The sequence below is a fragment of the Pseudophryne corroboree genome, unplaced genomic scaffold (genome assembly GCF_028390025.1).
Source record: "Pseudophryne corroboree isolate aPseCor3 unplaced genomic scaffold, aPseCor3.hap2 scaffold_640, whole genome shotgun sequence".
Lineage (NCBI taxonomy): Eukaryota > Metazoa > Chordata > Amphibia > Anura > Myobatrachidae > Pseudophryne > Pseudophryne corroboree.
In genome coordinates, this window is record NW_026970229.1 from 158,555 (window position 1) to 302,733 (window position 144,179).

General features: G+C 45.1%; 15 non-coding genes and 4 pseudogenes across 15 annotated transcripts; all 19 read left to right on the forward strand.

Annotated features, from left to right (window-relative positions):
- Window positions 1-39,968: 39,968 nt before the first annotated feature.
- On the forward strand, window positions 39,969-40,131 carry LOC135036313 (U1 spliceosomal RNA). The gene has a single exon (XR_010231105.1). It is a non-coding gene; the product is annotated as a U1 spliceosomal RNA (small nuclear RNA).
- A 152-nt stretch (window positions 40,132-40,283) lies between these two features.
- LOC135036321 (U1 spliceosomal RNA) lies at window positions 40,284-40,425 on the forward strand (annotated as a pseudogene).
- A 692-nt stretch (window positions 40,426-41,117) lies between these two features.
- Window positions 41,118-41,281, forward strand: LOC135036306 (U1 spliceosomal RNA). Its single transcript, XR_010231098.1, has one exon. It is a non-coding gene; the product is annotated as a U1 spliceosomal RNA (small nuclear RNA).
- Window positions 41,282-41,433: 152 nt separating this feature from the next.
- LOC135036315 (U1 spliceosomal RNA) lies at window positions 41,434-41,569 on the forward strand (annotated as a pseudogene).
- A 698-nt stretch (window positions 41,570-42,267) lies between these two features.
- On the forward strand, window positions 42,268-42,431 carry LOC135036323 (U1 spliceosomal RNA). Its single transcript, XR_010231111.1, has one exon. It is a non-coding gene; the product is annotated as a U1 spliceosomal RNA (small nuclear RNA).
- Window positions 42,432-42,583: 152 nt separating this feature from the next.
- LOC135036320 (U1 spliceosomal RNA) lies at window positions 42,584-42,737 on the forward strand (annotated as a pseudogene).
- A 655-nt stretch (window positions 42,738-43,392) lies between these two features.
- On the forward strand, window positions 43,393-43,556 carry LOC135036308 (U1 spliceosomal RNA). The gene has a single exon (XR_010231100.1). It is a non-coding gene; the product is annotated as a U1 spliceosomal RNA (small nuclear RNA).
- A 152-nt stretch (window positions 43,557-43,708) lies between these two features.
- Window positions 43,709-43,871, forward strand: LOC135036314 (U1 spliceosomal RNA). Its single transcript, XR_010231106.1, has one exon. It is a non-coding gene; the product is annotated as a U1 spliceosomal RNA (small nuclear RNA).
- Window positions 43,872-44,542: 671 nt separating this feature from the next.
- Window positions 44,543-44,706, forward strand: LOC135036309 (U1 spliceosomal RNA). The gene has a single exon (XR_010231101.1). It is a non-coding gene; the product is annotated as a U1 spliceosomal RNA (small nuclear RNA).
- A 12,587-nt stretch (window positions 44,707-57,293) lies between these two features.
- On the forward strand, window positions 57,294-57,450 carry LOC135036316 (U1 spliceosomal RNA). The gene has a single exon (XR_010231107.1). It is a non-coding gene; the product is annotated as a U1 spliceosomal RNA (small nuclear RNA).
- A 671-nt stretch (window positions 57,451-58,121) lies between these two features.
- Window positions 58,122-58,285, forward strand: LOC135036311 (U1 spliceosomal RNA). Its single transcript, XR_010231103.1, has one exon. It is a non-coding gene; the product is annotated as a U1 spliceosomal RNA (small nuclear RNA).
- Window positions 58,286-58,437: 152 nt separating this feature from the next.
- LOC135036322 (U1 spliceosomal RNA) lies at window positions 58,438-58,579 on the forward strand (annotated as a pseudogene).
- Window positions 58,580-59,271: 692 nt separating this feature from the next.
- Window positions 59,272-59,435, forward strand: LOC135036307 (U1 spliceosomal RNA). The gene has a single exon (XR_010231099.1). It is a non-coding gene; the product is annotated as a U1 spliceosomal RNA (small nuclear RNA).
- A 152-nt stretch (window positions 59,436-59,587) lies between these two features.
- LOC135036318 (U1 spliceosomal RNA) lies at window positions 59,588-59,750 on the forward strand. Its single transcript, XR_010231109.1, has one exon. It is a non-coding gene; the product is annotated as a U1 spliceosomal RNA (small nuclear RNA).
- A 671-nt stretch (window positions 59,751-60,421) lies between these two features.
- Window positions 60,422-60,585, forward strand: LOC135036310 (U1 spliceosomal RNA). The gene has a single exon (XR_010231102.1). It is a non-coding gene; the product is annotated as a U1 spliceosomal RNA (small nuclear RNA).
- A 12,589-nt stretch (window positions 60,586-73,174) lies between these two features.
- Window positions 73,175-73,331, forward strand: LOC135036317 (U1 spliceosomal RNA). Its single transcript, XR_010231108.1, has one exon. It is a non-coding gene; the product is annotated as a U1 spliceosomal RNA (small nuclear RNA).
- Window positions 73,332-74,002: 671 nt separating this feature from the next.
- On the forward strand, window positions 74,003-74,166 carry LOC135036312 (U1 spliceosomal RNA). The gene has a single exon (XR_010231104.1). It is a non-coding gene; the product is annotated as a U1 spliceosomal RNA (small nuclear RNA).
- Window positions 74,167-74,318: 152 nt separating this feature from the next.
- Window positions 74,319-74,481, forward strand: LOC135036319 (U1 spliceosomal RNA). Its single transcript, XR_010231110.1, has one exon. It is a non-coding gene; the product is annotated as a U1 spliceosomal RNA (small nuclear RNA).
- Window positions 74,482-75,124: 643 nt separating this feature from the next.
- Window positions 75,125-75,288, forward strand: LOC135036324 (U1 spliceosomal RNA). The gene has a single exon (XR_010231112.1). It is a non-coding gene; the product is annotated as a U1 spliceosomal RNA (small nuclear RNA).
- The last annotated feature ends 68,891 nt before the right edge of the window (window positions 75,289-144,179 follow it).

Genomic DNA, 144,179 nt, shown 5'->3' on the forward strand with positions numbered 1-144,179 from the left:
ACAAGACAGCTTTTCCTTGCCAATATCTCTCTTTTGCAAAGAGCTACGCATTGGAAAATTCAGGGCTATGTCGTGTAGATGATGGCCTAACAGGAGGCTTTAAAATTTTCTTTCTAGTGACCTTCGTTTGGGAGAAAAATGCAAAGGTACAAGACAGCTTTTCCTTGCCAATATCTCTCTTTTGCAAAGAGCTGCGCATTGGAAAATTCAGGGCTATGTCGTGTAGATGATGGCCTAACAGGAGGCTTTAAAATTTTCTTTCTAGTGTCCTTCGTTTGGGAGAAAAATGCAAAGGTACAAGACAGCTTTTCCTTGCCAATATCTCTCTTTTGCAAAGAGCTGCGCATTGGAAAATTCAGGGCTATGTCGTGTAGATGATGGCCTAACAGGAGGCTTTAAAATTTTCTTTCTAGTGTCCTTCGTTTGGGAGAAAAATGCAAAGGTACAAGACAGCTTTTCCTTGCCAATATCTCTCTTTTGCAAAGAGCTACGCATTGGAAAATTCAGGGCTATGTCGTGTAGATGATGGCTTAACAGGAGGCTTTAAAATTTTCTTTCTAGTGACCTTCGTTTGGGAGAAAAATGCAAAGGTACAAGACAGCTTTTCCTTGCCAATATCTCTCTTTTGCAAAGAGCTACGCATTGGAAAATTCAGGGCTCTGTCGTGTAGATGATGGCCTAACAGGAGGCTTTAAAATTTTCTTTCTAGTGTCCTTCGTTTGGGAGAAAAATGCAAAGGTACAAGACAGCTTTTCCTTGCCAATATCTCTCTTTTGCAAAGAGCTACGCATTGGAAAATTCAGGGCTATGTCGTGTAGATGATGGCCTAACAGGAGGCTTTAAAATTATCTTTCTAGTGTCCTTCGGTTGGGAGAAAAATGCAATGGTATAAGACAGCTTTTCCTTGCCAATATCTCTCTTTTGCAAAGAGCTGCACATTGGAAAATTCAGGGATATGTCGTGGAGATGATGGCCTAACAGGAGGCTTTAAAATTATCTTTCTAGTGTCCTTCGTTTGGGAGAAAAATGCAAAGGTACAAGACAGCTTTTCCTTGCCAATATCTCTCTTTTGCAAAGAGCTGCGCATTGGAAAATTCAGGGCTATGTCGTGTAGATGAAGCACTAACAGGAGGCTTTAAAATTTTAATTCTAGTGTCCTTCGTTTGGGAGAAAAATGCAAAGGTACAAGACAGCTTTTCCTTGCCAATATCTCTCTTTTTGCAAAGAGCTGCGCATTGGAAAATTCAGGGCTATACCGTGTAGATGAAGCACTAACAGGAGGCTTTAAAATTTTCATTCTAGTGTCCTTTGTTTGGGAGAAAAATGCAAAGGTACAAGACAGCTTTTCCTTGCCAATATCTCTCTTTTTGCAAAGAGCTACGCATTGGAAAATTCAGGGCTATGTCGTGTAGATGATGGCCTAACAGGAGGGTTTAAAATTTTCTTTCTAGTGACCTTCGTTTGGGAGAAAAATGCAAAGGTACAAGACAGCTTTTCCTTGCCAATATCTCTCTTTTGCAAAGAGCTGCGCATTGGAAAATTCAGGGCTATGTCGTGTAGATGATGGCCTAACAGGAGGCTTTAAAATTTTCTTTCTAGTGTCCTTCGTTTGGGAGAAAAATGCAAAGGTACAAGACAGCTTTTCCTTGCCAATATCTCTCTTTTGCAAAGAGCTGCACATTGGAAAATTCAGGGCTATGTCGTGTAGATGATGGCCTAACAGGAGGCTTTAAAATTTTCTTTCTAGTGTCCTTCGTTTGGGAGAAAATGCAAAGGTACAAGACAGCTTTTCCTTGCCAATATCTCTCTTTTGCAAAGAGCTACGCATTGGAAAATTCAGGGCTATGTCGTGTAGATGATGGCCTAACAGGAGGCTTTAAAATTTTCTTTCTAGTGACCTTCGTTTGGGAGAAAAATGCAAAGGTACAAGACAGCTTTTCCTTGCCAATATCTCTCTTTTGCAAAGAGCTGCGCATTGGAAAATTCAGGGCTATGTCGTGTAGATGATGGCCTAACAGGAGGCTTTAAAATTTTCTTTCTAGTGTCCTTCGTTTGGGAGAAAAATGCAAAGGTACAAGACAGCTTTTCCTTGCCAATATCTCTCTTTTGCAAAGAGCTGCGCATTGGAAAATTCAGGGCTATGTCGTGTAGATGATGGCCTAACAGGAGGCTTTAAAATTTTCATTCTAGTGTCCTTCGTTTGGGAGAAAAATGCAAAGGAACAAGACAGCTTTTCCTTGCCAATATCTCTCTTTTGCAAAGAGCTGCGCTTTGGAAAATTCAGGGCTATGCCGTGTAGATGATGGCCTAACAGGAGGCTTTAAAATTTTCATTCTAGTGTCCTTCGTTTGGGAGAAAAATGCAAAGGTACAAGACAACTTTTCCTTGCCAATATCTCTCTTTTGCAAAGAGCTACGCATTGGAAAATTCAGGGCTATACCGTGTACATGAAGCACTAACAGGAGCCTTTAAAATTTTCATTCTAGTGTCCTTCGTTTGGAAGAAAAATGCAAAGGTACAAGACAGCTTTTCCTTGCCAATATCTCTCTTTTGCAAAGAGCTAAGCATTGGAAAAGTCAGGGCTATGTCGTGTAGATGATGCACTAACAGGAGGCTTTAAAATTTTCTTTCTAGTGTCCTTCGTTTGGGAGAAAAATGCAAAGGTACAAGACAGCTTTTCCTTGCCAATATCTCTCTTTTGCAAAGAGCTACGCATTGGAAAATTCAGGGCTATGTCGTGTAGATGATGGCCTAACAGGAGGCTTTAAAATTTTCTTTCTAGTGTCCTTCGTTTGGGAGAAAAATGCAAAGGTACAAGACAGCTTTTCCTTGCCAATATCTCTCTTTTGCAAAGAGCTACGCATTGGAAAATTCAGGGCTATGTCGTGTAGATGATGGCCTAACAGGAGGCTTTAAAATTTTCTTTCTAGTGTCCTTCGTTTGGGAGAAAAATGCAATGGTACAAGACAGCTTTTCCTTGCCAATATCTCTCTTTTGCAAAGAGCTGCGCATTGGAAAATTCAGGGCTATGTCGTGTAGATGATGGCCTAACAGGAGGCTTTAAAATTTTCTTTCTAGTGTCCTTCGCTTGGGAGAAAAATGCAAAGGTACAAGACAGCTTTTCCTTGCCAATATCTCTCTTTTGCAAAGAGCTGCGCATTGGAAAATTCAGGGCTATGTCGTGTAGATGATGGCCTAACAGGAGGCTTTAAAATTTTCTTTCTAGTGTCCTTCGTTTGGGAGAAAAATGCAAAGGTACAAGACAGCTTTTCCTTGCCAATATCTCTCTTTTGCAAAGAGCTACGCATTGGAAAATTCAGGGCTATGTCGTGTAGATGATGGCCTAACAGGAGGCTTTAAAATTTTCTTTCTAGTGTCCTTCGTTTGGGAGAAAAATGCAATGGTACAAGACAGCTTTTCCTTGCCAATATCTCTCTTTTGCAAAGAGCTGCGCATTGGAAAATTCAGGGCTATGTCGTGTAGATGATGGCCTAACAGGAGGCTTTAAAATTTTCTTTCTAGTGTCCTTCGCTTGGGAGAAAAATGCAAAGGTACAAGACAGCTTTTCCTTGCCAATATCTCTCTTTTGCAAAGAGCTGCGCATTGGAAAATTCAGGGCTATGTCGTGTAGATGATGGCCTAACAGGAGGCTTTAAAATTTTCTTTCTAGTGTCCTTCGTTTGGGAGAAAAATGCAAAGGTACAAGACAGCTTTTCCTTGCCAATATCTCTCTTTTGCAAAGAGCTACGCATTGGAAAATTCAGGGCTATGTCGTGTAGATGATGGCTTAACAGGAGGCTTTAAAATTTTCTTTCTAGTGACCTTCGTTTGGGAGAAAAATGCAAAGGTACAAGACAGCTTTTCCTTGCCAATATCTCTCTTTTGCAAAGAGCTGCGCATTGGAAAATTCAGGGCTATGTCGTGTAGATGATGGCCTAACAGGAGGCTTTAAAATTTTCTTTCTAGTGTCCTTCGTTTGGGAGAAAAATGCAATGGTACAAGACAGCTTTTCCTTGCCAATATCTCTCTTTTGCAAAGAGCTGCGCATTGGAAAATTCAGGGCTATGTCGTGTAGATGATGGCCTAACAGGAGGCTTTAAAATTTTCTTTCTAGTGACCTTCGTTTGGGAGAAAAATGCAATGGTACAAGACAGCTTTTCCTTGCCAATATCTCTCTTTTGCAAAGAGCTGCGCATTGGAAAATTCAGGGCTATGTCGTGTAGATGATGGCCTAACATGAGGCTTTAAAATTTTCTTTCTAGTGTCCTTCGTTTGGGAGAAAAATGCAAAGGTACAAGACAGCTTTTCCTTGCCAATATCTCTCTTTTGCAAAGAGCTACGCATTGGAAAATTCAGGGCTATGTCGTGTAGATGATGGCCTAACAGGAGGCTTTAAAATTTTCTTTCTAGTGTCCTTCGTTTGGGAGAAAAATGCAAAGGTACAAGACAGCTTTTCCTTGCCAATATCTCTCTTTTGCAAAGAGCTGCGCATTGGAAAATTCAGGGCTATGTCGTGTAGATGATGGCCTAACAGGAGGCTTTAAAATTTTCTTTCTAGTGTCCTTCGTTTGGGAGAAAAATGCAAATGTACAAGACAGCTTTTCCTTGCCAATATCTCTCTTTTGCAAAGAGCTACGCATTGGAAAATTCAGGGCTATGTCGTGTAGATGATGGCTTAACAGGAGGCTTTAAAATTTTCTTTCTAGTGACCTTCGTTTGGGAGAAAAATGCAAAGGTACAAGACAGCTTTTCCTTGCCAATATCTCTCTTTTGCAAAGAGCTACGCATTGGAAAATTCAGGGCTCTGTCGTGTAGATGATGGCCTAACAGGAGGCTTTAAAATTTTCTTTCTAGTGTCCTTCGTTTGGGAGAAAAATGCAAAGGTACAAGACAGCTTTTCCTTGCCAATATCTCTCTTTTGCAAAGAGCTACGCATTGGAAAATTCAGGGCTATGTCGTGTAGATGATGGCCTAACAGGAGGCTTTAAAATTATCTTTCTAGTGTCCTTCGGTTGGGAGAAAAATGCAATGGTATAAGACAGCTTTTCCTTGCCAATATCTCTCTTTTGCAAAGAGCTGCACATTGGAAAATTCAGGGATATGTCGTGGAGATGATGGCCTAACAGGAGGCTTTAAAATTATCTTTCTAGTGTCCTTCGTTTGGGAGAAAAATGCAAAGGTACAAGACAGCTTTTCCTTGCCAATATCTCTCTTTTGCAAAGAGCTGCGCATTGGAAAATTCAGGGCTATACCGTGTAGATGAAGCACTAACAGGAGGCTTTAAAATTTTCATTCTAGTGTCCTTCGTTTGGGAGAAAAATGCAAAGGTACAAGACAGCTTTTCCTTGCCAATATCTCTCTTTTGCAAAGAGCTACGCATTGGAAAATTCAGGGCTATGTCGTGTAGATGATGGCCTAACAGGAGGCTTTAAAATTTTCTTTCTAGTGTCCTTCGTTTGGGAGAAAAATGCAAAGGTACAAGACAGCTTTTCCTTGCCAATATCTCTCTTTTGCAAAGAGCTACGCATTGGAAAATTCAGGGCTATGTCGTGTAGATGATGGCCTAACAGGAGGCTTTAAAATTTTCTTTCTAGTGTCCTTCGTTTGGGAGAAAAATGCAATGGTACAAGACAGCTTTTCCTTGCCAATATCTCTCTTTTGCAAAGAGCTGCGCATTGGAAAATTCAGGGCTATGTCGTGTAGATGATGGCCTAACAGGAGGCTTTAAAATTTTCTTTCTAGTGTCCTTCGCTTGGGAGAAAAATGCAAAGGTACAAGACAGCTTTTCCTTGCCAATATCTCTCTTTTGCAAAGAGCTGCGCATTGGAAAATTCAGGGCTATGTCGTGTAGATGATGGCCTAACAGGAGGCTTTAAAATTTTCTTTCTAGTGTCCTTCGTTTGGGAGAAAAATGCAAAGGTACAAGACAGCTTTTCCTTGCCAATATCTCTCTTTTGCAAAGAGCTACGCATTGGAAAATTCAGGGCTATGTCGTGTAGATGATGGCCTAACAGGAGGCTTTAAAATTTTCTTTCTAGTGTCCTTCGTTTGGGAGAAAAATGCAATGGTACAAGACAGCTTTTCCTTGCCAATATCTCTCTTTTGCAAAGAGCTGCGCATTGGAAAATTCAGGGCTATGTCGTGTAGATGATGGCCTAACAGGAGGCTTTAAAATTTTCTTTCTAGTGTCCTTCGCTTGGGAGAAAAATGCAAAGGTACAAGACAGCTTTTCCTTGCCAATATCTCTCTTTTGCAAAGAGCTGCGCATTGGAAAATTCAGGGCTATGTCGTGTAGATGATGGCCTAACAGGAGGCTTTAAAATTTTCTTTCTAGTGTCCTTCGTTTGGGAGAAAAATGCAAAGGTACAAGACAGCTTTTCCTTGCCAATATCTCTCTTTTGCAAAGAGCTACGCATTGGAAAATTCAGGGCTATGTCGTGTAGATGATGGCTTAACAGGAGGCTTTAAAATTTTCTTTCTAGTGACCTTCGTTTGGGAGAAAAATGCAAAGGTACAAGACAGCTTTTCCTTGCCAATATCTCTCTTTTGCAAAGAGCTGCGCATTGGAAAATTCAGGGCTATGTCGTGTAGATGATGGCCTAACAGGAGGCTTTAAAATTTTCTTTCTAGTGTCCTTCGTTTGGGAGAAAAATGCAATGGTACAAGACAGCTTTTCCTTGCCAATATCTCTCTTTTGCAAAGAGCTGCGCATTGGAAAATTCAGGGCTATGTCGTGTAGATGATGGCCTAACAGGAGGCTTTAAAATTTTCTTTCTAGTGACCTTCGTTTGGGAGAAAAATGCAATGGTACAAGACAGCTTTTCCTTGCCAATATCTCTCTTTTGCAAAGAGCTGCGCATTGGAAAATTCAGGGCTATGTCGTGTAGATGATGGCCTAACATGAGGCTTTAAAATTTTCTTTCTAGTGTCCTTCGTTTGGGAGAAAAATGCAAAGGTACAAGACAGCTTTTCCTTGCCAATATCTCTCTTTTGCAAAGAGCTACGCATTGGAAAATTCAGGGCTATGTCGTGTAGATGATGGCCTAACAGGAGGCTTTAAAATTTTCTTTCTAGTGTCCTTCGTTTGGGAGAAAAATGCAAAGGTACAAGACAGCTTTTCCTTGCCAATATCTCTCTTTTGCAAAGAGCTGCGCATTGGAAAATTCAGGGCTATGTCGTGTAGATGATGGCCTAACAGGAGGCTTTAAAATTTTCTTTCTAGTGTCCTTCGTTTGGGAGAAAAATGCAAAGGTACAAGACAGCTTTTCCTTGCCAATATCTCTCTTTTGCAAAGAGCTACGCATTGGAAAATTCAGGGCTATGTCGTGTAGATGATGGCTTAACAGGAGGCTTTAAAATTTTCTTTCTAGTGACCTTCGTTTGGGAGAAAAATGCAAAGGTACAAGACAGCTTTTCCTTGCCAATATCTCTCTTTTGCAAAGAGCTACGCATTGGAAAATTCAGGGCTCTGTCGTGTAGATGATGGCCTAACAGGAGGCTTTAAAATTTTCTTTCTAGTGTCCTTCGTTTGGGAGAAAAATGCAAAGGTACAAGACAGCTTTTCCTTGCCAATATCTCTCTTTTGCAAAGAGCTACGCATTGGAAAATTCAGGGCTATGTCGTGTAGATGATGGCCTAACAGGAGGCTTTAAAATTATCTTTCTAGTGTCCTTCGGTTGGGAGAAAAATGCAATGGTATAAGACAGCTTTTCCTTGCCAATATCTCTCTTTTGCAAAGAGCTGCACATTGGAAAATTCAGGGATATGTCGTGGAGATGATGGCCTAACAGGAGGCTTTAAAATTATCTTTCTAGTGTCCTTCGTTTGGGAGAAAAATGCAAAGGTACAAGACAGCTTTTCCTTGCCAATATCTCTCTTTTGCAAAGAGCTGCGCATTGGAAAATTCAGGGCTATACCGTGTAGATGAAGCACTAACAGGAGGCTTTAAAATTTTCATTCTAGTGTCCTTCGTTTGGGAGAAAAATGCAAAGGTACAAGACAGCTTTTCCTTGCCAATATCTCTCTTTTTGCAAAGAGCTGCGCATTGGAAAATTCAGGGCTATACCGTGTAGATGAAGCACTAACAGGAGGCTTTAAAATTTTCATTCTAGTGTCCTTTGTTTGGGAGAAAAATGCAAAGGTACAAGACAGCATTTCCTTGCCAATATCTCTCTTTTTGCAAAGAGCTACGCATTGGAAAATTCAGGGCTATGTCGTGTAGATGATGGCCTAACAGGAGGGTTTAAAATTTTCTTTCTAGTGACCTTCGTTTGGGAGAAAAATGCAAAGGTACAAGACAGCTTTTCCTTGCCAATATCTCTCTTTTGCAAAGAGCTGCACATTGGAAAATTCAGGGCTATGTCGTGTAGATGATGGCCTAACAGGAGGCTTTAAAATTTTCTTTCTAGTGTCCTTCGTTTGGGAGAAAATGCAAAGGTACAAGACAGCTTTTCCTTGCCAATTTCTCTCTTTTGCAAAGAGCTACGCATTGGAAAATTCAGGGCTATGTCGTGTAGATGATGGCCTAACAGGAGGCTTTAAAATTTTCTTTCTAGTGACCTTCGTTTGGGAGAAAAATGCAAAGGTACAAGACAGCTTTTCCTTGCCAATATCTCTCTTTTGCAAAGAGCTGCGCATTGGAAAATTCAGGGCTATGTCGTGTACATGATGGCCTAACAGGAGGCTTTAAAATTTTCTTTCTAGTGTCCTTCGTTTGGGAGAAAAATGCAAAGGTACAAGACAGCTTTTCCTTGCCAATATCTCTCTTTTGCAAAGAGCTGCGCATTGGAAAATTCAGGGCTATGTCGTGTAGATGATGGCCTAACAGGAGGCTTTAAAATTTTCTTTCTAGTGTCCTTCGTTTGGGAGAAAAATGCAAAGGTACAAGACAGCTTTTCCTTGCCAATATCTCTCTTTTGCAAAGAGCTACGCATTGGAAAATTCAGGGCTATGTCGTGTAGATGATGGCTTAACAGGAGGCTTTAAAATTTTCTTTCTAGTGACCTTCGTTTGGGAGAAAAATGCAAAGGTACAAGACAGCTTTTCCTTGCCAATATCTCTCTTTTGCAAAGAGCTACGCATTGGAAAATTCAGGGCTCTGTCGTGTAGATGATGGCCTAACAGGAGGCTTTAAAATTTTCTTTCTAGTGTCCTTCGTTTGGGAGAAAAATGCAAAGGTACAAGACAGCTTTTCCTTGCCAATATCTCTCTTTTGCAAAGAGCTACGCATTGGAAAATTCAGGGCTATGTCGTGTAGATGATGGCCTAACAGGAGGCTTTAAAATTATCTTTCTAGTGTCCTTCGGTTGGGAGAAAAATGCAATGGTATAAGACAGCTTTTCCTTGCCAATATCTCTCTTTTGCAAAGAGCTGCACATTGGAAAATTCAGGGATATGTCGTGGAGATGATGGCCTAACAGGAGGCTTTAAAATTATCTTTCTAGTGTCCTTCGTTTGGGAGAAAAATGCAAAGGTACAAGACAGCTTTTCCTTGCCAATATCTCTCTTTTGCAAAGAGCTGCGCATTGGAAAATTCAGGGCTATACCGTGTAGATGAAGCACTAACAGGAGGCTTTAAAATTTTAATTCTAGTGTCCTTCGTTTGGGAGAAAAATGCAAAGGTACAAGACAGCTTTTCCTTGCCAATATCTCTCTTTTTGCAAAGAGCTGCGCATTGGAAAATTCAGGGCTATACCGTGTAGATGAAGCACTAACAGGAGGCTTTAAAATTTTCATTCTAGTGTCCTTTGTTTGGGAGAAAAATGCAAAGGTACAAGACAGCTTTTCCTTGCCAATATCTCTCTTTTTGCAAAGAGCTACGCATTGGAAAATTCAGGGCTATGTCGTGTAGATGATGGCCTAACAGGAGGGTTTAAAATTTTCTTTCTAGTGACCTTCGTTTGGGAGAAAAATGCAAAGGTACAAGACAGCTTTTCCTTGCCAATATCTCTCTTTTGCAAAGAGCTGCGCATTGGAAAATTCAGGGCTATGTCGTGTAGATGATGGCCTAACAGGAGGCTTTAAAATTTTCTTTCTAGTGTCCTTCGTTTGGGAGAAAAATGCAAAGGTACAAGACAGCTTTTCCTTGCCAATATCTCTCTTTTGCAAAGAGCTGCACATTGGAAAATTCAGGGCTATGTCGTGTAGATGATGGCCTAACAGGAGGCTTTAAAATTTTCTTTCTAGTGTCCTTCGTTTGGGAGAAAATGCAAAGGTACAAGACAGCTTTTCCTTGCCAATATCTCTCTTTTGCAAAGAGCTACGCATTGGAAAATTCAGGGCTATGTCGTGTAGATGATGGCCTAACAGGAGGCTTTAAAATTTTCTTTCTAGTGACCTTCGTTTGGGAGAAAAATGCAAAGGTACAAGACAGCTTTTCCTTGCCAATATCTCTCTTTTGCAAAGAGCTGCGCATTGGAAAATTCAGGGCTATGTCGTGTAGATGATGGCCTAACAGGAGGCTTTAAAATTTTCTTTCTAGTGTCCTTCGTTTGGGAGAAAAATGCAAAGGTACAAGACAGCTTTTCCTTGCCAATATCTCTCTTTTGCAAAGAGCTGCGCATTGGAAAATTCAGGGCTATGTCGTGTAGATGATGGCCTAACAGGAGGCTTTAAAATTTTCATTCTAGTGTCCTTCGTTTGGGAGAAAAATGCAAAGGAACAAGACAGCTTTTCCTTGCCAATATCTCTCTTTTGCAAAGAGCTGCGCTTTGGAAAATTCAGGGCTATGCCGTGTAGATGATGGCCTAACAGGAGGCTTTAAAATTTTCATTCTAGTGTCCTTCGTTTGGGAGAAAAATGCAAAGGTACAAGACAACTTTTCCTTGCCAATATCTCTCTTTTGCAAAGAGCTACGCATTGGAAAATTCAGGGCTATACCGTGTACATGAAGCACTAACAGGAGCCTTTAAAATTTTCATTCTAGTGTCCTTCGTTTGGAAGAAAAATGCAAAGGTACAAGACAGCTTTTCCTTGCCAATATCTCTCTTTTGCAAAGAGCTAAGCATTGGAAAAGTCAGGGCTATGTCGTGTAGATGATGCACTAACAGGAGGCTTTAAAATTTTCTTTCTAGTGTCCTTCGTTTGGGAGAAAAATGCAAAGGTACAAGACAGCTTTTCCTTGCCAATATCTCTCTTTTGCAAAGAGCTACGCATTGGAAAATTCAGGGCTATGTCGTGTAGATGATGGCCTAACAGGAGGCTTTAAAATTTTCTTTCTAGTGTCCTTCGTTTGGGAGAAAAATGCAAAGGTACAAGACAGCTTTTCCTTGCCAATATCTCTCTTTTGCAAAGAGCTACGCATTGGAAAATTCAGGGCTATGTCGTGTAGATGATGGCCTAACAGGAGGCTTTAAAATTTTCTTTCTAGTGTCCTTCGTTTGGGAGAAAAATGCAATGGTACAAGACAGCTTTTCCTTGCCAATATCTCTCTTTTGCAAAGAGCTGCGCATTGGAAAATTCAGGGCTATGTCGTGTAGATGATGGCCTAACAGGAGGCTTTAAAATTTTCTTTCTAGTGTCCTTCGCTTGGGAGAAAAATGCAAAGGTACAAGACAGCTTTTCCTTGCCAATATCTCTCTTTTGCAAAGAGCTGCGCATTGGAAAATTCAGGGCTATGTCGTGTAGATGATGGCCTAACAGGAGGCTTTAAAATTTTCTTTCTAGTGTCCTTCGTTTGGGAGAAAAATGCAAAGGTACAAGACAGCTTTTCCTTGCCAATATCTCTCTTTTGCAAAGAGCTACGCATTGGAAAATTCAGGGCTATGTCGTGTAGATGATGGCCTAACAGGAGGCTTTAAAATTTTCTTTCTAGTGTCCTTCGTTTGGGAGAAAAATGCAATGGTACAAGACAGCTTTTCCTTGCCAATATCTCTCTTTTGCAAAGAGCTGCGCATTGGAAAATTCAGGGCTATGTCGTGTAGATGATGGCCTAACAGGAGGCTTTAAAATTTTCTTTCTAGTGTCCTTCGCTTGGGAGAAAAATGCAAAGGTACAAGACAGCTTTTCCTTGCCAATATCTCTCTTTTGCAAAGAGCTGCGCATTGGAAAATTCAGGGCTATGTCGTGTAGATGATGGCCTAACAGGAGGCTTTAAAATTTTCTTTCTAGTGTCCTTCGTTTGGGAGAAAAATGCAAAGGTACAAGACAGCTTTTCCTTGCCAATATCTCTCTTTTGCAAAGAGCTACGCATTGGAAAATTCAGGGCTATGTCGTGTAGATGATGGCTTAACAGGAGGCTTTAAAATTTTCTTTCTAGTGACCTTCGTTTGGGAGAAAAATGCAAAGGTACAAGACAGCTTTTCCTTGCCAATATCTCTCTTTTGCAAAGAGCTGCGCATTGGAAAATTCAGGGCTATGTCGTGTAGATGATGGCCTAACAGGAGGCTTTAAAATTTTCTTTCTAGTGTCCTTCGTTTGGGAGAAAAATGCAATGGTACAAGACAGCTTTTCCTTGCCAATATCTCTCTTTTGCAAAGAGCTGCGCATTGGAAAATTCAGGGCTATGTCGTGTAGATGATGGCCTAACAGGAGGCTTTAAAATTTTCTTTCTAGTGACCTTCGTTTGGGAGAAAAATGCAATGGTACAAGACAGCTTTTCCTTGCCAATATCTCTCTTTTGCAAAGAGCTGCGCATTGGAAAATTCAGGGCTATGTCGTGTAGATGATGGCCTAACATGAGGCTTTAAAATTTTCTTTCTAGTGTCCTTCGTTTGGGAGAAAAATGCAAAGGTACAAGACAGCTTTTCCTTGCCAATATCTCTCTTTTGCAAAGAGCTGCGCATTGGAAAATTCAGGGCTATGTCGTGTAGATGATGGCCTAACAGGAGGCTTTAAAAATTTCTTTCTAGTGTCCTTCGTTTGGGAGAAAAATGCAAAGGTACAAGACAGCTTTTCCTTGCCAATATCTCTCTTTTGCAAAGAGCTGCGCATTGGAAAATTCAGGGCTATGTCGTGTAGATGATGGCCTAACAGGAGGCTTTCAAATTTTCTTTCTAGTGTCCTTCGTTTGGGAGAAAAATGCAAAGGTACAAGACAGCTTTTCCTTGCCAATATCTCTCTTTTGCAAAGAGCTGCGCATTGGAAAATTCAGGGCTATGTCGTGTAGATGATAGCCTAACAGGCGGCTTTAAAATTTTCTTTCTAGTGTCCTTCGTTTGGGAGAAAAATGCAAAGGTACAAGACAGCTTTTCCTTGCCAATATCTCTCTTTTGCAAAGAGCTACGCATTGGAAAATTCAGGGCTATGTCGTGTAGATGATGGCTTAACAGGAGGCTTTAAAATTTTCTTTCTAGTGACCTTCGTTTGGGAGAAAAATGCAAAGGTACAAGACAGCTTTTCCTTGCCAATATCTCTCTTTTGCAAAGAGCTGCGCATTGGAAAATTCAGGGCTATGTCGTGTAGATGATGGCCTAACAGGAGGCTTTAAAATTTTCTTTCTAGTGTCCTTCGTTTGGGAGAAAAATGCAATGGTACAAGACAGCTTTTCCTTGCCAATATCTCTCTTTTGCAAAGAGCTGCGCATTGGAAAATTCAGGGCTATGTCGTGTAGATGATGGCCTAACAGGAGGCTTTAAAAATTTTTTTCTAGTGTCCTTCGTTTGGGAGAAAAATGCAATGGTACAAGACAGCTTTTCCTTGCCAATATCTCTCTTTTGCAAAGAGCTGCGCATTGGAAAATTCAGGGCTATGTCGTGTAGATGATGGCCTAACAGGAGGCTTTAAAATTTTCTTTCTAGTGTCCTTCGTTTGGGAGAAAAATGCAAAGGTACAAGACAGCTTTTCCTTGCCAATATCTCTCTTTTGCAAAGAGCTGCGCATTGGAAAATTCAGGGCTATGTCGTGTAGATGATGGCCTAACAGGAGGCTTTAAAATTTTCTTTCTAGTGTCCTTCGTTTGGGAGAAAAATGCAAAGGTACAAGACAGCTTTTCCTTGCCAATATCTCTCTTTTGCAAAGAGCTGCGCATTGGAAAATTCAGGGCTATGTCGTGTAGATGATGGCCTAACAGGAGGCTTTAAAATTTTCTTTCTAGTGTCCTTCGTTTGGGAGAAAAATGCAAAGGTACAAGACAGCTTTTCCTTGCCAATATCTCTCTTTTGCAAAGAGCTGCGCATTGGAAAATTCAGGGCTATGTCGTGTAGATGATGGCCTAACAGGAGGCTTTAAAATTTTCTTTCTAGTGTCCTTCGTTTGGTAGAAAAATGCAAAGGTACAAGACAGCTTTTCCTTGCCAATATCTCTCTTTTGCAAAGAGCTACGCATTGGAAAATTCAGGGCTATGTCGTGTAGATGATGGCTTAACAGGAGGCTTTAAAATTTTCTTTCTAGTGACCTTCGTTTGGGAGAAAAATGCAAAGGTACAAGACAGCTTTTCCTTGCCAATATCTCTCTTTTGCAAAGAGCTGCGCATTGGAAAATTCAGGGCTATGTCGTGTAGATGATGGCCTAACAGGAGGCTTTAACATTTTCTTTCTAGTGTCCTTCGTTTGGGAGAAAAATGCAAAGGTACAAGACAGGTTTTCCTTGCCAATATCTCTCTTTTGCAAAGAGCTGCACATTGGAAAATTCAGGGCTATGTCGTGTAGATGATGGACTAACAGGAGGCTTTAAAATTTTCTTTCTAGTGTCCTTCGTTTGGGAGAAAAATGCAAAGGTACAAGACAGCTTTTCCTTGCCAATATCTCTCTTTTGCAAAGAGCTGCGCATTGGAAAATTCAGGGCTATGTCGTGTAGATGATGGCCTAACAGGAGGCTTTAAAATTTTCTTTCTAGTGTCCTTCGTTTGGGAGAAAAATGCAAAGGTACAAGACAGCTTTTCCTTGCCAATATCTCTCTTTTGCAAAGAGCTACGCATTGGAAAATTCAGGGCTATGTCGTGTAGATGATGCACTAACAGCAGGCTTTAAAATTTTCATTCTAGTGTCCTTCGTTTGGGAGAAAAATGCAAAGGTACAAGACAGCTTTTCCTTGCCAATATCTCTCTTTTGCAAAGAGCTACGCATTGGAAAACTGACTCGCTGTTTATCCTCTACGCACCAAACAAGATGGGTGCTCCTGCTTCAAAGCAGACTATTGCTCGCTGGATATGTAGCACAATTCAGCTTGCACATTCTGCGGCGGGACTGCCGCATTGTAGATCAGTAAAAGCCCATTCCACGAGGAAGGTGGGCTCTTCTTGGGCGGCTGCCCGAGGGGTCTCTGCTTTACAACTTTGCCGAGATGCTACTTGGTCGGGGTCAAACACATTTGCAAGATTTTACAAGTTTGACACCCTGGCTGAGGAGGACCTGGAGTTCGCTCATTCGGTGCTGCAGAGTCATCCGCACTCTCCCTCCCGTTTGGGAGCTTTGATATAATCCCCATGGTCCTTACGGAGTCCCAGCATCCACTTAGGACGTCAGAGAAAATAAGATTTTACTCACCGGTAAATCTATTTCTCGTAGTCCGTAGTGGATGCTGGGCGCCCATCCCATGTACTTGTACATAGTTATTGTTAACAAAAGGGTTATTGTTGAGAGCCATCTGTGCAGAGGCTCCGTTGTTGTCATACTGTTAACTGGGTATAATATCACGAGTTGTACGGTGTGATTGGTGTGGCTGGTATGAGTCTTACCCGGGATTCAAAATCCTTCCTTAGTGTCAGCTCTTCCGGGCACAGTATCCTAACTGAGGTCTGGAGGAGGGTCATAGGGGGAGGAGCCAGTGCACACCAGGTAGTCCTAAAGCTCTCTTTAGTTGTGCCAAGTCTCCTGCGGAGCCGCTATTCCCCATGGTCCTTACGGAGTCCCAGCATCCACTACGGACTACGAGAAATAGATTTACCGGTGAGTAAAATCTTATTATATATATATATATATATATATATATATGACTTGGGGTTTGTTTTATTAGATAGAGCATGTCCCTGTGAAGTGCCTTTTGGGGTTGTGGTTTTTCAGAAAGTTACAGGTTTTTTTTAATTAAGAGAAATATGCCCCATTATAGAGATCGGGCATTTCAATTTGTTGCGCCTGCGCAGTGGCCGCCAGCAGGGGGTGTACTAGAGTGCCTTCTCTTGAGAGCCGCAATATGGCCGCCTTCTCCCCGGTTATTCTGTAAATAGGAAAATAACCTCACAGGTTCACATAGGGCAGAGTTGCCACTACTAGTGCAGGGCTGTAACTTACAGTACTAAGGAAAAGCCATATACTAAAGCGGCACGGTGACCTCACCCCTCTCAGAGACACCAGGGCGCAGCACACTGGTACACACACCTGTTAGCTCAGGGCAGCACTATAGGACCCTCCTGTAATGCTGTGCTGGCGGCGTGTAGTGATCAAGGCACTGGGAGACTGGCTGGCTGGTCTCCGTCTCTGCTGCCTATAGAACTTCCACCTCTGTTATTTATCAGGGCTGCTGTCCTGTTGTTATGATTCCAATACTCTGGTCTGGGGATATCTTATAGCAAGGACCTGAGTACTGGAACGTAATGCTTGGAAAGGGAGTGGGAACGGGAATAGCCCCTGGCGCCCTATCTCCGTTGTCTCGCCCGTGCTGTCAGAAATCTCTTGCGAGACTATGGTTGCTTGGGCCCATGGCAGCCGCGTTTGAAGGGCGGATTACGTCTGCCCAACTCCGATGCCCCCTCAGGTCTTAATGGGAGACAAAGAGAAATCCGAGACAGGGTGATAACAAGGGGCCCTCTACTAAACAACAAAGCCAGGGGCTCAAAACTAACTTTAAACTAGAGTATGTGCGGAAAACCGCCAGGGAAAAGGACAACCAAAATACCCACTTGTCCACTCTTCTACCCATCACCGGCGAGTTCCGGAGAGGAGTGTGGGAGAGTAAACCTCCGCAAATGCACCAACACAGAATACAAAATAAAGCGGCCTAGGCCGCAGCACGCGGCAGAGCCGCCACTCACGAAAACCACACGAGATCCTCTAGCGACTGTTGCGGGTAAATGAGGACTGGAAGACTCCTTTGGAAGAGATGACAACACTAAGATTCAGGAACTCTGAGGACAGGAATGACCGGACACAGCAGAACTGGAACAGACGTCAGCAAACCAAAGCAGCATGCAGGAAGCTATTACCGGCGTCTGTGTGAAGCACTGAGAAGGTATTTAGCAGGGAGTCCTTCAATCAGAAGTTCAGAGCCTGATTAGCACAATGCCGTGCAGCTGCCTTGCTGCACGACCAGAAGACAAGTGTGTGTGTGTAGTTCACTTGATTGACCCTGCAAGGGGAGCGCAGTCCGTCCGTGGCGTCCCCGTTGCTAGGGTCCAGGCGGCTCAGCGCGCCCGGCGTCCTAGCGTTGCTAGGGAGCCGGCGGCTAGCACGCTCGGCGTCCCTAGTTGCTAGGCGCCGGGCCGCGAGGACATCGCGGACCACGGCGCCTAACACCTGTGTGTTCTCTTCCTCTCCTACCTCACACTGGAACTGGCCGCCCAGAGAACGAGAGGGCAGCGGCTGACATCAGAGAGGGTGCAGCAATCTGTGTGGGCAGAGCCCCTCACAGCAAGGTGTCCTTATGCTGTGCCCCGTGTAATCACTGTGATCCATACAGACTCTCACCCTGGTATGCTCTCTATTATTTATTTTTTTACACTGCGGCATGCTCGAGGGAAGGGAGCAGGCACCACCCCACCGCCACTACTCCTCCGCCAGCATCACTGCCGAGCCGGTCAGTGTTTCGGCGGCAATGAGCAGTAGGCAGCCACCAGCAACAACAGTCAGGAAGCTGTTACTCCCGGCAGCAGTAGCGTCAAGCTGCAATTCAGCCAGCGGCACGATGATCCGGGAGACAGTGGCAGCACAGGGAAGCAGTACCCCCTCCAATCGCAGCACCAACTAGGAGACTGAGGCAGCAACCTGCCCCCAGCAGCAGCACCACCCTGATGATAGGTAAGATGCATTTTGGTGTCACAAGAAGGTGGCCGGAGTAGTGGCTGGCTGTGGTCACACCCCGGGGAAAAGTGATAGTGATTTCAGTGTTCCCTTGCGCGGGGATTGGATGTGTAGATGTATGGAGGCTATGTATGTATAGATGTGAGCGGCAGTGTGCGGATGTATGAGAGCGGCAGTGTGCGGATGTATGAGAGCGGCAATGTACGGCTGTATAACTGCGTCGGTGTGCGGCTGTATGAGTGCGATGGTGTGCGGCTGTATGCGTGCGGCGGTGTGCTGCTGTAAGAGTGCGGCAGTGTGCGGCTGTAAGAGTACGGCTGTAAGAGTACGGCTGTAAGAGTGCGGCTGTAAGAGTGCGGGGTTGTACGGATGTATGAGAGCGGGGTTGTACGGATGTATGAGAGCGGGGTTGTACGGATGTATGAGAGAGGGGTTGTACGGATGTATAAGAGCGGCAGTGTATGGATGTATGTGAGAGCAACAGTGTACAGTTGTGTGAGAGCGGCAGTGTGCGGATGTATATGAGTGGCGGTGTACGGATGTATGAGAGCGGCAGTGTATGGATGGCAGCGTCATAGGGAGGGATGTCGGAATGCTGTTATAGGGTTCCTAATACAAAATGCCACGTTGGGCTTGATGGGCAGGTAGTGCGGCAAGCACACCCAAATTGGCATCTGACGTCGCCTGCAGTCCACACTGTTGTGAGGAGTCAGAGTTAATTTTGACTGTGTAGTGTACTCACAGAGGACCTACCGCCTGTCCCCTCCTCGCATCTGAGCAGCAGGTCAGGCTCTTATTTTCTTTTTAATCAGGAGAGGCCGAGTGAACTGTGAGCAGGGGGGCAGAGCTACATGGGACCCAGAGGGGCTGCTGTGCTGTCAGAGAGGGAGAGGAAGAGAGAGATGAAGCTACTGCAGATCCCCAGCTGATTGTGAGGTGCCGGGTTGAAGGGTGATGTGATCACCCTTCTCCCTCGCTGCCGCTGGGGACCGCATCTAGGCTTCCTCCATCGAGGGCATGCGGCGCAGCAGTGGGCAGCGTGTAATGAGTTTGTCTGACTCATTATACTGCTGCCTGTTGTGGACACCTCCGTCCGTACGGACTGGTGTACATGCCCAGCACAGAGGTGACAGTGTTGGTGGAAGTGCTGCCCAGTTCTGACCCTGCAGGCTTCCCTCAACTGACTGCGGCCGCTGCTACTGCTGCGGCCCGAAACCCCTGCCGGTCCCCTCCATAGACTTCTGCCTGTCCAGCGCTGAGGTACTAGGGGTATCCCAGCTGCGGGAAGGGTATGTCTCTGGCTTTCTCTCCGGCAGGGGAAGGTGACAGCGGCGGAGGAAGTGTTGCCCACCTCAGACACTGCAGGCCTCCCCGATCCAGCTGCGGCCACAGCTGATGCTGCCAGAACCCCCTGCTGGTCTCCTTTGTTGACTGCCGCATGGCCAGTGCTGAAGTACTGGGGGTAGGCCAGCTACGGGAAGAGTGTCTCTGCCTCGGGCTCTCTCTCTCTGTCAGGGGAAGGAAGGGCTGATTCTCTGGCACAACAGGGAGGGCTAGGCTGCAGGAACACAGCACTGGAAGAAACAGGAGGCCGAACTCATGACCAAAAAGTGAGCAGTGCAGTGATCAGCCCCCTAGTCTTTCCCTCTCTCTGGGTGCAGAGCTGTATTCTACAGAGAGAGCTGGGATGGGAAGAAGGGGAACGGCACCTGACACACACATACACGCGCGGCACCTGACACACACATACACGCGCAACACCTGACACACACACATACACGTGCGGCACCTGACACACACACACGTAGCATCAGACACAATAAAATAAACATGCAGCACCTGACCCACACATACACGCGCAACACCTGACACACACACATACACGTGCGGCACCTGACACACACACACGTAGCATCAGACACAATAAAATAAACATGCAGCACCTGACCCACACATACACGCGCAACACCTGACACACACACATATACACGTGCGGCACCTGACACACACATGTACCATCAGACACAATAAAATAAACATGCAGCACCTGACACATGCATATACACGCAGCACCTGACACATGCATATACACGCAGCACCTGACACATGCATATACACGCAGCACCTGACACATGCATATACACGCAGCACCTGACACATGCATATACACGCAGCACCTGACACATGCATATACACGCAGCACCTGACACATGCATATACACGCAGCACCTGACACATACATATACACGCACACCATCAGACACACACATACACACGCAGTGCCTTACTCACACACACATAGACACGTGCAGCACCTGAGGCACACACATGTACACGCGCAGCACCTGACGCACACACATGTACACGCGCAGCACCTGACGCACACTCATGTACACACGCAGCACCTGACGCACACTCATGTACACGCGCAGCACCTAATGCACACTCATGTACACGTGCAGCACCTGACGCACACTCATGTACACGCGCATCACCTGACACAGACATACGTATTCATGCACAGCACCAGACATACACTTGTACACACGCGGAGCACCTGATACTCACACACATATACACCCGCAACACCTGACACACACACACACACACGTGCGGCAGCTGACGCATACACACGCACCATCAGACACACTCATATATACACGCAGCACCTGACACACACATACACACAGGAGCTGACACACACATACACAGGCAGCACCTGACACACACACACATATACACGCGCAGCACCTGACACCACGCACTCACACGTACAAGCAATGCATTTCACGCCTACCTCCAGCCTCAGTTACAGGCTGCTGCCGCCTACCCCCCTCCCTGCATCAGCTGCAAAGGCAGCAAAATATTTTGACCAAAGTCTAAAGGCCCGTACACATTAAACGATGTCGCTCTGTGAGCTACATCGTCTAATGTTTCCCCTCCCGGGCCGGCCGGCGGCCGACTGTACACACTGAGCGATATGACCGCTCATATCGCTCAGTGACGTCACGCCCCCGCCAGCCCTGCATGAAGGTCGTGGACGACAGTCCACATCCTTCCTGCATGCCCTACCGACAGCGAAGATTGTTGCCGACCCGCGGGGCCGCGCATCGTTTGTCGCTGGCTGCATACACACTTAACGATAAAATGAGCGACGTCGCTCATTAAATCGTTAAGTGTGTACGGACCTTAAACAATTTGGTTTGGTTAATAAAATAATTTTGCACAGAACAGTGATGTTATACGAACATTTTCATTAAACATTTAAAAAATCAAATGTTTATTCTTACAGTGAAATTTTACATTTCTGAATAAAAATTTTTTTTTTTTAAAAAGCGATGAAATTCCATAGACAAAAAACCTTACGGTTTCACATGTCCCATTAAGGCTTCTTAGACATGATCGAAATTTCAGAAACCTGTTGTAACTCTTCCACTCAAACTCCAAAAAGCAATGAAATTCCGATCATTAAGGCTGACGCCTTAATGGACGTGTTCCTTGCGTAATACAGATATGGTATGCCTTCACAGCCTGTGGGTAAGTGCAGATTCAGCACTCTCACAGAGTGAGATTGCTGTCACTCACACAATGGTGGAGCTGCTAATTCACAGATTTGTGTGCTCATTGGAATACACACATGCAGTCTATGCAACTGAAGGTCTGAGCGGAAGACAAAGCTGCTCAGATGAGGTAAGAGTGTTGTTGATTGGAGGGAGGAGAGCGGTGTGGATGGGGGAACAGAAGTGTGTGGATAGAGGGAACACTAAGCAGCACTAATGGGGGGGACAGAGAAACACAGGGGGTAATTCAGACCGCAGCAGCAGCAGCGATTGCAGTCTGAATTAGTTTGTGAGGTGCGCACGTGCAATGGCCGCACTGCGCGTGCGTACCACAGGAGCCCAGTGAGATGCTATCACCCTGCCTGATTGATAGGCAGAGGTGGTTGCGGGGAAGGAGGGGGGCGTGCAAACAGCGTTAGAATGCCATTGGCAGGGCATGGTCTGCACAACGGAGGCGTTTCCGGACCACTGGGGGGTGGGCTGTGGCGGTTATCCCCCTGCCAAGAGCGCAGGATCCACTAAATTTACCTTCAGGATGTCAGCTACATGAATAGGGTAAGAGTGGTGTGGATAGGGGGTAGATTAAGCAGCAAGTATGGGAAGGGAGACAGAGCGGTGCAGATGGGGGAAATGGTGCAGATGGGTTGAAAACACTGGCATGGATGGGTAGAAAACTGGTGCAGATGGGAGAGAAGACAGTGTGCCATGTACTGGAGGAGGCAGAGTGACGTTGAAGAAGGAAACACTGAGCAGCACAGAGAGAAGGAAACGGTGGTACAGACAATGCACAGGTGGGGAAAGACAGATGGTACAGATAAGTTAGTACAGACTAGCACAGATGGGAGAACACAGCAGTAGGGATTGGGGAAGACCGGGCAGCATGGGGGTGTATAGGGGACGTAAGTGTAGATGCATAGACCGTAGATGGGGTATTATAGTTTAGCAATTAACCAAGATGTTTGAGGGAGCTAAATGTGTATACTAAGTGAGATGGATGTATGGAGTTAGAAGGATGTTGTAACAAGGTGGCTTTGTTGTGTTGACTGAATGGGATGGTTGTGGGCACTGTGTGGGATGGGAGCACCACAAAACTGCTCAGACCTTCAGTTGCATAGACTGCATGTGTGTATTCCAATGAGCACACAAATCTGTGAATTAGCAGCTCCACCATTGTGTGAGTGACAGCAATCTCACTCTGTGAGAGTGCTGAATCTGCACTTACCCACAGGCTGTGATGGCATACCATATCTGTATTGCGCAAGGAACACGTCCATTAAGGCGTCAGCCTTAATGATCGGAATTTCATTGCTTTTTGGAGTTTGAGTGGAAGAGTTACAACAGGTTTCTGAAATTTCGATCATGTCTAAGAAGCCTTAATGGGACATGTGAAACCGTAAGGTTTTTTGTCTATGGAATATATATATGTATCACAAACATATATGATTCATACATATATCACACACACATACATGATACATACATGAGAAAGACCTGGGATGGTGATGAGGCCAGGGCCCCCTGCTGATGTTGCGTTGAGGAAGGCAGTGTTCCAGGGCGGATGCCAGTCGGGGAGAGCGCCGCGCAGCCCGGGAAAAATACTGCTGAGGAGCTACATCTGGAAGAGCCCCTGGGAGGGAGAGTGCCACATGCCCCATCCTGCGCGGCAGACTCTGCAAGCCTGCACATGGGAAGGGAGGTCTCTGGCCACACATACTCACCCTTCTGCTGAAGCCCAGCTGCTGTCCCCATCAGCGATCTCCAGCGGGGAGCGTGGCCAGGATGAACCTCAACCTGAGAGAACTATCTTCATGATCAAGAGATCTCATATGCAAGATAAGTATGTTTTGGGATAGGGCTGGGGAGGGCGGCTGCTCGGGCACAGCCCCGTCAAGTTAAGGAGATTTAACTGAGGAAGCACAAGGGAACTCTCGTCTGGGGACAACAACTGCAGGGAGACCACATCTTTTCAGATGAACATGGGAGGGCGGAAGGCTGCCTAATACTGAAGCACCCTCAGACATTAAACCATATGCAACAACTATTGCAAGCATTCCTGGGGGAAGGTCTGCAGCAGACGGATTTGCATACGGTGATGTCATCCAAGCAGTGGGCCAAAGTTGGCTGGAACCCTCATCTGTATATGAAAAGAGAAAAGGGGCATGCAGGGCATGGCGGCCTTTTGCGGCGATTGGATAACCCCAAGTTTGCATTAAACACCCCCACCCTCCTTCGGTGTGGGGCTCATGTTAGCCATGCCCAAGCCCCTGAAGCATTCAAGCTGATTTCTTGCAGCAGCTGGGCACTGTAACAGCTTCAGAGCTGCTCTACAAGACAAGTAAAAGGGTGTGGGCCCTGCAGCACCACCTGTAGTTTGCATACACACATATATAGGACAGCATCTCTTATATGCCCCAGGGTCAATAAAATAGTATCCTTGTCTAGGCTATCCATCCCCTCAGATAAGGTATTTGTCCATGCCGCTACAGCACTACACACCCAGGCCGACGCAATTGCCGGTCTGAGTAAGGTACCTGAATGTGTATAAATGGACTTCAGGGTAATCTCCTGTTTGCGGTCAGCACACTCTTTGAGGGTAGCCGTATCCTGGGACGGGAGGGCTACCTTCTTGGATAAGCGTGTTAATGCTTTGTCCACCCCTAGGGGAGGATTCCCATCGTAACCTATCCGTTGATGGGAAAGGATACGCCATAAGAATCCTTTTGGAAATCTGCAGTCTTTTATCTGGAGATTCCCAAGCTTTTTCACATAACTCGTTCAGCTCGTGTGAGGGGGGAAAGGTTACCTCAGGCTTCTTACCCTTGTACATATGTACCCTCTTGTCAGCGACAGGGGTTCCTCTGTGATGTGCAAAACATCTTTTATTGCCAATAATCATATAATCGAATGGATTTTGCCAATTTTGGCTGTAACTTTGCATCATCGTAATCGACACTGGAGTCAGAATCCGTGTCGGTATCTGTGTCAACAATCTGGGATAGTGGGCGCTTATGAGACCCTGACAGTCCCTGCAACATAGGATCAGGCATGGGTTTAAACCCTGACTGTCCCAAAGCTTCTGCCTTGTCTAATCTTTTGTGCAATGAGTTTACACTAGCATTTAAAACATTCCACATATCCATCCAATCAGCTGTCGGCGGAGACACCACATTCATTTGCTCCCGCTCCTCTCTAATATAGCCTTCTTCCTCAGACATGTCGACACACGTGTGTGTCACTACACACACAGGGAATGCTTTTTCTGAAGACAGTTGCCCCACAAGGCCCTTTGGAGAGACAGAGAGAGAGTATGCCAGCACACCCCCCAGCGCTATATAACCCAGGAATAAAACAGTAACTTAATGTTTGCCCAGTAGTGCTGCTGTATGTAATTTGCGAATTATGTGCCCCCCCCCCTCTTTTCAACCCTCTTGTCTAACGTGGTATAAGCAGGGTAGAGTCCGGGGAGCTTCCTCTCAGCGGTGCTGTGGAGAAAAAATGGCGCTGGTGAGTGCTGAGGGAGAAGCCCCGCCCCCTCGGAGGCGGGCTTCTGTCCCGCTTAAACTGTAAAATTGGTGGGGGCTTATACATATATAAAGTGCCCAGGTGTATATATGTTATATTTTTGCGAAAGAGGTTTATATTGCTGCCCAGGGCGCCCCCCCTGCGCCCTGCACCCTTACAGTGACCGGAGTATGTGAGGTGTATGGGAGCAAAGGCGCACAGCTGCAGTGCTGTGCGTTACCTCAGTGAAGATCATGAAGTCTTCTGCCGCCTCTGAAGTCTTCTTTTCTTCTCATACTCACCCGGCTTCTATCTTCCGGCTCTGCGAGGGGGACGGCGGCGTGGCTCTGGGACGGACGGCGAGGGTGAGATCCTGCGTACCAATCCCACTGGAGCTAATGGTGTCCAGTAGCCTAAGAAGCAGGACCTTGCAACTCAGAGAGTAGGGCTGCTTCTCTCCCCTCAGTCCCTCGATGAGGGAGTCTGTTGCCAGCAGTGCTCCCTGAAAATTAAAAACCTAACAAAATACTTTCTGTCAGAAAGCTCAGGCGAGCTCCTGAAAAGCACCCAGTCTCCACTGGGTACAGTATCAAACTGAGGTCTGGAGGAGGGGCATAGAGGGAGGAGCCAGTGCACACCCAGAACTAAAGTCTTTCTTAAAGTGCCCATGTCTCCTGGGAAGCCCGTCTATCCCCATGGTCCTTACGGAGTCCCCAGCATCCTCTAGGACGTTAGAGAAAATAGGATTTTAATACCTACCGGTAAATCCTTTTCTCTTAGTCTGTAGAGGATGCTGGGCACCCGTCCCAGTGCGCACTGTGTCTGCAGTTATTAAATGGCCCTTAACTCCAGAACATTTATGTGGAGATGAAAACATCCAAGGAAGACTTGACCATCTTCCTTGGATGTTTTCCCCCTGTGTGACTGCTCTCCAGCCTCGGAGGGTTGCATCCGTGGTCCCTAGGATCCCGTCCTGGATCCCGAACCATCGCCCCTCTAGGTGGTGAGAACTGTGCAGCCACCAATGGAGTGAGATTCTGGTCTTGGAAGACAGGATTATCCTCCGGTGCATGTGTAGGTGGGATCCGGACCACTTGTCCAACAGGTCCCACTGGAACACTCTGGCATGGAACCTGCCAAACTGAATGGCCTCGTTGGCCGCAACCATCTTCCCCAGCAACTGAATGCATTGATGGATTAACACTCTTGCTGGTTTCAGAATTTGTTTGACCAGACTCTGGATCTCCAGAGCCTTTCCACTAGAAGAAAACCTCTTCTGTGTCCAGTATCACTCCCAAAAACAACAACCGCGTCATTGGGACCAACTGCGATTTTGGCAAGTTTAGGAGCCAACCATGTTGTTGAAGAACTGTCAGGGAGAGTAGATGTTTTGCACCAACTGGTCCCTGGATCTCGCCTTTATCAGGAGATCATCCAAGTACGGGATAATTGTGACTCCTTGCTTGCGAAGGAGGACCATCATTTCCGCCATCACCCTGGTGAAAATCCTCGGAGCCGTGGACAGACCAAACGGCAACGTCTGAAATTGGTAATGACAATCCTGAATTGCAAACCTCAGGTAGCTTGATGCAGTGGCTAAATGGGAACATATAAGTAGGCATCCTTTATGTCTACCAAAACCATGAAATCTCCTTTATTCCCCGGACTGGAGATCACTACCCTGAGAGATTCCATCTTGAAATTGAATTTCTTTAGGTAGAAATTAAGGGATTTCAGATTTAAGATTGGTCTGACTGAGCCGTCCGGCTTCGGGACCACGAAGAGGCTTGAATAAAAACCTTCTCCCTGCTGACTAAGGCTGATTTGAACAATCGGTGAGGGGGAACGTCTTGAAACCCCAGTTTGTACCCTTGGGACACTATTTGTAAAACCCACGAGTCCAGGTCCGAATGAATCTAGAACTGACAGAAGAGTTTTAGACGTGCCCCCCACTGGTGCGGGCTCCTGCAAGAGAGCCCCAGCGTCATGCAGTGGATTTGGCAGAAGCAGAGGACGATCTCTGCTCCTGCGATCTTGAAGAGGCTACAGACCTCTTCCCTCTTTTCCTTCCTCTACCTGCAAAGAAAGGGGAATCTTAACTTCTTGCATATCTATTGGGCCGAAATGACTGCGTCAGATAATGATGCGTCTTCATCCGTTGAGAGGGAACATAGGGCAAGAAGGATGACTTACTTGCGGGAGCTGCCGAGATCAAATTAACTAGGCCGTCGCCAAACAAGGCTTCACCTTCATAGGGAAGAGACTCCCTTTCTTCTTGGAGTCAGCATCAGCATTCCCTTGGTGAATCCACAATGCCCTCCTATCCGAGACTGCCATGAAATTGGCCCGTGAGCACTTGTGCCCGGTGTAGGATTTTTAAATATGTGTAGTTTACTGTATGCAAGGGTTTAAAACCTTTTAGGAACTGAGCTCTAAGGTGTATTACATGTAGTTTAAAAAAAACAAAAAAGGTTTATTTTATTGCAGTAGTTTCCAAACTGGGGTTCTTGCACTGGTAGCATAGTTTGGTGGTCCAGGACCAATTAAAATTATTTATACTTTATTAAATTGGCAAAACCATTCCCTCACAACATAACTGAACCTGAGGATGACATGCTATAAACACAATTTACTTAATTTTATATTTTTTTCTGAATTTCTCAATAAAAAAAACTTTGGCCTAGGGGTGCCGTGAAACAAATTTTGATACTCTAGGGCAGGGGTGTCAAACCCATGGGCCGCATGCCGCCCCCAATGCATCCTTTTGTGGCCCACAGGCCGGGGTCCGGCAGGGGTCCGACAGGGGTCCTTTTGTGGCCCGATCACCTTGCTTAGAGCGAGGGCAGGAGAGTGCAGCCAGAGTCTTTGCTTTCTATGTGCGGCACCATCTTCCCGAAGAGATCACCGGGAAGATAGTGCCCCTTCCACTGGCTACAGCACAGGTATACTGGGGTGGGGTAGCAAACTGGGGGCCCCAATGGGCCCCTCCAGCAGTCCCTCTACCAAAACACGTCTTTTGGTGGTTTTGCGGTGTTGTTATAACTACATGGTGACGATACTGTAGCACAGAGATTTTCAACCATTTACAACTCACGTCACACAGAACAAGATTTAAATATTGACAAGGCACACTGAAATATAATGGTGATGCATGGTGCAGTATCGTGTCCTAGGATGTCATGTCGCAGCTTCTCCATAGGTAACGCCTGAACAGGCCCGGTGACAGGGGGGACCAAGGGGACACTTGTTCAGGGCTCCAAGTATTAAGAACTGAAATAATGGGGCCACAGTGCCAATATTGCTTTTTAAAGTGTATCCACCAACTGCTCAATTTAAGCAGGAAAACAATTAACAGGCCAACTAAACCCTCCCCCCTCCTTTTACCCCATCACTTTGTCCAGTCCCTGTGGTCCATACTGTATTGCCATTATTATGCATGTTGCTGTGCTGGCCCTTTTCTGAATATCCCTGCCACCGCCACCGAAGAGCTGGATAGCCCAGTATGAAAACCACCTGCCGGCCTCACTGACGGTCCGAGTCAAAGGCTCCATTTTTTTTTTAAAGATCCCTCTGCCAAGTTAAGGGGGGGTTGAGGGGGCCCCAGAGATATCAGTGTACTGGGCCCCGAGATTTCTGTTTCTGGCCCTGACCCTCAGGGGCGTATCTACCCCTTGGCCAGGATGGCACTTGCCAGGGGCACCATCCAGCTGTGCCAACCGTGGCTAAGGGATAGAGTTCTGCAGTCTCGAAAGGGCGCTATGGCAATCAGCGTGGGACTGACCAATTAGACGGTGAGGGAAGGATACTGAAATTGTCCCAACCCTGTTACAGTTTGAAACGCCCCTCAACTGCTGTCCACTGCTTCACTCCTAGCTCTGCCCCTTTGAAATTATTAATCCCTACCCCCCGGTAGGCGGAGTTCTCCAGGCCCATACTCAGGAGTCACCACTGCTGTACATTATGTGCCGGTTGTAGAGGCAGAGCGGGGAACATCAGAGAACGCCACAAATTACACAGTGGGCAAGGAGATGGCTGGAGACAGCTGCACAGCCATGCCTTGCAAGTTCGAGAGAGCTGTTGAATTTCAGCACTTCAAGTCAGAGCCTGCCCCCTGCTGCCCAAGCAGTCCGTGACAGTTAGTGTCGAGGAGGGGGGGATTTGTGCATGTGTGCTTTCAGTGTGTGTGTGGGGGGGGGGGGGTGGGGGGGTGGAGGATGTGTGTGACTGTGAGGGAGCTGTCAGTGTCAGTGGGGAGAGGAGCAGGAGGGAGTTGTCAGTGTGTGGAAGTGATGAGAGTTGTCAGTACTGGGGAAATGTGTGTGTGTGTGTGTGTGTGTGTGTGTGTGTGTGTGTGTGCTAGATTTAGGAGTGTGTGTTTGTGAGAGGTTTCAGTTGGGGAATTAGAGTTCATACAGTAATTAAATGTTTTCATATTGAGAACTACATCTCCCAGCATATACAGTGTGCTGGGGATGCTAACAAGCTTTATTTAAAAGTTTAAAAAACATTGCTTTTATGACTGCAATGGTTAAAAAGGGAGAGCTATAAATCAATTTATCAGTGAATGATCGCAGTTTGAGCTGTTACATTTTACTGAACCACCTATCCCTCCACACTCACTACCTGTCCTCAGGATACATTTACCATCCCGGCAGACGGTATACCGGCGGTCATTTGACCGATGTTGGAATCCTGACACCACTTGGGAGACTGGTGCCGGCACACAGACAGCCAACATCCCGAAGGCGAGTATTGGAGGGAGGGTTAGGACCGGGGGAGGGGGTGTTAGGGAAGGCACTAGGAGGGGGGGGGGGGTTAGTCCTAGCTGCCACCCCCTGAGGGTTAGCCCTATCCGCCACCCCCCCAGAGGGTTAGGATTAGGATTAGGTATCATGTGACTGCTGGAATCCCGAGCGCCGGATGCCATACCCAACCCCCTTTACTTTTTCAGGCATTTCTATCTCTCCTCTCTCTATGGTGTTCCGATTGCCCACTTTCCCTTGTGCTTTTCTCTCTCTCTCCTTTGTTTAGAGCATCAGTTTCTGTAGTCCACTTTATCCTTATTTTTTCCAGTGTTTCACTATCTCTCTGATGTAATGAGGATGTATGGTCTAGAGGGATCAGTAATGCATTGTACTGTATAGAGGCGTCAGGGATGTAGCGTAGGGTATAGAGGCGTCAGGGTTGTAGCGTAGGTTATAGAGGCATCAGGAATGTAGCGTAGGGAATAGAGGCATCAGGGATGTAGCGTAGGGTATAGAGGCGTCAGGGATGTAGCATAGGGAATAGAGGCATCAGGGATGTAGCGTAGGGAATAGAGGCGTCAGGGATTTAGCTTAGGGAATATAGGCATCAGGGATGTACTAGCAGGTATATAGAGGTCAGTGTACTGTATAGAGGGGTCAGTAATGCAGTGATGGTTATAGAAAGGTCAGTGATGTAGTGTAGGGTATAGAGGGGTCAGTTATGTAGTGTGGGGTAAAGAGGGGTCAGTAAAGATACTAAGCTGAAGTACTTAGAACACTTCTTGAATTAAGACACAACCTGCAAGAAAAAGTATGCAATATGGGTGAAAAGGCAAATGTCAGAGGTCTGATACAAGTGACCAGCTCCACACCTTGCACCACATAGCGTTATGTTAAACTGGGATATGTTCTTTTTTGGTGTGTGTGTGTGTGTGTGTGTGTGTGTGTGTGTATGTGTGTGTGTGGGGGGGGGGGTGCCAAAGGAAATTTTTGCCATTGGCTCCTTTGGTCTAGAACCAGCCCTGATCACAAAATATTTTTGTCTGAGCAGACTGGACACTGATCAGCGTTGGCTCATTCTCAGCCCCCCGCCCAGCCTCTGCTGCCAACAGACTGCTATTAGCTAGTTAACCTTCTGCCTTCCCTATCTATGACACAGACTGCTGCTAATGCTACCAGGATGTTCCCAGTGGCTTCACACCAACAGTGAATCCCAGCCGATGATGTAGGGCAGCGTGTGGGGGAGGGGGTCAGTTGCTGTGGCTCCAACATGGTAACCGCCAATGGACTGCAATGCTTTATCGAAAGGGGGGGCGCCAGTCCCTTACTTTGCCAGGGGCGCTTGGACCCCTAGCTACACCTCTGTTGACCCTAACCGATACCCCTAAACTAACCATAATTCCTGCAGTAAAAATCCATGTTTCTATGTATATAGGGGGTCATTCCGAGTTGATCGCTTGCTGCCGTTGTTCGCTGCGTAGCAATCAGTTGAAAAAAAATGGCTAATCTGTGCATGCGCATGCTCCGTAATGTGCATGCGCATCGTACGGGTACAAAGTCCATTGTGGTTTTGCACTAGTTCTAGCGATTATTCCAATCACAGAACAGGCCACAAGGAGATTGACAGAAAGAGGGCGTTTCTGGGTGTCAACTGACCGTTTTCAGGGAGTGCTTGGAAAAATGCAGGCGTGGCAGAAGAAATGCAGACGTGGCTGGGCATTCGCTGGATGGGTGTGTGACATCAAAAGCCGTCCCTCGGTTGTTAGAATCAACGCACACGAAGTGTAACTACAGTGCTGGTCTTATTTTGAAACGATTTTGCAGGCGCTCTGCTGCTCAAGTGTTCGCACTTCTCCAAAGTGAATATACACTCTCCAGTGGGCAGCGACAATGCGTTTGCATGGCTGCTAAAAACTGCTAGCGAGCAATCAACTCAGAATGACCCCCATAGTGTATTGCAAGAAAATATCTGTAAATCCAATGGTACCGTAAGTGCGGTATATACTCGCACTTCTTTGCGGGGTGAGAACATCTCCCCTAAGTGAAGTCAGCCCTATGAATAGAGTTTGTGTGATCCCTGTGCAGCAGTCACAGAAAGGGTTCATCTCTGCAGTTTGTCACTCAAATTACATTGCTGCATTTTTTCTAGAAGTGGATCTGAGAGCTGTTACCCGCAGACCAGCTACAATAATTATCCTGGGTACTCACTAGACCAGTGGTTCTCAAACTGCACCCTGGGGTGCCTCAGGACACTTGCAGGGGTGCCTTGGATTGGTGGTCCAGGACCAATTCAAAATATTTATAGTTAGTGTTATAGGCAAAACCAGTGCTGTTGGCTGGCAATCATAACATATGTGCACAAGCAGAAGCAAATCCTGTCCCCTACCAAAGGGCCAGTGCTAGGGTGTTTGGCGCCTCTCTGCAAACTATTAATTTGGGCCCTCTCTCCAATACTTAATAAAGGGACAGTGCGCTCCTTAAAAAAAGAAGGTGTGGTATCACAAGGAAGGGGCATGGCCACACAATAGCACCCCAAATCAAAATACGCCACACAGTAGCACTATCTTATTGTCATTACACCGCATGTAATAATAATAATAATAATAATAATAATAATACCCACAGTCGCAGTGCCCTTTATACACATAACCACCATATCAGTGCAGCTTACACACATAATGCCAACAGTAGCAGTGCCCCTTCTACACATGCCCACGGTGGCAATCCTTTACATGGCAAATATCAACCTGGTTTTGCCATGTAAAGGATTGCCACTTTAAAAAACAAACAATAAAAAAAAAAAAAAACAGGAAAAAACACAAAATCTCTCACTTTCTGATTCTCACACCCTATTACATTCCTCCCTATATATTTAAATGTTTCTATTACTGTATGTTCCCTCTTCCCTTCTCCAAACTATACACATCAACATTTTTTTGTATTTCCAGGTAAGTTTTGTGATGTAGGCCATGCACAATTTTAGTTGCCCTAATGTATTTACAGCCTTCTGGAGATATGGCTTCTGGAACTGAACACAGGATTCTAAATGTGGCTGTACCAAGGACCTATACAGTGGCATTACAGGTTGAGTATCCCTTATCCAAAATGCTTGGGACCAGAGGAATTTTGGATATCGGATTTTTCTGTATTTTGGAATAATTGCATACCATAACGAGATATTATGGTGATGGGACCTAAATCTAAGCACAGAATGCATTTATGTTTCATATACACCTTATACACACAGCCTGAAGGTCATTTTAGCCAATATTTTTTATAACTTTGTGCATTAAACAAAGTGTGTGTACATTCACAGAATTCATTCATGTGTCATATACACCTTATACACACAGTCTGAAGTTCATTTAATACAATATTTTTAATAACTTTGAGTATTAAACAAAGTTTGTGTACACTGAGCCATCAAAAAACAAAGGTTTCACTATCTCAGTCTCACTCAAAAAAGTCCGTATTTCGGAATATTCCGTATTTCGGAATATTTGGATATAGGATACTCAACCTGTATTACTTTTTTCTGCTACTGGTTCTTTAACCTATGCAAACAAGCATCTGACTTGCCTTTCCTATTGCTTTGTTACATTGCTCACCTGAAATAGTAATACTTAGATAGCTTTCCTCTTGCCATTATAATGCCCTTAATATTATAGTTAGCCTTTGCATTTTTGAGACGTGTATGATTTTGCATTTTTTGGCATTAAATGTTGCCATGTTCTTGACCATTCCTCTAGTCCAGGGGCAGAACTGCCAGAGACAACGGAGTCAGTTGCCGCCGGGCTCCAGCCCTGAAGGGGCTCCAGCCCTAAAGGGGCTTCCTCCATTGCCCCCCGGCTGTTACGTGCCCTTCCTACTAAATAGACAAAGGCGCTACCAGCAGGGTCTCGCAGTTTGTACATTCCATGCCGTAACACCCTTCTTTCCACCTTTTTCAAGACCCAGCCCAGCAGCCTCGCCGCTGCCACCACCGCTAGCTGCAGCACTGCCAGCGGTGGGGTGCCCCTGCTTCTTCTCACACCACAGATAGCTGGGCAGCACTGCAACTGCCTGCCTGATTGCTCCGCCCCCTTCCGGCTCCCAAGCACCTCTGCTGCCCAGTGATCCAGGAGCCTGCTGCTAGGAAGAAGTGGCCGAGCTTCAGCAAGCGAGTCTGGACACTGGCGGAGGAAGCCATGATAACCAGATAATGGGGAGTGGAGAGCCAGTTCCAAGGTAATACTTTATACAGCTGGTTGAGATCCTGGTCGGTGGATATGGATTCCAAGAAAACCCTGGAGGTGCTTCCTTTCAAGGGAGACACTCTCTTTGGAGAAGACCTCAATAAGATTGTAGCTGATCTGGCTACTGCTAAAACAGCTTGCCTACCTCGTATGACTCCTACCACGCAGAAGGCTAAAAGTACTTTCCCTTGGCCCTTTCATCCCTCAGGTAAAGCGTACCCAAGGTCAGGCATACCCAAAGCAAGCTCATGCTTCCAGACCTGCCAAGCCCAGACTGAAGCAAGCCTGGGCTGCCCATCAGCCTGCTTCCAAAACGGACAAGCCTGCCGCATGACGGTGCAGGCCTCCCTCTGGGGGATCCCAGGGTGGGGGGCCCGACTTCTAGGTTTGGCATAGAAAGGTATAATTCTAAGCTAGAGAATTCTGTTTGGAGCTCACCTTGTACTTTGTGAAGAAATAATCAGCATTGTGGCTGAGCAGATACATGTAGTGTGTGGCTGCAAACTGCATGGATCTGCTGCGTTGTAATGTTGATACTTTTTTTTTGCAAAGTACCAATAGCTTCATATAATGTTCACAATTTTTATGCAGGATCAAATAGCTCAATAGGTAGGGTGTTTGATTAGAATTCAACAGGTTATAGGTTTGAATCCTGGGTATGGTAGTTTGAGATGTGTTATTTAGTAAAGTATGTTGTTCTGACTGCTGGGATATCATACTAAATAAATGGAGTTGATCAATTTTTTTTTTATTTTTTTTTTAAACTAGGGACAATTTCCAGATACTTTTCTTTATAACTGAGATTGCCCCCTGGAACTTCACATCAGTTGACAACTATGCATGAGTGGGCAGTGCTTGCTCTGGATCTGCCCACCCATTTATGTGCCGTCATAAAAGAAAGCACAACTGACAGTTATCCTGGGCGTACACTACACAATTATCTGTCAGGCTATCTATCCAGTCTGGATGGATGGAATGAAAATCTGGTAATGTATAGTAGCAAATGTCAATTAACCATTTGCTCCCAAACACTAGAAAAGTGGTCAAAAATGGTCATTACACAAATTGGTTAAACCCAAAATTTAACCAATTTGTTTAGGGGACCATGTTTGTCCATTTTCTAGTGTTTGAGAGTAAATCGTTGATGGTCATTTGCTCACATAGATAACCGGATTTCTATTCCAACCAGCCAGTGTTGGAGATATGGTCTGCCAGATTACATAATGCATACCAGAGCCATAACTAGACTTTTTGGTGCCCTGTGACAGAGAATTATATGCCCCCCCCCTCCCCTCCCCATTTTTGCAATATGGACAAAAGGCGCATGCCTTGTGGGGAAGGGGCATAACAAGATTGGTCTCAGAGAAAGCACATGAGATATGAAGATATATCTAGTATACTTGACACTCAATGGTTTGTGGTATTGCCGGGGTGCCCTCCTTAAATGCATATACAGTCACACATGGCGTGTTTGTGCAAATGGCATATCAGCAGTCAGCACTAACTGGTGACATGCCATTTGTACAAGTAAGCCATGTGTGACTAATATATAAACATACTTTATTAAATAACACCTCAAACTATCATACCCAGGATTCAAATCTATAACCTGTTGAATTCTAATCAAACACCCTACCCATTGAGCTACTTGATCCTGCATCTATTCTAACCTCCAAAAACAGATTCGGTTGCATTTTCCAGCGTGTTTTGTTTGCGCCTTTGCAAATGTCTTACATCGACAAACTTATTTAGTACTATTTTGCAAATAGGGTTACATTGTCGCAACATTGTGTTCCCTAATTGCTTGATTTTTTAAATGCAACAATTGATAAAGACACCTGATAATTGCTCTGTGGAGTGTTATTTTGTGTCTACTTCTTATCTACATTTAATTCCCTACCTCTAATCAAGGCATTTTTAAATGCTGGGGGCTGCCAGGACGTGAGGCCTACCTAGACTTTAGATCGGAATTTGAATGTACTTGTGAACTAACTTAATTTCCTACTTCTAAATTCATTCCTAAATTCACTACTTACATTAATCCTGTAGTTGGGCATTTTGAGCCTTCAATTGTGGGTATTGTTTTGTGTCCAGACCAGCAGCTGGTGGTGTGCATTTGCTGGAAAGGCATCGAAGACCTCCGATATGCTGCATCTCCTGATGTGTGTCTCCCTCAAGTGGCTGTCAGCAAATGCATGCTAGACACCCCATTCCAAGCTGATTGTGACATCACGGAACATGCATCATAGAACAGGCATGCTAGAATATGGGTCTTCAACCTGCGACCCTCCAGCTGCTGTGGAACTACATATACCAGCATGCCCTGCCTCAGTTTTAGCATACCTTAATAGCAAAACTGTGGCAGGGCATGCTGGGATGTGTAGTTTCACAGCAGCTGGAGGGCCACAGGATGAAGACCCATGTGCTAGAGCCAAGCCGCAGGTACATTGAATGCTAGCAAGCTGAATGTTTAAATCCTTTTTGTTCCGCAGCATTCCAATGCGGAAGATTCCATGGAACCAGAGATTATTCCATTGAGAAGGACATGCTGCCTGGATGACTGCACTGTGCAAATTAAATCACGGAGCCAGTTGGCTTGTGGGTGGCTCTGGTGACTGGGTGGTTGGGTGGGCGGTGTGTCAGAGGTGGAGCACATGCAAATGAATGTGTATCATCCTGCTAGTGAGAGTGAAAACTCATGCAGGAGTGTGCCTGCTTGTCAGTGGGTTATGCACCTTGCCAGGCGTCAAATCTACATGGAGCAGCTGGAGGGGACAAGAGCAGGTTTGCAAAATATAGATAGAAGAGCATATATGCTGGCGCATTCTCCATGATTGTGTCAGCTTATGTTTTGGTGCACTGCACTTTCCTCCACTAAGTTTTAGCCATTTTGGTTAAACGCAAGTGTAGTTGCTTCTCGCCCTTTTGGCTGTGATCTTGTATCGTGGTTGAAGAGTCTGCTGGAGGGATTGTTTTCTTCATTGACGAGAGACTGAAGATATTACAGGATGGAAGGCTTGGGAACACTATCTGTTTTTCAGTTGTGGAAGAGTTGAAAGACAGCTTTTCCTTGCCAATATCTCTCTTTTGCAAAGAGCTACGCATTGGAAAATTCAGGGCTATACTGTGTAGATGAAGCACTAACAGGAGGCTTTAAAATTTTCATTCTAGTTTCCTTCGTTTGGGAGAAAAATGCAAAGGTACAAGACAGCTTTTCCTTGCCAATATCTCTCTTTTGCAAAGAGCTGCACATTGGAAAATTCAGGGCTATGCCGTGTAGATGATGGCCTAACAGGAGGCTTTAAAATTTTCTTTCTAGTGTCCTTCGTTTGGGAGAAAAATGCAAAGGTACAAGACAGCTTTTCCTTGCCAATATCTCTCTTTTGCAAAGAGCTACGCATTGGAAAATTCAGGGCTATGCCGTGTAGATGATGGCCTAACAGGAGGCTTTAAAATTTTCTTTCTAGTGTCCTTCGTTTGGGAGAAAAATGCAAAGGTACAAGACAGCTTTTCCTTGCCAATATCTCTCTTTTGCAAAGAGCTACGCATTGGAAAATTCAGGGCTATACCGTGTAGATGAAGCACTAACAGGAGGCTTTAAAATTTTCATTCTAGTGTCCTTCGTTTGGGAGAAAAATGCAAAGGTAGCTTGTGCCATCGCCACTCTGCTCCTTGTGCCACCTTGGCGGTTTACATGAGCCACTGCGGTGACGTTGTCTGACTGGATCAGAACCGGTTGGTCGCAAAGTAAGGTCTCCGCTTGACGTAGGGCATTGTATATGGCCCCTAGTTTCAGGATGTTGATGTGAAGACAAGTCTCTTGACTTGACCAAAGACCTTGGAAATTTCTTCCCTGTGTGACTGCTCCCCAACCTTGGAGGCTTGCATCTGTGGTCACCAGGATCCAGTCCTGAATGCCGAATCTGCGTCACTCGAGAAGGTGAGCACTCTGCAGCCACCACAGGAGTGATACCCTGACCCTGGGGGACAGGGTGATCAACCAATGCATCTGTAAATGTGACCCAGACCACTTGTCCAGTAGGTCCCATTGGAAAGTCCTCGCATGGAACCTGCCGAATGGAATGGCTTTGTATGATGCCACCATCTTTCCCAGGACTCGAGTGCAGTGATGCACTGACACAAGTTTTGGTTTCAATAGGTTCCTGACAAGAGTCATGAGTTCCTGGGCCTTTTCTATCGGGAGATAAACCCTCTTCTGGTCTGTGTCCAGAATCATGCCCAAGAAAGACAGACGAGTCGTAGGAACCAACTGCGACTTTGGGATATTGAAAATCCAGCCGTGTTGCTGTAACACTTTCAGTGAAAGTGATACGCTGTTCAGCAACGGCTCTCTTGATCTCGCTTTTATGAGATCGCTCAAGTACGGGATAATTGTGACACATTGCTTGCGCAGGAGAACCATCATTTCCACCATTACCTTGGTGAAAATTCTCTGGGCCGTGGAGAGACCAAACAGCAACGTCTGAAATTGGCAATGACAGTCCTGTACCGCAAATCTGAGGTACGACTGATGAGATGGATAAATTTGGACATGAAGGTTTGCATCCTGTACACAAATGCGGACAACAGGTGTCAAGCCGTGTGTTGCCTTTGTCAAGCTGTAATAAGTAGGGGTAAGGACGTTAACCACCTCAGAACATCCTCCCTTATACGTCACCTGCAGCGCATTAATCATAAGTCAGTGACAAGTTCAAAAACTTTGGATGACAGCGGAAGCAGTCCACTGACCACTAAATCCCTTCCTCTTGTAACCAAGCTCCTGCAAACCACACCACCAACTCCCTCAGTGTCAATTTCCTCCTTAGACAGGAGAGCCAATAGTCCTGCAGGCCATGTCACTGGCAAGTCTGACGAGTCCTCTCCTGCCTGGGATTCCTCCGATGCATCCTTGAGTGTAACGCCTACTGCTGCTGGCGCTGCTGTTGTTGCTGCTGGGAGTCGATCGTCATCCCAGAGGGGAAGTCGGAAGACCACTTGTACTACTTCCAGTAGGCAATTGACTGTCCAGCAGTCCTTTGCGAGGAAGATGAAATATCACAGCAGTCATCCTGCTGCAAAGCGGATAACTCAGGTCTTGTCAGCCTGGGTGGTGAGAAACGTGGTTCCGGTATCCATCGTTAATTCAGAGGCAACTAGAGACTTGATTGAGGTACTGTGTCCCCGGTACCAAATGCCATCTAGGTTCCATTTCTCTAGGCAGGCGATACCGAAAATGTACACGCTTCTCCCAGGGCAAGGCTCACCCATTGCACTCTGGGTGTGCTGCTCCTGCGATTTCCCCAAATGTGGGACACTTGACTGCATAATTTGTGTTTCCTCTGGTCGGCTCTCGTATAATTCAGATCTCTTTGTCTCAGGTCTCTCTCCAGCCTAGTTTGCTGTCTGTTTCCACTTCTCTTTTCTTCAGCCGCTCCCTTCTATGCCCTTGCGCACTATCCTGACTTCTCCCGTCTGCTTACTTTGTGCCTTCCAACGCACAATGCGAACTACAGGTAGTGCTGCAGGGCCCACACCCTTTTAGTTGCCTTACAGAGCAGCTCTGGAGCTGTTACAGTGCCCAGCTGCTGCAAGAAATCAGCTGGAATGCTTCAGGTGCTGGGGCATAGCCAACATGAGCCCCACACCGAAGGAGGGTGGAGGTGTTTAATGCGAATTAGGGGTCATCCAAGGGCCGCAAAAGGCCGCCATGCCCTGCACATCCCTTTTTTCTTTTCATATGCAGACGAGGGTTGAAGCCAACTTTGACCCACTGCTTGGATGGCATCACCATATGCAAATCCATCTGCTGCAGGCCTTCCCCCAGGAATGCTAGCACTAGTTGTTGCATTTGGTTTGTTGTTTGGGGGTGCTTCAGTATTAGGCAGCCTTCTGCCCTCCCATGTTCATCTGAAAATATGTGTTCTCCCTGCAGTTGTTGTCCCCAGATGAGAGTTCCCTTGTGCTGCCTCAGTTGAATCGCCTTTACTTGACAGAGATGTGCCTGAGCAGCGGCCCTCCCCAGCCCTATCCCAAATCATACTTATTTTGCATAGGAGATATCATGGTCATGAAGATTGTTCTCCCAGGGTGAGGTTCATTCATTGCATTCTGGGTATGATGACCCCTGTGATTTCCCCAAATGTGGGAAACTCGACTGCATTATTTGTGGTAGTGGGGGACTGTGTTGTGCTTTCCTCTGGTCAGCTCTGGTAAAAGTCAGATTTCTTTGTCTCAGATCTTCCTCTAGCCTTGTTCTTCTTTCGAGAGTTCCCTTGTGCTGCCTCAGTTGGATCTCCTTCACTTGACAGGGGGGTGCCCGAGCAGCGACCCTCCCCAGCTCTAGGCCAACTCCTACTTACCTGCCAGGTGAGATACTATGATCATGTAGGTGCTTCTCCCAGGGCAAGCCTCACCCATTGCACTCTGGGTGTGCTGCCCCTTTGATTTCCCCAAATGTGGGAAACTTGACTGCATAATTTGTGTTTCCCCTGGTCGGCTCTCATATAATTCAGATCTCTTTGTCTCAGGTCTCTCTTCAGCCTAGTTTGCTGTCTGTTTCCACTTCTCTTTTCTTGAGCCGCTCCCTTCTATGCCCTTGCGCACTATCCTGACTTCTCCCATCTGCTTACTTTGTGCCTTCCAACGCACAATGCAAACTACAGGTAGTGCTGCAGGGCCCACACCCTTTTACTTGCCTTACAGAGCAGCTCTGGAGCTGTTACAGTGCCCAGCTGCTGCAAGAAATCAGCTTGAATGCTTCAGGGGCTGGGGCATAGCCAACATGAGCCCCACACCGAAGGAGGGTGGAGGTGTTTAATGCGAACTAGGGGTCATCCAAGCGCCGCAAAAGGCCGCCATGCCCTGCACGCCCCTTTTCTCTTTTCATATGCAGATGAGGGTTGAAGCCAACTTTGACCCACTGCTTGGATGACATCACCATATGCAAATCCATCTGCTGCAGGCCTTCCCCCAGGAATGCTTGTACTAGTAGTTGCATTTGGTTTGTTGTTTGGGGGTGCTTCAGTATTAGGCAGCCTTCTGCCCTCCCATGTTCATCTGAAAATATGTGTTCTCCCTGCAGTTGTTGTCCCCAGATGAGAGTTCCCTTGTGCTGCCTCAGTTGAATCTCCTTTACTTGACAGAGATGTGCCTGAGCAGCGGCCCTCCCCAGCCCTATCCCAAATCATACTTATTTTGCATAGGAGATACCATGGTCATGAAGATTGTTCTCCCAGGGTGAGGTTCATTCATTGCATTCTGGGTATGCTGACCCCTGTGATTTCCCCAAATGTGGGAAACTCTACTGCATTATTTGTGGTAGAGGGGGACTGTGTTTGTGCTTTCCTCTGGTCAGCTCTGGTAAAAGTCAGATTTCTTTGTCTCAGATCTTCCTCTAGCCTTGTTCCTCTTTCGAGAGTTCCCTTGTGCTGCCTCAGTTGGATCTCCTTCACTTGACAGGGGGGTGCCCGAGCAGCGACCCTCCCCAGCTCTAGCCCAACTCCTACTTACCTGCCAGGTGAGATACTATGATCATGAAGGTGCTTCTCCCAGGGCAAGGCTCACCCATTGCACTCTGGGTGTGCTGCTCCTGCAATTTCCCCAAATGTGGGACACTTGACTGCATAATTTGTGTTTCCCCTTGTCGGCTCTCGTATAATTCAGATCTCTTTGTCTCAGGTCTCTCTCCAGCCTAGTTTGCTGTCTGTTTCCACTTCTCTTTTCTTGAGCCGCTCCCTTCTATGCCCTTGCGCACTATCCTGACTTCTCCCATCTGCTTACTTTGTGCCTTCCAATGCACAATGCAAACTACAGGTAGTGCTGCAGGGCCCACACCCTTTTACTTGCCTTACAGAGCAGCTCTGGAGCTGTTACAGTGCCCAGCTGCTGCAAGAAATCAGCTTGAATGCTTCAGGGGCTGGGGCATAGCCAACATGAGCCCCACACCGAAGGAGGGTGGAGGTGTTTAATGCGAACTAGGGGTCATCCAAGCGCCGCAAAAGGCCGCCATGCCCTGCACGCCCCTTTTCTCTTTTCATATGCAGACGAGGGTTGAAGCCAACTTTGACCCACTGCTTGGATGGCATTACCATATGCAAATCAATCTGCTGCAGGCCTTCCCCCAGGAATGCTTGCACTAGTTGTTGCATTTGGTTTGTTGTTTGGGGGTGCTTCAGTATTAGGCAGCCTTCTGCCCTCCCATGTTCATCTGAAAATATGTGTTCTCCCTGCAGTTGTTGTCCCCAGATGAGAGTTCCCTTGTGCTGCCTCAGTTGAATCTCCTTTACTTGACAGAGATGTGCCTGAGCAGCGGCCCTCCCCAGCCCTATCCCAAATCATACTTATTTTGCATAGGAGATACCATGGTCATGAAGATTGTTCTCCCAGGGTGAGGTTCATTCATTGCATTCTGGGTATGCTGACCCCTGTGATTTCCCCAAATGTGGGAAACTCGACTGCATTATTTGTGGTAGTGGGGGACTGTGTTTGTGCTTTCCTCTGGTCAGCTCTGGTAAAAGTCAGATTTCTTTGTCTCAGATCTTCCTCTAGCCTTGTTCTTCTTTCGAGAGTTCCCTTGTGCTGCCTCAGTTGGATCTCCTTCACTTGACAGGGGGGTGCACGAGCAGCGACCCTCCCCAGCTCTAGCCCAACTCCTATTTACCTGCCAGGTGAGATACTATGATCAGGAAGGTGCTTCTCCCAGGGCAAGGCTCACCCATTGCACTCTGGGTGTGCTGCTCCTGCGATTTCCCCAAATGTGGGACACTTGACTGCATAATTTGTGTTTCCTCTGGTCGGCTCTCATATAATTTAGATCTCTTTGTCTCAGGTCTTTCTCCAGCCTAGTTTGCTGTCTGTTTCCACTTCTCTTTTCTTGAGCCGCTCCCTTCTATGCCCTTGCGCACTATCCTGACCTCTCCTGTCTGCTTACTTTGTGCCTTCCAACGCACAATGCATACTACAGGTAGTGCTGCAGGGCCCACACCCTTTTACATGCTTTACAGAACAACTCTGGAGCTGTTACAGTGCCCAGCTGCTGCAAGAAATCATCTTGAATGCTTCAGGGGCTGGGGCATAGCCAACATGAGCCCCACACCGAAGGAGGGTTCATCCAAGCGCCACAAAAGGACGCCATGCCCTGCACATCCCTTTTTTCTTTTCATATGCAGACGAGGGTTGAAGCCAACTTTGACCCACTGCTTGGATGACATCACCATATGCAAATCCATCTGCTGCAGGCCTTCCCCCAGGAATGCTTGCACTAGTTGTTGCATTTGGTTTGTTGTTTGGGGGTGCTTCAGTATTAGGCAGCCTTCTGCCCTCCCATGTTCATCTGAAAATATGTGTTCTCCCTGCAGTTGTTGTCCCCAGATGAGAGTTCCCTTGTGCTGCCTCAGTTGAATCTCCTTTACTTGACAGAGATGTGCCTGAGCAGCGGCCCTCCCCAGCCCTATCCCAAATCATACTTATTTTGCATAGGAGATACCATGGTCATGAAGATTGTTCTCCCAGGGTGAGGTTCATTCATTGCATTCTGGGTATGCTGACCCCTGTGATTTCCCCAAATGTGGGAAACTCGACTGCATTATTTGTGGTAGTGGGGGACTGTGTTTGTGCTTTCTTCTGGTCAACTCTGGTAAAAGTCAGATTTCTTTGTCTCAGATCTTCCTCTAGCCTTGTTCTTCTTTCGAGAGTTCCCTTGTGCTGCCTCAGTTGGATCTCCTTCACTTGACAGGGGGGTGCCCGAGCAGCGACCCTCCCCAGCTCTAGCCCAACTCCTACTTACCTGCCAGGTGAGATACTATGATCAGGAAGGTGCTTCTCCCAGGGCAAAGCTCACCCATTGCACTCTGGGTGTGCTGCTCCTGCGATTTCCCCAAATGTGGGACACTTGACTGCATAATTTGTGTTTCCTCTGGTCGGCTCTCGTATAATTCAGATCTCTTTGTCTCAGGTCTCTCTCCAGCCTAGTTTGCTGTCTGTTTCCACTTCTCTTTTCTTGAGCCGCTCCCTTCTATGCCCTTGCGCACTATCCTGACTTCTCCCGTCTGCTTACTTTGTGCCTTCCAACGCACAATGCGAACTACAGGTAGTGCTGCAGGGCCCACACCCTTTTACTTGCCTTACAGAGCAGCTCTGGAGCTGTTACAGTGCCCAGCTGCTGCAAGAAATCAGCTTGAATGCTTCAGGTGCTGGGGCATAGCCAACATGAGCCCCACACCTAAGGAGGGTGGAGGTGTTTAATGCGAATTAGGGGTCATGCAAGCGCCGCAAAAGGCCGCCATGCCCTGCACATCCCTTTTTTCTTTTCATATGCAGACGAGGGTTGAAGCCAACTTTGACCCACTGCTTGGATGACATCACCATATGCAAATCCATCTGCTGCAGGCCTTCCCCCAGGAATGCTTGCACTAGTTATTGCATTTGGTTTGTTGTTTGGGGGTGCTTCAGTATTAGGCAGCCTTCTGCCCTCCCATGTTCATCTGAAAATATGTGTTCTCCCTGCAGTTGTTGTCCCCAGATGAGAGTTCCCTTGTGCTGCCTCAGTTGAATCTCCTTTACTTGACAGAGATGTGCCTGAGCAGCGGCCCTCCCCAGCCCTATCCCAAATCATACTTATTTTGCATAGGAGATACCATGGTCATGAAGATTGTTCTCCCAGGGTGAGGTTCATTCATTGCATTCTGGGTATGCTGACCCCTGTGATTTCCCCAAATGTGGGAAACTCAACTGCATTATTTGTGGTAGTGGGGAACTGTGTTTGTGCTTTCTTCTGGTCAACTCTGGTAAAAATCAGATTTCTTTGTCTCAGATCTTCCTCTAGCCTTGTTCCTCTTTCGAGAGTTCCCTTGTGCTGCCTCAGTTGGATCTCCTTCACTTGACAGGGGGGTACCCGAGCAGCGACCTGATAAAGCTAAATATTTATCGTATATAAAACACTTTAAGAGGTCTAAGAACACTATACGCTATCTACGTAAGAAGTACCGTAAGGGTACGCAAGTTGTGTAGCGATCGCTCAACCGTAGTCGAGACGCTCAAGCGTCACGTTCGCTTACGGCCCAGTGATCACAGGCAGGCACGCTATTGGCTGCCGACTAACGTAATGATTCGCTATAGCGTAGCGTACGCTCGGGACCACGAGGAGATCACCAGCGGTGCAGACGCTTACAACGTTTAAACCTTTATCTCTATACCTTTAACGATGAGATACACAGTATACCTTAGTGTAGAGACAGAGTGTAAGTGCAACCTGGTGTAACCTGATTAACTACAAAGCTGCTTGAGCGTCACCGGCGCTCAGAGAATACTTAACACTATAAAGAATACACAGATACCTGGGCTTAGGGTCCGAAACCTATTATATGTATTATGACTATTATACTTGCAAAAAGAATCACAGTACAAAGCATACACTACAATATAACATAAACCAACTAACCAGATAAACTACACAGGAAATACAATACAATACAATTAAAGGAAAATACGAGAGAAAGAGAAGAGAGAGAGAGATAGACAGAGAGAGAGATGGCTCACAGTAAGACAATATGATTACGGAGAAAACTTACGCACAAGGGGAACGATCGCATGCGCCTCGATATCCAGCTCCCGATTATCAGCAATGAGAACCATTGAAGAGAGAGAGAACTGGATACGGTCGGCCTGCCTATTTATGCCCCACACACAATACAATTCAATGGTCCCTACAATCTCATTGTTCATTGGACACAGGAATTCGGCTTCGCATTATAACAAAAGGTCATAGGTTGATTCATACAGGTGGGCTGTGACTATTTCCAACTGCTCAGGTGGGAGGGAAACTGGGTATCCCGCCGCATGGGTAATAAAGTGCAAATAAAGTAAATGTTCATAAACTTCTTATGTCCATAACTATTCGCACGAGCGATTGATCTGCTTCAAACCAACACCGGAATATTTCTAATTAAATATTCTTCCGATGGATACTAAACACCACTGTATTACTCCTGTCTGACCCTTCGTATCAAACAAAGAGGGATTCCTCTGTTCATAAACATTCTATATTAACCAAACTTTCAGAATCTATCAAAGGGACCATGATCTACAAAATACATTATTAGTGAAAATATGTTACGATTGAGTCGCACGCTACAACCACATAAACTCTACCGTAAATACGCATACCATGCGCCTGCGGGTGCCCGCGACTGTGAGTATGCGCACGTACGGGAGAGCGTACGCATGCGCAGCACGGACCTGGGTGAGGTGCAAATATGGTAGTGTGCATAGAGATATTTTTCTGACTTTGACAGTCCACCCTTTGGCAGTCAATAATAACTGCCACTTCCTGAAAACATTTCAAAAGGAGAAAAATATATGTTAGGGGTTAATTCATTTCCATGGTTGGGTAAGGGAGGAGAGAGGAGTAGGTGTGAAGAGGGTATGACCTAGTGAGATAGCAGAAGCATGTGTGTATGAATCCGTGTTTGGGGGGTCATGTATCATCGTGCCGTACGTGTTGTAAATCAAGCTTCGAGGTATTGCGAAGTATACATTTGAATTCCTTCTTATCCCGTGGTACGGGTCTGTGGATGGGCTGTCAAACTTTACCGAGCTCTTTTCGGATTTTGAACAAAATGGGGAGCACATTTTAGTTGATGATACATGAATGGGGGAATATGTGATTGCTGATATCTGTGCCTGTATTCCCTATACTATGTGTGTCATTACCTGAGGGTTGTAGAAATGAAGAAAAGACATAATTACGGTAAATGCGGTGGTATTCTATGTCAGGTTAATGTATATCTGTCGGTTGAAGTTTTGTTCGGTATCAGTTGAAAGTCGTCTTCTTTGCGCTGTGTTGCCCATTAGGGGTGAGCAAAAAGCTTAGTCAATGCCATTAGATTTACAAAAAATGTTGGGCTAGCGTAAGTTTAAGAATTCTAGGGAAACTGGGGATCCCTGGCAAAGTTCATCAAATGTCCATATCTCAAGTGGTCAAAACTTCTTCTTTGGTCTATCCGTTGTCTGTATAGCGTCTCGTCAACTTCCTCGTCCAAGTGGGTCTTTTTATCTTGGAGAAAAACCAGAAAAACAGGTGAAAGAAACGGACCGTAGAAATCGCATTTTCATCACATCATTGTTTCTATCATTGGGTCATAAATCAAATCCAGGTTAATTACAGTTTCCTCACTCCTCAAACTCATTACCTTAGTACGACGATTGCACCTCATTAAAGCCTGACCGCATCTAAATATCAAGCCAATGGTTATGATAACACCTAAGATACATAGGAGAAACTTCCCAACATCCATTATGACTCCTTGAGCCCAGTCTCCCAAACCGGAGAACCAATTTCGCGGGTTCAACCATGACACCCAACCAGTCAGCTCATTACCTACAGCAGCAAGAGTGAGATTGTGTTTTCGGCGAAATTCCCACTTCAATTGGAGAATATCGTCCATCTTTTGGTCTATGACCTCGACCGGATCCTCGGTGCTATTCGTGATATACGTGCAACACTTCACGCCGTACTGTGTTGCCAATGTAACACAATATCCGCCTGTCACTGCTGTGAGGTAATTAAGAACCATTCTATGCTGCACCAGTTCTGTTTTATAAGCTTGAAGTTCCCTTCCCGTATATCTAAATGTGTCATCATACATTTCAGTGATATTGTCTAACAAATTTGCGAGCGCCAATATGTATTTATAATTTAGCACTCCTCTAGCGGTGCGGGTGAAATCTAACGCGATTAAGAATTGAATCCCGGTGGATTCACTTATCAGATCAGAGGCCGGATGCTCTGTCTTCTCTATCAGGTGTCTTTTAACAACGTGCTCGTAGTGGGTGTGAGTATAAGGAGCTTGGGCACCACGATGTATGTCCTTCATTTTGTCATGTGTTACAGTCATTACTTCAGGCAATACTTTTCCAATATAACACAATCCTTCAGAGTTTGGGGCAAGCCACTTGTACGCCTTTCTCCCGCATATGAAATATGCATCATCGGGGAGAACATATGGGACGGAGAAGGACATAACCATATTACACACCTTCCAGGTGAAATCTCCTAACCCTAATTCTTCCATCTGCTTAATACACGTATCAGGTTGTACGATATGTGCACAGTATCCTGGTGATACTTCTCCAACTCTCGTAATCCTATTTCCTAAGGTGTACCTATACCGGAAAGATTTTCCTCTACTGGCTATGTGGCGTACAAGCTCTGTATCTGTAGGCATTCTATCTGCTCTATGCGAAAAGGTCATGGTGTGGTTACTCCATGACACTTCCCAATTTCCCGGCTTTCTGGGATTGGAGATGTTGAAACATAATAGGGACCTATCCACATGGTATTGGTGGAGCTTCAAACTAGGAGGGCTGGAGATATTAAACCTCCTGTCCACCGGTCTCCCACCATTTAACTCAAGTACCTCCCCTATCGTTAAAGGAAATGGTACTAGCCCTGATTTGCTATGACCTTGAGGTACTTGAGAGCATACCCAACAATCTGTTTTGTTTAACACATTACCCACTAAGGAGTGATAGTCACTCAATGGATGCCGGTCCATATGGATATTAAAACTGGATTGGCATTTCTTAATGCACCCATCTTCAATGACATTGTTACAGAGCCTACAGATACAGTTTTCTTCAGCTAACAATCCGTCACAATTTCTTCTATGGTCAATGCTATCGGATCGTTTTCTGATACTCGCCTTTGCTTGTTGGTTAGGTTGATCCTGGAAAACTACGCCTCCATCTTTATCATCAGAACCCATTCCAGAACCTCTATCGACCTCCATGGTACTCTCGCCGGAACAGACTGCTCTGGTCAACATCATGGTCAACAGGAAAATCCGGATCACAGTCTCTTGGGGCAAGTCCATCTTATAGGAGGAAATGGAGAAGAATGAGAAGGAGGAAAAAGAAATTTGAGGGAGAGGGGATGGGAAGTGGAGGAAAATAATAAAAGGGAGTGGGGAGTCGACAACAGCTCTCGGTCTTCAAGGCTCAGGTGCCGCCTCAGTCCTCCTGGAACAGACACTCCAGTGATACAACCTCTACCGTCTGTTTCTTATCACGGGACTTCTCTGGATCAGCAACCTTCTTGCAGTGGGATGAATGGACCCAAGTCTCTCTCTCAGCAACCTTCAATGCCGTAGTGCTAGTCAATAAGACCTGGTATGGTCCTTCCCATCTGTCAATAAGGCAACCTGAGCGTAGAAAATTCCGTATCATTACATAATCCCCAGGTTCAATGTCATGACAATTACTATCTGGTAAATCAGGAATCACTAACTTCAGATTATCATTTTGATTCCTCAACTGTTTACTCATGTTAATCAAGTACTTTACAGTTACTTCATTGTTACATTTCAAATCATCCTGAGGGTTAATCATGGCATGCGGTTGTCGACCAAACAAGATTTCAAAGGGAGACAGATTAAGAGGGGACCTGGGAGTGGTTCTGATACTGTACAATACAATGGGTAAAGCTTCTGGCCATGTCAATCCTGTCTCTGCCATCACTTTACTCAATTTATTTTTAATAGTGCTGTTCACTCTTTCGACCTTCGCACTCGCCTGTGGACGGTACGGAGTGTGCAGCTTGCTATCAATTCCCATCAACTTACACATTCCTTGAAAGACATCACCTGTAAAATGGGTACCCCTATCACTTTCGATTATTCTAGGGATACCATATCTACATACAAATTCCTGCACAATTTTCTTAGCAGTAAACATAGCGGTATTTGTTGTCGCTGGAAATGCTTCGACCCAATTTGAGAAAACATCTATACAAACAAGTACATATTTCAAATTCCGACAAGGGGGTAATTGTATAAAGTCAATTTGTATTACCTGGAAAGGGCCGCCGGCAGGTGGGATATGGGATGGTTCTGTAGGTATTGCCTTTCCAATATTCTTTCTCAAACAGGTAAGGCATGACATTGCTCTTTTACTCGCATGAGAGGAGAATCCTGGGGCGCACCAGTATGCTCTTACCAATTTGCACATTCCTTCCTTGCCTAGATGAGTCAGCCCGTGAGCTGCTTCAGCCAGACATGGAAGATATGCTCTGGGGGCCACTGGTTTACCATGTCCATCCGTCCAGAGTCCTGAGGACTCCTGGCCACATCCCTTTGCCTTCCAGACTGCCCTTTCCTGTGTGGAACACAAATTTTGCATTTCACACAACTTCTGTGTGTTAATGGTATTAAATACCATTAATTGTGTGGTGTCTGTCTGTATGGGGGTAGCAGCTGCTAACTTAGCAGCTTCGTCTGCTCGGCTGTTACCAAGTGATACCGGGTCTTGGCTATATGTGTGTGCTTTACATTTGATAACAGCCACTCTGTCGGGTTCCTGTATCGCTGTTAGAAGCCTTTTTATGTGAGCTGCATGCGCTACCGGTGTACCAGCGGCCGTCATGAAATTTCTGAGGCGCCATAGGGCTCCGAAATCATGGACTACCCCGAATGCGTATCTAGAATCGGTGTAGATATTGGCTGACTTACCCTTAGCCAATTCACATGCTCTGGTTAGGGCGACCAGTTCAGCAACCTGGGCTGAGTGAGGTGGGCCTAGCGGTTCCGCTTCTATGGTGTCTTGGTCATCTACGACTGCGTATCCAGTACACAAGTCTCCCGAGTCTGACTGTCTATGACAACTACCGTCCGTGTAGAACGTGAGTTCTGCATCTTCCAGTGGGTTGTCACTGATGTCAGGCCTTGCGGTAAAATTTTGGGTCAAATATTCCATACAATCATGTGTATCTTCCTTTGTATTAAATCCTCCTTCCCCATCACTCTCACCTTCCACCCTTTGTGCCTGACCAGGCACACCTGGGAGATACGTTGCAGGATTTAATGCACTGCATCTCCTTATGGTGATGTTTACGGGGGCCATTAGTGCCAATTCCCATCTTGTAAATCTCGCTGATGAGACGTGTCTGGTTTGGGCAGAATTCAATAAGGCTGATACTGCATGTGGCGTATGGATTGTGAGGTTGTGGCCTAGCACGACGTCTTCGCTTTTTGTCACTAGCAATGCTATTGCAGCAACGCTTCGCAAGCATGTGGGGAGGGATCGCGCTACCGTGTCTAGCTGAGCGCTGTAGTATGCAACTGGCCTACTGGCATCACCGTGTTTTTGGGTTAGTACACCTGCCGCGCAACCAGCACTTTCTGTTCCGTATAGTTCAAAGGGTTTCCCATAGTCTGGCATACCTAGTGCTGGTGCCTGCGTTAGGCACTGTTTGAGTCTCTCAAATGCTGTTTCGGACTCGTCTGTATGCGAAATCCTATCAGGTTTGTTTGAGGAGACCATTTCCTGCAAAGGTAACGCCAAAATGGAAAACCCTGGGATCCAATTACGGCAATACCCACACATTCCTAAAAACGTTCTGATCTGTTGCTGGGTTTGTGGCAGAGTCATGTCTCTAATTGCTTGGATTCTATCAGCGGTCAGGTGTCTCAGTCCTTGTGTTAGACAGTGTCCCAAATATTTTACCTTAGTTTGGCATAATTGTAACTTGTCTTTGGACACCTTGTGTCCGGTGTCTGAAAGATGAAACAGGAGCTGTTTCGTATCCTTCAGAGATGCTTCCAGTGAATCTGAACACAGTAATAAATCGTCCACATACTGTATCAATACTGATCCACTGTCTGGTTGCAAAGACTGTAAACAATCATGCAAAGCCTGAGAAAATATACTTGGACTATCTATGAAACCTTGGGGTAATCGAGTCCACGTGTATTGGACTCCTCTGTATGTGAATGCAAACAAATATTGGCTGTCAGGGTGCAGAGGTACCGAAAAGAAAGCGGAGCAGAGGTCAATAACAGTGAAAAATTTGGCAGTGGGAGGGATTTGCATTAGGATGACAGCTGGATTTGGCACTACGGGGAACTGACTCTCAACTATTTTGTTAATCCCCCTTAGATCCTGCACTAGTCTGTAACCCCTCCCCCCACTCTTTTTCACAGGGAAGATGGGACTATTAGCAGTGCTGGACGTTCTTACCAGAATGCCCTGTTGTAGCAAGCGCTCTATTACTGGGTAAACTCCTAACTCCACCTCTGGCTTCAGAGGGTACTGTGGGATTTTTGGAGCTATCCTACCATCTTTTACTTGTACAACTACTGGAGCTACGTTTGCCATTAATCCAGTGTCTTGTCCGTCTTTTGTCCAAAGTGACTCTGGTATCTGAGATGTCATCTCTTCTATTTGGGATGGATTCCTATTTGTCATAATGGTATGTGACATTAATTTTGATGGGGAGTCTAACATGTCTCGCACTTCCTGAGCGTGTTTCTCAGGTATGTCCAAGAATACACCTTCAGGAGTACAATAAATGACGCACCCCATTTTACACAGTAAGTCTCTTCCCAGGAGATTGGTTGGTGCCGATGCAGCCAGCAAAAAGGAATGCTTGGTATGCAAAGGCCCTATTGTAATCTCGGCTGGTTTGCTAACAGGGTAGTGCTGGACTACTCCTGTTACTCCCATGGCTGGAATTGTCCTACCAGTGGTTCTCATGCCCACTGTCGAATTTATCACTGACCTGTGTCTACAAGAAAGTTTAAAGTTTTACCAGCTACATTAATTGCGATCTCGGGTTCACTTCCAAGATTGGCAATTAATTTTACTGGCTGCAGATTACAGGTATGGCCACACCCCTATTGGGTATGGTGACCTCCCTGAATCCCGCTGGCAGCAACTACTTGTGAGGGAGATAGTTGGGAACTACCAGAGGCATGCCAGTCTCTGTTTGGGGGATATCTTTTTGTTTCCCCTGTATGTGGCTCATAACTCCGTTTCTGCGGACCTTGCTCCCAATGTCGTGTGTCGTGTCGTTGTCTAGGGGTTTGGTATGAGTTTCGTGGATTCTTTACTCTACAATCTCGTGCCATGTGTCCCTGTTTGTGACAAGAATAACAAGTAACCATACTTGACTTACCCACAGGATTTGGTGATACAAACAAAGGCTGCCTTGTGGTCAGAGCCTGTATACTTACTGACATTAATTTGTCACCTTGTTGTTCCCTGTGTCTGGTGATGTTTCTGTCGTGATCAATAGCAGCCTCTCTCAAAGTAGCCACAGACAGACCTCGCCAACATGGTTGCGTGGTCTGTACCCTAGTCTTCAATGACTCTTTTAAACCATCCATCAGTACCGATACTGCTACTTCCCGATGGTTTGTGTCTGTTTTAATGTCCTCTATGCCTGTGTATTTGGCATTTCTAATAATGCTCTGTGAAAATACTCTGCAGCTGTCTCTGACTCCTTCTGTTTAATGGAGAATATCTTATTCCATTTAGCTACTGCTGGGAAATACTCTTTTAACTGCAAGTTCATTCTTTTCACATTATCTTGGTTGTACACATCTGTAAGAGGTACATCATGACCTAGTCCGCAATCAGCTAAAAATTGAGTTGCGTCGACATTTGAGGGTAAACATGCTCTCAGCAATATCTGCCAGTCTTTATTGTTGGGCTCTACAGTGTTACCTAAGTCTCTGATGTATTTTTGACTGGCAACTAAGTCTTTTCTAGGGTCAGGAAATTCAGACACTATGGTCCTTAATTCCATTCGGGAAAATGGAGTGTACATGGCAATGTTCCTAATGGGAGTGGCTCCTGATGCGTCTGTTTTCCCATTTGGCACTGCTATTACTCTAACAGGTGTAATTCTAACAACCTCATTCTGTGTAGATTCTACAGGCTGTGGTGAAATAGTTTCAGCATAATGCATGGTGCCGTACTTACCAGTTGATACGACCTCACCTATCCCTCCGCTAGGGGCCTTTACTAATCTCGTGGGTGGAGCTGTGCCTACTGTGGTCTCTGCTATGGTGGCTGCTAGAGAGAGCGCTGAAATCGTTGCCGATTCGTCCTCTTGATCACACTCCTGAGGAAAGTTCAAAACAGGGTACAACTTGCACGGGTTAATACTTGCATGGGTTAATGGGTTAACATTATCATTAACATTTACACAGTTACTAAGTGATTTTGTGTTACACCTTAGTGCGTCTTTCTCCGCAATCAACTTCTCTCCTGATATGTATGGTGGCGGCGGGGCCGTGGCAATCAGTTTTCTGTTAGAGCCAGATCCCGCCGCCTGAGCCAAACCTCTCTGTATCTCACCTTCCTGTTGCCACAACTGTAAATAATCATAATGCTGGATTCGTCTCTTTGTTGATTTTATGAGACATATCCTCCTCCTTAAATTTTGTAACACTTCTGAGCTGAAGCTCCCTACTCTTGGGAATTTCTCCCCGTCATGTACAGTCATTCTCTCCCATTCATCACATAAAGTTTCTGTGTGACTTCCATATTTCTCACACATTATATACCTGGCCGACCCAATTGGCCGGACCACTGAATCAACCCGAACCGAGGTTGATCGCCCCCTACCTGAACAAGTGGCCCCCATAGTTCGAAAGTGTTGCTTTATTTAGCCAACCCTTTACGCAAAACCAAATGCCAACAATAGGCTGACGGTGGCGGTTTACCGAGTACCCCACTCACTCGCCCACGCCGACCAATACGACCTGATCACACCGATATGGTGCTGGCGTACTCGACCTAGGGCCCCTGCGACCTGAACCTCTATTTACTGGAACCTGCGAGGGTTATCCGAAGAACACTTACTCTTTCCAGTAACTATTGGTTGCTGGATAGTTCCTGAGTGAGCAGCGAACTTCCCTTAAAATAAAAAAATTACACAAATCACGTTAGAGTGTACAGATAGCGTTTGTGACCCCTTTACTCTAATGGTATTAGGTCAGATTACTAACTACTGCACACACTTACGTGCGGTCCAGTCGTTCAGTACACAAACAACTAAGCTTATGTACGGAAAGACCAATGGAATCGAAACTTACGACTGCGAATTCCTTCAGCCAGAGCTTATATGGCCTATATGGGTGTTGCACCAACCCTTTTCGGTGTTGTGCCTGTGAACTGTATAGCAGACTTCCTTGTCAGCTGTACCTGGACCTCCTGGTCTGTTATGACCTCCTGGTCTTGTTACAGTATGACCTCCTGGTCTGCTATACTCTAATGCTCAAAATTGTATATTTAACCAGAGATGCCTCCCTAGCCACCGTGCACGTCACTTACACGCATGTACCTCACGAGTACTCGACTTTTCTTGTGGTTCAACCTTTAAAAATTGTAAAAACACTCACTCATCACATGTACACTTTTGTTTCTATTTCTATTTCTGCGCAGAAATTTTTCTTCAGATCAGGTGTGTTACCAATTAGGAGCAGGATCTGTTAACTAAATTTCGGACACCCAAAAATAGACTTGCGTTATTTCTCGCCTCGCGTTATTTATCGCTTTGCGTTAAAAATCAACTTATCGTGACTTGAGCTACGTGGGCGTAACCGGACGCTCCGTTGCGTAACGTACGCTGCGTGCGTCGGCCTTTGGATTGCGTACGCAAGTCTTTGTTAGAGACACGTATACGCAAAGCAAAGATCCACCGTAACACAATTTATACTTTTATCAATGTAGATGATCCTTGATCATCTACCACACAAACACACTTACTTCGCCTTATCTCCCAGGCGAAACTGTGTGTTTGTCTATCTTTTAACTATATTACCTTTACTCTTAAACTATGAAATAACGGCAACTCTCTTTTTAGCACTTCTATCAACTATAAAAACTGGCAGACAGGAGAGTGATATACGAAAATGAAAAAGAAAAAGAAATGCAGATATATATATGTGTGCGTGCGTGTGTACGCAAGACAGAAAAATAAACAGTTTTAAAAGACACTAGCGTTTTGTTCTTACCTCCGGTTCCCGGATTCCTTCAGCACTCTTTACCTAAGTGAAGCAGACGCTTATCCTGTCAGCACTACGAGGGATACAACCTCCCGCCCTTTGCTGAGGGATAATGTCTGCTGATCTACCTAGTGCAGATATGTGAAGGACGGGCGAGCCGCCAATTGATAAAGCTGAATATTTATCGTATATAAAACACTTTAAGAGGTCTAAGAACACTATACGCTATCTACGTAAGAAGTACCGTAAGGGTACGCAAGTTGTGTAGCGATCGCTCAACCGTAGTCGAGACGCTCAAGCGTCACGTTCGCTTACGGCCCAGTGATCACAGGCAGGCACGCTATTGGCTGCCGACTAACGTAATGATTCGCTATAGCGTAGCGTACGCTCGGGACCACGAGGAGATCACCAGCGGTGCAGACGCTTACAACGTTTAAACCTTTATCTCTATACCTTTAACGATGAGATACACAGTATACCTTAGTGTAGAGACAGAGTGTAAGTGCAACCTGGTGTAACCTGATTAACTACAAAGCTGCTTGAGCGTCACCGGCGCTCAGAGAATACTTAACACTATAAAGAATACACAGATACCTGGGCTTAGGGTCCGAAACCTATTATATGTATTATGACTATTATACTTGCAAAAAGAATCACAGTACAAAGCATACACTACAATATAACATAAACCAACTAACCAGATAAACTACACAGGAAATACAATACAATACAATTAAAGGAAAATACGAGAGAAAGAGTAGAGAGAGAGAGATAGAGAGAGAGAGAGATGGCTCACAGTAAGACAATATGATTACGGAGAAAACTTACGCACTAGGGGAACGATCGCATGCGCCTCGATATCCAGCTCCCGATTATCAGCAATGAGAACCGTTGAAGAGAGAGAGAACTGGATACGGTCGGCCTGCCTATTTATGCCCCACACACAATACAATTCAATGGTCCCTACAATCTCATTGTTCATTGGACACAGGAATTCGGCTTCGCATTATAACAAAAGGTCATAGGTTGATTCATACAGGTGGGCTGTGACTATTTCCAACTGCTCAGGTGGGAGGGAAACTGGGTTTCCCGCCGCATGGGTAATAAAGTGCAAATAAAGTAAATGTTCATAAACTTCTTATGTCCATAACTATTCGCACGAGCGATTGATCTGCTTCAAACCAACACCGGAATATTTCTAATTAAATATTCTTCCGATGGATACTAAACACCACTGTATTACTCCTGTCTGACCCTTCGTATCAAACAAAGAGGGATTCCTCTGTTCATAAACATTCTATATTAACCAAACTTTCAGAATCTATCAAAGGGACCATGATCTACAAAATACATTATTAGTGAAAATATGTTACGATTGAGTCGCACGCTACAACCACATAAACTCTACCGTAAATACGCATACCATGCGCCTGCGGGTGCCCGCGACTGTGAGTATGCGCACGTACGGGAGAGCGTACGCATGCGCAGCACGGACCTGGGTGAGGTGCAAATATGGTAGTGTGCATAGAGATATTTTTCTGACTTTGACAGACCCTTCGCAGCTCTAGCCCAACTCCTACTTACCTGCCAGGTGAGATACTATGATCATGTAGGTGCTTCTCCCAGGGCAAGGCTCACCCATTGCACTCTGGGTGTGCTGCCCCTGTGATTTCCCCAAATGTGGGAAACTTGACTGCATAATTTGTGTTTCCCCTGGTCAGCTCTCGTCAGATCTCTTTGTCTCAGGTCTCTCTCCAGCCTAGTTTGCTGTCTGTTTCAACTTCTCTTTTCTTGAGCCGCTCCCTTCTATGCCCTTGCGCACTATCTTGACTTCTCCCATCTGCTTACTTTGTGCCTTCCAACGCACAATGCGAACTACAGGTAGTGCTGCAGGGCCCACACCCTTTTACTTGCCTTACAGAGCAGCTCTGGAGCTATTACAGTGCCCAGCTGCTGCAAGTAATCAGCTTGAATGCTTCAGGGGCTGGGGCATAGCCAACATGAGCCCCACACCGAAGTAGGGTGGAGGTGTTTAATGCGAACTAGGGGTCATCCAAGCGCCGCAAAAGGCCGCCATGCCCTGCACGCCCCTTTTCTCTTTTCATATGCAGACGAGGGTTGAAGCCAACTTTGACCCACTGCTTGGATGACATCACCATATGCAAATCCATCTGCTGCAGGCCTTCCCCCAGGAATGCTTGTACTAGTTGTTGCATTTGGTTTGTTGTTTGGGGGTGCTTCAGTATTAGGCAGCCTTCTGCCCTCCCATGTTCATCTGAAAATATGTGTTCTCCCTGCAGTTGTTGTCCCCAGATGAGAGTTCCCTTGTGCTGCCTCAGTTGAATCTCCTTTACTTGACAGAGATGTGCCTGAGCAGCGGCCCTCCCCAGCCCTATCCCAAATCATACTTATTTTGCATAGGAGATATCATGGTCATGAAGATTGTTCTCCCAGGGTGAGGTTCATTCATTGCATTCTGGGTATGATGACCCCTGTGATTTCCCCAAATGTGGGAAACTCGACTGCATTATTTGTGGTAGTGGGGGACTGTGTTTGTGCTTTCCTCTGGTCAGCTCTGGTAAAAGTCAGATTTCTTTGTCTCAGATCTTCCTCTAGCCTTGTTCTTCTTTCGAGAGTTCCCTTGTGCTGCCTCAGTTGGATCTCCTTCACTTGACAGGGGGGTGCCCGAGCAGCGACCCTCCCCAGCTCTAGCCCAACTCCTACTTACCTGCCAGGTGAGATACGATGATCATGTAGGTGCTTCTCCCAGGGCAAGCCTCACCCATTGCACTCTGGGTGTGCTGCCCCTTTGATTTCCCCAAATGTGGGAAACTTGACTGCATAATTTGTGTTTCCCCTGGTCGGCTCTCATATAATTCAGATCTCTTTGTCTCAGGTCTCTCTTCAGCCTAGTTTGCTGTCTGTTTCCACTTCTCTTTTCTTGAGCCGCTCCCTTCTATGCCCTTGCGCACTATCCTGACTTCTCCCATCTGCTTACTTTGTGCCTTCCAACGCACAATGCGAACTACAGGTAGTGCTACAGGGCCCACACCCTTTTACTTGCCTTACAGAGCAGCTCTGGAGCTGTTACAGTGCCCAGCTGCTGCAAGAAATCAGCTTGAATGCTTCAGGGGCTGGGGCATAGCCAACATGAGCCCCACACCGAAGGAGGGTGGAGGTGTTTAATGCGAACTAGGGGTCATCCAAGCGCCGCAAAAGGCCGCCATGCCCTGCACGCCCCTTTTCTCTTTTCATATGCAGACGAGGGTTGAAGCCAACTTTGACCCACTGCTTGGATGGCATTACCATATGCAAATCAATCTGCTGCAGGCCTTCCCCCAGGAATGCTTGCACTAGTTGTTGCATTTGGTTTGTTGTTTGGGGGTGCTTCAGTATTAGGCAGCCTTCTGCCCTCCCATGTTCATCTGAAAATATGTGTTCTCCCTGCAGTTGTTGTCCCCAGATGAGAGTTCCCTTGTGCTGCCTCAGTTGAATCTCCTTTACTTGACAGAGATGTGCCTGAGCAGCGGCCCTCCCCAGCCCTATCCCAAATCATACTAATTTTGCATAGGAGATACCATGGTCATGAAGATTGTTCTCCCAGGGTGAGGTTCATTCATTGCATTCTGGGTATGCTGACCCCTGTGATTTCCCCAAATGTGGGAAACTCGACTGCATTATTTGTGGTAGTGGGGGACTGTGTTTGTGCTTTCCTCTGGTCAGCTCTGGTAAAAGTCAGATTTCTTTGTCTCAGATCTTCCTCTAGCCTTGTTCTTCTTTCGAGAGTTCCCTTGTGCTGCCTCAGTTGGATCTCCTTCACTTGACAGGGGGGTGCACGAGCAGCGACCCTCCCCAGCTCTAGCCCAACTCCTATTTACCTGCCAGGTGAGATACTATGATCAGGAAGGTGCTTCTCCCAGGGCAAGGCTCACCCATTGCACTCTGGGTGTGCTGCTCCTGCGATTTCCCCAAATGTGGGACACTTGACTGCATAATTTGTGTTTCCTCTGGTCGGCTCTCATATAATTCAGATCTCTTTGTCTCAGGTCTTTCTCCAGCCTAGTTTGCTGTCTGTTTCCACTTCTCTTTTCTTGAGCCGCTCCCTTCTATGCCCTTGCGCACTATCCTGACCTCTCCCGTCTGCTTACTTTGTGCCTTCCAACGCACAATGCGAACTACAGGTAGTGCTGCAGGGCCCACACCCTTTTACTTGCCTTACAGAGCAGCTCTGGAGCTGTTACAGTGCCCAGCTGCTGCAAGAAATCAGCTTGAATGCTTCAGGTGCTGGGGCATAGCCAACATGAGCCCCACACCTAAGGAGGGTGGAGGTGTTTAATGCGAATTAGGGGTCATGCAAGCGCCGCAAAAGGCCGCCATGCCCTGCACATCCCTTTTTTCTTTTCATATGCAGACGAGGGTTGAAGCCAACTTTGACCCACTGCTTGGATGACATCACCATATGCAAATCCATCTGCTGCAGGCCTTCCCCCAGGAATGCTTGCACTAGTTATTGCATTTGGTTTGTTGTTTGGGGGTGCTTCAGTATTAGGCAGCCTTCTGCCCTCCCATGTTCATCTGAAAATATGTGTTCTCCCCGCAGTTGTTGTCCCCAGATGAGAGTTCCCTTGTGCTGCCTCAGTTGAATCTCCTTTACTTGACAGAGATGTGCCTGAGCAGCGGCCCTCCCCAGCCCTATCCCAAATCATACTTATTTTGCATAGGAGATACCATGGTCATGAAGATTGTTCTCCCAGGGTGAGGTTCATTCATTGCATTCTGGGTATGCTGACCCCTGTGATTTCCCCAAATGTGGGAAACTCAACTGCATTATTTGTGGTAGTGGGGAACTGTGTTTGTGCTTTCTTCTGGTCAACTCTGGTAAAAATCAGATTTCTTTGTCTCAGATCTTCCTCTAGCCTTGTTCCTCTTTCGAGAGTTCCCTTGTGCTGCCTCAGTTGGATCTCCTTCACTTGACAGGGGGGTACCCGAGCAGCGACCTGATAAAGCTAAATATTTATCGTATATAAAACACTTTAAGAGGTCTAAGAACACTATACGCTATCTACGTAAGAAGTACCGTAAGGGTACGCAAGTTGTGTAGCGATCGCTCAACCGTAGTCGAGACGCTCAAGCGTCACGTTCGCTTACGGCCCAGTGATCACAGGCAGGCACGCTATTGGCTGCCGACTAACGTAATGATTCGCTATAGCGTAGCGTACGCTCGGGACCACGAGGAGATCACCAGCGGTGCAGACGCTTACAACGTTTAAACCTTTATCTCTATACCTTTAACGATGAGATACACAGTATACCTTAGTGTAGAGACAGAGTGTAAGTGCAACCTGGTGTAACCTGATTAACTACAAAGCTGCTTGAGCGTCACCGGCGCTCAGAGAATACTTAACACTATAAAGAATACACAGATACCTGGGCTTAGGGTCCGAAACCTATTATATGTATTATGACTATTATACTTGCAAAAAGAATCACAGTACAAAGCATACACTACAATATAACATAAACCAACTAACCAGATAAACTACACAGGAAATACAATACAATACAATTAAAGGAAAATACGAGAGAAAGAGAAGAGAGAGAGAGATAGAGAGAGAGAGAGAGATGGCTCACAGTAAGACAATATGATTACGGAGAAAACTTACGCACAAGGGGAACGATCGCATGCGCCTCGATATCCAGCTCCCGATTATCAGCAATGAGAACCGTTGAAGAGAGAGAGAACTGGATACGGTCGGCCTGCCTATTTATGCCCCACACACAATACAATTCAATGGTCCCTACAATCTCATTGTTCATTGGACACAGGAATTCGGCTTCGCATTATAACAAAAGGTCATAGGTTGATTCATACAGGTGGGCTGTGACTATTTCCAACTGCTCAGGTGGGAGGGAAACTGGGTATCCCGCCGCATGGGTAATAAAGTGCAAATAAAGTAAATGTTCATAAACTTCTTATGTCCATAACTATTCGCACGAGCGATTGATCTGCTTCAAACCAACACCGGAATATTTCTAATTAAATATTCTTCCGATGGATACTAAACACCACTGTATTACTCCTGTCTGACCCTTCGTATCAAACAAAGAGGGATTCCTCTGTTCATAAACATTCTATATTAACCAAACTTTCAGAATCTATCAAAGGGACCATGATCTACAAAATACATTATTAGTGAAAATATGTTACGATTGAGTCGCACGCTACAACCACATAAACTCTACCGTAAATACGCATACCATGCGCCTGCGGGTGCCCGCGACTGTGAGTATGCGCACGTACGGGAGAGCGTACGCATGCGCAGCACGGACCTGGGTGAGGTGCAAATATGGTAGTGTGCATAGAGATATTTTTCTGACTTTGACAGTCCACCCTTTGGCAGTCAATAATAACTGCCACTTCCTGAAAACATTTCAAAAGGAGAAAAATATATGTTAGGGGTTAATTCATTTCCATGGTTGGGTAAGGGAGGAGAGAGGAGTAGGTGTGAAGAGGGTATGACCTAGTGAGATAGCAGAAGCATGTGTGTATGAATCCGTGTTTGGGGGGTCATGTATCATCGTGCCGTACGTGTTGTAAATCAAGCTTCGAGGTATTGCGAAGTATACATTTGAATTCCTTCTTATCCCGTGGTACGGGTCTGTGGATGGGCTGTCAAACTTTACCGAGCTCTTTTCGGATTTTGAACAAAATGGGGAGCACATTTTAGTTGATGATACATGAATGGGGGAATATGTGATTGCTGATATCTGTGCCTGTATTCCCTATACTATGTGTGTCATTACCTGAGGGTTGTAGAAATGAAGAAAAGACATAATTACGGTAAATGCGGTGGTATTCTATGTCAGGTTAATGTATATCTGTCGGTTGAAGTTTTGTTCGGTATCAGTTGAAAGTCGTCTTCTTTGCGCTGTGTTGCCCATTAGGGGTGAGCAAAAAGCTTAGTCAATGCCATTAGATTTACAAAAAATGTTGGGCTAGCGTAAGTTTAAGAATTCTAGGGAAACTGGGGATCCCTGGCAAAGTTCATCAAATGTCCATATCTCAAGTGGTCAAAACTTCTTCTTTGGTCTATCCGTTGTCTGTATAGCGTCTCGTCAACTTCCTCGTCCAAGTGGGTCTTTTTATCTTGGAGAAAAACCAGAAAAACAGGTGAAAGAAACGGACCGTAGAAATCGCATTTTCATCACATCATTGTTTCTATCATTGGGTCATAAATCAAATCCAGGTTAATTACAGTTTCCTCACTCCTCAAACTCATTACCTTAGTACGACGATTGCACCTCATTAAAGCCTGACCGCATCTAAATATCAAGCCAATGGTTATGATAACACCTAAGATACATAGGAGAAACTTCCCAACATCCATTATGACTCCTTGAGCCCAGTCTCCCAAACCGGAGAACCAATTTCGCGGGTTCAACCATGACACCCAACCAGTCAGCTCATTACCTACAGCAGCAAGAGTGAGATTGTGTTTTCGGCGAAATTCCCACTTCAATTGGAGAATATCGTCCATCTTTTGGTCTATGACCTCGACCGGATCCTCGGTGCTATTCGTGATATACGTGCAACACTTCACGCCGTACTGTGTTGCCAATGTAACACAATATCCGCCTGTCACTGCTGTGAGGTAATTAAGAACCATTCTATGCTGCACCAGTTCTGTTTTATAAGCTTGAAGTTCCCTTCCCGTATATCTAAATGTGTCATCATACATTTCAGTGATATTGTCTAACAAATTTGCGAGCGCCAATATGTATTTATAATTTAGCACTCCTCTAGCGGTGCGGGTGAAATCTAACGCGATTAAGAATTGAATCCCGGTGGATTCACTTATCAGATCAGAGGCCGGATGCTCTGTCTTCTCTATCAGGTGTCTTTTAACAACGTGCTCGTAGTGGGTGTGAGTATAAGGAGCTTGGGCACCACGATGTATGTCCTTCATTTTGTCATGTGTTACAGTCATTACTTCAGGCAATACTTTTCCAATATAACACAATCCTTCAGAGTTTGGGGCAAGCCACTTGTACGCCTTTCTCCCGCATATGAAATATGCATCATCGGGGAGAACATATGGGACGGAGAAGGACATAACCATATTACACACCTTCCAGGTGAAATCTCCTAACCCTAATTCTTCCATCTGCTTAATACACGTATCAGGTTGTACGATATGTGCACAGTATCCTGGTGATACTTCTCCAACTCTCGTAATCCTATTTCCTAAGGTGTACCTATACCGGAAAGATTTTCCTCTACTGGCTATGTGGCGTACAAGCTCTGTATCTGTAGGCATTCTATCTGCTCTATGCGAAAAGGTCATGGTGTGGTTACTCCATGACACTTCCCAATTTCCCGGCTTTCTGGGATTGGAGATGTTGAAACATAATAGGGACCTATCCACATGGTATTGGTGGAGCTTCAAACTAGGAGGGCTGGAGATATTAAACCTCCTGTCCACCGGTCTCCCACCATTTAACTCAAGTACCTCCCCTATCGTTAAAGGAAATGGTACTAGCCCTGATTTGCTATGACCTTGAGGTACTTGAGAGCATACCCAACAATCTGTTTTGTTTAACACATTACCCACTAAGGAGTGATAGTCACTCAATGGATGCCGGTCCATATGGATATTAAAACTGGATTGGCATTTCTTAATGCACCCATCTTCAATGACATTGTTACAGAGCCTACAGATACAGTTTTCTTCAGCTAACAATCCGTCACAATTTCTTCTATGGTCAATGCTATCGGATCGTTTTCTGATACTCGCCTTTGCTTGTTGGTTAGGTTGATCCTGGAAAACTACGCCTCCATCTTTATCATCAGAACCCATTCCAGAACCTCTATCGACCTCCATGGTACTCTCGCCGGAACAGACTGCTCTGGTCAACATCATGGTCAACAGGAAAATCCGGAACACAGTCTCTTGGGGCAAGTCCATCTTATAGGAGGAAATGGAGAAGAATGAGAAGGAGGAAAAAGAAATTTGAGGGAGAGGGGATGGGAAGTGGAGGAAAATAATAAAAGGGAGTGGGGAGTCGACAACAGCTCTCGGTCTTCAAGGCTCAGGTGCCGCCTCAGTCCTCCTGGAACAGACACTCCAGTGATACAACCTCTACCGTCTGTTTCTTATCACGGGACTTCTCTGGATCAGCAACCTTCTTGCAGTGGGATGAATGGACCCAAGTCTCTCTCTCAGCAACCTTCAATGCCGTAGTGCTAGTCAATAAGACCTGGTATGGTCCTTCCCATCTGTCAATAAGGCAACCTGAGCGTAGAAAATTCCGTATCATTACATAATCCCCAGGTTCAATGTCATGACAATTACTATCTGGTAAATCAGGAATCACTAACTTCAGATTATCATTTTGATTCCTCAACTGTTTACTCATGTTAATCAAGTACTTTACAGTTACTTCATTGTTACATTTCAAATCATCCTGAGGGTTAATCATGGCATGCGGTTGTCGACCAAACAAGATTTCAAAGGGAGACAGATTAAGAGGGGACCTGGGAGTGGTTCTGATACTGTACAATACAATGGGTAAAGCTTCTGGCCATGTCAATCCTGTCTCTGCCATCACTTTACTCAATTTATTTTTAATAGTGCTGTTCACTCTTTCGACCTTCGCACTCGCCTGTGGACGGTACGGAGTGTGCAGCTTGCTATCAATTCCCATCAACTTACACATTCCTTGAAAGACATCACCTGTAAAATGGGTACCCCTATCACTTTCGATTATTCTAGGGATACCATATCTACATACAAATTCCTGCACAATTTTCTTAGCAGTAAACATAGCGGTATTTGTTGTCGCTGGAAATGCTTCGACCCAATTTGAGAAAACATCTATACAAACAAGTACATATTTCAAATTCCGACAAGGGGGTAATTGTATAAAGTCAATTTGTATTACCTGGAAAGGGCCGCCGGCAGGTGGGATATGGGATGGTTCTGTAGGTATTGCCTTTCCAATATTCTTTCTCAAACAGGTAAGGCATGACATTGCTCTTTTACTCGCATGAGAGGAGAATCCTGGGGCGCACCAGTATGCTCTTACCAATTTGCACATTCCTTCCTTGCCTAGATGAGTCAGCCCGTGAGCTGCTTCAGCCAGACATGGAAGATATGCTCTGGGGGCCACTGGTTTACCATGTCCATCCGTCCAGAGTCCTGAGGACTCCTGGCCACATCCCTTTGCCTTCCAGACTGCCCTTTCCTGTGTGGAACACAAATTTTGCATTTCACACAACTTCTGTGTGTTAATGGTATTAAATACCATTAATTGTGTGGTGTCTGTCTGTATGGGGGTAGCAGCTGCTAACTTAGCAGCTTCGTCTGCTCGGCTGTTACCAAGTGATACCGGGTCTTGGCTATATGTGTGTGCTTTACATTTGATAACAGCCACTCTGTCGGGTTCCTGTATCGCTGTTAGAAGCCTTTTTATGTGAGCTGCATGCGCTACCGGTGTACCAGCGGCCGTCATGAAATTTCTGAGGCGCCATAGGGCTCCGAAATCATGGACTACCCCGAATGCGTATCTAGAATCGGTGTAGATATTGGCTGACTTACCCTTAGCCAATTCACATGCTCTGGTTAGGGCGACCAGTTCAGCAACCTGGGCTGAGTGAGGTGGGCCTAGCGGTTCCGCTTCTATGGTGTCTTGGTCATCTACGACTGCGTATCCAGTACACAAGTCTCCCGAGTCTGACTGTCTATGACAACTACCGTCCGTGTAGAACGTGAGTTCTGCATCTTCCAGTGGGTTGTCACTGATGTCAGGCCTTGCGGTAAAATTTTGGGTCAAATATTCCATACAATCATGTGTATCTTCCTTTGTATTAAATCCTCCTTCCCCATCACTCTCACCTTCCACCCTTTGTGCCTGACCAGGCACACCTGGGAGATACGTTGCAGGATTTAATGCACTGCATCTCCTTATGGTGATGTTTACGGGGGCCATTAGTGCCAATTCCCATCTTGTAAATCTCGCTGATGAGACGTGTCTGGTTTGGGCAGAATTCAATAAGGCTGATACTGCATGTGGCGTATGGATTGTGAGGTTGTGGCCTAGCACGACGTCTTCGCTTTTTGTCACTAGCAATGCTATTGCAGCAACGCTTCGCAAGCATGTGGGGAGGGATCGCGCTACCGTGTCTAGCTGAGCGCTGTAGTATGCAACTGGCCTACTGGCATCACCGTGTTTTTGGGTTAGTACACCTGCCGCGCAACCAGCACTTTCTGTTCCGTATAGTTCAAAGGGTTTCCCATAGTCTGGCATACCTAGTGCTGGTGCCTGCGTTAGGCACTGTTTGAGTCTCTCAAATGCTGTTTCGGACTCGTCTGTATGCGAAATCCTATCAGGTTTGTTTGAGGAGACCATTTCCTGCAAAGGTAACGCCAAAATGGAAAACCCTGGGATCCAATTACGGCAATACCCACACATTCCTAAAAACGTTCTGATCTGTTGCTGGGTTTGTGGCAGAGTCATGTCTCTAATTGCTTGGATTCTATCAGCGGTCAGGTGTCTCAGTCCTTGTGTTAGACAGTGTCCCAAATATTTTACCTTAGTTTGGCATAATTGTAACTTGTCTTTGGACACCTTGTGTCCGGTGTCTGAAAGATGAAACAGGAGCTGTTTCGTATCCTTCAGAGATGCTTCCAGTGAATCTGAACACAGTAATAAATCGTCCACATACTGTATCAATACTGATCCACTGTCTGGTTGCAAAGACTGTAAACAATCATGCAAAGCCTGAGAAAATATACTTGGACTATCTATGAAACCTTGGGGTAATCGAGTCCACGTGTATTGGACTCCTCTGTATGTGAATGCAAACAAATATTGGCTGTCAGGGTGCAGAGGTACCGAAAAGAAAGCGGAGCAGAGGTCAATAACAGTGAAAAATTTGGCAGTGGGAGGGATTTGCATTAGGATGACAGCTGGATTTGGCACTACGGGGAACTGACTCTCAACTATTTTGTTAATCCCCCTTAGATCCTGCACTAGTCTGTAACCCCTCCCCCCACTCTTTTTCACAGGGAAGATGGGACTATTAGCAGTGCTGGACGTTCTTACCAGAATGCCCTGTTGTAGCAAGCGCTCTATTACTGGGTAAACTCCTAACTCCACCTCTGGCTTCAGAGGGTACTGTGGGATTTTTGGAGCTATCCTACCATCTTTTACTTGTACAACTACTGGAGCTACGTTTGCCATTAATCCAGTGTCTTGTCCGTCTTTTGTCCAAAGTGACTCTGGTATCTGAGATGTCATCTCTTCTATTTGGGATGGATTCCTATTTGTCATAATGGTATGTGACATTAATTTTGATGGGGAGTCTAACATGTCTCGCACTTCCTGAGCGTGTTTCTCAGGTATGTCCAAGAATACACCTTCAGGAGTACAATAAATGACGCACCCCATTTTACACAGTAAGTCTCTTCCCAGGAGATTGGTTGGTGCCGATGCAGCCAGCAAAAAGGAATGCTTGGTATGCAAAGGCCCTATTGTAATCTCGGCTGGTTTGCTAACAGGGTAGTGCTGGACTACTCCTGTTACTCCCATGGCTGGAATTGTCCTACCAGTGGTTCTCATGCCCACTGTCGAATTTATCACTGACCTGTGTCTACAAGAAAGTTTAAAGTTTTACCAGCTACATTAATTGCGATCTCGGGTTCACTTCCAAGATTGGCAATTAATTTTACTGGCTGCAGATTACAGGTATGGCCACACCCCTATTGGGTATGGTGACCTCCCTGAATCCCGCTGGCAGCAACTACTTGTGAGGGAGATAGTTGGGAACTACCAGAGGCATGCCAGTCTCTGTTTGGGGGATATCTTTTTGTTTCCCCTGTATGTGGCTCATAACTCCGTTTCTGCGGACCTTGCTCCCAATGTCGTGTGTCGTGTCGTTGTCTAGGGGTTTGGTATGAGTTTCGTGGATTCTTTACTCTACAATCTCGTGCCATGTGTCCCTGTTTGTGACAAGAATAACAAGTAACCATACTTGACTTACCCACAGGATTTGGTGATACAAACAAAGGCTGCCTTGTGGTCAGAGCCTGTATACTTACTGACATTAATTTGTCACCTTGTTGTTCCCTGTGTCTGGTGATGTTTCTGTCGTGATCAATAGCAGCCTCTCTCAAAGTAGCCACAGACAGACCTCGCCAACATGGTTGCGTGGTCTGTACCCTAGTCTTCAATGACTCTTTTAAACCATCCATCAGTACCGATACTGCTACTTCCCGATGGTTTGTGTCTGTTTTAATGTCCTCTATGCCTGTGTATTTGGCATTTCTAATAATGCTCTGTGAAAATACTCTGCAGCTGTCTCTGACTCCTTCTGTTTAATGGAGAATATCTTATTCCATTTAGCTACTGCTGGGAAATACTCTTTTAACGGCAAGTTTATTCTTTTCACATTATCTTGGTTGTACACATCTGTAAGAGGTACATCATGACCTAGTCCGCAATCAGCTAAAAATTGAGTTGCGTCGACATTTGAGGGTAAACATGCTCTCAGCAATATCTGCCAGTCTTTATTGTTGGGCTCTACAGTGTTACCTAAGTCTCTGATGTATTTTTGACTGGCAACTAAGTCTTTTCTAGGGTCAGGAAATTCAGACACTATGGTCCTTAATTCCATTCGGGAAAATGGAGTGTACATGGCAATGTTCCTAATGGGAGTGGCTCCTGATGCGTCTGTTTTCCCATTTGGCACTGCTATTACTCTAACAGGTGTAATTCTAACAACCTCATTCTGTGTAGATTCTACAGGCTGTGGTGAAATAGTTTCAGCATAATGCATGGTGCCGTACTTACCAGTTGATACGACCTCACCTATCCCTCCGCTAGGGGCCTTTACTAATCTCGTGGGTGGAGCTGTGCCTACTGTGGTCTCTGCTATGGTGGCTGCTAGAGAGAGCGCTGAAATCGTTGCCGATTCGTCCTCTTGATCACACTCCTGAGGAAAGTTCAAAACAGGGTACAACTTGCACGGGTTAATACTTGCATGGGTTAATGGGTTAACATTATCATTAACATTTACACAGTTACTAAGTGATTTTGTGTTACACCTTAGTGCGTCTTTCTCCGCAATCAACTTCTCTCCTGATATGTATGGTGGCGGCGGGGCCGTGGCAATCAGTTTTCTGTTAGAGCCAGATCCCGCCGCCTGAGCCAAACCTCTCTGTATCTCACCTTCCTGTTGCCACAACTGTAAATAATCATAATGCTGGATTCGTCTCTTTGTTGATTTTATGAGACATATCCTCCTCCTTAAATTTTGTAACACTTCTGAGCTGAAGCTCCCTACTCTTGGGAATTTCTCCCCGTCATGTACAGTCATTCTCTCCCATTCATCACATAAAGTTTCTGTGTGACTTCCATATTTCTCACACATTATATACCTGGCCGACCCAATTGGCCGGACCACTGAATCAACCCGAACCGAGGTTGATCGCCCCCTACCTGAACAAGTGGCCCCCATAGTTCGAAAGTGTTGCTTTATTTAGCCAACCCTTTACGCAAAACCAAATGCCAACAATAGGCTGACGGTGGCGGTTTACCGAGTACCCCACTCACTCGCCCACGCCGACCAATACGACCTGATCACACCGATATGGTGCTGGCGTACTCGACCTAGGGCCCCTGCGACCTGAACCTCTATTTACTGGAACCTGCGAGGGTTATCCGAAGAACACTTACTCTTTCCAGTAACTATTGGTTGCTGGATAGTTCCTGAGTGAGCAGCGAACTTCCCTTAAAATAAAAAAATTACACAAATCACGTTAGAGTGTACAGATAGCGTTTGTGACCCCTTTACTCTAATGGTATTAGGTCAGATTACTAACTACTGCACACACTTACGTGCGGTCCAGTCGTTCAGTACACAAACAACTAAGCTTATGTACGGAAAGACCAATGGAATCGAAACTTACGACTGCGAATTCCTTCAGCCAGAGCTTATATGGCCTATATGGGTGTTGCACCAACCCTTTTCGGTGTTGTGCCTGTGAACTGTATAGCAGACTTCCTTGTCAGCTGTACCTGGACCTCCTGGTCTGTTATGACCTCCTGGTCTTGTTACAGTATGACCTCCTGGTCTGCTATACTCTAATGCTCAAAATTGTATATTTAACCAGAGATGCCTCCCTAGCCACCGTGCACGTCACTTACACGCATGTACCTCACGAGTACTCGACTTTTCTTGTGGTTCAACCTTTAAAAATTGTAAAAACACTCACTCATCACATGTACACTTTTGTTTCTATTTCTATTTCTGCGCAGAAATTTTTCTTCAGATCAGGTGTGTTACCAATTAGGAGCAGGATCTGTTAACTAAATTTCGGACACCCAAAAATAGACTTGCGTTATTTCTCGCCTCGCGTTATTTATCGCTTTGCGTTAAAAATCAACTTATCGTGACTTGAGCTACGTGGGCGTAACCGGACGCTCCGTTGCGTAACGTACGCTGCGTGCGTCGGCCTTTGGATTGCGTACGCAAGTCTTTGTTAGAGACACGTATACGCAAAGCAAAGATCCACCGTAACACAATTTATACTTTTATCAATGTAGATGATCCTTGATCATCTACCACACAAACACACTTACTTCGCCTTATCTCCCAGGCGAAACTGTGTGTTTGTCTATCTTTTAACTATATTACCTTTACTCTTAAACTATGAAATAACGGCAACTCTCTTTTTAGCACTTCTATCAACTATAAAAACTGGCAGACAGGAGAGTGATATACGAAAATGAAAAAGAAAAAGAAATGCAGATATATATATGTGTGCGTGCGTGTGTACGCAAGACAGAAAAATAAACAGTTTTAAAAGACACTAGCGTTTTGTTCTTACCTCCGGTTCCCGGATTCCTTCAGCACTCTTTACCTAAGTGAAGCAGACGCTTATCCTGTCAGCACTACGAGGGATACAACCTCCCGCCCTTTGCTGAGGGATAATGTCTGCTGATCTACCTAGTGCAGATATGTGAAGGACGGGCGAGCCGCCAATTGATAAAGCTGAATATTTATCGTATATAAAACACTTTAAGAGGTCTAAGAACACTATACGCTATCTACGTAAGAAGTACCGTAAGGGTACGCAAGTTGTGTAGCGATCGCTCAACCGTAGTCGAGACGCTCAAGCGTCACGTTCGCTTACGGCCCAGTGATCACAGGCAGGCACGCTATTGGCTGCCGACTAACGTAATGATTCGCTATAGCGTAGCGTACGCTCGGGACCACGAGGAGATCACCAGCGGTGCAGACGCTTACAACGTTTAAACCTTTATCTCTATACCTTTAACGATGAGATACACAGTATACCTTAGTGTAGAGACAGAGTGTAAGTGCAACCTGGTGTAACCTGATTAACTACAAAGCTGCTTGAGCGTCACCGGCGCTCAGAGAATACTTAACACTATAAAGAATACACAGATACCTGGGCTTAGGGTCCGAAACCTATTATATGTATTATGACTATTATACTTGCAAAAAGAATCACAGTACAAAGCATACACTACAATATAACATAAACCAACTAACCAGATAAACTACACAGGAAATACAATACAATACAATTAAAGGAAAATACGAGAGAAAGAGTAGAGAGAGAGAGATAGAGAGAGAGAGAGATGGCTCACAGTAAGACAATATGATTACGGAGAAAACTTACGCACTAGGGGAACGATCGCATGCGCCTCGATATCCAGCTCCCGATTATCAGCAATGAGAACCGTTGAAGAGAGAGAGAACTGGATACGGTCGGCCTGCCTATTTATGCCCCACACACAATACAATTCAATGGTCCCTACAATCTCATTGTTCATTGGACACAGGAATTCGGCTTCGCATTATAACAAAAGGTCATAGGTTGATTCATACAGGTGGGCTGTGACTATTTCCAACTGCTCAGGTGGGAGGGAAACTGGGTTTCCCGCCGCATGGGTAATAAAGTGCAAATAAAGTAAATGTTCATAAACTTCTTATGTCCATAACTATTCGCACGAGCGATTGATCTGCTTCAAACCAACACAGGAATATTTCTAATTAAATATTCTTCCGATGGATACTAAACACCACTGTATTACTCCTGTCTGACCCTTCGTATCAAACAAAGAGGGATTCCTCTGTTCATAAACATTCTATATTAACCAAACTTTCAGAATCTATCAAAGGGACCATGATCTACAAAATACATTATTAGTGAAAATATGTTACGATTGAGTCGCACGCTACAACCACATAAACTCTACCGTAAATACGCATACCATGCGCCTGCGGGTGCCCGCGACTGTGAGTATGCGCACGTACGGGAGAGCGTACGCATGCGCAGCACGGACCTGGGTGAGGTGCAAATATGGTAGTGTGCATAGAGATATTTTTCTGACTTTGACAGACCCTTCGCAGCTCTAGCCCAACTCCTACTTACCTGCCAGGTGAGATACTATGATCATGTAGGTGCTTCTCCCAGGGCAAGGCTCACCCATTGCACTCTGGGTGTGCTGCCCCTGTGATTTCCCCAAATGTGGGAAACTTGACTGCATAATTTGTGTTTCCCCTGGTCAGCTCTCGTCAGATCTCTTTGTCTCAGGTCTCTCTCCAGCCTAGTTTGCTGTCTGTTTCAACTTCTCTTTTCTTGAGCCGCTCCCTTCTATGCCCTTGCGCACTATCTTGACTTCTCCCATCTGCTTACTTTGTGCCTTCCAACGCACAATGCGAACTACAGGTAGTGCTGCAGGGCCCACACCCTTTTACTTGCCTTACAGAGCAGCTCTGGAGCTATTACAGTGCCCAGCTGCTGCAAGTAATCAGCTTGAATGCTTCAGGGGCTGGGGCATAGCCAACATGAGCCCCACACCGAAGTAGGGTGGAGGTGTTTAATGCGAACTAGGGGTCATCCAAGCGCCGCAAAAGGCCGCCATGCCCTGCACGCCCCTTTTCTCTTTTCATATGCAGACGAGGGTTGAAGCCAACTTTGACCCACTGCTTGGATGACATCACCATATGCAAATCCATCTGCTGCAGGCCTTCCCCCAGGAATGCTTGTACTAGTTGTTGCATTTGGTTTGTTGTTTGGGGGTGCTTCAGTATTAGGCAGCCTTCTGCCCTCCCATGTTCATCTGAAAATATGTGTTCTCCCTGCAGTTGTTGTCCCCAGATGAGAGTTCCCTTGTGCTGCCTCAGTTGAATCTCCTTTACTTGACAGAGATGTGCCTGAGCAGCGGCCCTCCCCAGCCCTATCCCAAATCATACTTATTTTGCATAGGAGATATCATGGTCATGAAGATTGTTCTCCCAGGGTGAGGTTCATTCATTGCATTCTGGGTATGATGACCCCTGTGATTTCCCCAAATGTGGGAAACTCGACTGCATTATTTGTGGTAGTGGGGGACTGTGTTTGTGCTTTCCTCTGGTCAGCTCTGGTAAAAGTCAGATTTCTTTGTCTCAGATCTTCCTCTAGCCTTGTTCTTCTTTCGAGAGTTCCCTTGTGCTGCCTCAGTTGGATCTCCTTCACTTGACAGGGGGGTGCACGAGCAGCGACCCTCCCCAGCTCTAGCCCAACTCCTATTTACCTGCCAGGTGAGATACTATGATCAGGAAGGTGCTTCTCCCAGGGCAAGGCTCACCCATTGCACTCTGGGTGTGCTGCTCCTGCGATTTCCCCAAATGTGGGACACTTGACTGCATAATTTGTGTTTCCTCTGGTCGGCTCTCATATAATTCAGATCTCTTTGTCTCAGGTCTTTCTCCAGCCTAGTTTGCTGTCTGTTTCCACTTCTCTTTTCTTGAGCCGCTCCCTTCTATGCCCTTGCGCACTATCCTGACCTCTCCCGTCTGCTTACTTTGTGCCTTCCAACGCACAATGCATACTACAGGTAGTGCTGCAGGGCCCACACCCTTTTACATGCTTTACAGAGCAACTCTGGAGCTGTTACAGTGCCCAGCTGCTGCAAGAAATCATCTTGAATGCTTCAGGGGCTGGGGCATAGCCAACATGAGCCCCACACCGAAGGAGGGTTCATCCAAGCGCCACAAAAGGACGCCATGCCCTGCACATCCCTTTTTTCTTTTCATATGCAGACGAGGGTTGAAGCCAACTTTGACCCACTGCTTGGATGACATCATATGCAAATCCATCTGCTGCAGGCCTTCCCCCAGGAATGCTTGCACTAGTTGTTGCATTTGGTTTGTTGTTTGGGGGTGCTTCAGTATTAGGCAGCCTTCTGCCCTCCCATGTTCATCTGAAAATATGTGTTCTCCCTGCAGTTGTTGTCCCCAGATGAGAGTTCCCTTGTGCTGCCTCAGTTGAATCTCCTTTACTTGACAGAGATGTGCCTGAGCAGCGGCCCTCCCCAGCCCTATCCCAAATCATACTTATTTTGCATAGGAGATACCATGGTCATGAAGATTGTTCTCCCAGGGTGAGGTTCATTCATTGCATTCTGGGTATGCTGACCCCTGTGATTTCCCCAAATGTGGGAAACTCGACTGCATTATTTGTGGTAGAGGGGGACTGTGTTTGTGCTTTCCTCTGGTCAGCTCTGGTAAAAGTCAGATTTCTTTGTCTCAGATCTTCCTCTTGCCTTGTTCCTCTTTCGAGAGTTCCCTTGTGCTGCCTCAGTTGGATCTCCTTCACTTGACTTTTTAAAGTTTTTCTAGGAAACGTTCTAGATGAATGCTTATTAGCCTTTGTCAGTATGTACTTTTTGCAAAGTGTCTCTGTGGCGCAATTGGTTAGTGTGTACGGCTATTAACCAAAAGGTTGGTGGTTAAATCCTACCCAGGGACGTAATTGACCTTGTGATCAGATTTTGGTGATATTTAAGTAGACAAGTCAAAATTTCAAACCCCCTCTTATTGTGTAGGGTACCTAGCCTTCTCTGATGTAATCAGAGTTAGATTTGATTCAGTGATTTTATAAAAACAGCTAGGAAGCACAATTTAGCAGTGGGTTGCAGAGAAAAAGAAATATGCTGGCAAAAAAATCCAATTGAGTGATTAAACAGCTCTTCATTTCTGGCTTTATTTTTATGCTAACAAATTTGTTCTCTGAAAAGTGTCCACAAAGCCAAGTCTCTGATTAACACCTTTGTAGGGATGGTTTTTCACATATTACTAAATTAAACTTGCTTCATTGTAAAGGCAGCAAGATGCATCCTCATTTCAATGTCTACTGAAATAATACAAGTTGACACCAGGAAACATTAACGCCACTGCATCCTTGCTGCTTTCTCATGTGGAAGTCTGTGTAATGTGAAAACAAGGTGATATCTAATTAGCACACAAGTAAGGAATTAAGAAAATCTTTATTTAAGGGTGAAGATGTTTCTCACAAAATCGTTGCCCCAATGCATCATTGAAATTCAAGCTGGAAAGATGATTTTAATATATCACTTGTACATTTTGTATTGCTCTTCTGGTGACAATGTAGTTTGTTTTTGTCAATTACCATTTTAATAATAGGGTAAAGAAAATTAAGTGGATTTTTGAAAGAAAACAATACTGTCAATATACTATTAAAACAAATTAAAATGGTAAAAGAAATTGTACTTTAAGTAAAAATAAAAGAGGCAAAATATCAATCCCAGTTTTGGATTACTTTAATTAACAAAAAAAAAAATGCATATAGCAGAGGATAGTTTCAATCTGCCTACCTCTGGGTTATGGGCCCAGCATGCTTCCATTGCTGTACTCTGCTGCACATGTAAGTGCAAGAGATCCTGAAGCACTCACTCATCATGGGAAAGTACCAATGTGTTTCTTCGTTGGTTGATGGAAGAAACATCTTACAAAAACTCTCCAGATTATTGACTTTTTAAAGTTTTTCTAGGAAACGTTTTAGATGAATGCTTATTAGCCTTTGTCAGTATTTACTTCTGCAAAGTGTCTCTGTGGCGCAATCAGTTAGTGTGTACGGCTACTAACCAAAAGGTTGGTGGTTCAATCACACCCAGGGACGTAATTGACTTTGTGATCAGATTTTGGTGATCTTTAAGTAGACAAGTCAAAATTTCAAACCCCCTGTTATGGTGTAGGGTACCTGGCCTTCTCTGATGTAATCAGAGTTAGATTTGATTCAGTGATTTTATAAAAACAGCTAGGAAGCACAATTTAGCAGTGGGTTGCAGAGAAAAAGAAATATGCTGGCAAAAAAATCCAATTGAGTGATTAAACAGCTCTTCATTTTCTGGCTTTATTTTTATGCTAACAAATTTGTTCTCTGAAAAGTGTCCACAAAGCCAAGTCTCTGATTAACACCTTTGTAAGGATGGTTTTTCACCTATTACTAAATTAAACTTGCTTCATTGGAAAGGCAGCAAGATGCATCCTCATTTCAATGTCTACTGAAATAATACAGGTTGACACCAGGAAACATTAACGCCACTGCATCCTTGCTGCTTTCTCATGTGGAAGTCTGTTTAATGTGAAAACAAGGTGATATCTAATTAGCACACAGGTAAGGAATTAAGAAAATCTTTATTTAAGGGTGAAGATGTTTCTCACAAAATCGTTGCCCCAATGCATCATTGAAATTCAAGCTGGAAAGATGATTTTAATATATCACTTGTACATTTTGTATTGCTCTTCTGGTGACAATGTAGTTTGTTTTTGTCAATTACCATTTTAATAATAGGGTAAAGAAAATTAAGTGGATTTTTGAAAGAAAACAATACTGTCAATATACTATAAAAACAAATTAAAATGGTAAAAGTTATTGTACTTTAAGTAAAAATAAAAGAGCCAAAATATCAATCCCAGTTTTGCAGTGGCAAACGCAGGATTTGCATGGGGGGGTTTCCAGAACTGGGCGGAGCCAATCACGGGGGTGGGGACTGAGGTGACCCAGTATATGCTGGGTCCGTAAAACTAGTGTGTCTGTGTGTGTGTATATATATATATATATATATATATATGTACACATATATATATATATATATATATACACATATATCTACACACACACACACATATATATATATATATATATATATATATACACACACATACACACACACATACATATACATATACACGGGTGGTCTTCAGTATGCCGGCGGTCGGGCTCCCGGCGACCAGCATACCGGCGCCGGGAGCCTGACCGCCGGCATACCGACACTTATTCTACCTCGTGGGGGTCCACGACCCCCCTGGAGGGAGAATAGAATAGTGTGGCGCACGTAGCATGGCGAGCGCAGCGAGCCCGCAAGGGTCTCATTTGCGCTCGCCACACTGTTGGTAAGCCGGCCTCCCGGCACCGGTATGCTGGTCGCCGGGAGGCCGGGAGATCATAGTGAATCCATATACACATATACATAGCATATTAAACATGCATACATATATATATATATATATATATATACACACACATACAGTACACATATATATACACATGTATATATATATATATCATATGTGTGTGTGTGTGTGTGTTTATATGTATGTATGTACGTACGTACGTACGTACGTACGTACGTACGTATGTATATACATGTGTATATATGTAGGCACATGGATATATATGTACTATAATTAAAAAAAAGTAAACTTTTATTGCACTTGCAAGTGCCACCAGGAAGACAGCAGGCTGCAGAGGACGCTAGACAGTCATTAATAATACTCATGCATTTAAAACCCCCCCTGGGTGCGCCACTGTTTTGGATTACTTTAATTAACAAACAAAAAAATGCATATAGCAGAGGATAGTTTCAATCTGCCTACCTCTGGGTTATGGGCCCAGCATGCTTCCATTGCTGTACTCTGCTGCACATGTAAGTGCAAGAGATCCTGAAGCACTCAATCATCATGGGAAAGTACCAATGTGTTTCTTCGTTGGTTGATAGAAGAAACATCTTACAAAAACTCTCCAGATTATTGACTTTTTTAAGTTTTTCTAGGAAACGTTTTAGATGAATGCTTATTAGCCTTTGTCAGTATGGACTTTTGCAAAGTGTCTCAATCAATTAGTGTGTACGGCTATTAACCAAAAGGTTGGTGGTTCAATCCCACCCAGGGACTTAATTGACCTTGTGATCAGATTTTGGTGATATTTAAGTAGACAAGTCAAAATTTCAAACCCCCTCTTATTGTGTAGGGTACCTGGCCTTCTCTGATGTAATCAGAGTTAGATTTGATTCAGTGATTTTATAAAAACAGCTAGGAAGCACAATTTAGCAGTGGGTTGCAGAGAAAAAAAATATGCTGGCAGAAAAATCCAATTGAGTGATTAAACAGCTCTTTATTTTCTGGCTTTATTTTTATGCTAACAAATTTGTTCTCTGAAAAGTGTCCACAAAGCCAAGTCTCTGATTAACACCTTTGTAAGGATGGTTTTTCACCTATTACTAAATTAAACTTGCTTCATTGGAAAGGCAGCAAGATGCATCCTCATTTCAATGTCTACTGAAATAATACAGGTTGACACCAGGAAACATTAACGCCACTGCATCCTTGCTGCTTTCTCATGTGGAAGTCTGTTTAATGTGAAAACAAGGTGATATATAATTAGCACACAGGTAAGGAATTAAGAAAATCTTTATTTAAGGGTGAAGATGTTTCTCACAAAATCGTTGCCCCAATGCATCATTGAAATTCAAGCTGGAAAGATGATTTTAATATATCACTTGTACATTTTGTATTGCTCTTCTGGTGACAATGTAGTTTGTTTTTGTCAATTACCATTTTAATAATAGGGTAAAGAAAATTAAGTGGATTTTTGAAAGAAAACAATACTGTCAATATACTATTAAAACAAATTAAAATGGTAAAAGTTATTGTACTTTAAGTAAAAATAAAAGAGCCAAAATATCAATCCCAGTTTTGGATTACTTTAATTAAAAAAAAAGCATACAGCAGAGGATAGTTACAATCTGCCTACCTCTGGGTTATGAGCCCAGCATGCTTCCATTGCTGTACTCTGCTGCACATGTAAGTGCAAGAGATCCTGAAGCACTCACTCATCATGGGAAAGTACCAATGTGTTTCTTCATTGGTTGATGGAAGAAACATCTTACAAAAACTCTCCAGATTATTGACTTTTTAAAGTTTTTCTAGGAAACGTTTTAGATGAATGCTTATTAGCGTTTGTCAGTATGCACTTTCGCAAAGTGTCTCTGTGGCGCAATCAGTTAGTGTGTACGGTTATTAACTAGAAGGTTGGTGATTCAATCCCACCCAGGGATGTAATTGACCTTGTTATCAGATTTTGGTGATCTTTAAGTAGACAAGTCAAAATTTCAAACCCCCTGTTATGGTGTAGGGTACCTGGCCTTCTCTGATGTAATCAGAGTTAGATTTGATTCATTGATTTTATAAAAACAGCTAGGAAGCACAATTTAGCAGTGGTTTGCAGAGAAAAAAATATGCTGGCAGAAAAATCCAATTGAGTGATTAAACAGCTCTTCATTTTCTGGCTTTATTTTTATGCTAACAAATTTGTTCTCTGAAAAGTGTCCACAAAGCCAAGTCTCTGATTAACACCTTTGTAAGGATGGTTTTTCACCTATTACTAAATTAAACTTGCTTCATTGGAAAGGTAGCAAGATGCATCCTCATTTCAATGTCTCGTGAAATAATACAAGTTGACACCAGGAAACATTAACGCCACTGCATCCTTGCTGCTTTCTCATGTGGAAGTCTGTTTAATGCGAAAACAAGGTGATATCTAATTATCACACAGGTAAGGAATTAAGAAAATCTTTATTTAAGGGTGAAGATGTTTCTCACAAAATCATTGCCCCAATGCATCATTGAAATTCAAGCTGGAAAGATGATTTTAATATATCACTTGTACATTTTGTATTGCTCTTCTGGTGACAATGTAGTTTGTTTTTGTCAATTACCATTTTAATAATAGGGTAAAGAAAATTAAGTGGATTTTTGAAAGAAATCAATACTGTCAATATACTATTAAAACAAATTAAAATGGTAAAAGTTATTGTACTTTAAGTAAAAATAAAAGAGCCAAAATATCAATCCCAGTTTTGGATTACTTTAATTAACAAAAAAAAAGCATATAGCAGAGGATAGTTTCAATCTGCCTACCTCTTGGTTATGGGCCCAGCATGCTTCCATTGCTGTACTCTGCTGCACATGTAAGTGCAAGAGATCCTGAAGCACTCACTCATCATGGGAAAGTACCAATGTGTTTATTCGTTGGTTGATGGAAGAAACATCTTACAAAAACTCTCCAGATTATTGATTTTTTAATGTTTTTCTAGGAAACGTTCTAGATGTATGCTTATTAGCCTTTGTCAGTATGTACTTTTTGCAAAGTGTCTCTGTGGCGCAATCGGTTAGTGTGTTCGGCTATTAACCAAAAGGTTGGTGGTTCAATCCCACCCAGGGACTTAATTGACCTTGTGATCAGATTTTGGTGATATTTAAGTAGACAAGTCAAAATTTCAAACCCCCTCTTATTGTGTAGGGTACCTGGCCTTCTCTGATGTAATCAGAGTTAGATTTGATTCAGTGATTTTATAAAAACAGCTAGGAAGCACAATTTAGCAGTGGGTTGCAGAGAAAAAAAATATGCTGGCAGAAAAATCCAATTGAGTGATTAAACAGCTCTTTATTTTCTGGCTTTATTTTTATGCTAACAAATTTGTTCTCTGAAAAGTGTCCACAAAGCCAAGTCTCTGATTAACACCTTTGTAAGGATGGTTTTTCACCTATTACTAAATTAAACTTGCTTCATTGGAAAGGCAGCAAGATGCATCCTCATTTCAATGTCTACTGAAATAATACAGGTTGACACCAGGAAACATTAACGCCACTGCATCCTTGCTGCTTTCTCATGTGGAAGTCTGTTTAATGTGAAAACAAGGTGATATATAATTAGCACACAGGTAAGGAATTAAGAAAATCTTTATTTAAGGGTGAAGATGTTTCTCACAAAATCGTTGCCCCAATGCATCATTGAAATTCAAGCTGGAAAGATGATTTTAATATATCACTTGTACATTTTGTATTGCTCTTCTGGTGACAATGTAGTTTGTTTTTGTCAATTACCATTTTAATAATAGGGTAAAGAAAATTAAGTGGATTTTTGAAAGAAAACAATACTGTCAATATACTATTAAAACAAATTAAAATGGTAAAAGTTATTGTACTTTAAGTAAAAATAAAAGAGCCAAAATATCAATCCCAGTTTTGGATTACTTTAATTAAAAAAAAAGCATACAGCAGAGGATAGTTACAATCTGCCTACCTCTGGGTTATGAGCCCAGCATGCTTCCATTGCTGTACTCTGCTGCACATGTAAGTGCAAGAGATCCTGAAGCACTCACTCATCATGGGAAAGTACCAATGTGTTTCTTCATTGGTTGATGGAAGAAACATCTTACAAAAACTCTCCAGATTATTGACTTTTTAAAGTTTTTCTAGGAAACGTTTTAGATGAATGCTTATTAGCGTTTGTCAGTATGCACTTTCGCAAAGTGTCTCTGTGGCGCAATCAGTTAGTGTGTACGGTTATTAACTAGAAGGTTGGTGATTCAATCCCACCCAGGGATGTAATTGACCTTGTTATCAGATTTTGGTGATCTTTAAGTAGACAAGTCAAAATTTCAAACCCCCTGTTATGGTGTAGGGTACCTGGCCTTCTCTGATGTAATCAGAGTTAGATTTGATTCATTGATTTTATAAAAACAGCTAGGAAGCACAATTTAGCAGTGGTTTGCAGAGAAAAAAAATATGCTGGCAGAAAAATCCAATTGAGTGATTAAACAGCTCTTCATTTTCTGGCTTTATTTTTATGCTAACAAATTTGTTCTCTGAAAAGTGTCCACAAAGCCAAGTCTCTGATTAACACCTTTGTAGGGATGGTTTTTCACCTATTACTAAATTAAACTTGCTTCATTGGAAAGGCAGCAAGATGCATCCTCATTTCAATGTCTCGTGAAATAATACAAGTTGACACCAGGAAACATTAACGCCACTGCATCCTTGCTGCTTTCTCATGTGGAAGTATGTTTAATGCGAAAACAAGGTGATATCTAATTATCACACAGGTAAGGAATTAAGAAAATCTTTATTTAAGGGTGAAGATGTTTCTCACAAAATCATTGCCCCAATGCATCATTGAAATTCAAGCTGGAAAGATGATTTTAATATATCACTTGTACATTTTGTATTGCTCTTCTGGTGACAATGTAGTTTGTTTTTGTCAATTACCATTTTAATAATAGGGTAAAGAAAATTAAGTGGATTTTTGAAAGAAATCAATACTGTCAATATACTATTAAAACAAATTAAAATGGTAAAAGTTATTGTACTTTAAGTAAAAATAAAAGAGCCAAAATATCAATCCCAGTTTTGGATTACTTTAATTAACAAAAAAAAAGCATATAGCAGAGGATAGTTTCAATCTGCCTACCTCTGGGTTATGGGCCCAGCATGCTTCCATTGCTGTACTCTGCTGCACATGTAAGTGCAAGAGATCCTGAAACACTCACTCATCATGGGAAAGTACCAATGTGTTTATTCGTTGGTTGATGGAAGAAACATCTTACAAAAACTCTCCAGATTATTGACTTTTTAAAGTTTTTCTAGGAAACGTTTTAGATGAATGCTTATTAGACCTTGTCAGTATATACTTTTGCAATGTGTCTCTGTGGCGCAATCAGTTAGTGTGTACGGCTATTAACCAAAAGGTTGGTGGATCAATCCCACCCAGGTACGTAATTGACCTTGTTATCAGATTTTGGTGATCTTTAAGTAGACAAGTCAAAATTTCAAACCCCCTGTTATGGTGTAGGGTACCTGGTCTTCTCTGATGTAATCAGAGTTAGATTTGATTCAGTGATTTTATAAAAACAGCTAGGAAGCACAATTTAGCAGTGGGTTGCAGAGAAAAAAAATATGCTGGCAGAAAAATCCAATTGAGTGATTAAACAGCTCTTTATTTTCTGGCTTTATTTTTATGCTAACAAATTTGTTCTCTGAAAAGTGTCCACAAAGCCAAGTCTCTGATTAACACCTTTGTAAGGATGGTTTTTCACCTATTACTAAATTAAACTTGCTTCATTGGAAAGGCAGCAAGATGCATCCTCATTTCAATGTCTACTGAAATAATACAGGTTGACACCAGGAAACATTAACGCCACTGCATCCTTGCTGCTTTCTCATGTGGAAGTCTGTTTAATGTGAAAACAAGGTGATATCTAATTAGCACACAGGTAAGGAATTAAGAAAATCTTTATTTAAGGGTGAAGATGTTTCTCACAAAATCGTTGCCCCAATGCATCATTGAAATTCAAGCTGGAAAGATGATTTTAATATATCACTTGTACATTTTGTATTGCTCTTCTGGTGACAATGTAGTTTGTTTTTGTCAATTACCATTTTAATAATAGGGTAAAGAAAATTAAGTGGATTTTTGAAAGAAAACAATACTGTCAATATACTATAAAAACAAATTAAAATGGTAAAAGTTATTGTACTTTAAGTAAAAATAAAAGAGCCAAAATATCAATCCCAGTTTTGCAGTGGCAAACGCAGGATTTGCATGGGGGGGTTTCCAGAACTGGGCGGAGCCAATCACGGGGGTGGGGACTGAGGTGACCCAGTATATGCTGGGTCCGTAAAACTAGTGTGTCTGTGTGTGTGTATATATATATATATATATATATATATGTACACATATATATATATATATATATATACACATATATCTACACACACACACACATATATATATATATATATATATATATACACACACATACACACACACATACATATACATATACACGGGTGGTCTTCAGTATGCCGGCGGTCGGGCTCCCGGCGACCAGCATACCGGCGCCGGGAGCCTGACCGCCGGCATACCGACACTTATTCTACCTCGTGGGGGTCCACGACCCCCCTGGAGGGAGAATAGAATAGTGTGGCGCACGTAGCATGGCGAGCGCAGCGAGCCCGCAAGGGTCTCATTTGCGCTCGCCACACTGTTGGTAAGCCGGCCTCCCGGCACCGGTATGCTGGTCGCCGGGAGGCCGGGAGATCATAGTGAATCCATATACACATATACATAGCATATTAAACATGCATACATATATATATATATATATATATATACACACACATACAGTACACATATATATACACATGTATATATATATATATCATATGTGTGTGTGTGTGTGTGTTTATATGTATGTATGTACGTACGTACGTACGTACGTACGTACGTACGTACGTACGTATATACATGTGTATATATGTAGGCACATGGATATATATGTACTATAATTAAAAAAAAGTAAACTTTTATTGCACTTGCAAGTGCCACCAGGAAGACAGCAGGCTGCAGAGGACGCTAGACAGTCATTAATAATACTCATGCATTTAAAACCCCCCCTGGGTGCGCCACTGTTTTGGATTACTTTAATTAACAAACAAAAAAATGCATATAGCAGAGGATAGTTTCAATCTGCCTACCTCTGGGTTATGGGCCCAGCATGCTTCCATTGCTGTACTCTGCTGCACATGTAAGTGCAAGAGATCCTGAAGCACTCAATCATCATGGGAAAGTACCAATGTGTTTCTTCGTTGGTTGATAGAAGAAACATCTTACAAAAACTCTCCAGATTATTGACTTTTTTAAGTTTTTCTAGGAAACGTTTTAGATGAATGCTTATTAGCCTTTGTCAGTATGGACTTTTGCAAAGTGTCTCAATCAATTAGTGTGTACGGCTATTAACCAAAAGGTTGGTGGTTCAATCCCACCCAGGGACTTAATTGACCTTGTGATCAGATTTTGGTGATATTTAAGTAGACAAGTCAAAATTTCAAACCCCCTCTTATTGTGTAGGGTACCTGGCCTTCTCTGATGTAATCAGAGTTAGATTTGATTCAGTGATTTTATAAAAACAGCTAGGAAGCACAATTTAGCAGTGGGTTGCAGAGAAAAAAAATATGCTGGCAGAAAAATCCAATTGAGTGATTAAACAGCTCTTTATTTTCTGGCTTTATTTTTATGCTAACAAATTTGTTCTCTGAAAAGTGTCCACAAAGCCAAGTCTCTGATTAACACCTTTGTAAGGATGGTTTTTCACCTATTACTAAATTAAACTTGCTTCATTGGAAAGGCAGCAAGATGCATCCTCATTTCAATGTCTACTGAAATAATACAGGTTGACACCAGGAAACATTAACGCCACTGCATCCTTGCTGCTTTCTCATGTGGAAGTCTGTTTAATGTGAAAACAAGGTGATATATAATTAGCACACAGGTAAGGAATTAAGAAAATCTTTATTTAAGGGTGAAGATGTTTCTCACAAAATCGTTGCCCCAATGCATCATTGAAATTCAAGCTGGAAAGATGATTTTAATATATCACTTGTACATTTTGTATTGCTCTTCTGGTGACAATGTAGTTTGTTTTTGTCAATTACCATTTTAATAATAGGGTAAAGAAAATTAAGTGGATTTTTGAAAGAAAACAATACTGTCAATATACTATTAAAACAAATTAAAATGGTAAAAGTTATTGTACTTTAAGTAAAAATAAAAGAGCCAAAATATCAATCCCAGTTTTGGATTACTTTAATTAAAAAAAAAGCATACAGCAGAGGATAGTTACAATCTGCCTACCTCTGGGTTATGAGCCCAGCATGCTTCCATTGCTGTACTCTGCTGCACATGTAAGTGCAAGAGATCCTGAAGCACTCACTCATCATGGGAAAGTACCAATGTGTTTCTTCATTGGTTGATGGAAGAAACATCTTACAAAAACTCTCCAGATTATTGACTTTTTAAAGTTTTTCTAGGAAACGTTTTAGATGAATGCTTATTAGCGTTTGTCAGTATGCACTTTCGCAAAGTGTCTCTGTGGCGCAATCAGTTAGTGTGTACGGTTATTAACTAGAAGGTTGGTGATTCAATCCCACCCAGGGATGTAATTGACCTTGTTATCAGATTTTGGTGATCTTTAAGTAGACAAGTCAAAATTTCAAACCCCCTGTTATGGTGTAGGGTACCTGGCCTTCTCTGATGTAATCAGAGTTAGATTTGATTCATTGATTTTATAAAAACAGCTAGGAAGCACAATTTAGCAGTGGTTTGCAGAGAAAAAAATATGCTGGCAGAAAAATCCAATTGAGTGATTAAACAGCTCTTCATTTTCTGGCTTTATTTTTATGCTAACAAATTTGTTCTCTGAAAAGTGTCCACAAAGCCAAGTCTCTGATTAACACCTTTGTAAGGATGGTTTTTCACCTATTACTAAATTAAACTTGCTTCATTGGAAAGGTAGCAAGATGCATCCTCATTTCAATGTCTCGTGAAATAATACAAGTTGACACCAGGAAACATTAACGCCACTGCATCCTTGCTGCTTTCTCATGTGGAAGTCTGTTTAATGCGAAAACAAGGTGATATCTAATTATCACACAGGTAAGGAATTAAGAAAATCTTTATTTAAGGGTGAAGATGTTTCTCACAAAATCATTGCCCCAATGCATCATTGAAATTCAAGCTGGAAAGATGATTTTAATATATCACTTGTACATTTTGTATTGCTCTTCTGGTGACAATGTAGTTTGTTTTTGTCAATTACCATTTTAATAATAGGGTAAAGAAAATTAAGTGGATTTTTGAAAGAAATCAATACTGTCAATATACTATTAAAACAAATTAAAATGGTAAAAGTTATTGTACTTTAAGTAAAAATAAAAGAGCCAAAATATCAATCCCAGTTTTGGATTACTTTAATTAACAAAAAAAAAGCATATAGCAGAGGATAGTTTCAATCTGCCTACCTCTTGGTTATGGGCCCAGCATGCTTCCATTGCTGTACTCTGCTGCACATGTAAGTGCAAGAGATCCTGAAGCACTCACTCATCATGGGAAAGTACCAATGTGTTTATTCGTTGGTTGATGGAAGAAACATCTTACAAAAACTCTCCAGATTATTGATTTTTTAATGTTTTTCTAGGAAACGTTCTAGATGTATGCTTATTAGCCTTTGTCAGTATGTACTTTTTGCAAAGTGTCTCTGTGGCGCAATCGGTTAGTGTGTTCGGCTATTAACCAAAAGGTTGGTGGTTCAATCCCACCCAGGGACTTAATTGACCTTGTGATCAGATTTTGGTGATATTTAAGTAGACAAGTCAAAATTTCAAACCCCCTCTTATTGTGTAGGGTACCTGGCCTTCTCTGATGTAATCAGAGTTAGATTTGATTCAGTGATTTTATAAAAACAGCTAGGAAGCACAATTTAGCAGTGGGTTGCAGAGAAAAAAAATATGCTGGCAGAAAAATCCAATTGAGTGATTAAACAGCTCTTTATTTTCTGGCTTTATTTTTATGCTAACAAATTTGTTCTCTGAAAAGTGTCCACAAAGCCAAGTCTCTGATTAACACCTTTGTAAGGATGGTTTTTCACCTATTACTAAATTAAACTTGCTTCATTGGAAAGGCAGCAAGATGCATCCTCATTTCAATGTCTACTGAAATAATACAGGTTGACACCAGGAAACATTAACGCCACTGCATCCTTGCTGCTTTCTCATGTGGAAGTCTGTTTAATGTGAAAACAAGGTGATATATAATTAGCACACAGGTAAGGAATTAAGAAAATCTTTATTTAAGGGTGAAGATGTTTCTCACAAAATCGTTGCCCCAATGCATCATTGAAATTCAAGCTGGAAAGATGATTTTAATATATCACTTGTACATTTTGTATTGCTCTTCTGGTGACAATGTAGTTTGTTTTTGTCAATTACCATTTTAATAATAGGGTAAAGAAAATTAAGTGGATTTTTGAAAGAAAACAATACTGTCAATATACTATTAAAACAAATTAAAATGGTAAAAGTTATTGTACTTTAAGTAAAAATAAAAGAGCCAAAATATCAATCCCAGTTTTGGATTACTTTAATTAAAAAAAAAGCATACAGCAGAGGATAGTTACAATCTGCCTACCTCTGGGTTATGAGCCCAGCATGCTTCCATTGCTGTACTCTGCTGCACATGTAAGTGCAAGAGATCCTGAAGCACTCACTCATCATGGGAAAGTACCAATGTGTTTCTTCATTGGTTGATGGAAGAAACATCTTACAAAAACTCTCCAGATTATTGACTTTTTAAAGTTTTTCTAGGAAACGTTTTAGATGAATGCTTATTAGCGTTTGTCAGTATGCACTTTCGCAAAGTGTCTCTGTGGCGCAATCAGTTAGTGTGTACGGTTATTAACTAGAAGGTTGGTGATTCAATCCCACCCAGGGATGTAATTGACCTTGTTATCAGATTTTGGTGATCTTTAAGTAGACAAGTCAAAATTTCAAACCCCCTGTTATGGTGTAGGGTACCTGGCCTTCTCTGATGTAATCAGAGTTAGATTTGATTCATTGATTTTATAAAAACAGCTAGGAAGCACAATTTAGCAGTGGTTTGCAGAGAAAAAAAATATGCTGGCAGAAAAATCCAATTGAGTGATTAAACAGCTCTTCATTTTCTGGCTTTATTTTTATGCTAACAAATTTGTTCTCTGAAAAGTGTCCACAAAGCCAAGTCTCTGATTAACACCTTTGTAGGGATGGTTTTTCACCTATTACTAAATTAAACTTGCTTCATTGGAAAGGCAGCAAGATGCATCCTCATTTCAATGTCTCGTGAAATAATACAAGTTGACACCAGGAAACATTAACGCCACTGCATCCTTGCTGCTTTCTCATGTGGAAGTATGTTTAATGCGAAAACAAGGTGATATCTAATTATCACACAGGTAAGGAATTAAGAAAATCTTTATTTAAGGGTGAAGATGTTTCTCACAAAATCATTGCCCCAATGCATCATTGAAATTCAAGCTGGAAAGATGATTTTAATATATCACTTGTACATTTTGTATTGCTCTTCTGGTGACAATGTAGTTTGTTTTTGTCAATTACCATTTTAATAATAGGGTAAAGAAAATTAAGTGGATTTTTGAAAGAAATCAATACTGTCAATATACTATTAAAACAAATTAAAATGGTAAAAGTTATTGTACTTTAAGTAAAAATAAAAGAGCCAAAATATCAATCCCAGTTTTGGATTACTTTAATTAACAAAAAAAAAGCATATAGCAGAGGATAGTTTCAATCTGCCTACCTCTGGGTTATGGGCCCAGCATGCTTCCATTGCTGTACTCTGCTGCACATGTAAGTGCAAGAGATCCTGAAACACTCACTCATCATGGGAAAGTACCAATGTGTTTATTCGTTGGTTGATGGAAGAAACATCTTACAAAAACTCTCCAGATTATTGACTTTTTAAAGTTTTTCTAGGAAACGTTTTAGATGAATGCTTATTAGACCTTGTCAGTATATACTTTTGCAATGTGTCTCTGTGGCGCAATCAGTTAGTGTGTACGGCTATTAACCAAAAGGTTGGTGGATCAATCCCACCCAGGTACGTAATTGACCTTGTTATCAGATTTTGGTGATCTTTAAGTAGACAAGTCAAAATTTCAAACCCCCTGTTATGGTGTAGGGTACCTGGTCTTCTCTGATGTAATCAGAGTTAGATTTGATTCAGTGATTTTATAAAAACAGCTAGGAAGCACAATTTAGCAGTGGGTTGCAGAGAAAAAAAATATGCTGGCAGAAAAATCCAATTGAGTGATTAAACAGCTCTTTATTTTCTGGCTTTATTTTTATGCTAACAAATTTGTTCTCTGAAAAGTGTCCACAAAGCCAAGTCTCTGATTAACACCTTTGTAAGGATGGTTTTTCACCTATTACTAAATTAAACTTGCTTCATTGGAAAGGCAGCAAGATGCATCCTCATTTCAATGTCTACTGAAATAATACAGGTTGACACCAGGAAACATTAACGCCACTGCATCCTTGCTGCTTTCTCATGTGGAAGTCTGTTTAATGTGAAAACAAGGTGATATCTAATTAGCACACAGGTAAGGAATTAAGAAAATCTTTATTTAAGGGTGAAGATGTTTCTCACAAAATCGTTGCCCCAATGCATCATTGAAATTCAAGCTGGAAAGATGATTTTAATATATCACTTGTACATTTTGTATTGCTCTTCTGGTGACAATGTAGTTTGTTTTTGTCAATTACCATTTTAATAATAGGGTAAAGAAAATTAAGTGGATTTTTGAAAGAAAACAATACTGTCAATATACTATAAAAACAAATTAAAATGGTAAAAGTTATTGTACTTTAAGTAAAAATAAAAGAGCCAAAATATCAATCCCAGTTTTGCAGTGGCAAACGCAGGATTTGCATGGGGGGGTTTCCAGAACTGGGCGGAGCCAATCACGGGGGTGGGGACTGAGGTGACCCAGTATATGCTGGGTCCGTAAAACTAGTGTGTCTGTGTGTGTGTATATATATATATATATATATATATATGTACACATATATATATATATATATATATACACATATATCTACACACACACACACATATATATATATATATATATATATATACACACACATACACACACACATACATATACATATACACGGGTGGTCTTCAGTATGCCGGCGGTCGGGCTCCCGGCGACCAGCATACCGGCGCCGGGAGCCTGACCGCCGGCATACCGACACTTATTCTACCTCGTGGGGGTCCACGACCCCCCTGGAGGGAGAATAGAATAGTGTGGCGCACGTAGCATGGCGAGCGCAGCGAGCCCGCAAGGGTCTCATTTGCGCTCGCCACACTGTTGGTAAGCCGGCCTCCCGGCACCGGTATGCTGGTCGCCGGGAGGCCGGGAGATCATAGTGAATCCATATACACATATACATAGCATATTAAACATGCATACATATATATATATATATATATATATATATACACACACATACAGTACACATATATATACACATGTATATATATATATATCATATGTGTGTGTGTGTGTGTGTTTATATGTATGTATGTACGTACGTACGTACGTACGTACGTACGTACGTACGTATGTATATACATGTGTATATATGTAGGCACATGGATATATATGTACTATAATTAAAAAAAAGTAAACTTTTATTGCACTTGCAAGTGCCACCAGGAAGACAGCAGGCTGCAGAGGACGCTAGACAGTCATTAATAATACTCATGCATTTAAAACCCCCCCTGGGTGCGCCACTGTTTTGGATTACTTTAATTAACAAACAAAAAAATGCATATAGCAGAGGATAGTTTCAATCTGCCTACCTCTGGGTTATGGGCCCAGCATGCTTCCATTGCTGTACTCTGCTGCACATGTAAGTGCAAGAGATCCTGAAGCACTCAATCATCATGGGAAAGTACCAATGTGTTTCTTCGTTGGTTGATAGAAGAAACATCTTACAAAAACTCTCCAGATTATTGACTTTTTTAAGTTTTTCTAGGAAACGTTTTAGATGAATGCTTATTAGCCTTTGTCAGTATGGACTTTTGCAAAGTGTCTCAATCAATTAGTGTGTACGGCTATTAACCAAAAGGTTGGTGGTTCAATCCCACCCAGGGACTTAATTGACCTTGTGATCAGATTTTGGTGATATTTAAGTAGACAAGTCAAAATTTCAAACCCCCTCTTATTGTGTAGGGTACCTGGCCTTCTCTGATGTAATCAGAGTTAGATTTGATTCAGTGATTTTATAAAAACAGCTAGGAAGCACAATTTAGCAGTGGGTTGCAGAGAAAAAAAATATGCTGGCAGAAAAATCCAATTGAGTGATTAAACAGCTCTTTATTTTCTGGCTTTATTTTTATGCTAACAAATTTGTTCTCTGAAAAGTGTCCACAAAGCCAAGTCTCTGATTAACACCTTTGTAAGGATGGTTTTTCACCTATTACTAAATTAAACTTGCTTCATTGGAAAGGCAGCAAGATGCATCCTCATTTCAATGTCTACTGAAATAATACAGGTTGACACCAGGAAACATTAACGCCACTGCATCCTTGCTGCTTTCTCATGTGGAAGTCTGTTTAATGTGAAAACAAGGTGATATATAATTAGCACACAGGTAAGGAATTAAGAAAATCTTTATTTAAGGGTGAAGATGTTTCTCACAAAATCGTTGCCCCAATGCATCATTGAAATTCAAGCTGGAAAGATGATTTTAATATATCACTTGTACATTTTGTATTGCTCTTCTGGTGACAATGTAGTTTGTTTTTGTCAATTACCATTTTAATAATAGGGTAAAGAAAATTAAGTGGATTTTTGAAAGAAAACAATACTGTCAATATACTATTAAAACAAATTAAAATGGTAAAAGTTATTGTACTTTAAGTAAAAATAAAAGAGCCAAAATATCAATCCCAGTTTTGGATTACTTTAATTAAAAAAAAAGCATACAGCAGAGGATAGTTACAATCTGCCTACCTCTGGGTTATGAGCCCAGCATGCTTCCATTGCTGTACTCTGCTGCACATGTAAGTGCAAGAGATCCTGAAGCACTCACTCATCATGGGAAAGTACCAATGTGTTTCTTCATTGGTTGATGGAAGAAACATCTTACAAAAACTCTCCAGATTATTGACTTTTTAAAGTTTTTCTAGGAAACGTTTTAGATGAATGCTTATTAGCGTTTGTCAGTATGCACTTTCGCAAAGTGTCTCTGTGGCGCAATCAGTTAGTGTGTACGGTTATTAACTAGAAGGTTGGTGATTCAATCCCACCCAGGGATGTAATTGACCTTGTTATCAGATTTTGGTGATCTTTAAGTAGACAAGTCAAAATTTCAAACCCCCTGTTATGGTGTAGGGTACCTGGCCTTCTCTGATGTAATCAGAGTTAGATTTGATTCATTGATTTTATAAAAACAGCTAGGAAGCACAATTTAGCAGTGGTTTGCAGAGAAAAAAATATGCTGGCAGAAAAATCCAATTGAGTGATTAAACAGCTCTTCATTTTCTGGCTTTATTTTTATGCTAACAAATTTGTTCTCTGAAAAGTGTCCACAAAGCCAAGTCTCTGATTAACACCTTTGTAAGGATGGTTTTTCACCTATTACTAAATTAAACTTGCTTCATTGGAAAGGTAGCAAGATGCATCCTCATTTCAATGTCTCGTGAAATAATACAAGTTGACACCAGGAAACATTAACGCCACTGCATCCTTGCTGCTTTCTCATGTGGAAGTCTGTTTAATGCGAAAACAAGGTGATATCTAATTATCACACAGGTAAGGAATTAAGAAAATCTTTATTTAAGGGTGAAGATGTTTCTCACAAAATCATTGCCCCAATGCATCATTGAAATTCAAGCTGGAAAGATGATTTTAATATATCACTTGTACATTTTGTATTGCTCTTCTGGTGACAATGTAGTTTGTTTTTGTCAATTACCATTTTAATAATAGGGTAAAGAAAATTAAGTGGATTTTTGAAAGAAATCAATACTGTCAATATACTATTAAAACAAATTAAAATGGTAAAAGTTATTGTACTTTAAGTAAAAATAAAAGAGCCAAAATATCAATCCCAGTTTTGGATTACTTTAATTAACAAAAAAAAAGCATATAGCAGAGGATAGTTTCAATCTGCCTACCTCTTGGTTATGGGCCCAGCATGCTTCCATTGCTGTACTCTGCTGCACATGTAAGTGCAAGAGATCCTGAAGCACTCACTCATCATGGGAAAGTACCAATGTGTTTATTCGTTGGTTGATGGAAGAAACATCTTACAAAAACTCTCCAGATTATTGATTTTTTAATGTTTTTCTAGGAAACGTTCTAGATGTATGCTTATTAGCCTTTGTCAGTATGTACTTTTTGCAAAGTGTCTCTGTGGCGCAATCGGTTAGTGTGTTCGGCTATTAACCAAAAGGTTGGTGGTTCAATCCCACCCAGGGACTTAATTGACCTTGTGATCAGATTTTGGTGATATTTAAGTAGACAAGTCAAAATTTCAAACCCCCTCTTATTGTGTAGGGTACCTGGCCTTCTCTGATGTAATCAGAGTTAGATTTGATTCAGTGATTTTATAAAAACAGCTAGGAAGCACAATTTAGCAGTGGGTTGCAGAGAAAAAAAATATGCTGGCAGAAAAATCCAATTGAGTGATTAAACAGCTCTTTATTTTCTGGCTTTATTTTTATGCTAACAAATTTGTTCTCTGAAAAGTGTCCACAAAGCCAAGTCTCTGATTAACACCTTTGTAAGGATGGTTTTTCACCTATTACTAAATTAAACTTGCTTCATTGGAAAGGCAGCAAGATGCATCCTCATTTCAATGTCTACTGAAATAATACAGGTTGACACCAGGAAACATTAACGCCACTGCATCCTTGCTGCTTTCTCATGTGGAAGTCTGTTTAATGTGAAAACAAGGTGATATATAATTAGCACACAGGTAAGGAATTAAGAAAATCTTTATTTAAGGGTGAAGATGTTTTTTCTCACAAAATCGTTGCCCCAATGCATCATTGAAATTCAAGCTGGAAAGATGATTTTAATATATCACTTGTACATTTTGTATTGCTCTTCTGGTGACAATGTAGTTTGTTTTTGTCAATTACCATTTTAATAATAGGGTAAAGAAAATTAAGTGGATTTTTGAAAGAAAACAATACTGTCAATATACTATTAAAACAAATTAAAATGGTAAAAGTTATTGTACTTTAAGTAAAAATAAAAGAGCCAAAATATCAATCCCAGTTTTGGATTACTTTAATTAAAAAAAAAGCATACAGCAGAGGATAGTTACAATCTGCCTACCTCTGGGTTATGAGCCCAGCATGCTTCCATTGCTGTACTCTGCTGCACATGTAAGTGCAAGAGATCCTGAAGCACTCACTCATCATGGGAAAGTACCAATGTGTTTCTTCATTGGTTGATGGAAGAAACATCTTACAAAAACTCTCCAGATTATTGACTTTTTAAAGTTTTTCTAGGAAACGTTTTAGATGAATGCTTATTAGCGTTTGTCAGTATGCACTTTCGCAAAGTGTCTCTGTGGCGCAATCAGTTAGTGTGTACGGTTATTAACTAGAAGGTTGGTGATTCAATCCCACCCAGGGATGTAATTGACCTTGTTATCAGATTTTGGTGATCTTTAAGTAGACAAGTCAAAATTTCAAACCCCCTGTTATGGTGTAGGGTACCTGGCCTTCTCTGATGTAATCAGAGTTAGATTTGATTCATTGATTTTATAAAAACAGCTAGGAAGCACAATTTAGCAGTGGTTTGCAGAGAAAAAAAATATGCTGGCAGAAAAATCCAATTGAGTGATTAAACAGCTCTTCATTTTCTGGCTTTATTTTTATGCTAACAAATTTGTTCTCTGAAAAGTGTCCACAAAGCCAAGTCTCTGATTAACACCTTTGTAGGGATGGTTTTTCACCTATTACTAAATTAAACTTGCTTCATTGGAAAGGCAGCAAGATGCATCCTCATTTCAATGTCTCGTGAAATAATACAAGTTGACACCAGGAAACATTAACGCCACTGCATCCTTGCTGCTTTCTCATGTGGAAGTATGTTTAATGCGAAAACAAGGTGATATCTAATTATCACACAGGTAAGGAATTAAGAAAATCTTTATTTAAGGGTGAAGATGTTTCTCACAAAATCATTGCCCCAATGCATCATTGAAATTCAAGCTGGAAAGATGATTTTAATATATCACTTGTACATTTTGTATTGCTCTTCTGGTGACAATGTAGTTTGTTTTTGTCAATTACCATTTTAATAATAGGGTAAAGAAAATTAAGTGGATTTTTGAAAGAAATCAATACTGTCAATATACTATTAAAACAAATTAAAATGGTAAAAGTTATTGTACTTTAAGTAAAAATAAAAGAGCCAAAATATCAATCCCAGTTTTGGATTACTTTAATTAACAAAAAAAAAGCATATAGCAGAGGATAGTTTCAATCTGCCTACCTCTGGGTTATGGGCCCAGCATGCTTCCATTGCTGTACTCTGCTGCACATGTAAGTGCAAGAGATCCTGAAACACTCACTCATCATGGGAAAGTACCAATGTGTTTATTCGTTGGTTGATGGAAGAAACATCTTACAAAAACTCTCCAGATTATTGACTTTTTAAAGTTTTTCTAGGAAACGTTTTAGATGAATGCTTATTAGACCTTGTCAGTATATACTTTTGCAATGTGTCTCTGTGGCGCAATCAGTTAGTGTGTACGGCTATTAACCAAAAGGTTGGTGGATCAATCCCACCCAGGTACGTAATTGACCTTGTTATCAGATTTTGGTGATCTTTAAGTAGACAAGTCAAAATTTCAAACCCCCTGTTATGGTGTAGGGTACCTGGTCTTCTCTGATGTAATCAGAGTTAGATTTGATTCAGTGATTTTATAAAAACAGCTAGGAAGCACAATTTAGCAGTGGGTTGCAGAGAAAAAAAATATGCTGGCAGAAAAATCCAATTGAGTGATTAAACAGCTCTTTATTTTCTGGCTTTATTTTTATGCTAACAAATTTGTTCTCTGAAAAGTGTCCACAAAGCCAAGTCTCTGATTAACACCTTTGTAAGGATGGTTTTTCACCTATTACTAAATTAAACTTGCTTCATTGGAAAGGCAGCAAGATGCATCCTCATTTCAATGTCTACTGAAATAATACAGGTTGACACCAGGAAACATTAACGCCACTGCATCCTTGCTGCTTTCTCATGTGGAAGTCTGTTTAATGTGAAAACAAGGTGATATCTAATTAGCACACAGGTAAGGAATTAAGAAAATCTTTATTTAAGGGTGAAGATGTTTCTCACAAAATCGTTGCCCCAATGCATCATTGAAATTCAAGCTGGAAAGATGATTTTAATATATCACTTGTACATTTTGTATTGCTCTTCTGGTGACAATGTAGTTTGTTTTTGTCAATTACCATTTTAATAATAGGGTAAAGAAAATTAAGTGGATTTTTGAAAGAAAACAATACTGTCAATATACTATAAAAACAAATTAAAATGGTAAAAGTTATTGTACTTTAAGTAAAAATAAAAGAGCCAAAATATCAATCCCAGTTTTGCAGTGGCAAACGCAGGATTTGCATGGGGGGGTTTCCAGAACTGGGCGGAGCCAATCACGGGGGTGGGGACTGAGGTGACCCAGTATATGCTGGGTCCGTAAAACTAGTGTGTCTGTGTGTGTGTATATATATATATATATATATATATATGTACACATATATATATATATATATATATACACATATATCTACACACACACACACATATATATATATATATATATATATATACACACACATACACACACACATACATATACATATACACGGGTGGTCTTCAGTATGCCGGCGGTCGGGCTCCCGGCGACCAGCATACCGGCGCCGGGAGCCTGACCGCCGGCATACCGACACTTATTCTACCTCGTGGGGGTCCACGACCCCCCTGGAGGGAGAATAGAATAGTGTGGCGCACGTAGCATGGCGAGCGCAGCGAGCCCGCAAGGGTCTCATTTGCGCTCGCCACACTGTTGGTAAGCCGGCCTCCCGGCACCGGTATGCTGGTCGCCGGGAGGCCGGGAGATCATAGTGAATCCATATACACATATACATAGCATATTAAACATGCATACATATATATATATATATATATATATATACACACACATACAGTACACATATATATACACATGTATATATATATATATCATATGTGTGTGTGTGTGTGTGTTATATGTATGTATGTACGTACGTACGTACGTACGTACGTACGTACGTACGTACGTACGTATGTATATACATGTGTATATATGTAGGCACATGGATATATATGTACTATAATTAAAAAAAAGTAAACTTTTATTGCACTTGCAAGTGCCACCAGGAAGACAGCAGGCTGCAGAGGACGCTAGACAGTCATTAATAATACTCATGCATTTAAAACCCCCCCTGGGTGCGCCACTGTTTTGGATTACTTTAATTAACAAACAAAAAAATGCATATAGCAGAGGATAGTTTCAATCTGCCTACCTCTGGGTTATGGGCCCAGCATGCTTCCATTGCTGTACTCTGCTGCACATGTAAGTGCAAGAGATCCTGAAGCACTCAATCATCATGGGAAAGTACCAATGTGTTTCTTCGTTGGTTGATAGAAGAAACATCTTACAAAAACTCTCCAGATTATTGACTTTTTTAAGTTTTTCTAGGAAACGTTTTAGATGAATGCTTATTAGCCTTTGTCAGTATGGACTTTTGCAAAGTGTCTCAATCAATTAGTGTGTACGGCTATTAACCAAAAGGTTGGTGGTTCAATCCCACCCAGGGATGTAATTGACCTTGTTATCAGATTTTGGTGATCTTTAAGTAGACAAGTCAAATTTCATACCCCCTGTTATGGTGTAGGGTACCTGGCCTTCTCTGATGTAATCAGAGTTAGATTTGATTCAGTGATTTTATAAAAACATCTAGGAAGCACAATTTAGCAGTGGGTTGCAGAGAAAAAGAAATATGCTGGCAAAAAAATCAAATTGCGTGATTAAACAGCTCTTCATTTTCTGGCTTTATTTTTATGCTAACAAATTTGTTCTCTGAAAAGTGTCCACAAAGCCAAGTCTCTGATTAACACCTTTGTAGGGATGGTTTTTCACCTATTACTAAATTAAACTTGCTTCATTGGAAAGGCAGCAAGATGCATCCTCATTTCAATGGTAAGTCAACCTTCTTGCCCTATGTTCCCTCTCAACGGATGAAGACGCATCATTATCTACCGCAGTCATTTTGGCCCAATAGATATGCAAGAAGTTAAGATTCCCCTTTCTTTGCAGGTAGAGGAAGGAAAAGGAAGAGGTCTGTAGCCTCTTCAAGATCGCAGGACCAGAGATTGTCCTCTGCTTCTGCCAAATCCACTGCATGACACTGGGGCTTTCTTGCAGGAGCCCACACCAGTGGGGGCACGTCTAAAACTCTTCAGTCAGTTCTGGATTCATTCGGACCTGGACTCGTGGGTTTTACAAATAGTGTCCCAAGGGTACAAACTGGGGTTTCAAGACGTTCCCCCTCACCGATTGTTCAAATTGGCCTTAGTCAGCAGGGAGAAGGTGTCACAACTGAGGGCCTGAGCTGACGGGAGGCAGCCTCAGTTGTAGGGGCTGAGATGTACCGGAACCCGGGAGGTTGTATCAGACCCCTGGACATGTAAGTAACATGAATAATAACTGCCCGAAGGCGTGACCACGACAACTTGGATAAAAGTCAATGATGTTTATTATGACAACTCCGCAACACAGCAGCAGTAAAAGAAAACATAAAAGTCAGCAAAGAATAAATACAGTTCCTGGGTACTACAGGGTGGCAGGAGCCACAGGGCACTGGTAGTGTGAGATAGTTCTTATAATCTTCTAGATGGAAAGTCCTTACCAGGCCCGACTGTAGCAATGGAGATAACCCAGGATAGTACCAGCTGGTGTTCCAGGAAAAGCTGGGTTGCTGAAGATAAAACAGCTGCTGTGGATACTGGCTGGAACCAGACTGTTGTTAACACGGAGTGGATACTGGCTGGAACCAGTTAAATAATAAATGAAGCTTGAGAGCGATGCAATATGAGTAAAATGTAGAGTTTGAGAGCGGAGAAATAATAATACCGGTGGAGAGTGGTAAAGTGTAGAAAGGACACCGGCCCTTTAAGAGAAGCTGTACTCTGCTGGAAGCTGAGCTGGAAGCAGGTAATGTTGAAGCTGGAAACAGATGAATCCACAATGGATCAGAGAGTCAGGCTACACCGCAGGTGGAATGCTGGTGCGGGTCTCTATGGTGGAAGTCTTGAGACAGGAGCTGGAACCTGGAAGACAATCACAGGAGAGAGACAAACAGGAACTAGGTTTGACAACCAAAGCACTGACGCCTTCCTTGCTCAGGCACAGTGTATTTATACCTGCAGCAAGGAAGGGATTGGCTAGGCAATTATGCAGATTAACAATACTGACAACAGATTGGAGGAAATGATCAGCTGACAGAGTCCAAGATGGCTGCGCCCATGCAGACACTTGGAGGGAAGTTTGGTTTGTAATCCATGTGGTAATGAAAACAGTAATGGCGGCGCCGGCCACTGGAGACAGGAGACGCCCGGCTGACAAGTGCACATCCAACCACGCGGACACAGCGGAGACCGCGGCTGACGTAATCGCCACTCTGACACTCTGCATGCAGAAGCTCAGGGACGGCGGCGGAGGCCGCGGGAGACGCCATGCCAGATGTAATAAGGCGTTACTGTGACAGCGTCTCAGAGAGACAGGAGAGGATGCAGGAATGTGAACATTAGGATAACAGATGGGATCCGGTCCTGGAGCGCTGAGCCAGCCTTAGGAGGCATCTGATGGGTAAGAAATGGTGTCCAGATACCCGGATCGTGACAGAAGGTTTTTATTCAAGCCTCTTCGTGGTCCCGAAGCCGGACGGCTCAGTCAGACCAATCTTAAATCTGAAATCCCTCAATTTCTTCCTAAAGAAATTCAATTTCAAGATGGAATTTCTCAGGGCAGTGATCTCCAGTCCGGAGGACGGAGATTTCATGGTTTTGGTAGAGATGAGCGGGTTCGGTTTCTTTGAATCCGAACCCGCACGAACTTCACTTTTTTTTTCACGGGTCCGAGCGACTCGGATCTTCCCGCCTTGCTCGGTTAACCCGAGCGCGCCCGAACGTCATCATGACGCTGTCGGATTCTCGCGAGGCTCGGATTCTATCGCGAGACTCGGATTCTATATAAGGAGCCGCGCGTCGCCGCTATTTTCACACGTGCATTGAGATTGATAGGGAGAGGACGTGGCTGGCGTCCTCTCCATTTAGATTAGATTTAGAAGAGAGAGAGAGAGAGAGATTGCTGTGATACTGTAGATTAGAAGAGAGTGCAGACAGAGTTTAGTGACTGACGACCACAGTGACCAGTGACCACCAGAGACAGTGCAGTTGTTTGTTTTATTTAATATATCCGTTCTCTGCCTGAAAAAAACGATACACAGTCACACAGTGACTCAGTCTGTGTGCACTGCTCAGCCCAGTGTGCTGCACATCAATGTATTGTATATAAAGCTTATAATTGTGGGGGAGACTGGGGAGCACTGCAGGTTGTTATAGCAGGAGCCAGGAGTACATGATAAATAATATTATATTAAAATTAAACAGTGCACACTTTTGCTGCAGGAGTGCCACTGCCAGTGTGACTAGTGGTGACCAGTGCCTGACCACCAGTATATTAGTAGTATTGTATACTATCTCTTTATCAACCAGTCTATATTAGCAGCAGACACAGTACAGTGCGGTAGTTCACGGCTGTGTCGGCACTCGGCAGGCAGTCCGTCCATCCATAATTGTATTATAATATATACCACCTAACCGTGGTTTTTTTTTCATTCTTTATACCGTCGTCATACTAGTTGTTACGAGTATACTACTATCTCTTTATCAACCAGTGTACAGTGCGGTAGTTCACGGCTGTGGCTACCTCTGTGTCGGCACTCGGCAGGCAGTCCGTCCAACCATAATTGTATTATAATATATACCACCTAACCGTGGTTTTTTTTTCATTCTTTATACCGTCGTCATACTAGTTGTTACGAGTATACTACTATCTCTTTATCAACCAGTGTACAGTGCGGTAGTTCACGGCTGTGGCTACCTCTGTGTCGGCACTCGGCAGGCAGTCCGTCCATCCATAATTGTATTATAATATATACCACCTAACCGTGGTTTTTTTTTCATTCTTTATACCGTCGTCATACTAGTTGTTACGAGTATACTACTATCTCTTTATCAACCAGTGTACAGTGCGGTAGTTCACGGCTGTGGCTACCTCTGTGTCGGCACTCGGCAGGCAGTCCGTCCAACCATAATTGTATTATAATATATACCACCTAACCGTGGGTTTTTTTTTCATTCTTTATACCGTCGTCATACTAGTTGTTACGAGTATACTACTATCTCTTTATCAACCAGTGTACAGTGCGGTAGTTCACGGCTGTGGCTACCTCTGTGTCGGCACTCGGCAGGCAGTCCGTCCAACCATAATTGTATTATATACCACCTATCCGTGGTTTTTTTTTCATTCTTTATACCGTCGTCATACTAGTTGTTACGAGTATACTACTATCTCTTTATCAACCAGTGTACAGTGCGGTAGTTCACGGCTGTGGCTACCTCTGTGTCGGCACTCGGCAGGCAGTCCGTCCAACCATAATTGTATTATAATATATACCACCTAACCGTGTTTTTTTTTTCATTCTTTATACCGTCGTCATACTAGTTGTTACGAGTATACTACTATCTCTTTATCAACCAGTGTACAGTGCGGTAGTTCACGGCTGTGGCTACCTCTGTGTCGGCACTCGGCAGGCAGTCCGTCCATCCATAATTGTATTATAATATATACCACCTAACCGTGGTTTTTTTTCCATTCTTTATACCGTCGTCATACTAGTTGTTACGAGTATACTACTATCTCTTTATCAACCAGTGTACAGTGCGGTAGTTCACGGCTGTGGCTACCTCTGTGTCGGCACTCGGCAGGCAGTCCGTCCAACCATAATTGTATTATAATATATACCACCTAACCGTGGTTTTTTTTTCATTCTTTATACCGTCGTCATACTAGTTGTTACGAGTATACTACTATCTCTTTATCAACCAGTGTACAGTGCGGTAGTTCACGGCTGTGGCTACCTCTGTGTCGGCACTCGGCAGGCAGTCCGTCCAACCATAATTGTATTATAATATATACCACCTAACCGTGGTTTTTTTTTCATTCTTTATACCGTCGTCATACTAGTTGTTACGAGTATACTACTATCTCTTTATCAACCAGTGTACAGTGCGGTAGTTCACGGCTGTGGCTACCTCTGTGTCGGCACTCGGCAGGCAGTCCGTCCATCCATAATTGTATTATATACCACCTAACCGTGGTTTTTTTATACCACCTAACCGTGGCAGTCCGTCCATAATTGTATACTAGTATCCAATCCATCCATCTCCATTGTTTACCTGAGGTGCCTTTTAGTTCTGCCTATAAAATATGGAGAACAAAAAAGTTGAGGTTCCAAAATTAGGGAAAGATCAAGATCCACTTCCACCTCGTGCTGAAGCTGCTGCCACTAGTCATGGCCGAGACGATGAAATGCCAGCAACGTCGTCTGCCAAGGCCGATGCCCAATGTCATAGTACAGAGCATGTCAAATCCAAAACACCAAATATCAGAAAAAAAAGGACTCCAAAACCTAAAATAAAATTGTCGGAGGAGAAGCGTAAACTTGCCAATATGCCATTTACCACACGGAGTGGCAAGGAACGGCTGAGGCCCTGGCCTATGTTCATGGCTAGTGGTTCAGCTTCACATGAGGATGGAAGCACTCAGCCTCTCGCTAGAAAACTGAAAAGACTCAAGCTGGCAAAAGCACCGCAAAGAACTGTGCGTTCTTTGAAATCCCAAATCCACAAGGAGAGTCCAATTGTGTCGGTTGCGATGCCTGACCTTCCCAACACTGGACGTGAAGAGCATGCGCCTTCCACCATTTGCATGCCCCCTGCAAGTGCTGGAAGGAGCACCCGCAGTCCAGTTCCTGATAGTCAGATTGAAGATGTCAGTGTTGAAGTACACCAGGATGAGGAGGATATGGGTGTTGCTGGCGCTGGGGAGGAAATTGACCAGGAGGATTCTGATGGTGAGGTGGTTTGTTTAAGTCAGGCACCCGGGGAGACACCTGTTGTCCGTGGGAGGAATATGGCCGTTGACATGCCAGGTGAAAATACCAAAAAAATCAGCTCTTCGGTGTGGAGGTATTTCACCAGAAATGCGGACAACAGGTGTCAAGCCGTGTGTTCCCTTTGTCAAGCTGTAATAAGTAGGGGTAAGGACGTTAACCACCTCGGAACATCCTCCCTTATACGTCACCTGCAGCGCATTCATAATAAGTCAGTGACAAGTTCAAAAACTTTGGGTGACAGCGGAAGCAGTCCACTGACCAGTAAATCCCTTCCTCTTGTAACCAAGCTCACGCAAACCACCCCACCAACTCCCTCAGTGTCAATTTCCTCCTTCCCCAGGAATGCCAATAGTCCTGCAGGCCATGTCACTGGCAAGTCTGACGAGTCCTCTCCTGCCTGGGATTCCTCCGATGCATCCTTGTGTGTAACGCCTACTGCTGCTGGCGCTGCTGTTGTTGCCGCTGGGAGTCGATGGTCATCCCAGAGGGGAAGTCGTAAGCCCACTTGTACTACTTCCAGTAAGCAATTGACTGTTCAACAGTCCTTTGCGAGGAAGATGAAATATCACAGCAGTCATCCTACTGCAAAGCGGATAACTGAGTCCTTGACAACTATGTTGGTGTTAGACGTGCGTCCGGTATCCGCCGTTAGTTCACAGGGAACTAGACAATTTATTGAGGCAGTGTGCCCCCGTTACCAAATACCATCTAGGTTCCACTTCTCTAGGCAGGCGATACCGAGAATGTACACGGACGTCAGAAAAAGACTCACCAGTGTCCTAAAAAATGCAGTTGTACCCAATGTCCACTTAACCACGGACATGTGGACAAGTGGAGCAGGGCAGGGTCAGGACTATATGACTGTGACAGCCCACTGGGTAGATGTATGGACTCCCGCCGCAAGAACAGCAGCGGCGGCACCAGTAGCAGCATCTCGCAAACGCCAACTCTTTCCTAGGCAGGCTACGCTTTGTATCACCGCTTTCCAGAATACGCACACAGCTGAAAACCTCTTACGGCAACTGAGGAAGATCATCGCGGAATGGCTTACCCCAATTGGACTCTCCTGTGGATTTGTGGCATCGGACAACGCCAGCAATATTGTGTGTGCATTAAATATGGGCAAATTCCAGCACGTCCCATGTTTTGCACATACCTTGAATTTGGTGGTGCAGAATTTTTTAAAAAACGACAGGGGCGTGCAAGAGATGCTGTCGGTGGCCAGAAAAATTGCGGGACACTTTCGGCGTACAGGCACCACGTACAGAAGACTGGAGCACCACCAAAAACTACTGAACCTGCCCTGCCATCATCTGAAGCAAGAAGTGGTAACGAGGTGGAATTCAACCCTCTATATGCTTCAGAGGTTGGAGGAGCAGCAAAAGGCCATTCAAGCCTATACAATTGAGCACGATATAGGAGATGGAATGCACCTGTCTCAAGTGCAGTGGAGAATGATTTCAACGTTGTGCAAGGTTCTGATGCCCTTTGAACTTGCCACACGTGAAGTCAGTTCAGACACTGCCAGCCTGAGTCAGGTCATTCCCCTCATCAGGCTTTTGCAGAAGAAGCTGGAGGCATTGACGAAGGAGCTAACACGGAGCGATTCCGCTAGGCATGTGGGACTTGTGGATGCAGCCCTTAATTCGCTTAACAAGGATTCACGGGTGGTCAATCTGTTGAAATCAGAGCACTACATTTTGGCCACCGTGCTCGATCCTAGATTTAAAGCCTACCTTGGATCTCTCTTTCCGGCAGACACAGGTCTGCTGGGGTTGAAAGACCTGCTGGTGACAAAATTGTCAAGTCAAGCGGAACGCGACCTGTCAACATCTCCTCCTTCACATTCTCCCGCAACTGGGGGTGCGAGGAAAAGGCTCAGAATTCCGAGCCCACCCGCTGGCGGTGATGCAGGGCAGTCTGGAGCGACTGCTGATGCTGACATCTGGTCCGGACTGAAGGACCTGACAACGATTACGGACATGTCGTCTACTGTCACTGCATATGATTCTCTCAACATTGATAGAATGGTGGAGGATTATATGAGTGACCGCATCCAAGTAGGCACGTCACACAGTCCGTACTTATACTGGCAGGAAAAAGAGGCAATTTGGAGGCCCTTGCACAAACTGGCTTTATTCTACCTAAGTTGCCCTCCCACAAGTGTGTACTCCGAAAGAGTGTTTAGTGCCGCCGCTCACCTTGTCAGCAATCGGCGTACGAGGTTACATCCAGAAAATGTGGAGAAGATGATGTTCATTAAAATGAATTATAATCAATTCCTCCGCGGAGACATTGACCAGCAGCAATTGCCTCCACAAAGTACACAGGGAGCTGAGATGGTGGATTCCAGTGGGGACGAATTGATAATCTGTGAGGAGGGGGATGTACACGGTGATATATCGGAGGGTGAAGATGAGGTGGACATCTTGCCTCTGTAGAGCCAGTTTGTGCAAGGAGAGATTAATTGCTTCTTTTTTTGGGGGGGTCCAAACCAACCCGTCATATCAGTCACAGTCGTGTGGCAGACCCTGTCACTGAAATGATGGGTTGGTTAAAGTGTGCATGTCCTGTTTTGTTTATACAACATAAGGGTGGGTGGGAGGGCCCAAGGATAATTCCATCTTGCACCTCTTTTTTCTTTTCTTTTTCTTTGCATCATGTGCTGATTGGGGAGGTTTTTTTGGAAGGGACATCCTGCGTGACACTGCAGTGCCACTCCTAGATGGGCCCGGTGTTTGTGTCGGCCACTAGGGTCGCTAATCTTACTCACACAGCTACCTCATTGCGCCTCTTTTTTTCTTTGCGTCATGTGCTGTTTGGGGAGGGTTTTTTGGAAGGGACATCCTGCGTGACACTGCAGTGCCACTCCTAGATGTGCCCGGTGTTTGTGTCGGCCACTAGGGTCGCTAATCTTACTCACACAGCTACCTCATTGCGCCTCTTTTTTTCTTTGCGTCATGTGCTGTTTGGGGAGGGTTTTTTGGAAGGGACATCCTGCGTGACACTGCAGTGCCACTCCTAGATGTGCCCGGTGTTTGTGTCGGCCACTAGGGTCGCTAATCTTACTCACACAGTCAGCTACCTCATTGCGCCTCTTTTTTTCTTTGCGTCATGTGCTGTTTGGGGAGGGTTTTTTGGAAGGGCCATCCTGCGTGACACTGCAGTGCCACTCCTAGATGGGCCCGGTGTTTGTGTCGGCCACTAGGGTCGCTAATCTTACTCACACAGCTACCTCATTGCGCCTCTTTTTTTCTTTGCGTCATGTGCTGTTTGGGGAGGGTTTTTTGGAAGGGACATCCTGCGTGACACTGCAGTGCCACTCCTAGATGGGCCCGGTGTTTGTGTCGGCCACTAGGGTCGCTTATCTTACTCACACAGCGACCTCGGTGCAAATTTTAGGACTAAAAATAATATTGTGAGGTGTGAGGTATTCAGAATAGACTGAAAATGAGTGTAAATTATGGTTTTTGAGGTTAATAATACTTTGGGATCAAAATGACCCCCAAATTCTATGATTTAAGCTGTTTTTTAGTGTTTTTGGAAAAAAACACCCGAATCCAAAACACACCCGAATCCGACAAAAATAATTCGGTGAGGTTTTGCCAAAACGCGTTCGAACCCAAAACACGGCCGCGGAACCGAACCCAAAACCAAAACACAAAACCCGAAAAATTTCAGGCGCTCATCTCTAGGTTTTGGTAGACATAAAGGATGCCTACTTACATGTTCCCATTTAGCCACTGCCTCAAGCTACCTAAGGTTTGCAATTCAGGATTGTCATTACCAATTTCAGACATTGCCGTTTGGTCTGTCCACGGCTCCGAGGATTTTCACCAGGGTGATGGCGGAAATTATGGTTCTCCTACGCAAGCAAGGAGTCACAATTATCCCGTACTTGGATGATCTCCTGATAAAGGCGAGATCCAGGGACCAGTTGGTGCAAAACATTGCACTCTCCCTGACAGTTTTTCAACAACATGGTTGGCTCCTAAACTTGCCAAAATCGCAGTTGGTCCCAATGACGCGGTTGTTGTTTTTGGGAGTCATACTGTTAGGCGCCGGGGTCCGCTTGATGGTCTGCGCGGCCCGGCGCCTAGCAACTAGAGACGCCGTGCACGTACAGCCGCCGGCTCCCTAGCAACGCTAGACGCCGGGCGCGCTGAGCCGCACGGACCCTAGCAACGGGGACGCCACTGGCGGACCGCGTTCCCCGTTGCTAGGCTTTAGGAAATTAAGATATTCACCTGCTCTCTGGCCGTGCAGCAAGGCAGCTGCACGGCATTTATTCTAATCAGCCATTAGCAGCTGATTGGAGGACTCCTTGTTAAATACACTCCCAGGGCTTCTCACAGACGCCGGTAATAGCTTCCTGCATGCTGCCTTTGTTTGCCGAGAGTCTGTTTCCAGTCCTGCTGTATCCGGTCATTCCAGTCCGCAGAAGTCCGGTATTCGGGAGTTGTCATCTCATCCCAAGAGGTCGTTTGGTTCCCTGGAGTCCTGACTGATCACCGTTTTATATCCAGTGGTGTTCGTGAGTTGCGGCTCTGCCGTGTGTTGCGGCTCAGCCGCTTTACCTTTTATATTTTGTGTTTGGAGCATTTGCGGAGGGTTCCGCTTCCACAAGTCCTCTCTGGTACTTGGCGGTGCCGGGTAGGAGAATTGGACAAGTGGATATTTTGGTTGTCCTTTTTCCTGGCGGTTTCTCCGCACATATTATAGTTTTGAGTTTGCTTAGCCCCTGGCCTGGTTGTTTAGTTAGAGGGCCTCTTGTTATCACCCTGTCTCGGGTTTCCCTTTGTCTCTCATTAAGACCGGGGGGCATCGAAGTTGGGCAGACATAATCCGCCCTTCAAAAGCGGCTGCCAAGGGCTCAAGAAACCATAGTCTCGCAGGGGATTTCTGACAACACGGGTGAGACAACAGAGTTAGGGTGCCAGGGGCTATTTTCCTGTCCTGCTCCCTTCCCCAGCATTCAGTTCCAGTGCTCCAGTCCTTGCCATAAGATCTTCTCTGACCAGAGTGCTGGAATCATAACACATACTGGACACAGAAGAGGTTTTCTTCCAGTGGAAAGGCTATGGAGATCCAGAGTCTGGTCAAACAAATTCTGAAACCAGCAAGAGTGTTAATCCATCAATGCATTCAGTTGCTGGGGAAGATGGTTGTGGCCTACGAGGCCATTCAGTTTGGCAGGTTCCATGCCAGAGTGTTCCAGTGGGACCTGTTGGACAATTGGTCCGGATCCCACCTACACATGCACCGGAGGATAATCCTGTCTTCCAAGACCAGAATCTCACTCCATTGGTGGCTGCACAGTTCTCACCTCCTAGAGGGGCGATGGTTCGGGATCCAGGACTGGATCCTAGGGACCACAGATGCAACCCTCCGAGGCTGAGGAGCAGTCACACAGGGGTAAAAAAACGTCCAAGGAAGATGGTCAAGTCAGGAAAGTTGTCTCCACATAAATGTTCTGGAGTTAAGGGCCATTTAATAACTGCAGACACAGTACACACTGGGACGGGTGCCCAGCATCCTCAACAGACTAAGAGAAAAGGATTTACCGGTAGGTATTAAAATCCTAGTTTCTCTAACGTCCTAGAGGATGCTGGGGACTCCGTAAGGACCATGGGGATAGACGGGCTCCACAGAGTTCATGATCTTCACTGAGGTAGCGTACAGCACTGCAGCTCTGCGCCATTGCTCCCATACACCTCACATACTCCGGTCACTGTAAGGGTGCAGGGCGCAGGGGAGGCGCCCTGGGCAGCAATATAAACCTCTTTTTGGCAAAAATATAACATATATACAGCTGGGCACTGTATATATGTATGAGCCCCCACCAATTTTACAGTTTAAGCGGGACAGAAGCCCGCCGCCGAGGGGGCGGGGCTTCTCCCTCAGCACTCACCAGCGCCATTTTTTCTCCACAGCACCGCTGAGAGGAAGCTCCCCGGACTCTCCCCTGCTTATACCACGGTAGAGAAGAGGGTTGAAAAGAGAGGGGGGACACATAATTCGGCGCAAATTACATACAGCAGCGCTACTGGACAAACATTAAGTTACTGTGTTATTCCTGGGTTATATAGCGCTGGGGAGTGTGCTGGCATACTCTCTCTCTGTCTCTCCAAAGGGCCTTGTGGGGAAACTGTCTTCAGAAAAAGTATTCCCTGTGTGTGTGGTGTGTCGGTACACGTGTGTCGACATGTCTGAGGAAGAAGGCTATATTAGAGAGGAGCGGGAGCAAATGAATGTGGTGTCTCCGCTGACACCTGATTGGATGGATATGTGGAATGTTTTAAATGCTAGTGTAAACTCATTGTACAAAAGATTAGACAAGGCTGAAGCTTTGGGACAGTCAGGGACTCAACCCATGCCTGATCCTATGTTGCAGGGACTGTCAGGGTCTCATAAGCGCCCACTATCCCAGATTGTTGACACAGATACCGACACGGATTCTGACTCCAGTGTCGATTACGATGATGCAAAGTTACAGCCAAAATTGGCAAAATCCATTCGATATATGATTATGGCAATAAAAGATGTTTTGCACATCACACAGGAACCCCCTGTCCCTGACAAGAGGGTACATATGTACAAGGGAAAGAAGCCTGAGGTAACCTTTGAGGGGGTCACACGAGCTGAACGAGTTATGTGAAAAAGCTTGGGAATCTCCAGATAAAAGACTGCAGATTTCCAAAAGGATTCTTATGGCGTATCCTTTTCCATCAACGGATAGGTTACGATGGAAATCCTCCCGTAGGATGGACAAAGCATTAACACGCACAGCTACAGTTGGAAAATCAATTTTTTTACCTTATGTTCCCTCACAGCATAAGAAAGCTCCGCATTATCAAATGCAGTCCTTTCGGTCACAAAGAAACAAGAAAGTGCGAGGTGCGTACTTTCTTGCCAGAGGTAGGAGCAGAGGAATAAAGCTGCACAACACAGCTAGTTCCCAGGAACAGAAGTCCTCCCCGGCCTCTACAAAATCTACCTCATGACGCTGGGGCTCCACTGGCAGAGTCCGGCCCATGTGATGTCATGCAGCTGCTCTGACCACGCCTCCTGTTTCTCCGTTGCCGACCCCATTTTGAAACCGTGCCCCCGCACCGCTCCATCTCCGACTTGGAAATGGAGTGTTGTTGACCCCCCTCCCCCCCCCCCCCCTTCACCGATTCACAGGAAGAGGTGATCGCATTATCTGCGGGGTGCCGCAGAAAATGCAGGCGTATGCTCTTAGCAGTTTTTGCAGTTGGATTGCGATCCAACCTGAATCAGGCCCCATTACCTATCACAATGCACTGCGGGTAGTACAAAATGGGGTTAATATAGGAGAAAAACCCCCAGAGCTGTGCTCCTTAACTGTCCCTGGTGGCTAGTGGAGCGGCTGCCCAGTAATCAGTGTCCACGCCAGTGCGCACACGGCCCGCCCCCATCAGCGGCCTCGTGATCCCGGAGGGCGGTGTGTGTGTGACTGACCTTAGGAAGAAACCGGAGCCTCCGCTGCAGTGACCCAGCAACCGGGGCACGGGAGTATACTGCGCCACTGGGAGTGATGGAGCTGCAGTAAAGAGGTCTATTAGACCTAGCCTGCTGCAGCCCTTGTAGATTCTTATAAAAAAAGTTCTTCTTTTCTTGCCAAAATTAATAGCTAAGAATAGGCTGCCTGAGGCAGCCCCCTGTTAAGTGGCCTGCTACTGAAGGCACCAACTACAAACAGAGCTCCCTGTTCATGGAAGCGAGGTTATAGAGGAGGGGGCGCTGAGCATCTTGGGAACAGTCAAAAGCTTTGAGCCTGTTGGTGCCTCAGATCAAGATCCTACTCTGGTGTACATATACAATGTGAATCCTTGTGGAGTCCAGTGTACCCCACAGAAGAAATGAATGCGTCACACCCATTGGCAGCAACATTAGAATAGCTGCTGATGGGCACAATTGAGAAAGGAAGGGGGGAAAACATTTGAATCCAGCACATATATGTAATTTGAATATGTAATTTGTACCTTCCTACTTTAAAATGTAATGGATGAACCTCACCCTGTGAGAACTATCTTCATGATCAAGAGATCTCATATGCAAGATAAGTATGTGTTGGGATAGGGCTGTGGAGGGCGGCTGCTCGGGCACACCCCTGTCAAGTTAAGGAGATTCAACTGAGGAAGCACAAGGGAACTCTCATCTGGGAACAACAACTGCAGGGAGAACACATTTTCAGACGAATGTGGGAGGGCAGAAGGCTGCCTAATACTGAAGCACCCCCAAACAACAAACCAAATGCAACAACTACTGCAAGCATTCCTGGGGGAAGGCCTGCAGCAGATGGATTTGCATATAGTGATGTCATCCAAGCAGTGGGCATAGTTGGCTGCAACCCTCGTCTGCATATGAAAAGAGAAAAGGGTCACGCAGGGCATGGCGGCCTTTGTGGGGTTGCGCTTGGATGACCCCTAAATCGCTTTATACACCCCCACCCCCCATCAGTGTGGGCTCATGTTGGCCATGCCCCAGCCCCTGAAGCATTCAAGCTGATTTCTTGCAGCAGCTGGACCCAGAAACAGCTCCAGAGTTGCTCTACAAGACAAGTAAAAGGGTGTGAGCCCTGCAGCACCACCTGTAGTTTGCATACACACATATATAGGACAGCATCTCTTATATGCCCCAGGGTCAATAAAATAGTATCCTTATCTAGGGTATCCATCCCCTCAGATAAGGTATCCGTCCATGCTTCTACAGCACTACACACCCAGGCCGACGCAATTGCCGGTCTGAGTAAGGTACCTGAATGTGTATAAATGGACTTCAGGGTAATCTCCTGTTTGCGGTCAGCAGACTCTTTGAGGGTAGCCGTATACTGGGACGGGAGGGCTACCTTCTTGGATATGCGTGTTAATGCTTTGTCCACCCTAGGGGAGGATTCCCATCGTAACCTATCCATTGATGGGAAAGGATACGCCATAAGAATCCTTTTGGAAATCTGCAGTCTTTTATCTGGAGATTCCCAAGCTTTTTCACATAACTCGTTCAGCTCGTGTGACCCCCTCAAAGGTTACCTCAGGCTTTTTCACCTTGTACATATGTACCCTCTTGTCAGGGACAGGGGGTTCCTCTCTGATGTGCAAAACATCTTTTATTGCCATAATCATATATCGAATGGATTTTGCCAATTTTGGCTGTAACTTTGCATCATCGTAATCGACACTGGAGTCAGAATCCGTGTCTGTAACTGTGTCAACAATCTGGGATAGTGGGCGCTTAGGAGACCCTGACAGTCCCTGCAACATAGGATCAGGCATGGGTTGAGACCCTGACTGTCCCAAAGCTTCAGCCTTGTCTAATCTTTTGTGCAATGAGTTTACACTAGCATTTAAAACATTCCACATATCCATCCAATCAGCTGTCGGCGGAGACACCACATTCATTTGCTCCTGCTCCTCTCTAATATAGCCTTCTTCCTCAGACATGTCGACACACGTGTACCGACACACCACACACACAGGGAATGCTTTTTCTGAAGACAGTTTCCCCACAAGGCCCTTTGGAGAGACAGAGAGAGAGTATGCCAGCACACACCCCAGCGCTATATAACCCAGGAATACACAGTAACTTAATGTTTGCCCAGTAGTACTGCTGTATGTAATTTGCGCCAAATTATGTGCCCCCCCCCTCTTTTCAACTCTCTTGTCTACCGTGGTATAAGCAGGGGAGAGTCCGGGGAGCTTCCTCTCAGCGGTGCTGTGAAGAAAAAATGGCGCTGGTGAGTGCTGAGGGAGAAGCCCCGCACCCTCGGCGGCAGGCTTCTGTCCCGCTTAAACTGTAAAATTGGCGGGGGCTCATACATATATACAGTGCCCCGCTGTATATGTGTTATATTTTTGCCAAAAAGAGGTTTATATTGCTGCCCAGGGTGCCCCCCCTGCGCCCTGCACCCTTACAGTGACCGGAGTGTGAGAGGTGTATGGGAGCAATGGCGCACAGCTGCAGTGCTGTGCGTTACTTCAGTGAAGATCATGAAGTCTTCTGCCGCCTCTGAAGTCTTCTTTTCTTCTCATACTCACCCGGCTTCTATCTTCCGGCTCTGCAAGGGGGACGGAGGCGCGGCTCTGGGACGGACGGCGAGGGTGAGATCCTGCGTACCAATCCCTCTGGAGCTAATGGTGTCCAGTAGCCTAAGAAGCTGGACCTTGCAACTCAGAGAGTAGGGCTGCTTCTCTCCCCTCAGTCCCTCGATGAGGGAGTCTGTTGCCAGCAGTGCTCCCTGAAAATTAAAAACCTAACAAAATACTTTCTGTCAGAAAGCTCAGGAGAGCTCCTGAAAAGCACCCAGTCTCCACTGGGCACAGTATCAAACTGAGGTCTGGAGGAGGGGCATAGAGGGAGGAGCCAGTGCACACCCAGAACTAAAGTCTTTCTTAAAGTACCCATGTCCCCTGCGGAGCCTATCTATCCCCATGGTCCTTACGGAGTCCCCAGCATCCTCTAGGACGTTAGAGAAAATAGGATTTTAATACCTACCGGTAAATCCTTTTCTCTTAGTCCGTAGAGGATGCTGGGCACCCGTCCCAGTGTGTACTGTGTCTGCAGTTATTAAATGGCCCTTAACTCCAGAACATTTATGTGGAGAAAACTTTCCTGACTTGACCATCTTCCTTGGATGTTTTCCCCCTGTGTGACTGCTCCCCAGCCTCGGAGGGTTGCATCCATGGTCCCTAGGATCCAGTCCTGGATCCCGAACCATCGCCCCTCTAGGAGGTGAGAACTGTGCAGCCACCAATGGAGTAAGATTCTGGTCTTGGAAGACAGGATTATCCTCCGGTGCATGTGTAGGTGGGATCCGGACCACTTGTCCAACAGGTCCCACTGGAACACTCTGGCATGGAACCTGCCAAACTGAATGGCCTCGTAGGCCGCAACCATCTTCCCCAGCAACAGAATGCATTGATGGATTAACACTCTTGCTGGTTTCAGAATTTGTTTGACCAGACTCTGGAACTCCATAGCCTTTCCACTGGAAGAAAGCCTCTTCTGTGTCCAGTATGACTCCCAGAAACAACAACCGCGTCATTGGGACCAACTGCAATTTTGGCAAGTTTAGGAGCCAACCATGTTGTTGAAGAACTGTCAGGGAGAGTAGATGTTTTGCACCAACTGGTCCCTGGATCTCGCCTTTATCAGGAGATCATCCAAGTACGGCATAATTGTGACTCCTTGCTTGCAAAGGAGAACCATAATTTCCACCATCACCCTGGTGAAAATCCTCGGAGCCGTGGACAGACCAAACGGCAACGTCTGAAATTGGTAATGACAATCCTGAATTGCAAACCTCAGGTAGCTTGATGCAGTGGCTAAACGGGAACATGTAATTAGGCATCCTTATGTCTACCAAAACCATGAAATCTCCTTCCTCCGGACTGGAGATCCCTACCCTGAGAGATTCCATCTTGAAATTGAATTTCTTTAGGTAGAAATTGAGGGATTTCAGATTTCAGATTGGTCTGACTGAGCCGTCCGGCTTCGGGAGCACGAAGAGGCTTGAATAAAAACCTTCTCCCTGCTGACTAAGGCCGATTTGAACAATCGGTGAGGGGGAACGTCTTGAAACCCCAGTTTGTACCCTTGTGACACTATTTGTAAAACCCACGAGTCCAGGTCCAAATTAATCCAGGACTGACTGAAGTGTTTTAGACGTGCCCCCACTGGTGTGGGCTCCTGCAAGAGAGCCCCAGCGTCATGCAGTGGATTTGGCAGAAGCAGAGGACGATCTCTGCTCCTGCGATCTTGAAGAGGCTACAGACCTCTTCCCTCTTCTCCTTCCTCTACCTGCAAAGAAAGGGGAATCTTAACTTCTTGCATATCTATTGGGACAAAATGACTGCGTTAGACAATGATGCGTCTTCATCCGTTGAGAGGGAACATAGGGCAAGAAGGTTGATTTACCTGCGGGAGCTGCCGAGATCAAATTAACTAGGCCGTTGCCAAACAAGGCCTCACCTTCATAGGGAAGAGACTCCCTTTCTTCTTGGAGTCAGCATCAGCATTCCCTTGGTGAATCCACAATGCCCTCCTATCCGAGACTGCCATGAAATTGGCCCGTGAACTCAAGAGTCCTATATCCCTTGCAGTCGTAAGTATGCTGCAGTGTCCTTGATATGATCCAACGTAAGGAGTATCCCATCTCTCCAAGATATCTATATCGGAAGACAAGGTATTCGACCAATTCTTGAATACTACTACTCACCCATGCGCATGTAATGTCAGGTCTAAGTAATATACCCGTGGTTACATAACTAGAAATAATGTAGCTTCCTGCATACGATCCGCTGGATTTGTGACAGGGCCCCGTGCAGAACAGGGGGTGACTCCCACTTTATTCTGTCCGCAGCAGTAAATGAATAAACAATCGGAAACCTTTTGGGGATTTGAAACCATCTTGTCGAGCTGGCCCAGACTTTCTCAAACAGAGATGGAGGAACGTTACATCAGCTTTCATTATATATCTATATATACATACATATAGACCCCTTTGTCAGGAACAGCAGGGTCCTCAGTGATGTTAATATGTCCTTAATATCCACAATCATGTACTGAATGCTCCTTGCCAATATTGGATCTAATCAGGAAATATTATGGTCGACATAGGAATCAGTATCCGAGTCAGTATCAGTGTGTAGTAACATTTTTGCGGGCCTGAGGGAAAAGAAGCATAGCCATGAACATCACATCTATTCTCTACGTCTGTGTCTGGGACACAGATTTATCCAACCTCACTCTGATATTATTGAAACTTTCACCCAGTCAGTTATTGGTGGTGCCAACAGGGCCACCATCATATGTCTGCATTCCTAATATAGTTTCCTCTTGGGAAAAACATTCAGCCACCGACATGTTGACACACATGTACCAAGTACCCACAGACACATCGGCTTATGGGGGATAGACCTACAGTAAATCTGTCAGAGGGACAGAGAGGATTTTTCAGCTCACAACCCAGCGCCAAAAGTACACAGTCTGGGAAATAATAAACTCTATAGTGATAGACTATAGATGTGCTGGTGAGGTGAGGAAGAAGCCCCGCCGCTGTAATGGCACGCTTCTGTCCCGCTCAGAAACAAATAATTAATTACGCTGGCGGGGTAAGGACAGTGCCCAGGCACTAATGTCCACTTTTGCCAGCCTTTTGTGAGGAATTTATGCTGCCCAGGGTGCCCCCCCCCCCACCCACATGCCCTGCACCCTGCAGTGCCTGTGTTTGTGTGGAAGCATGGCGCACAGCATTCCGCTCGCTGCGTGGTACCTCAGAATGCCGTCACTGGAGAAGAAGTCTTCTGTTCTTCTGCTACTCGCCTGTCTTCTGACTTCTGGCTCTGTAAGGGGGTGATGGCAGGCTACGGGAGTGGGCATCTAGGCGTATCCAGCGATCAGCACCCTCAGGAGCTAATGGTGTCCTGTCAGCCAGAAGCAGAGCCATTGAACTCACTAGAAGTTGGTCATACTTCTCTCCCCTAAGTTCCACGAAGCAGGGAGACTGTTGCCAGCAGCCTCCCTGAAAATAAGAAAAACTAACATAAGTCTTTTCAGAGAAACTCAGTAGAGCTCCCCTGTAGTGCATCCAGTCTCACTGGGCACAATTCTAAAACTGGAGTCTGGAGGAGGGGCATAGAGGGAGGAGACAGTTCACACCCTTTGAAAGTCTTAAAGTGCCCATGTCTCCTGCGGATCCCGTCTATACCCCATGGTTCTTAATGTGATCCCAGCATCCTCTAGGACGTATGAGAAAACAAATAACGCACACACGAGGAGGAGAGAACAAAGGAAGCTATAAGGAGGGGAGGGGAGGGGGGGGGGAGGTAAGGTAGTAAAGGGATATTGGATAAACTACAACCTTATACATATTCATTAATGTACCAGTAGTTAGAAGTAGAAGAGCTCTAACAGAAACCACAAAGCTTATCTAAAGCCACACCACACTGGATATGCCCAATCTCATTTGATCTTTGAAGCAAAGCAGTATTGGACTTTGTTACTACCAAGCAGTCTCCCATCCATGTATTATCAGATTCTTTAGGTGTTTTTAAACTACCAACACCCTTTTCTTGGTACTGTACATTTAATTTTTACACATATTCTTTTATGTACCAGAAGTTAGAAGTAGAAGAGCTCTAACAGAAACCATGAGCTCATCTACAGCCACAGCACACTGGATTTGCCCAATCTCTCCTGATCATGGAAGCTGAGCAGTGTTGGTCCTGGTTTTAGTACTTGGATGGGAGACCACCAGGAAATACCAGGAGCTGTGTGTATTTTTACAATACCAACAACGTTCTCTTGATGCATTCCATTTTGAAACATTGGGGCAGATCTATTAAGCCTGGTGAACTGATAAAGTGCAAGGTGATAAAGTACCAGCCAGTCAGCTCCTAACTGTCATTTTTCAAACCCAGCCTGTGACATGGCAATTAGGAGCTGATTGGCTGGTACTTTATCACCATGCAAATTATCATTTCACCAGGTTTAATAAATCGTCCGCTTATTCATTTATGTACGAGTAGTTAGAAGTAGAAGAACTCTAACAGAAACCACTAAGCTCATCTACAGCCACACCACACTGTATATGCCCAATATCACCTGATCTTAGGCCTGGTTTGTTCTTGGATGTGAGACCACCTGGGAATACCAGGTGCTGTAGGTAGTTTTATACTACCAACACCGTTCTCTTGATGCATTCTATTTTGAAACTTATTCATTGATGTAGAAGTTAGAAACAGCAAAAATCATCTACAGCCGCATCACACTGGATATGTCCAATCCAGTGGCGTAACTAGAAATTTTTCTCCCCCAAGCCAAGAAATTCTTTGGCGCCCCCCCCCCCCCCCCCCCCCCTTCATGCTCCATAATTGGGAGCAAGAAAGGGATAAATATGCGCGCGCCTAAATAAAAAAAGGGGCGTGGTTTTGTCGGAGTGGGCGTGGTTTCGCATAAAGGGGCGTGGCATTGCAGGAAAAGACTACCTTATACCCCAGTTTTGCAACCTGCACGCCCATACGTTGGCCACCACAGGAAAGAAAAATAATCCTGATTCATGCCCCTTACATTATTTGTCATTTTTCCTCCTTATAGTAATGCCCAGTATACATTATGCCACATACTGCAATGGCCCTTAGACATTATGCCGCACACAATAATGCACGACACAATATGCACACACTGTAATGCCCCCGACACATTATGCCACACACCGTAATGTCTGTGACACATTATGCCACACACCGTAATGCTTGTGACACATTATGACAGGAATCGCAATGCCCGTTATACATTATGCTACACACTGCAATGCCCCTGATACATTATAGCACATACAATGTCTGTGACACATTATGACACACACCGCAATGTCCGTGATACATTATGCCACACACTGCAATGCCCGATACATTATAGCACATACAATGCCTGTGACACATTATGCCACACACTGCAATGACCTTGAGACATTATACCACAATGCCCGTGATATAGTATACCATACACCGTAATGCCTGTGACACATACCGCAATGCCCTGCCCGTTATACCCTATGCCACACATCGCAATGCCCGTTATGTATTATGCCACACTGCAATGACCCTGAGACATTATACCACATACCACAATGCCCGTGATATAGTATACCACACACCGTAATGCCTGACACATTATGACACACACCGCAATGTCCGTGATACATTATGCCACACACTGCAATGACCCTGAGACATTATACCACATATCACAATGCCCGCGATATAGTATACCATACACCGTAATGCCTGCGACACATTATGACACACACCGCAATGTCCGTGATACATTATGCCACACACCGTAATGCCCATTACACATTAAGTCCTACAGTAAGGCTTCTAATTACTTTTCAATTACCTGCTCGTTGTCAGGGGTTTCATGCACTGGGTGTCATGCTCGTTGCCAGGGGTTTCATGCTCTTGGTTCCATGCACGGTGCCAGGGGTTTTCATGCTCAGGGTGTCATGCTCGTTGCCAGGGGTTTCATGCACTGGGTGTCATGCTCGTTGCCAGGTGTTTCATGCACTGGGTGTCATGCTCGTTGCCAGATGTTTCATGCACTGGGTGTCATGCTCGTTGCTAGGATGTAGTCCTTGTTGCTAGGGCTGTGCTCCCAGTGCCACATATGTCCCCAGTGCCAGATATTCCCCCACGGTGCCAGGTACTTACATGCCCCAGTGCCAAATATAGTCGTCCCCCCCATGTGCCAGGTACACATATGCCCCCAGTGCCAGATATTCCCCCCCAGTGCCATATATGCCCCCAGTGCCAGATATTCCCCCCAGTGCCATATATGCCCCCCGTGCCATATATGCCCCCAGTGCCAGATACCCCCCCAGTGCCATATATGCCCCCAGTGCCAGATATTCCCCCCCAGTGCCATATATGCCCCAGTGCCAGATATCCCCCCCAGTGCCAGATATGCCCCCAGTGCCAGATATTCCCCCCAGTGCCAGAAATGCCCCAGTGCCAGATATTCCTCCCTCCCCCCCCGTGCCATATATGCCCCCAGTGCCAGATATTTACCCCCCCCCCCCCCGCCGTCGCTTTTTGGAGGGACACGGAGGGCACAGCTCGTCTCTCCTGTGTCCCTCCTGCTGCATCATCTCCGGCGGCCGCGGGTCTAATAGGGGGAAGTGCCGGTTCGTGAGCCAATTAGAGCTCACGGACGGCACTTCCCCCTATTAGACCCGCGGCCGCCGGAGATGATGCAGCAGGAGGGACACAGGGAGGCGCGCTGTGTGCCCTCCGTGTCCCTCCAAAAAGCGGCGGAGGGAAGGAGACTGCAGACTGACATGCGGACGCTCATCCGCATGTCAGTCTGCTGTAAATCAGTGGCGCCCCCGCAGCCCCTCGCCCCCAAGCCACCGCGAGGACTGCGGGGGCAGTAGTTACGCCACTGGTCCAATCTCATCTGATGATGGAAGCTAAGCAGTGTTGTGCCTGGTTTGTTTTTGGATTTCAAGTCCTGCCTTCTGGTTTGGCCACGGCACCTCGGATATTCACCAAGGTCATGGCCGTGATGACGACCCTTCACCATCAGAGAATCAGGATCCTGCCAAATCTGGACGACTTGCTGATCCTGGTGAACTCCCAAGAGGTTCTCCACAGTTATCTGGAACTGGCGGTCCAATTCCTAAAAGTCCACGGGTGGCTCATCAACTGAAAAAAGTCCTCGCTGGTCCCTGCTCGGAACATTGTGCACCTAGGGGCACTGCTGGACACACACAGCCAACAATTGTTTCTGTCTCCAGAGAAAGTCCTGAAAATTCAGGACAGTATCGTCCTCTCTCGCCCAAGAGTGTTGATACACACGGCGATGCAAGTACTAGACCTCATGGTGTCGGCTTTCGATATGGTAGAGTACGCTCAATTTCATTACCGCCCTCTGCAGAGGTTAATCCTCTCCAAGTGGGACGGCCTGCCTCATCGGATGATGTCTCAAATGATCTCCTTGTCTCCGGAGGTTCGTCTGACACTGAGCTGGTGGCTACAGGACCAACAGTTGAGCAGGGGCCATCCCTTCTGGATCTCCAACTGTGTCCTCCTGACAATGGATGCCAGTCTTTTGGGCTGGGCCATGGTGTTGGAGCAACACTTTCTCCAGGGTCGGTGGACCAGGGAGGAATCTCTCCTCCTGATATACATTCTGGAATTGCAGGCAGTGTTCAATTAATTGACACTGGCCCTGCCTCTAGTACAGAACAGGCCTGTTCAAGTACAATCTGACAACGCCACCACGGTAGTGTACACAAATCATCAAGGCGGCACTCGAAACTGCATGGCAAAGCTGGAAGTATCAAAAATCCTCCGTTGGGTAGAAAGTCATCTGACAGCAATATCGGCAGTGTTCATTCCCGGAGTCCTCAACTAGGAAGCGGATTTCCTCAGTCGTCAGGACGTTCACGCTGGAGAGTGGAGAGGCCGCAGCAGAAATGTCTGCACTGGTGTCAGTAGGTGACTGAGGCAGGGATGACTGGGAGATAGTGGGTGACTGAAGCATGTATGAGTGGGAGATAGTGGGTGACTGAGGCCGGGGTGACTGGGAGATAGTGGGTGACAGGGAGATAGTGGGTTACTGAGGGAGGGGTGATAGGAAGGGGTTGGGTAAGTATGGGAAGAAAGTGGGTGACAGGTATAATAAATGACTAAGGCAGGGGTGATAGGGAGATAGTGGATGACTGTGGCAGGGGTGACAGGGACAGTAAGAGACTGAGGCAGGGGTGACAGGGATAGTGGCTGACTGAGGCAGGGGTGACTGGGAGATAGTGGGTGACTGAGGCAGGGTTGACAGGGATAGTGGGTGACTGAAGCAGGGGTGATAGGGTGACAGTGGGTGACTAAAGCAGGGGTGACTGGTATAGTGGGTGACTGAGGCAGGGATCGCAGATATAGTGGTTGACTGAGGCAGCGGTGACTGGGAGATAGTGGGTAACTGAGGCAGGGGTGACAGGGAAAGTGTGTGACTCAGGCAGGGGTGATAGGGAGATAGTGGGCTGCATATCTCTGCCTCACTGCAGCAGCACATTCCTGCTTCAATGACAGCAGCACATCCCTACCTCACTTATAGCAGCACATCCCTGCCTCGCTGACAGCAGCACATCCCTGCCTCGCTGACAGCAGCACATCCCTGCCTCGCTGACAGCAGCACATCCCTGCTTCGCTGACAGCAGCACATCCCTGCTTCGCTGACAGCAGCACATCCCTGCCTCGCTGACAGCAGCACATCCCTGCCTCGCTGACAGCAGCACATCCCTGTCTCGCTGACAGCAGCACAGCACTGCTTCGCTGACAGCAGCACATCACTGCTTCACTACCAGCAGCACATCCCTGCCTCACTGGCAGCAGCACATCCCTGCCTTACTGACAGCTGTATATAGGGCCTAATTCAGACCTGATCCCTGCTGTGCATATTCACACAACAGGAGATCAGGTCTGAAGTGCGTGTGTGCTGGTGCCGCAGTGCACCGGCACATGCCAGAGATGCGATCAGCATCTCTGCCCAGTGAGCGCCTCTGCCTGATTGACAGGCAGAGGCGGTCACTGGGCAGGAGGAGTCGGGCCAGCGGCGTTGTGCCGCCATTTTGGGGGCACAGTCAGGACAACGCAGACATGACCAGACCGTATGGGGGCGGGCCGTGACGGCTGCGTGACCCGGACAGCAACGGGCCTTATTTACTAAAATCTCAGATAAATTTTATGGCATTTATGTGCAGTCTAGTTTGCACAGTTGATAGAGTGTTGATCTTGCACTATCAATGTAAGCCTCACATAGGTTTGATACACATGTAAGTTTGTTTTTATTTTACTACATTGTGGTTTGTGGCTCTATACCATGTAATGCATGTCTTTTAACAGTAGTCAAGTCTTCCAATGTGCTTGTTAGTGAAACCCAATAGATAGCTTTATTTTATTTTGTTTCTTCAAATATTGAATGCATATGTCTTATAACTTTTTTTTTTTTCAATATACAGGTTGAGTATCTGTATATACATTTTTATTATAAGATTTTCAATGACACAAGTACATCCAAGTTGCAGATTATGGATTGTGAAGGACAAATCAACCATATAAACAATTTAAGCAATTTAAATTGCATGCAGGTAGTAGAATATCAAACTCCTTGGATGAGAGTTGGTCGTAATAAACTAGGATAGAAAAGAATAAAGTAGAAAATAAGATTTTAAACCTACCGGTAAATCTTTTTCTCGTAGTCCGTAGAGGATGCTGGGGACTCCGTAAGGACCATGGGGATAGACGGGCTCCACAGGAGACATGGGCACTTTAAGAAAGACTTTAGTTCTGGGTGTGCACTTGCTCCTCCCTCTATGCCACAGTTAGAGAAACTGTGCCCAGAGGAGACGGACAGTATGAGGAAAGGATTTTGTTAATCCAGGGCAAGATTCATACCAGCCACACCAATCACACCGTATAACTTGTGATAAACTACAAAGTTATCAGTATGAAAAAACAACATAGCATCAGTGCAGGACCGATGCAACTATAACATAACCCTTATTGAAGCAATAACTATATACAAGTATTGCAGAAGTAGTCCGCACTTGGGACGGGCGCCCAGCATCCTCTACGGACTACGAGAAAAAGATTTACCAGTAGGTTTAAAATCTTATTTTCTCTAACGTCCTAGAGGATGCTGGGGACTCCGTAAGGACCATGGGGATTATACCAATGCTCCAAAACGGGCGGGAGAGTGCGGATGACTCTGCAGCACCGATTGAGCAAACATGAGTTCCTCCTCAGCCAGGGTATCAAACTTATAGTATTTTGCAAAGGTGTGTGAACCCGACCAAGTAGCAGCTTGACACAGTTGTAGTGCCGAGACCCCTCGGGCAGCCGCCCAAGAAGAGCCCACTTTCCTCGTGGAATGGGCCTTGACCGATTTCAGTAACTGCAATCCAGCCATAGAATGCGCTTGCTGAATCGTGTTACAAATCCGGCGAGCAATAGCCTGCTTTGAAGCAGGGGCACCAATCTTGTTGGTTGCATACAGGACAAACAGCGCTTCAGTTTTCCTGACTCTAGCCGTCCTGGCCACGTAAATTTTCAAAGCCCTAACCACATCAAGTAACTCGGAATCCTCCAAGTCACGCGTAGCCACAGGCACCACAATAGGTTGGTTCATATGAAAAGATGAGACCACTTTTGGTAGGAATTGAGGACGGGTCTGCAATTCCGCTCTATCCACATGGAATACCAAATATGGGCTTTTATGTGACAAAGCCGCTAATTCCGACACTCGCCTAGCCGAAGCCAAGGCTAATAACATGACCACCTTCCATGTGAGATATTTTAACTCCACTGTTTTAAGTGGTTCAAACCAGTGTAATTTTAGAAAACTTAACACCACGTTAAGGTCCCAAGGTGCCACCGGAGGCACAAAAGGAGGCTGAATATGCAGCACTCCTTTTACAAAAGTCTGAACTTCTGGAAGAGAAGCCAATTCTTTTTGAAAGAAAATGGATAAGGCCGAAATCTGGACCTTAATAGAGCCTAATTTTAGGCCCAAATTCACTCCAGTTTGTAGGAAGTGAAGGAAACGGCCCAGATGGAATTCTTCCGTAGGAGCATTCCTGGCCTCACACCAAGAAACATAATTTCGCCATATACGGTGTAATGTTTTAACGTTACATCCTTCCTAGCCTTTATCAGCGTAGGGATGACCTCAACCGGAATGCTAGGATCCGGCATTCAACCGCCATGCCGTCAAACGCAGCCGCGGTAAGTCTTGGAACAGACAGGGCCCCTGATGCAACAGGTCCTGTCTTAGAGGGAGAGGCCACAGATCTTCTGTGAGCATTTCCTGCAGATCCGGATACCAGGTCCTCCGTGGCCAATCTGGAACAATGAGGATTGTTCTCACTCCTCTTTGTCTTATTATCCTCAACACCTTGGGTATGAGAGGAAGAGGAGGAAATACATAGACCGACCGGAACACCCACGGTGTCACTAGGGCGTCTACAGCTACTGCCTGAGGGTCTCTTGACCTTGCGCAATACCTCTGTAGCTTTTTGTTGAGCCGGGACGGCATCATGTCTATCTGTGGCAGTTCCCACCGACTTGTAATCTGTGCAAAGACTTCCTGATGAAGTCCCCACTCTCCCGGATGTAGGTCGTGTCTGCTGAGGATGTCTGCTTCCCAGTTGTCCACTCCCGGAATGAACACTGCTGACAGTGCGCTTGCGTGATTCTCCACCCAGCAAAGAATTCTGGTGGCTTGTGCCATCGCCACTCTGCTTCTTGTGCCGCCTTGGCGGTTTACATGAGCCACTGCGGTGACGTTGTCTGACTGGATCAGAACCGGTTGGTCGCAAAGTAAGGTCTCCGCTTGACGTAGGGCATTGTATATGGCCCTTAGTTCCAGGATGTTGATGTGAAGACAAGTCTCTTGACTTGACCAAAGACCTTGGAAATTTCTTCCCTGTGTGACTGCTCCCCAACCTTGGAGGCTTGCGTCTGTGGTCACCAGGATCCAGCCCTGAATGCTGAATCTGCGTCCCTCGAGAAGGTGAGCACTCTGCAGCCACCACAAGAGTGATACCCTGACCCTGGGGGACAGGGTGATCAACCAATGCATCTGTAAATGTGACCCGGACCACTTGTCCAGTAGGTCCCATTGGAAAGTCCTCGCATGGAACCTGCCGAATGGAATGGCCTCGTATGATGCCACCATCTTTCCCAGGACTCGAGTGCAGTGATGCACTGACACCTGTTTTGGTTTCAATAGGTTCCTGACAAGAGTCATGAGTTCCTGGGCCTTTTCTATCAGGAGATAAACCCTCTTCTGGTCTGTGTCCAGAATCATGCCCAAGAAAGACAGACGAGTAGTAGGAATCAACTGCGACTTCGGGATATTGAGAATCCAGCCGTGTTGCTGTAACACTTTCAGTGAAAGTGATACGCTGTTCAGCAACTGCTCTCTTGATCTTGCTTTTATGAGATCGCCCAAGTACGGGATAATTGTGACACCTTGCTTGCACAGGAGCACCATCATTTCCGCCATTACCTTGGTGAAAATTCTCAGGGCCATGGAGAGACCAAACAGCAACGTCTGAAATTGGCAATGACAGTCCTGTACCGCAAATCTGAGTTACGCCTGATGAGGTGGATAAATGGGGACATGAAGGTATGCATCCTGTACACAAATGCGGACAACAGGTGTCAAGCCGTGTGTTGCCTTTGTCAAGCTGTAATAAGTAGGGCTAAGGACGTTAAACACCTCGGAACATCCTCCCTTATACGTCACCTGCAGCGCATTCATCATAAGTCAGTGACAAGTTCAAAAACTTTGGATGACAGCGGAAGCAGTCCACTAACCACTAAATCCCTTCCTCTTGTAACAAAGCTCCTGCAAACCACACCACCAACTCCCTCAGTGTCAATTTCCTCCTTAGACAGGAGAGCCAATAGTCCTGCAGGCCATGTCACTGGCAAGTCTGACGAGTCCTCTCCTGCCTGGGATTCCTCCGATGCATCCTTAAGTGTAACGCCTACTGCTGCTGGCGCTGCTGTTGTTGCTGCTGGGAGTCGATCGTCATCCCAGAGGGGAAGTCGGAAGACCACTTGTACTTCTTCCAGTAAGCAATTGACTGTCCAACAGTCCTTTGCGAGGAAGATGAAATATCACAGCAGTCATCCTGCTGCAAAGCGGATAACTCAGGTCTGGGTGGTGAGAAACGTGGTTCCGGTATCCATCGTTAATTTAGAGGCAACTAGAGACTTGATTGAGGTACTGTGTCCCCGGTACCAAATACCCTCTAGGTTCCATTTCTCTAGGCAGGCGATACCGAAAATGTACACAGACCTCAGAAAAAGAGTCACCAGTGTCCTAAAAAATGCAGTTGTACCCAATGTCCACTTGTCTGTGGTTAAGTGGAGCAGGGCAGACTCAGGACTATATGACTGTGACAGCCCACTGGGTAGATGTATTGCCTCCCGCAGCAAGAACAGCAGCGGCGGCACCAGTAGCAGCATCTCGCAATTGCCAACTCGTTCCTAGGCAGGCTACGCTTTGTATCACCGCTTTCCATAAGAGGCACACAGCTGACAACCTCTTACGGAAACTGAGGAACATCATCGCAGAATGGCTTACCCCAATTGAACTCTCCTGGGGATTTGTGACATCGGACAACGCCACCAATATTGTGCGTGCATTACATCTGGGCAAATTCCAGCATGTCCCATGTTTTGCACATACATTGAACTTGGTGGTGCAGAATTATTTAAAAAACGACAGGGGCGTGCAAGAGATGCTGTCGGTGGCCCGAAGAATTGCGGGCCACTTTCTGCCTTCAGCCACCGCATGCCGAAGACTGGAGCACCACCAAACATTCCTGAACCTGCCCTGCCATCATCTGAAGCAAGAGGTGGTAACGAGGTGGAATTCAACCCTCTATATGCTTCAGAGGATGGAGGAGCAGCAAAAGGCCATTCAAGCCTATACATCTGCCCACGATATAGGCAAAGGAGGGGGAATGCACCTGACTCAAGCGCAGTGGAGAATGATTTCAACGTTGTGCAAGGTTCTGCAACCCTTTGAACTTTCCACACGTGAAGTCAGTTCAGACACTGCCAGCCTGAGTCAGGTCATTCCCCTCATCAGGCTTTTGCAGAAGAAGCTGGAGACATTGAAGGAGGAGCTAAAACAGAGCGATTCAACTAGGCATGTGGGACTTGTGGATGGAGCCCTTAATTTGCTTAACCAGGATTCAATCTGTTGAAATCAGAGCACTACATTTTGGCCGCCGTGCTCGATCCTAGATTTAAAACCTACATTGTATCTCTCTTTCCGGCAGACACAAGTCTGCAGAGGTTCAAAGACCTGCTGGTGAGAAAATTGTCAAGTCAAGCGGAACGTGACCCGTCAACAGCTCCTCCTTCACATTCTCCCGCAACTGGGGGTGCGAGGAAAAGGCTAAGAATTCCGAGCCCACCCGCTGGCGGTGATGCAGGGCAGTCTGGAGTGAGTGCTGACATCTGGTCCAGACTGAAGGACCTGGCAACGATTACTGACATGTCGTCTACTGTCACTGCATATGATTCTGTCACCTTTGAAAGAATGGTGGAGAAAAAGAGGCAATTTGGAGGCCCTTGCACAAACTGGCTTTATTCTACCTAAGTTGCCCTCCCTCCAGTGTGTACTCCGAAAGAGTGTTTAGTGCGGCCGCTCACCTTGTCAGCAATCGGCGTACAAGGTTGCTTCCAGAAAATGTGGAGAAGATGATGATCATCAAAATTAATTATAATCAATTCCTCCGTGGAGACATTCACCAGCAATTGCCTCCAGAAAGTACACAGGGATCTGAGATGGTGGATTCCAGTGGGGACGAATTAATAATCTGTGAGGAGGGGGATGTACACAGTGAAAGGGGTGAGGAATCGGAGGATGATGAGGTGGACATCTTGCCTCTGTAGAGCCAGTTTGTGCAAGGAGAGATTGATTGATTCTTTTTTGGTGGGGGCCCAAACCAACCAGTCATTTCAGTCAGTCGTGTGGCAGACCCTGTCGCTGAAATGATGGGTTCGTCAATGTTTTTCTTTTCAATCTAAGCCCCTGCAGTTTTCTGTAAGCATCTGCTTCGCTATGATGATCAACAAGTCACAAGGGAAAACACTCAGGGCTGGAGGCGTAGATCTTAGGACCAGCTGCTACAAGCATGGCAGAGGTGTCACTATCACTGGTGACACCCAGAGAGGCGGCGAGGGAGATTGTAATGCAGTGCGCGCAGATAAGCAGCGCAATGGTAAAAAGGAGGCATGGTCTCATAGGTAGGGGTGTGGCCTGAATCACCATTTTGTTGCTGCGGGTATCCCGGGGGTTGGGGGCTGTACCCGGGGACTAGTGTGTGAGTGGTGCTGGCTCCTGCACAGTGACAGAAACTGGGTGTTGCACGTAATGTCACAGTGAAACACCCATATTCTGTCACTGAAGAAGAGCCGGCACTTTGGTGTCACCCCCCTTGGCGGGTGACACTCGGGTGTGTGCCGCAACCCCGTTGTGATGCCACTGACCCATGGGAAGCTTTACGTGGCTTACCCATGTGTTAGTAGCCCCAAGCATCTTTTGTGTTAGTCCCTGAAGAAAAACTTCAAATATTGTTTACAATTTTGTAATCAATGGTCTAATTCAGTATGGATTGCAAATTCTGCTAAGTAACAGAATTTGCAATCCTTTGGTTCGCATGCTGGGGCCACCCATCACAGGGCATGGCCACCCAGCATGCCGCCTCCCTTCTTGACCACGCTGAAATTGCAGTCTCAGTGCAGTTCAGCGTGATCATAAAAAATGGGTTAGCCTGCTGTTGGTGCAGACTGTACGTGTGCGCAGGAAGCCGCCACCATTTCTGTGATCGCAACGGCTGCATGTGATGTCATGCAGCCGCTCTGACCACGCCTCCTGTTTCTCCGTTGAAGCCCTGCCCCCGCACCGCTCCATCTCCGACTTTGAAATGGAGTGTTGCTGACCCCCCCCCCCCCGCACCGATTGACAGTCACAGAAAATGCAGGCGCATGCGTATGCTCTTAGCAATTTTTGCAGTTGGATTGCTTATTGTGATTGCAATCCAACCTGAATCAGGCTCTATTACCTATCACAATGCACTGCAGGTAGTACAAAATGGGGTTAATATAGGAGAAAACCCCCCAGAGCTGTGCTCCTTAACTGTCCCTGGTGGCTAGTGGAGCGACTGCCCAGTAATCAGTGTCCAAGCCAGTGCGCACACGGCCCGCCCCCTACTGCCACGCTGGATCACGGTATAGTGTGGGCACAGAAACCCCTTACCTCCCTTTCATCAGCGGCCTCGTGATCCCGGAGGGCGGTGTGTGTGTGACTGACCTTAGGAAGAAACCGGAGCCTCCGCTGCAGTGACCCAGCAACCAGGGCACGGGAGTATACTGCGCCGCTGGGAGTGATGGAGCTGCAGTAAAGATGTCTATTAGACCTAGCCTGCTGCAGCCCTTGTACATTCTTATAAAAAAAGTTCTTCTTTTCTTGTCAAAATTAATAGCTAAGTATAGGCTGCCTGAGGCAGCCCCCTGTTAAGTGTCCAGCTCCTGAAGGCACCAACTACAAACTGAGCTCCCTGTTCATGGAAGCAAGGTTATAGAGCAGGGGGCGCTGAGCATCTTGGGAACAGTCAAAAGCTTTGAGCCTGTTGGTGCCTCAGATCAAGATCCTACTCTACACCCCAATGTGAATCCTTGTGGAGTCCAGTGTACCCCACAGAAGAAATGAATGTGTCACACCCATTGGCAGCAACATTAGAATAGCTGCTGATGGGCACAATTGAGAAAGGAAGGGGGGAAAACATTTGAATCCAGCACATATATGTAATTTGAATATGTAATTTGTACCTTCCTACTTTAAAATGTAATGGATGAACCTCACCCTGTGAGAACTATCTTCATGATCAAGAGATCTCATATGCAAGATAAGTATGTGTTGGCAGAGGCGCTCACTGGGCAGAGATGCTGATCGCATCTCTGGCATGTGCCGGTGCACTGCGGCACCAGCACACACACACACACACACACACACACTTCAGACCTGATCTCCTGTTGTGTGAATATGCACAGCAGAGATCAGGTCTGAATTAGGCCCTATATACAGCTGTCAGTAAGGCAGGGATCTGCTGCTGCCAGTGAGGCAGGGATGTGCTGCTGTCAGTGAAGCAGTGATCTGCTGCTGCCAGTGAGGCAGGGATGTGCTGCTATAAGTGAGGCAGGTATGTGCTGCTGTCAATGAGGCAGGGATGTGCTGCTGTCAGTGAAGCAGGGATGTGCTGCTGTCAGCGAGGCAGTGATCTGCTGCCCACTATCTCCCTATCACCCCTGCCTGAGTCACACACTTTCCCTGTCACCCCTGCCCCAGTTACCCACTATCTCCCAGTCACCGCTGCCTCAGTTAACCACTATACCTGCGACCCCTGCCTCAGTCACCCACTATACCAGTCACCCCTGCTTTAGTCACCCACTATCTCTGAGGTGTAGCTAGGGGTCCAAGCGCCCCTGGCAAAGTAAGGGACTGGCGCCCCCCCTTTCGATAAAGCATTGCAGTCCATTGGCGGTTACCATGTTGGAGCCACAGCAACTGACCCCCTCCCCCACACGCTGCCCTACATCATCGGCTGGGATTCACTGTTGGTGTGAAGCCACTGGGAACATTCTGGTAGCATTAGCAGCAGTCTGTGTCATAGATAGGGAAGGCAGAAGGTTAACTAGCTAATAGCAGTCTGTTGGCAGCAGAGGCTGGGCGGGGGGCTGAGAATGAGGCAACGCTGATCAGTGTCCAGTCTGCTCAGACAAAAATATTTTGTGATCAGGGCTGGTTCTAGACCAAAGGAGCCAATGGCAAAAATTTCCTTTGGCACCCCCCCCCCCCCCCACATACACACACACATACATACACACACACACACACACACACACACACACACACACCAAAAAAGAACATATCCCAGTTTAACATAACGCTATGTGGTGCAAGGTGTGGAGCTGGTCACTTGTATCAGACCTCTGACATTTGCCTTTTCACCCATGTTGCATACTTTTTCTTGTAGGTTGTGTATTAATTCAAGAAGTGTTCTAAGTACTTCAGCTTAGTATCTTTACTGACCCCTCTTTACCCCACACTACATAACTGACCCCTCTATACCCTACACTACATCACTGACCTTTCTATAACCATCACTGCATTACTGACCCCTTTAGAGATGTGCACTTGAAATTTTTCGGGTTTTGTGTTTTGGTTTTGGGTTCGGTTCCGCGGCCGTGTTTTGGGTTCGACCGCGTTTTGGCAAAACCTCACCGAATTTTTTTTGTCGGATTCGGGTGTGTTTTGGATTCGGGTGTTTTTTTCAAAAAACACTAAAAAACAGCTTAAATCATAGAATTTGGGGGTCATTTTGATCCCAAAGTATTATTAACCTCAAAAACCATAATTTCCACTCATTTTCAGTCTATTCTGAACGCCTCACACCTCACAATATTATTTTTAGTCCTAAAATTTGCACCGAGGTCGCTGGATGACTAAGCTAAGCGACCCTAGTGGCCGACACAAACACCTGGCCCATCTAGGAGTGGCACTGCAGTGTCACGCAGGATGGCCCTTCCAAAAAACACTCCCCAAACAGCACATGATGCAAAGAAAAAAAGAGGCGCAATGAGGTAGCTGTGTGAGTAAGCTAAGCGACCCTAGCGGCCGACACAAACACCTGGCCCATCTAGGAGTGGCACTGCAGTGTCACGCAGGATGGCCCTTCCAAAAAACACTCCCCAAACAGCACATGACGCAAAGAAAAAAAGAGGCGCAATGAGGTAGCTGTGTGAGTAAGATAAGCGACCCTAGTGGCCGACACAAACACCTGGCCCATCTAGGAGTGGCACTGCAGTGTCACGCAGGATGGCCCTTCCAAAAAACACTCCCCAAACAGCACATGACGCAAAGAAAAAAAGAGGCGCAATGAGGTAGCTGTGTGAGTAAGATAAGCGACCCTAGTGGCCGACACAAACACCTGGCCCATCTAGGAGTGGCACTGCAGTGTCACGCAGGATGGCCCTTCAAAAAAATACTCCCCAAACAGCACATGACGCAAAGAAAAATGAAAGAAAAAAGAGGTGCAAGATGGAATTGTCCTTGGGCCCTCCCACTTACCCTTATGTTGTATAAACAGGACATGCACACTTTAACCAACCCATCATTTCAGTGACAGGGTCTGCCACACGACTGTGACTGAAATGACGGGTTGGTTTGGACCCCCACCAAAAAAGAAGCAATTAATCTCTCCTTGCACAAACTGGCTCTACAGAGGCAAGATGTCCACCTCATCATCATCCTCCGATATATCACCGTGTACATCCCCCTCCTCACAGATTATCAATTCGTCCCCACTGGAATCCACCATCTCAGCTCCCTGTGTACTTTGTGGAGGCAATTGCTGCTGGTCAATGTCTCCACGGAGGAATTGATTATAATTCATTTTAATGAACATCATCTTCTCCACATTTTCTGGAAGTAACCTCGTACGCCGATTGCTGACAAGGTGAGCGGCGGCACTAAACACTCTTTCGGAGTACACACTTGTGGGAGGGCAACTTAGGTAGAATAAAGCCAGTTTGTGCAAGGGCCTCCAAATTGCCTCTTTTTCCTGCCAGTATAAGTACGGACTGTCTGACGTGCCTACTTGGATGCGGTCACTCATATAATCCTCCACCATTCTTTCAATGGGGAGAGAATCATATGCAGTGCCAGTAGACGACATGTCCGACTCCGTAATCGTTGTCAGGTCCTTCAGTCCGGACCAGATGTCAGCATCAGCAGTCGCTCCAGACTGCCCTGCATCACCGCCAGCGGGTGGGCTCGGAATTCTGAGCCTTTTCCTCGCACCCCCAGTTGCAGGAGAATGTGAAGGAGGAGATGTTGACAGGTCGCGTTCCGCTTGACTTGACAATTTTCTCACCAGCAGGTCTTTGAACCCCAGCAGACTTGTGTGTGCCGGAAAGAGAGATCCAAGGTAGGTTTTAAATCTAGGATCGAGCACGGTGGCCAAAATGTAGTGCTCTGATTTCAACGGATTGACCACCCGTGAATCCTTGTTAAGCGAATTAAGGGCTCCATCCACAAGTCCCACATGCCTAGCGGAATCGCTCTGTGTTAGCTCCTCCTTCAATGTCTCCAGCTTCTTCTGCAAAAGCCTGATGAGGGGAATGACCTGACTCAGGCTGGCAGTGTCCGAACTGACTTCACGTGTGGCAAGTTCAAAGGGCAGCAGAACCTTGCACAACGTTGAAATCATTCTCCACTGCGCTTGAGACAGGTGCATTCCACCTCCTATATCGTGCTCAATTGTATAGGCTTGAATGGCCTTTTGCTGCTCCTCCAACCTCTGAAGCATATATAGGGTTGAATTCCACCTCGTTACCACTTCTTGCTTCAGATGATGGCAGGGCAGGTTCAGGCGTTTTTGGTGTTGCTCCAGTCTTCTGTACGTGGTGCCTGTACGCCGAAAGTGTCCCGCAATTCTTCTGGCCACCGACAGCATCTCTTGCACGCCCCTCTCGTTTTTTAAATAATTCTGCACCACCAAATTCAAGGTATGTGCAAAACATGGGACGTGCTGGAATTTGCCCATATTTAATGCACACACAATATTGCTGGCGTTGTCCGATGCCACAAATCCACAGGAGAGTCCAATTGGGGTAAGCCATTCCGCGATGATCTTCCTCAGTTGCCGTAAGAGGTTTTCAGCTGTGTGCGTATTCTGGAAACCGGTGATACAAAGCGTAGCCTGCCTAGGAAAGAGTTGGCGTTTGCGAGATGCTGCTACTGGTGCCGCCGCTGCTGTTCTTGCGGCGGGAGTCCATACATCTACCCAGTGGGCTGTCACAGTCATATAGTCCTGACCCTGCCCTGCTCCACTTGTCCACATGTCCGTGGTTAAGTGGACATTGGGTACAACTGCATTTTTTAGGACACTGGTGAGTCTTTTTCTGACGTCCGTGTACATTCTCGGTATCGCCTGCCTAGAGAAGTGGAACCTAGATGGTATTTGGTAACGGGGGCACACTACCTCAAGAAATTGTCTAGTTCCCTGTGAACTAACGGCGGATACCGGACGCACGTCTAACACCAACATAGTTGTCAAGGCCTCAGTTATCCGCTTTGCAACAGGATGACTGCTGTGATATTTAATCTTCCTCGCAAAGGACTGTTGGACAGTCAATTGCTTGGTGGAAGTAGTAAAAGTGGGCTTACGACTTCCCCTCTGGGATGACCATCGACTCCCAGCAGCAACAACAGCAGCGCCAGCAGCAGTAGGCGTTACACGCAAGGATGCATCGGAGGAATCCCAGGCAGGAGAGGACTCGTCAGAATTGCCAGTGACATGGCCTGCAGGACTATTGGCATTCCTGGGGAAGGAGGAAATTGACACTGAGGGAGTTGGTGGGGTGGTTTGCGTGAGCTTGGTTACAAGAGGAAGGGATTTACTGGTCAGTGGACTGCTTCCGCTGTCGCCCAAAGTTTTTGAACTTGTCACTGACTTATTATGAATGCGCTGCAGGTGACGTATAAGGGAGGATGTTCCGAGGTGGTTAACGTCCTTACCCCTACTTATTACAGCTTGACAAAGGCATCACACGGCTTGACACCTGTTGTCCGCATTTCTGTTGAAATACTTCCACACCGAAGAGCTGATTTTTTTGGTATTTTCACCAGGCATGTCAATGGCCATATTCCTCCCACGGACAACAGGTGTCTCCCCGGGTGCCTGACTTAAACAAACCACCTCACCATCAGAATCCTCCTGGTCAATTTCCTCCCCAGCGCCAGCAACACCCATATCCTCCTCATCCTGGTGTACTTCAACACTGACATCTTCAATCTGACTATCAGGAACTGGACTGCGGGTGCTCCTTCCAGCACTTGCAGGGGGCGTGCAAATGGTGGAAGGCGCATGCTCTTCACGTCCAGTGTTGGGAAGGTCAGGCATCGCAACCGACACAATTGGACTCTCCTTGTGGATTTGGGATTTCGAAGAACGCACAGTTCTTTGCTGTGCTTTTGCCAGCTTGAGTCTTTTCATTTTTCTAGCGAGAGGCTGAGTGCTTCCATCCTCATGTGAAGCTGAACCACTAGCCATGAACATAGGCCAGGGCCTCAGCCGTTCCTTGCCACTCCGTGTGGTAAATGGCATATTGGCAAGTTTACGCTTCTCCTCCGACAATTTTATTTTAGATTTTTGAGTCCTTTTTTTACTGATATTTGGTGTTTTGGATTTTACATGCTCTGTACTATGACATTGGGCATCGGCCTTGGCAGACAACGTTGCTGGCATTTCATCGTCTCGGCCATGACTAGTGGCAGCAGCTTCAGCACGAGGTGGAAGTCGATCTTGATCTTTCCCTATTTTTGGAACCTCAACATTTTTGTTCTCCATATTTTAATAGGCACAACTAAAAGGCACCTCAGGTAAACAATGGAGATGGATGGATACTAGTATACTTATGGATGACGAGCGACTGCCGACACAGAGGTAGCTACAGCCGTGGACTACCGTACTGTGTCTGCTGCTAATATAGACTGGATGATAATGAGATAAAATTAATATATATATATATATCACACTAGTACTGCAGCCGGACAGGTATATATTATGTAATGACGGACCTGCTGGACACTGTCTGTCAGCACTGCAGACTCCTAAAGTAAGCTACTAGTATCAAGAAGATAGAAAAAAAAAAAACCACGGGTAGGTGGTATACAATTATGGATGGACGAGCGACTGCCGACACAGAGGTAACTACAGCCGTGGACTACCGTACTGTGTCTGCTGCTAATATAGACTGGATGATAATGAGATAAAATTAAAATATATATATATATCACACTAGTACTGCAGCCGGACAGGTATATATTATGTAATGACGGACCTGCTGGACACTGTCTGTCAGCACTGCAGACTCCTAAAGTAAGCTACTAGTATCAAGAAGATAGAAAAAAAAAAAACCACGGGTAGGTGGTATACAATTATGGATGGACGAGCGACTGCCGACACAGAGGTAGCTACAGCCGTGGACTACCGTACTGTGTCTGCTGCTAATATAGACTGGATGATAATGAGATAAAATTAAAATATATATATATATATATATCACACTAGTACTGCAGCCGGACAGGTATATATTATGTAATGACGGACCTGCTGGACACTGTCTGTCAGCACTGCAGACTCCTAAAGTAAGCTACTAGTATCAAGAAGATATAAAAAAAAAAACCACGGGTAGGTGGTATACAATTATGGATGGACGAGCGACTGCCGACACAGAGGTAGCTACAGCCGTGGACTACCGTACTGTGTCTGCTGCTAATATAGACTGGATGATAATGAGATAAAATTAAAATATATATATATTATATATCACACTAGTACTGCAGCCGGACAGGTATATATTATGTAATGACGGACCTGCTGGACACTGTCTGTCAGACTCAGCACTGCAGACTCCTAAAGTAAGCTACTAGTATCAAGAAGATAGAAAAAAAAAAAAACCACGGGTAGGTGGTATACAATTATGGATGGACGAGCGACTGCCGACACAGAGGTAGCTACAGCCGTGGACTACCGTACTGTGTCTGCTGCTAATATAGACTGGATGATAATGAGATAAAATTAAAATATATATATATATATCACACTAGTACTGCAGCCGGACAGGTATATATTATGTAATGACGGACCTGCTGGACACTGTCTGCAGAATGCGTTTATAAAAACACCACACGACGAGTGTTTAACTTTTTCAGGCAGACAATCACAATATACTGGTGGTCAGCAGACAATCACAATACTGGTGGTCAGTGGTCACTGGTCAGTCACACTGGCAGTGGCACTCTGGCAGCAAAAGTGTGCACTGTACTTAAAATATGTACTCCTGCTATAACTGCTCCCCAGTCTCCCCCACAATTAAGCTGTGTGAGCAGTGAGCACTCAGCACAGTCAGATAATGATATACAGTATTATATATAATGCAGCACACTGGGCTGAGCACAGATATGGTATGTGACTGTGTCACACTGTGTATCGTTTTTTTTCAGGCAGAGAACGGATTAATTAAACTGGTGGTCACTGGTCACACTATCAGCAGCAAGTAGTACTCCTCCTAATAATATGCTCCCCAAAATTTGTGTCTCTCTCTAGTACTCTAGTCTAAACGGAGAGGACGCCAGCCACGTCCTCTCCCTATCAATCTCAATGCACGTGTGAAAATGGCGGCGACGCGCGGCTCCTTATATAGAATCCGAGTCTCGCGATAGAATACGAGCCTCGCGAGAATCCAACAGCGGGATGATGACGTTCGGGCGCGCTCGGGTTAACCGAGCAAGGCGGGAAGATCCGAGTCGCTCGGCCCCGTGTAAAAAAACCTGAAGTTCGGGCGGGTTCGGATTCCGAGGAACCGAACCCGCTCATCTCTACCCTCTATACAGTACACTGACCTCTATATACCTGCTAGTACATCCCTGATGCCTATATTCCCTAAGCTAAATCCCTGACGCCTCTATTCCCTACGCTACATCCCTGACGCCTCTATTCCCTATGCTACATCCCTGACGCCTCTATACCCTACGCTACATCCCTGATGCCTCTATTCCCTACGCTACATTCCTGATGCCTCTATAACCTACGCTACATCCCTGACGCCTCTATACCCTACGCTACATCCCTGACGCCTCTATACAGTACAATGCATTACTGATCCCTCTAGACCATACATCCTCATTACATCAGAGAGATAGTGAAACACTGGAAAAAATAAGGATAAAGTGGACTACAGAAACTGATGCTCTAAACAAAGGAGAGAGAGAGAGAGAGAAAAGCACAAGGGAAAGTGGGCAATCGGAACACCATAGAGAGAGGAGAGATAGAAATGCCTGAAAAAGTAAAGGGGGTTGGGTATGGCATCCGGCGCTCGGGATTCCAGCAGTCACATGATACCTAATCCTAACCCTCTGGGGGGGTGGCGGATAGGGCTAACCCTCAGGGGGTGGCAGCTAGGACTAACCCCCCCCCCCTCCTAGTGCCTTCCCTAACACCCCCTCCCCCGGTCCTAACCCTCCCTCCAATACTCGCCTTCGGGATGTTGGCTGTCTGTGTGCTGGCACCAGTCTCCCAAGTGGTGTCAGGATTCCAACATCGGTCAAATGACCGCCGGTATACCGTCTGCCGGGATGGTAAATGTATCCTGAGGACAGGTAGTGAGTGTGGAGGGATAGGTGGTTCAGTAAAATGTAACAGCTCAAACTGCGATCATTCACTGATAAATTGATTTATAGCTCTCCCTTTTTAACCATTGCAGTCATAAAAGCAATGTTTTTTAAACTTTTAAATAAAGCTTGTTAGCATCCCCAGCACACTGTATATGCTGGGAGATGTAGTTCTCAATATGAAAACATTTAATTACTGTATGAACTCTAATTCCCCAACTGAAACCTCTCACAAACACACACTCCTAAATCTAGTACACACACACACACATTTCCCCAGTACTGACAACTCTCATCACTTCCACACACTGACAACTCCCTCCTGCTCCTCTCCCCACTGACACTGACAGCTCCCTCACAGTCACACACATCCTCCACCCCCCCACACACACACTGATAGCACACATGCACAAATCCCCCCCTCCTCGACACTAACTGTCACGGACTGCTTGGGCAGCAGGGGGCAGGCTCTGACTTGAAGTGCTGAAATTCAACAGCTCTCTCGAACTTGCAAGGCATGGCTGTGCAGCTGTCTCCAGCCATCTCCTTGCCCACTGTGTAATTTGTGGCGTTCTCTGATGTTCCCCGCTCTGCCTCTACAACCGGCACATAATGTACAGCAGTGGTGACTCCTGAGTATGGGCCTGGAGAACTCCGCCTACCGGGGGGTAGGGATTAATAATTTCAAAGGGGCAGAGCTAGGAGTGAAGCAGTGGACAGCAGTTGAGGGGCGTTTCAAACTGTAACAGGGTTGGGACAATTTCAGTATCCTTCCCTCACCGTCTAATTGGTCAGTCCCACGCTGATTGCCATAGCGCCCTTTCGAGACTGCAGAACTCTATCCCTTAGCCACGGTTGGCACAGCTGGATGGTGCCCCTGGCAAGTGCCATCCTGGCCAAGGGGTAGATACGCCCCTGAGGGTCAGGGCCAGCAACAGAAATCTCGGGGCCCAGTACACTGATATCTCTGGGGCCCCCTCAACCCCCCCTTAACTTGGCAGAGGGATCTTTAAAAAAAAATGGAGCCTTTGACTCGGACCGTCAGTGAGGCCGGCAGGTGGTTTTCATACTGGGCTATCCAGCTCTTCGGTGGCGGTGGCAGGGACATTCAGAAAAGGGCCAGCACAGCAACATGCATAATAATGGCAATACAGTATGGACCACAGGGACTGGACAAAGTGATGGGGTAAAAGGAGGGGGGAGGGTTTAGTTGGCCTGTTAATTGTTTTCCTGCTTAAATTGAGCAGTTGGTGGATACACTTTAAAAAGCAATATTGGCACTGTGGCCCCATTATTTCTGTTCTTAATACTTGGAGCCCTGAACAAGTGTCCCCTTTGTCCCCCCTGTCACCGGGCCTGTTCAGGCGTTACCTATGGAGAAGCTGCGACATGACATCCTAGGACACGATACTGCACCATGCATCACCATTATATTTCAGTGTGCCTTGTCAATATTTAAATCTTGTTCTGTGTGACGTGAGTTGTAAATGGTTGAAAATCTCTGTGCTACAGTATCGTCACCATGTAGTTATAACAACACCGCAAAACCACCAAAAGACGTGTTTTGGTAGAGGGACTGCTGGAGGGGCCCATTGGGGCCCCCAGTTTGCTACCCCACCCCAGTATACCTGTGCTGTAGCCAGTGGAAGGGGCACTATCTTCCCGGTGATCTCTTCGGGAAGATGGTGCCGCACATAGAAAGCAAAGACTCTGGCTGCACTCTCCTGCCCTCGCTCTAAGCAAGGTGATCGGGCCACAAAAGGACCCCTGTCGGACCCCGGCCTGTGGGCCACAAAAGGATGCATTGGGGGCGGCATGCGGCCCATGGGTTTGACACCCCTGCCCTAGAGTATCAAAATTTGTTTCACGGCACCCCTAGGCCAAAGTTTTTTTTATTGAGAAATTCAGAAAAAAATATAAAATTAAGTAAATTGTGTTTATAGCATGTCATCCTCAGGTTCAGTTATGTTGTGAGGGAATGGTTTTGCCAATTTAATAAAGTATAAATAATTTTAATTGGTCCTGGACCACCAAACTATGCTACCAGTGCAAGAACCCCAGTTTGGAAACTACTGCCATAAAATAAACCTTTTTTGTTTTTTTTAAACTACATGTAATACACCTTAGATCTCAGTTCCTAAAAGGTTTTAAACCTTTGCATACAGTAAACTACACATATTTAAAAATCCTACACCGGGCCAATTTCATGGCAGTCTCGGATAGGAGGGCATTGTGGATTCACCAAGGGAATGCTGATGCTGACTCCAAGAAGAAAGGGAGTCTCTTCCCTATGAAGGTGAAGCCTTGTTTGGCGACGGCCTAGTTGATTTGATCTCGGCAGCTCCCGCAGGTAAGTCATCCTTCTTGCCCTATGTTCCCTCTCAACGGATGAAGACGCATCATTATCTGACGCAGTCATTTTGGCCCAATAGATATGCAAGAAGTTAAGATTCCCCTTTCTTTGCAGGTAGAGGAAGGAAAAGAGGGAAGAGGTCTGTAGCCTCTTCAAGATCGCAGGAGCAGAGATCGTCCTCTGCTTTTGCCAAATCCACTGCATGACGCTGGGGCTCTCTTGCAGGAGCCCGCACCAGTGGGGGGCACGTCTAAAACTCTTCAGTCAGTTCTGGATTCATTCGGACCTGGACTCGTGGGTTTTACAAATAGTGTCCCAAGGGTACAAACTGGGGTTTCAAGACGTTCCCCCTCACCGATTGTTCAAATCAGCCTTAGTCAGCAGGGAGAAGGTTTTTATTCAAGCCTCTTCGTGGTCCCGAAGCCGGACGGCTCAGTCAGACCAATCTGAAATCTGAAATCCCTTAATTTCTACCTAAAGAAATTCAATTTCAAGATGGAATCTCTCAGGGTAGTGATCTCCAGTCCGGGGGATAAAGGAGATTTCATGGTTTTGGTAGACATAAAGGATGCCTACTTATATGTTCCCATTTAGCCACTGCATCAAGCTACCTGAGGTTTGCAATTCAGGATTGTCATTACCAATTTCAGACGTTGCCGTTTGGTCTGTCCACGGCTCCGAGGATTTTCACCAGGGTGATGGCGGAAATGATGGTTCTCCTTCGCAAGCAAGGAGTCACAATTATCCCGTACTTGGATGATCTCCTGATAAAGGCGAGATCCAGGGACCAGTTGGTGCAAAACATCTACTCTCCCTGACAGTTCTTCAACAACATGGTTGGCTCCTAAACTTGCCAAAATCGCAGTTGGTCCCAATGACGCGGTTGTTGTTTTTGGGAGTGATACTGGACACAGAAGAGGTTTTCTTCTAGTGGAAAGGCTCTGGAGATCCAGAGTCTGGTCAAACAAATTCTGAAACCAGCAAGAGTGTTAATCCATCATTGCATTCAGTTGCTGGGGAAGATGGTTGCGGCCTACGAGGCCATTCAGTTTGGCAGGTTCCATGCCAGAGTGTTCCAGTGGGACCTGTTGGACAAGTGGTCCGGATCCCACCTACACATGCACCGGAGGATAATCCTGTCTTCCAAGACCAGAATCTCACTCCATTGGTGGCTGCACAGTTCTCACCACCTAGAGGGGCGATGGTTCGGGATCCAGGACGGGATCCTAGGGACCACGGATGCAACCCTCTGAGGCTGAAGAGCAGTCACACAGGGGGAAAACATCCAAGGAAGATGGTCAAGTCTTCCTTGGATGTTTTCATCTCCACATAAATGTTCTGGAGTTAAGGGCCATTTAATAACTGCAGACACAGTACGCACTGGGACGGGTGCCCAGCATCCTCTACGGACTAAGAGAAAAGGATTTACCGGTAGGTATTAAAATCCTATTTTCTCTAACGTCCTAGAGGATGCTGGGGACTCCGTAAGGACCATGGGGATAGACGGGCTCCGCAGGAGACATGGGCACTTTAAGAAAGACTTTAGTTCTGGGTGTGCACTGGCTCCTCCCTCTATGCCCCTCCTCCAGACCTCAGTTTGATACTGTACCCAGTGGAGACTGGGTGCTTTTCAGGAGCTCTCCTGAGCTTTCTGACAGAAAGTATTTTGTTAGGTTTTTCATTTTCAGGGAGCACTGCTGGCAACAGACTCCCTCATCGAGGGACTGAGGGGAGAGAAGCAGCCCTACTCTCTGAGTTGCAAGGTCCTGCTTCTTAGGCTACTGGACACCATTAGCTCCAGTGGGATTGGTACGCAGGATCTCACCCTCGCCGTCCGTCCCAGAGCCGCGCCGCCGTCCCCCTCGCAGAGCCGGAAGATAGAAGCCGGGTGAGTATGAGAAGAAAAGAAGACTTCAGAGGCGGCAGAAGACTTCATGATCTTCACTGAGGTAACGCACAGCACTGCAGCTGTGCGCCTTTGCTCCCATACACCTCACATACTCCGGTCACTGTAAGGGTGCAGGGCGCAGGGGGGGCGCCCTGGGCAGCAATATAAACCTCTTTCGCAAAAATATAACATATATACAGCTGGGCACTTTATATATGTATAAGCCCCCAC